Raw genomic sequence first — 121,896 nt, forward strand, 5'->3', positions numbered from 1 at the left:
AATGAAAGGCCCCCTCGTTGCTGCTCTCTACCCTAGGATTAGAAATTAAAACATAGCCATCTGAATGTTTGGCATGAATCCCCTATCAAGGAATGGTTTTCACTCAGGATATTGGGAAGAAAGGATGGAGTATTCTTAACTTCTTCAGGATTTTTGCACAAATCATTGAAGAGATGGGGTGACACCCCACACATTAAATGTGTAGGCATGTGGGTAAATGGGCTTTTTGGGGTGTGGCTAGAAGAGGGTCCGAGTCAAATTTTCAGGACGGAAGATCTGGTCCAAAATAGGAAATAGGGGAAGAGAAAACAAAAGAAAGGATGGTTCAAGACCCCCACTTCAAGAAGAGGTGTTCCCAAGGTTATGTTTCAGATCCTTTATGCCTGGTGCAGAACCTTTTGTCAAAGATGCTTTGGCTATTTTTCGCAATACAAAAAAAAAGTTTGTAAACAATAAAACCCCAAAAGAACATGGAGAAAGACCAACACATTTACACAAACTAGGCCACCTAGCAATCACCAAATGAGCTACTGTGAAGTCCTACAAAGCCCAGACAAACACAATAACTAGAGGGGGCAGCAATTGGGGGACAAGAACCCAGGATCAGACACACATCACCCAATGCATCCTATTGCATTTGCCCTGTTTCAACACAGTGAGGTAGGTTTTCAGTGATCTCACAGCATGTTAACAAAACCCGCTTTTCTCCTTTAGCTACTAAGACACTAATCGTTGCTGCAGCAGGGAAGGACACTGGCTGAGCACCACAAAGAAGCCATTGCTTATGGTCTCTCTGGAAGCCAAAGAGAAAAAGCAAAGAGTTTTTAAAGGTTAAGGAATTTAGTCGTTGCTTCATATATCCACCCCTGGGCAGCTCAAGATGGGTAGAGAGGTAGTGTTCTTAAACGCTCTCTTTATCAACACACACATACACCTTGTTGTGCCTGGTAGGCCTAGCCCAATCCAGTTAGGGATGGATCTGGTATGTAATGTTGAGTCCCAAACCCCTGGGATTACAGGTATGGGACAGGAATCCTTGGTTACACATATATTGACAACCTGCATCTAATCTTGGCTTCCCCCCTGTGCCTTTCACCTAGGCCCAGCTTCTCCTAACCTTTGCACCAACCACTGATTCCTGTTCAGACCAATTTCCAATCTTCTAGTAAGAGATCAAGTAATGAGGCTACCCCATTAAAATCTAGTCTTCCACAAAACATTGAAGGTGGAGGGGTTTCAAGAGGATACTATGGCAGAAAAGCCAGCTCTAATTGGCAAAAATGAGGTAGTTCAATAGACTGTACATTCCAAATAGGTGTTTTCCCTGATGATAAAACAAAGTATTCCTGCTGTGCAGACCCGGAGCTCCTGCCCACTTATCCCTGAGATTGCTCATGTACCTGAGAACACAGTGCAGGAATGAGGGCTGTAGATTAAAATACACAAAAATACAAACCCAGAATATTTATATTATGAAAAGAAAAAAAAAAGTCTAAATGCACAAGATACGTCATTCGCACACAGCTAGTGCAGCTGCATCCTGGAGAAAGTGGGACCAAGGTGCAGTTATCCAAGGGACCAAATAAATACAATTGTATTGGTCCAGAAATGGGGTGGGAGTGAGCTTAGGAGCTGCAGGTCTGCAGCTGTTCCCCAACCATCCCTTTTGCCTATCGTCACCACCCATTGCTTGGGGACAATTCTCAAGAGTGAGTTACCAGGAGATAAGATGTGGAAAAACCCTGCCGTGACCCTGAGAGAGTCCCTCCCACAGAATGCAGTCGTTTGTGGTCTGGGTTCTGGTCTTATGTAAATCTTTTCACTTTGGCAGGGGAAATATCATTATTACATGTCCTTCTTTAAAAGGAACACAACTTCCCTATCCAGGCCACTTTCAAAAGCTGGAGATTCTGGGGGTGGAGACTCAATAAAGCATGTAAGAAGGGAGTTCCCCCAAAGCCCTCACAGGCGTTTGGATCGAATGCGGTTGGAGTTCCTTTGCTTCACCCCTTCCCCCCTGCCAAGAGGGAAGAGGGGGTGATGCTGTGGAACCCGGCCAGAGATACATGGCAGTGCCTGCTGCCCCCACCCACCCTGTCCCCACTTTCTCCGATCTGCCGATTGATGCCTGCTCCTTGAAACTTTCTGATCACAAGAACATAGCCCCCGGCACCCACTGTGGCTCAATTCTGGGCATCTGGGAGCAGGGCAGGGCTATGGATCTCTTCTTCTTCATCCCGAAAGTAGGCTGGCTTTCCCTGTGAGCTGGGGGCTTGCTGGGCCTTCAGTGGACAGGAGGCCACCATGTGGCTGATGCTTTGGCAGAAGTGGCACTTCTTGGGCTGGGGTGGGAGCTTGCATTCCTTGGCGTGATGGTCTAGACCTCCACAGTTGTAGCACCTGGTAAAAAGCAGGATGGCAAAGTTGAGAAAGGAGTGAGAAGAGATCAGAAGCCTTTCTCTGAGGACACTTGGCTCTTTCCTTTTGGAGACCAATTTCTCCACTTCTAAAAGGAGAAATATGACTAGATACCTTTTTAAAAAAAAAAATCCTCAACGAGGATATTTTCCCATTGATTTTTAGAGGGATGAAGAGAGAGAGGGAAAGACAGAGAGAAATATTGATGTAAGAGAAACACATCGATTGGTTGCTTCCTGTACATGCCCAGACCAGGGCCTGGGCCGGGGGAGGAGCCTGCAACCGAGGTACATGCCCTTGACCAGAATTGAACCTGGGACCCTTCAGTCTGCAGGCCAACGCTCTATCCACTGAGCCAAACCAGCGAGGGCTGACTAGATATCTTGAAATCCTTTCCAAACCTGTAATTGTCTAGATCAGCGGTTCTCAACCTGTGGGTCGCGACTTCTTTGGGGGTCGAACGACCCTTTCACAAGGGTCAACTAAGACCATTGGAAAACGCATACATAATTACATATTGCCTTTGTGATTAATCACTATGCTTTAATTATGTTCAATTTGTAACAATGAAAATACATCCTTCATATTTGATATTTACATGACGACTCATAACAGTAGCAAAATTACAGTTATGAAGTAGCAACGAAAATAATTTTATGATTGGGGGTCTCCACAACATGAGGAAGTGTATTAAAGGGTCGCGGCATTAAGAAGTTGAGAACCCCTGGTCTAGATGATCTTCAGATTCATGTCACCTTGAAAATACCGAAATACCAAGAATAGAAACCACAGACCCCAACTAAGCACTGCAATTTGGGCGAAAAAAGGTAAGACTCTAACATACCCTTAAAAAAACTAAGGAGTCAGATTATATGATCTGTTCGAGCACAAAGCTAAGATGAAGAGACCAGTCATATGGAGACCTGGTGAAGAAGCAACAAGTACAGACACATCTTCTTGTCCCCACAACTTTCACTTTCATATCAGTCTCCTTTAGTTCTAAAATAATCATGTGAGGCTAATATCACTATTCCCACTTAGTAATGGAGGCTAGAGCTCACAGAGCAAAATTACTTCTCAAATGCTCTCCTCACATACTGCTCTCTTCTCATCTTCCACATCTACAGCAGGTACCCCAACCATCTAGATAGGCTTCATTTTATTTTATTTTATTTTTTAAAAAGTAGATTTTTATTGATTCAGAGAGGAAGGGAAAGGGAGAGATAAATAGAAACACCCGTGATAAAAGAGAATCATGGATCAGCTGCCTCTTGCATGCCCTGCACTGGGGATTGAGCTCAAAACTCAGGCATGTGCCCTAACTGGGTCGCACCGTGACCTCCTGGTTTATGGGTCGATGGCAACCTGGCCCAAGAGATGAGACAAGATCGAGAGAGCTCTCCCCATCCTTAGCATGTCTCTATCAGTCCACACAAGCCACCCTCCAATCCATACCTGTCTCCCTTTGATCTGCGCTTCTGCATGTTCTTCCCTTTTGGCCGCCTCTCGCTCCCAATACAGAATACCCCACCAGGGCCAGTGACTCGGATGGACTCCAGGCCCTTGGCGGACTTCTTAAAGGTGAACTCCACCGCCTCACCCTCCTTTAGGCTCCGGAAGCCCTCCATGTGCAGTTTACTCTGCGGAAGGGGAACACAGTAGATTTTAATGTTAGTCTCCATCATTACACACACCCTCAACAGTAATATACATGTAATCCCCATTAATGCTGGAATCAGTGTGATAACACTCCCATTTTATCAATAAAGAAAGAGAGTCAACACAATTAAGAACAAGAAATCTACATAACATTAACAAAGAACAATTATTATATAAACAGATGCCATTACATTTTATTTTAATTTCTAAGTAAAATAGAAGGAAAAAAAATGTAAACATAACATTTAAGAAATCAACAAGTATAAAAACCATAAAATAAAGCTTATATGGAAATTTTTAGTATTCTTGCAACTTCTTTCCAAGTTTGAAATTATATCAAATAACTAAAAGTTGAAAGAAAAAGACAGTATGACCCAAACAGATGGATCAGAAGATTATAAGGGAAAGACCACTAGGAGAACCAAGCATATGGGGGGAAATCAATAGATGAGAAAAACAATTTAATAATACTGTTGAGAACATTAGCTCTCTATTTGGAAATGAAGCCAGAATTCTACCCTTTATATCATATGCATACAAAATACATTCCAGAACTTAAATATCTAAATGCTAAAAAAAGGGACCAAAACTATAAAATCAAGACAGATAATTAGACAGATAAAACTACAAAAAGCTACTAAAAATCAGAAAGAAAAAACCCCACAGAACAGAATATAACTAGGCAATTTGAAGGACAGCATGACAATTTAATTGGTTTGAAAACACAACACCCTGGCCGGTGTGCTCAGTGGTTAGAATGTCAGTACTGAAGAGTGGTGGGCTTGATTCCTGGTCAAGGTGGTCAAGGTCAACAGCGAGCACCTGGGCTACAGGTTTGATCCCCAGCCTTGGGGCCGGAGGGGGGGCGGGGGTGCATGCAGGAGGCAACCAAATGATGTTTCTCTTTCTTCCTTTCTTTTTACTCCCTTCCTTCCTTCCTCTCTCTCTTTCTGTCTATCTCTCCCTGCCTCCCTTCCCTTTGGCTGCCTCTCACTAAAAATCAATGGAAAAATTATCCTCAGGTGAGGATTAACAAAACAAAACAAAAAATTGGGAAAACAAAAAACCCAACCATGCAGCCATTTAAAAGAATGTCGAGTCCCTGTCTTGTTCACTGCTGCATTTTGCACATAAATAATGCCTCACACATTTTTGGATTAATGAACAAGAAGTAGATTTTAATTATTTGACTTGGAAAAATGGCCAAATATATTTTTTTCTTTTTTTACAGAGAGGAAGGGAGAGGGATAGTTAGAAACATCGAGAGAGAAACATTGATCAGCTGCCTCCTGCACACCCCTCACTGGGGATGTGCCCGCAACCAAGGTACATGCCCTTGACCGGAATCGAACCTGGGACCCTTCAGTCCGCAGGCCGACGCTCTATCCAATGAGCCAAACCAGTTCCGGCAGACCAAATATTTTTAAAAGGAAAATTGATTTAGAATAACGTATGGAGCAATCCCATTAAGATACTCAATTTAAAAATATTGATACTTGCAAAGAACCTAGCAGCCTTCAAAAAAAAAAAAAAGAAAGTGGGAGTTATTCACACAGCTAGTTGACACCCCTGGTGTCAGAAGAACCTAGGGCTCCTGATTAGAAGCTCACAGCCCATTCCACCTGGCCACTTCCTGCTTAACAACAACACGTTACTGGAGGTGACATCCCTCCCAGACCCTCCCAGACCCTCCCCAGAATGGACTTCTTTACACCTTCTTCCATTTACACTGACAAATGTCAACAAGGTGTAATCATCATAGAAAGCAAGGTTCAGAGAAGCGAAAGGAATCACTGTGCACCTTGTCCTGGGGCTGGAGGGAACATGATTGAGTAGCATGAGTCGTGTTTTATGCTGTTGGTGGTGGGGGTAGACTATTTCAAACTGGGTCTCAGGTGAAACATGCTCTTTAGCCAGATGGGATCCCCAGTCGTCAGTTACTCACGTTTTTGTTTTAATCTACATGATATTGCTTAAGACGAAACTTCCATTGAAGTAATTTAGAAGTACCTATCTGATAAGAGAGGAATTCTTGCTTAAGAGCACAGGCTCAGGCCCCAGACACATCCTGGTTCATGAAATGCTGCTTCTACCAATATCTGGCAGAGTGACCTTGGTCAACCATGCACCTCTGGGCCTCAGATCCTCGGCATCTGCTAGAAGGCTCTACCGTTGCACAGTGACTACCCTGAATTTGAAGTTAGATTTGACTTGTCTTTTGATCTGGGACAAGCCAGAGTGAATCAGGAGGTACTGGAGGAGCTGAACCAAGAGCATTCTTGGCCCAGGCATTACCAGCTTCTCCTAGGCTGATACACACCCCAGCTCGGGCTGTGATTCAGCAGATAAGTGATTAAGAACAGGAGTCTGAGGCCCTGTTTCCTCCTTTCTAACCTACAAAATGGAAGTAAATACTAATTTTATGGTAGTGCTGTGAGGTTCTATGCATGAGGATTATTTAACACATAAATCTCCACTGAGTAGCAATTATTATCAACCTCTTCAAACTGGATCAGGGTAGGGTAACAGTGGGAACCGAGTGTCAAGAGACTGGGAATTTTAACTCTGGGTTTTTATCACTAACTAGCAGTGGAAATCCAGAAAACTATCTCCTCTGAGCTCAATTTACTGAGGACAACTCTCCTTATCTATGCCTCATAGGCTTAGGGAGAGAACATAAATGGGGACTATATGAAATTGACTGGTCCTCTCGGGTCACCCACTCCATCACTGGAGGCTCTGAGGTCTATTTAAGACTTTGAAATAGTTGAAAACAGCAACAACAAAAAAACCCTGCAGGCATCTCACCATAACCGGTCTTGGACTGGAGGTCTCTAGGGGTGGCTCCCTGCCCCCTCTGCCCCTTCCTAAAACACATACTTTGAATTCCTCTCTTATCAGATAGGTAATCAGCATGCAGCCCCACTGAGCCAGCCTCACAGGGCCTGCATCAGAAAGGAGCCAGAAATTCTTGCCACCACCCCCTCCCCGCCCCCAACCACACACAAAGCAGGGCCTGCCTCTCTCCCCAACCCCTCCAAAAAAAAGAAAAGGCTTGGGGGGAGGGGCAAGGCTGGAGCTCCCCCAATAGAGCCCAGCCCCAGGAAACAAAGAGTTGACACTGGTTGGTTCTGATGGTCAGATTCCTGGAGTTCCAGAGGCTGCAGATTCCACACATCACCCCCACGAGCCCCACCCACCACATTCATCGCTCCTTCCTTCCTCCTTCATGTAGGGGTTATGGTCACTGAGTGAGAAATGCATGTAGAGATACCTATCTTCCCCAGTCAAGCTTGCTGGGTCTGCCAAAGTCACCACCAGCAGCCATCTTTCCTTCCCTCCAACCTGCCACCCCACACTTCCAGGGATGGAAACAAACAGGATCTGACTTCCTTCTCTTCCCTCTCCTCCCTTCCCCTCCCATTCAGTGCCTTCAGTCAAATCCTTTACACAGGAACCACAATTAGAGTTACTTATTCAGATAAATTATTTTAAAAGTGATGGGGGGCTGGGGGGGGGGGGAGGCAGGTCTCCAATCTTCCTTTCCCAATTTAACGAGGTTCCTGCCAGCCCTAACGTAGCACTCTTTTTGTCACACCATTCCTTTCTTATTGTCATTAATTTTTTAAATTAAAAAAAATGGTTTTTTTTAAAATTGATTTCAGAGAGGGAGGGAGAGATAGAAACAACAATGATGAGAGAATCATTGATAGCTGCCTCCTGTGCGCCTCACACTGGGGTATCCTGTGGGGCATTGAGCCTGCTAGCCAGGACACGTGCCCTTGGACCGGAATCAAACCCAGGACCCTTTAGTCTGAGGCTGACACGCTATCCACTGAGCCAAACCAGCTAGGGCACGCCACTCCTTTCTCCCTCAGTGGCAGAGTCAGGATTTAAGGGTACTAGCTTTGATCACAGGAATCAAAGCTGGGGTTCCAGCTTTTCTGTAACACCCACAGCATATTCCAGCTCAAGACTATCTAGGTGTCCAGCAGTGCACACACACATTTGTGTAATAAACGTAGTTTGCTACTATCCAAAATTACTAATATTTACTAAGCAGTGTTTTAAGCACTTTACATGTTGTAGCACATGTAACTCACGCCAAGCCTGTGAGGTAGGCCTTACATGACCCCCACTGAACAGCCGACATCATGAAGGCAGAGGGGTTAAGCACCTTGCCCAAATTCATAGTGAGGGGCACAGCTGGACTGACTGCAACTAGCCTGACTCTAGACCTAGCGCTATGCACTATAATGCAAGTCACATAGACATGTTAAAACTTTCAAATAGCCAGGTTTAAAAAGTAAAAAGCAGCCCGACCGGTGTGGCTCAGTGGTTGAGCATCGACCAACGAACCAGGAGGCCACGGTTTGATTCCTGGTCAGTGTTTTGGGCTCAATCCCCAGTGGGGGGCATGCAGGAGGCAGGTGATCAAGGATTCTCTCATCCTTAATGTTTCTATCTCTCCTTCTCCCTTCCTCTCTGAAATCAATAAGTAAAAATATATTATTTAAAAAGTATAAAGCGCCCTGGCTGGTTTGGCTCAGTGGCTAGAGCATCGGCCTACAGACTGAAGGGTCCCAGGTTTGATTCCCAGTCAGGGCATATGCCTGGGTTGCGGGCTTGATCCCCAGTACGGGGCGTGCAGGAGGCAGCCGATCAATGATTCTCATCGTTGATGTTTCTATCTCTCTCCCTATCCCTTCCTCTCTGAAATCAATAAAAATATTAAAAATAAATAAATAAGTAAAAAGCAGGTGAAATTTTATGACTCAGTCCTGTGGTGTTCTCAGAATTGGACCTGAGCTTCATTTCTGAAAGTAGAGGGTTTGGTGGGGCTAGAACAAACCAACTGGTTCTCTAGTTTGTTAGGGAGGATGAGAAAAGATCTGTCCAGAACCCCCCCCACCACACACACACATCACTTCTGCTCAGACATAGTAGCCAGGACCACAGCTCCTGCCTGGAGTTCTCCACCAGATGGTGCTGCTCATCAGCCCATTGGTACAAAGGCAGCCAGAGGGAGACCAGAAGCAGGAAGGAGTTGCCTGTGAACACAAGTGTTCGCCTAGACTTCTCTTCCCAGCAACTTTGGGTGCACATCTCTTCTGTCCTCAGGAAAACGGAGTTTCAAGGAGACTGAACTCAGATGAGGACCTGTCCAGGGTGAGTCCCGATTGGGCGGGGTGCTTACTCCTCACCCTGCCCCCATCCTCCCACTCAGAGCATCGAAGAGAGAATCTTGGAGTTTTAAGCCAGTAACCCTGCTCCTGTGCCATTTAACAAAGCCATTAACTTGGATTTCGGATTCCTATTTAAATTACACTAACTCCAAGCTGAGATAATTTAAAATTAGTCTGTATTAATTATGTACTATTCTTTAAAGCTTTCTCTTCCTCCTCCACCACCTTCTTTGACCTCCCAAGACTTAACACATAGTAATTAAGCAATTACCATTCATGCCCGCAGGAAGGAGGGGGTAGAGGTTTTCCCTCCACTCCACCCCCAAATTTAACCCAGAAGGATGGGAATTCCAGAAGGATGGCGTTATGCTTTGATTAAGAATGTTCCAGAATCTATCTGCCCTGGAGAAAGTCACTGAAAATGACATACAGGGCAAGTAGTAATGTCACCAAACACAAGTTCTAAATTTGTCATAGTGGAACCTTTGCTCAGGATGGTGGTTCAGCCTTTACTGGGAACATTGTGTGGGAAGCATGTCTTCTCAGAAAGAAAAGGATCCAAGTAACCCAGGTACTTCTCTACCAACTTCCTTGAAAGTCAAAGTGATTCATTCTTTCTTAATGTTTTACCCTATTAAGAGGGAAATAACTAATGAATGACTGCCAACCAGAGAGCAGCCAACAGTGAACATTCCCTCCCCATTTCCAGGCTTTTGCTCCTGAGGAAGACTTCTGCTGACAAGGCCCCCAAACTGTTTGTGTATCAGATTCCTCGGGAGTCCCATGCTTCTTCGCATTCATTCCTTCTGCCTATCAACTGTGAGCTAGACAGCTAGCTGGTCCCTCTCTTTGAAGAGCTTACAGGTTAGGCGAGGGGATAAGACAAGTACATCACTGACCTAGGTATGAGGTGAGTAATCAGAGGCACCCGAAATGTTATAAACCAGGTGAAAGATCTCTTTACACACATACTACCCCCCCTCTCCCAACCCAAACTCAGTCCCTAGGTCAAATTAGGGCTCTTCTTTTGCCTTCAAGTCTTCTAATAGAGCCCTTTAGCCAGAAAGCTACTTCTTAAATATTTGGGCCCTGGCCGGTGTGGCTCAGTTGGTTGGAGCATCATCCCTTACACCAAAAGGTGGTGGGTTCGATCCCCAGTTGGGGCATGTGCAGGAGGCAGAATTCCAGATCCAAATACCTAGGGCTGATGAGAAATCGCTGCCTTATTTTTTTAAAGGCTAAGGCCGATTTTGTTTCTCACTCATTCATACCTGGGGTGAGAGGGAGCATAAGAACAGTAGTGGTTAGGCACTAAATAGGCCCACTTGGAAAGGGAAAAGAAAATGTTAAATTGCTTTTCCCCCTTCCTCTCTCCTTAAAAAAGGGCTCCCAGACCACCTCCCCTGGCAGATGTTTCCTTAGAACAATTATATCCTTCTCACCACCTGCACCCCAACTCCAGGGTGCCCATCAGCAGCAGCCAAAGGGGTGGTTTTCTTCTTAAAGAGAAATGTCTTATCCTTCCTCCACTTTGGGAACACTTTCCTCCCCCAGGACAATATTTAGGGATCATCCTACAACGACTTGATTCTTCTCTACTAGATTTCCAAAAGAAAATAATTCAAATTTCTCAAGTGCAGGGACTGAAATCATTAGTTTAACTTACTGCTACGATAGGGTTTGAGGATTAATTCAAGCCCAGGCAGTGTGCCATCAAGACCTATCAAGTAAGGCTCAGTCACTGTCCCATGACTGTTGGTCATAAATTCTTGATTCCTTATCCCAGCTCAACTCCCTCCAGATAACTTATTCAACTGTGGAAGGTCCTTCCAAAACTCTGAAGTCCAGATCTCCTGGCTAACCCATCTGAAACGGATGGTGTGGGTCCCACTCCCCAAACCTGAAGGTTCCTGCTCTATGCCATCTAATATTCCCAGTTGCTTTCGATCCTAAGGTTAAGTGCCTTGAGGCATAGATCCATTTGCTCAGGAAAATCTCCCCCAGCTTTGATTTTCACTGTGGGAGTTCAGAACTAGTCATACCAAGATGTGCCTCTGTGGTATGTGGATTGTTTTCAAGAGAGACTTCTGCCCCCACCTATAAGAACTTGAATTAGGGGCCCTGTCCATAGTAAGAGTTTATCAGAGATGACCTCATTGACCTATCTGCAGAGCAGGACAAACTTCTATTTACTAAACATCTGCTCTTATTGTACTGCAATAACCCTTTGAAGCCCCCAGGGCACCGTACCTCATCCCTAGCTCAGAATGTCTTACACACCCATGTTCCCTTTATATTTTTATAATGTGCATGTGGGGTCTCTGACTCTCCTATATGTGGGGTTCCCAAACATATATATTAAATTCAGTTATTCTCTCTTACTAATCTGTCTAATGTCTACTGGATTAGACCAGCCAAAAGAACCTTGAGGGTAGAGGAAAGTTTCTTGATGGGGTTACATTCCCCTAAACCCCTCCCTATTTAGCAGCCTTAGGAATGAAAGCAAGAAAATGTTGGTTCTGACTCTTCCTCCAAGACTCCCAAAGTTGGGGCAGCTATCTAGTCCATCTCCAGACCAGGAAGGATTATAATCTCTTTCTGATCCGATAAATGGCAGTGGGGGGCTGGCACCCTGCTGAGGAGGGCCATTCAAAGCCGGTTCCTGTAATAAAGTGATTTAATAGATCTAAAGAGGCCAATTCCCTTCTTTCTCCCACAATTACTTCCTGTGGTTATCAAACACGTATGTAAATGAGACAGGAGCCAAAACCAGTTTGGCTCAGTGGATAGAGCGTCGGCTTGCGGACTGAAAGGTCCCAGGTTCGATTCCGGTCAAGGGCATGTACCTGGGTTGCGGGCACATCCCCAGTGGGGAGTGTGCAGGAGGCAGCTGATCGATGTTTCTCTCTCATCGATGTTTCTCTCTCATCGATGTTTCTCTCTCATCGATGTTTCTAACTCCCTATCTCTCTCCCTTCCTCTCTGTAAAAAATCAATAAAATATATTTAAAAAAAAAAATGAGACTGGAAAGGTGGCCATGTCACTAACTAGAACTAGTTGTCTAGTGATGTTCAAGCAGTCCAGTGACCCTAAGTCACCAGCATTAACTGGCAGGTCCCCATCTCCTTGCATCCTCTATCTCCCTTGTTGCCCTCACTCAACATCCTCGATGAGGACTTCCAACCAGTCCATCCAGCATCTCCCTTCTCCACCCCTCCCCCTCCAGAATACCATCCCTCAGGCTCCAACCCTTAATCCCCACATCCTCCTTTCCCCTCCCCCATGGCTCCTAAAGCCAACCTTCCCCAAGTAACCCCTCCCTGCCCGGCCTCAGTGCCAACCTACTTGGCCTGGGGTTAGCAAATTTCTTTTTCTCAGGCCCAACCCTAAACCTCCAAAAGTGAGAGGGACACAGGCAGCAACTTCCTCTCCATGTTATGGGGAGCTGGTGCCCCAGGACCACCGGAAGGTATTTAGGAAGAGGTGAGAGGGAGGCCACAGGAAGGAGGAATCCTGAAGTCCCTGGCAACTTGTTTGAGGCTGGAAATGTTCGGACAGCATGAATGGCTGTCTGGGGCCATAAATGACAAGCTGAGAATAGGTCCAGAGGCTGGCCTCCCTCCACCCCATGCCCTGCGACCCTGAATTTCACCCCCACCGTGCTGCTTTGCTTTAACTGAGAACTTGGGGTTGCGACCTAACTCCCTCCCAGCCTGGCTCAGGAATCTAAGGCCTGGGCTCCTTAAACTTCCCTTTCTGGTAGGAACTGGACAGCAAAAAGCCCGCTTGGTGAACTGTATGCGAGGCTGGTCGTTTGGACAAGCTTTCAAGCCCCCAGATAGACCCTTTAAGGATCTGACAAACCCACCTAGGCCGCAGGGATTGAGTTTTAGGAGATCGGACGGACTTCGTAGCTTTATCCTCCCTTGGATCCCAGAGAGGTTTCCTTCCCTCTCCCCGCGGGGAGCTAGCTCCGCTCACAAGTTAGTGAAAAGCGCTGGGCGCTGAGGGCCCCGCTATGGCCGGGCATGTGCTTCCTTGGCCGGCCTTCTCGCCCTCCCCCCACCGGCAAGCACAATACAACCTTAGTTTCTGCCACATGGGGTCACCTCCTTGCCCCTGCCTCCTTCCCAGGGGAAAGAGGTAACAAACACGTGGTGAGCCAGAAGGGTTCCCGGAAGGGGGTGGGAGGTGCTGATAATGGCTCGGCCGCTCGCTCTCGTCCTGTTGGAGTTACCAGGACTCAGGTCCGGGGCTCTACCGCACAGATGGGGACGCACAATGAGGGTCCTGGAGCTCCCTCAGTCCAGCGGCCCCGCGTGGCCGCCCACCCCTGAATATGCGCGCCCACATCCCCTTCCCGCTAAAGTTACCAGAACCGGTCTCACCTGGTGCACAAAGACATCCACGGGTGGGTCGAGCGCGACCCCCGCGCGGGCGGTCATGGACAGGAAGCCGAACCCCATGCGCACGTTGAACCACTTACAGATGCCGGCTCCGTGCAGCAGCTGCGGCTCCTCCGCCGCCCCGGCAGCGTCCTCCCGCGCCTCCTCTGGCGCCTTGGCGCAGCCACCTGGAAACGGGGAGGGCGCTCAGCTGGGGGGCCACGGGGTTGGAGGACCCTCTCAGCGTCCCGGCTGGGACCCCGGACGGTCCAACCCGTGGGTGCGCACCCCGGAGGCTGTAGCTACCAAGCAGCCGGCGGTTAAAAACCTGTCCCGGCTGCCTCCCGCGCTCCCCAAGCTTACACGGAGGCCAGCGGTGCCCCGAAAGTTTTGTTCCTTTCCCCACAACACGTTGCCCGGGACAGACCGCCGGACAGGCCCCTCCTCTCCTCTCCCGCTGCCCCCGCAGCCTGTGTGTGCACGCCTCGGGGACACCAGCGTTCTTTGCTCCAGGGATGGCCCCTGAAGCAGGAGGCCGCACAGACTTGAGGTCCTTCGGCCAGCCCGGAGGACACTTTCCCCTTTCCCTTTTAAGTGGTTGCTGGGCGCCCCAGCAGCCTAGGGTGACCCCAGTAAGTACCAAGCTCGAACCTGCAAACTGCTGGTTTGACACGGAGCCCATGGTAGTCGGCTAGGCCCGCGGCCCGGGCCCCAGGTCGGGCGGCTGCTGGCCCCAGAGAAGTCCGGAGGCAAAGGGGTGGCTCTGAGAAGAGGCTGCTACATCTTCCCCAGCACAATAGCGGTGGGAGGGCCCACGGCTTTTCAAAGGCTCCCAAATTCTAAAAGACAATGACCCAACCCCCCGCGGGCAGCCCCCTCCCCTCTCCTCCCTCGTCTTTCCCCTCCCTCTCCCTCCGACTCCAGCTCCTGCCCTCCCCCACTCTGCGTCCTCTGACACCTCTGGGGTGTCCCTTCTCAGAACCTGGAGGTTTGACACCCCCTCCCCACACACATCTGGAAATAGGGGCCGTCAGCCCTACAAGTATTGAGTACTCGGAATTTGAAATCCTTCACTTTAAGGACTCATTGGGGTGGGGGTCCCCAAAGCAGCATACAGGTGAGGGTACTGTGTGTGTGTGTGTGCCTGTGTGTGTGTGTGGGGGGGGTAGTTTTAAAACCATGTGACTGCTCCCACACACACTCACACACCACCCCCACCCCCCGCGCAGATAATTATACATTCCAGAGAGTTGGGGGAGGGAGGTGTGAGCCTGGCAGCGCTGGCCAATCAGAGACACAAACCACCTGTCAAGGGAGAAATGGATGAGCCCTCCCCCTCCCCCAGCCCTCCAGCGCCCCTCCCCCTCCCTTCCCCTTCGGGCCTCGGAGCTGACCCGGCTGCTCGGCGCTGACCCGCTCTCACCCCCCACCCCTGTGTGCTTAGATAGACCTGGAGTTCACGATACTAGGAAGCCTGGGATGGGGAAGCCGGGGAGGCGGGGGGCGGGGAACTGGGGTGGGGAGGCTGGAGACCCCGAAGGACTGATCTCCAGTCCAGACCAAGGCGCTGCCTCTCAAAGTCTGTTCGTCTCTGAGTGTCTCTGCTTCCCTGAGTTACCGACTGAGTTTTTCTGAGCGTCTCAGAGCGCTCCTAATTGATTCTGTGTAAAGAATCCTTGCTTCTTTCCTTCCAAATCTGTGTCTAAAGTTGACCCCACGAGGAGCTTTCTGACAGAGCAGGAGGAACCCAAAGAGGCTTGAAGCGCGTTCCTCTCTCCACCAGCGGCCCGCGTGCTCCCCCCATCCCCATCCTCTCCCTAGCAGTTGCCGGGAGAGGAACTAGGTGGGTACGTGGGTCCAGGCATTTCCTCCAGCCTCCGGACACTCAGGCTCCCAGACCATCCGCGTTTCAGTCCCACCCTAAAGCGTGCTCTCTCCCCACCGTGGGGTTGGTGGGAAAACTAGAGTTGGGGCTCTCCTGGTTTTAAGAAGCAGCCTCCCCTTGTAGGAGATAAAGCGGCTTGGCCAGGGGGGTGGCTATTGCCCTGGTCGGAGATGGACAATGGCCCGGGGCTCAGTGCACGGCCCTGGCCCTGCCCCTTCACTTCCGGTGCTCAGTTCAAACTGGACAATGCCAGCTCCGGCCAGTTCCCCTCCCCCACTGCTGCAACCCATTTAAAGGGACAGAGCCTGCTTTCGGGGGCTTCCGCTTGCTCTGAATTCAATTTTCTCCACCAAGTGTGCAAACACTCAACTGCTTTTCACCGTGCGCCCTTGTGCTCGCGCGCACGAATGCATTTGGGAAAGAGAAAGGAGATGAGTGGTGGTAGGGAAGGGGTAGGTGGCGAGGAGAGCAAGGGACCGTGGACAGATTGTTTCTCTTTCCTACATGGGGTGCTGCCCAAGAGATAAAACTCGAGTGTAAGAGATGGGGGAAGGATTGGGTGACAAAAACAACAGCGGTGGCCCTTTGTTATTCAGCCTAAAAAATACAGACCATTAACCCCCCCGCTCTCAGCTGAGAATCCTAATTGAGATCTTGCAAGAGTTTTCTGAGAACATCAGCCAGTCTTTTTTATTTACTTACTTCTCCCCACCTAACAGTCTTGTCTCCTCCGATTACTAGCGCCCTTAAAAAATATGTTCACTCCCTGTACCTCTGTTCCTAATATTCAGGAGTGATTGAGGTCGGGTAACTGAAGAGTGGCTGAAGAAAAGAGACTCTGAGAGTAGGGAGTTTCGTGTTCTGGTTTCCCTTGATCCGCTCTCACGTGAGATGCGTTCTCCCGGCAGTCGCCACTAGTTTCTCTGTCCAGGGTCCTGAAGACCCCGGGAGCTCTGTCCACGGTGCTGAATTAAGCCTCGCTCTGCTGGCTCCCAGCTTTGAGAATGCCTTCTTGGGTCTCCACCTCCAAGTCCTTCCCAGAAAACCTGATTCTTCTCATCCCCGTGACCCTGATAGACTTGAGACGAATGAAGGGTTTCTCCTGAATGCTAAAGAGGACATTTCCATCAATACATGATGCCATGAGGGCAGTACAGGTATCTCAAGCTCCCCTCCAGAAAAATGGGTATAACTTTGAACATGGCTATGAGGGTGAGGAAAGAGGCGATATTTTCTGATTCAAAGTAAACTAGAGCATAAAAAACTAATCCTGTTTTCAAGTTATTTCCCTAACTATTAGCACTTTTCATAGGAGCACAGGCATTGAAGTCATCTTGCCCGTGTTAGATGATCAGCTTTACTATTTACAGCTCTGTGACATGGAGAAACTTCTTTGACTTCTACATGCCTCCATTTACTCCTCTGTCCAATGGGGATAATAAAATATTTTACTCTCAGAATTACTATAAGGATAAAGATAGATTGTGTAGCCCAGCTGGTGTGGCTCAGTGGTTGAGCATCAACCCAGGAACCAAGAGGTCACCGGTTAATTCCAGATCAGGGCATACGCCTAGGTTTTGGGCTCAACCCCCGGTAGGAGGCACATAGGAGGCAGCCGATCTCTATCCCTCTCCTTTCCTCTCTCTTTAAAAATCAATTTTTTTAAAAAATAGATCTTGTAGATAAAGCTTTTAAAATAGTGCTTGACATATAGTTACATCTTTTAAAATAGTTGTTATTGATTTTAGAGAGGGAGGGAGAGAGAGATAGAAACATCAATGACGAGAGAGAACCATTGATCAGCTGCCTCCCACAAGTCTCACACCCAGGACCAAACCTGAAACCCCCTGATTCATTGGTTGATGCTCAACCACTGAGCCATGCCAACCAAGCTAATTACATCTTAATAATGTAAATAATTACTATTATTATAGCTGCTGTGCACATACTTGTCTCTATGATCTAGGACCTGCTGGATCATTTGTTCCCTGAGGACTGGGACCATGCATGTGTTATGTCTTTCTGCATCATCTCCCACATCTTTACTGGTACCTAGTACAGTGCCTGGCCCACAGAAGGTACCCAAGAAGTGTTTCCTGAATAGGCTTTAATTGAAATAATAAACATTATTACAATAGTCATAATACTTATTTTTTTCTTAGGCTGCTTCTCATGAGTCTGAATAATACAAACCCAGCAGGGGGTCAGGACCTCATAAATTGCATATGTAGAGGCAGAGAATTCTTTAGGAAGGAAGACATGGTTCCCAACACAATTGATTCTTTATCCCCAATGGATTGTTTCCATGTGGGAGATGAGAACTCCTGACCAAACCTTCTGCCTCTCTTGGGTCCCTGTCTCAGTGAAAACTTGTTAAGAACCCACTGTTATCCAGCCATTGTGTGATCTCACAAGCTTGGTGGAGGAATCAGATAAATAATATGTGTTAAGTAGCATAATGTCAAAAATTTACCCCCAAATAAGTAAAGAAGAAACATTCTCTGCCTTCCAAGAAGTTACAGTTTATTTAAGAAGACAAGACCTGATATAGTTTAGCATTGCAAGTTCTTGTGTATTTTTTTCTAGGTAATATCTAGGTAAGGGGGGGGGGGTGGAGGGGACACTTTTTAGACAAGAAAAGGTGTCTAATATCAACACAAAGAATATCTCCTCTTAAAGTACTTGGCCAAGTTCCTCTTGTGTAGGTTTATATCTTCATAAAAGAAAGAGATGAAAGAGGCCTTAGTAATAATAATTACTCACTCAACTCATTGAGCACTTTCTCTGTGGCAGACAATGTTCTAAACATTGGGAATACATCAAAAAACAATACAGCCCGAGGACAGTGTGTGTGTGTGTGGGGGGGGTAAGGGCAGAGAGTGGGGTGGGAACCGGGTAAAGGGGAACTATGGGGGAAAAAAAGAGGAACAACTATAATAATCTGAACAATAAAGATTTAATTAAAAAAAAAAAACACAATACAGCCCAGCTGGTGTGGTTCAGTGATTGAGCGTCAACCCATGAATCAACAGATCACTGATTTGATTCCCAGTCAGGGCACATGTCCGGGCTACGGGCTTGATCCTCAATAGGGAGTGAGTGGAAGACAACCAATTGATGATATTTTTCTCTCATGGATGTTTCTATCTCTCTACCCCTTTTCCTTCCTCTCTCTCTCTCTCTCTAAAAAAAAAAAAAAATCAATTAAAAAACATTTTAAAAAATACAAACAAAAATTCCACCTTTGTGAAGCTTATGTTCTGATAAGTAATAATAATAGCAACTATTTATCAAGAATACAGGCACTTTTCTGATCACATTCAAGGCTGTCAATAACTCTGAGTGATAGGTATTAATATTCTCACCTTACAGGAGAGGAATTGGAAGCTTAATGAATCAATGTAGTTTTCCTAGTATAGTTCAGCTAATACATGGCAGAGGCAGATTTGAACACACATGTGCTGACATTGTTTCCACAGTTCAACTATGTTGTTATCATTACTGGCGCTGTCCCTGTTTTACCAATGAGGAAAAGATGTGTGCAAGCAAAAAGACTATAGAGGGAAACCATGTATTCAATATGGTTAGTAAGGCTTTTGATTCCTTTTCCCTGGGCCAAAGATTTAGTCTGCCATTTCTATTGATCACCTTCTCAAAAACTCCTTGGCTTTTTAAATCAAAGAGCTGGCTCTAGCTGGTTTTCTCTGTGGTTAGAGCGCTGGCCTGTGGACTGAAGGCTCTCAGGTTCAATTCTGATCAAGGTCATATACCTTGGTTGAAGGCTCGATCCCTGGCTGTGTGGGAGGCAACCAGTGCATGTGTCTGTCTTTCTTGCATCGATGTTTCTCTCTCTCTGTCGCTCACCCGTCCTTCCATTCTCTCTGTCTCTCAAAACAAACAAAAAAACACAATGAAAAAAATATCCGAATGTGAGGATTAAATAATTAAATTCATACATGCATATATTAATTACTTAATTAATTAATCAATTGATTAATTAAAGAGCTGGTCAGAGCCATAGCAGGTACTCCTGGGAGCAATCATCCACACCCAGCTCACATTTATGAAGTGTTTTGAGAACTCTGTGGTGGGGTCCAGAGTGGTTATTTGGAGTTAAAACCCTAACCATCTGCTCACATAAATGATGGTGTGTATTTAAGAAAACTATTGCCCACAATGTGTCCCTCAGAATACTAATTCCATGGGATGATTAATACATCTCACCATTTTTTAAATAGTTTCTATAGAGAAATAATTTGGGAAATGGTGAGTTAACTAAGTTTTCTCTGCAGGACTTTTGAAAGTCTTTAGTATGGTAACATGCTCTGATTCATCAGGAAGGGAATCCAATGTATGTAGTGTTTCCATTCATTCATTTGTTCATTCATTCAGTCACCTAACAAATATTCATTGAGCATCTTATGTGTTCAGGTGGCACTGTTTGAAGCACTAGGGATACATCAGTGAATAAAACATATGAAATCCCTGCCCTCATAGAGCTTACATTCTAGAGAAGAGAAACAGACAATAAACAAATAAGTAAAATGTATAGTATATATAGTTTTAGCTTGTTAATTTGTGCTGTGATCTCAAGAAAGGCACCCGGTTTTACCCTTTAAGGGCAAAATGACAGAATTGGATTAGTTGTTAGACAGATGTTTCTTCCACTTCTGACATTCTAAAGCCATAGTGTGTGTGTGTGTGTGTGTGTGTGTGTGTGTGTGTGTAAGAGGGGGTGGGGGAGACCCCTTTACTAATTACACAGAAACAATCAGGTTTTGCCCCATGCTGTCATCTTCATCCCTTTCTAAGGACTAGGGCTTCCTACATCAAGCAGAATGTGTACCTCTCCCTTCTTAGGCCTGTTAAATTGTCAGAAGGAGGATGAGCCAAGGGAGTCCCCTTCCTTCTTTCAGTCATGCTCCCCATGCGGGCCTTGCTTCACAGAGCAAGATGCTGGGCACTTGCTTTCACCAATAATGGCTTCATTACATTGAAAGGAGAAGAGAGTGACCTCAGTGAAATAGACTTCCTGACCCCAGCTAACCTCTGACCCTCACCCTGACAGCCTCTAAATCTTTTCCTTCTGACACATCCCCCACAAGGTACAGGCAAGAGGAGGAAATGATGAGCCTGCGATCGCACACTGTCCAGTGACTGTGACTCTCCAGGTGTCCTCTTGCAGGGGAACTCGTCATGCCCAAACATAATTTCCCTCATGGCTGCTGATCTTTTCAGTGATCCTCACTGTGACTCTACTCGGGCCCGTGGGTCACAACTCATCCAGCTGTCACTCACCTGGTGTCCATTTGTGTGTGTCCAGTGATTGTCATGTACCATGGAGGCAGGAGGCAGGGTGTCTAACCCAATGCTGTCATTTCCCAAATGCTGTTTTAGGCTAGCGCTTTAACCTCCTCTTCCCTGACGGGGCGCTTACTGCTTATTACAAACCAGGCATGCGCTAAGTGCTTTGTGTGTGTTGTCCTCAACTGTCCTGGAGAGGAAACTGAGAGTCGTGGAGTTAACTGATTTGTCTTGACTCACAAATCACAAAGGGTGCGTGGCAGTCTAGCTCACTCCAATATTCTTCTTCTTTATTTTTTTTTTTACAGTTAAAGTAATTAATGCATGTGGTTTAAAAAAATCAATCCGTATTGAAAGAATTATAATGAAAAACAACAGTCTCCTGCCACACCACCCCCTTCACTCCCATGAGGCAAATACTGTTTGAGTCATTTCTTCTGGAATATATTTCCATATCACACAAAAAAAGGCATGTACCTATGTTCCTTGATTTATCCATTTTAGATATCTATTGATTTCCTGTTATGGTAGATGAGGACTTACCTCTCTTACAGGGCCACCTCCCCTCACCCCTTCCTCCCGGTACAGTTAAATCACCATTTTCAGCTAAGCTGGTAACCAATGTTTACACTGTCATGATTTGGAAATGTTCACTGCATTGCCAAGTAGTATCCTAGGAGAAAATTTCTCTTCTTACACTTTTTCTTTTCCTGCCTTTCTTTCCTGAAATTTTTGTCATTGAAATACCCTGTTATTTTCAAGGGCTTATCATATTATGGGTTCCACTAAGCCCTCTTTCCCCCCAGAGCCTCTTTCCTGAGGCCCTCCCTCCTGGTTACCCTCTGGGCTGGCTACCCAGCTATCACTCTGGGGCTTCCTCTCTCTACAGTGGTTAGAGTCAGTTTCCTGGATCCCATTCAACCTCTTTTTAAAAAAAAAAACAAAACACACATTTTATTTATTTATTTTTTACAGAGAGGAAGGGAGAGGAATAGAGAGTTAGAAACATCGACGAGAGAAACATCGATCAGCTGCCTCCTGCACACCCCCGACTGGGGATGTGCCCACAACCGAGGTACATGTCCTTGACCAGAATCGAAACCGGGACCCTTCAGTCTGCAGGCCGATGCTCTACCCACTGAGCCAAACCGGTCAGCCCATTCAACCTCTTTTGTGGTTCACCTTTGAGGAGCACATCCTAAAAAAACGTACATGGGAGGGAAACTTTCTGGATCTTATAAATCTGAACATGTTTTCTTGTTTGTTGGTTTATTTTTACCCTTACTCTTTTGATGGTTTCTGAGAAATCAGGCAGAGGCCGAAAACCAGGACTACAGGCTTTATTAGAGGAGAAGCACCTGCCGGGCTGTCTTGCAAGGGGAGGACAGCAGCACGTGCAGGGGTGGGCACGCCTTTTGAGGGGCGGAATGGGAAGGGGTGGGGGGCTTAGTGTACTGGGCGCACACTGATTGGTGGCTTACTGCATTGTCCATATAGAAAAAGGGCTTAGGGTATTTGGCAGGTGTGGATTGGTGGTCCAATGTATAGTCCACATAAGGCACATGGTTAGTCACTCAGGTATTTCCGGGCTGCAGGTTACATCATACCCCGCCCACCAGTTTCGGGAAGGGAGGATCTATCATTCCAGGCTTTTGGTAATAGCAAAAAAATTGAGAGTCTGGGCAAGGTCAGGGGGCGAGGGTCCATCTTTCGTAGCTACCTCCTGCTGAGAGGGGGTGTCGTCAGGGGCATCTACCCGGGGTCTTAAAGATTCCGGTGACATAGGTGTCTCTAGGTTCTGAATTCAAGGCCAGATAGATTTTTTCCACCTTCTGGTTGGCGAACACCTGCATTCTGTTCTGCAAAAAAAACTAGTAAAACAGCGTATGAGACAGGGGCCAAAGAGCAAAATTAAAAGAATAAACACCAGTGGGCCTAATAGTGGGAGGAGCCATGGAGTCAGTGAGCCAGAGATGGCATACCCCCCTTCTAGCTGGTTACGTTGTCTTTGGTCAATCCTGTCCCGGAGGGATCTTTGACAATTCCTGATTCATTTACAAAGTAGCAGCATTCTTCCCCAAGAAAGACAGGTACCTCCTTTTCCTGCTGTCAAGAGATCTAAAGCACACGGGTTCTGTAGGGCTTCTGCGGCTAAGGGGTCTACCTGCCTTTGAAGGGATTCAAGGGAATTGCTAATGATGGAGATATCGTCTGAAAATTCAGCAGACAATTTGTGGTAGAAATGAACAGAGGAGGAAATGCCTCCTACGCCTGTCCCTACTGCAGTGAGAACTCCCGTACCCACTAAGAGGGGAACAAGGGCCGCCCTTTTGTGGCGAGACCTGAAAAGACCAAGAGAGGATTCGAGTTCTCCCTCTGTTCTGATAGAAAGATTGGGGGTTAGGAAGACATAAAGGCAGAACGAGCGTGACAGGTCCTGGGGAACACAGGTGTAGGCTGTAGTCCCACAGAGGAGAAAAATACAGAGATGTTGTGTAGGGTGCATTGAGGCCTGGTATAGGTAAGAGTTAAGTTAGTGGTTCAATAGGTTGGGATTGGAGTGGCTATGATGAGGGTTCAAGCCAGTGACAGACAAATCCAGCAGGATGTAGAGAAGGAGGGATTAATGTTAGAGAGTAGATGGAAAGTTGTGTTGATGAGGGTGGGCAAAAGAGTAGGTCCAGGGTCCGTAGGGCGAGAGAGAATATCCTTTAGTGGGGAGGGATAGGTCGGGGATTAATATAGGTTTTGATAAAGACAGTTATAGTAGAATTGATGACTCCCTCATCATCCCAAATCCGTTTCACCTGAAAAGACCCAAAACCTTCATTGGTGCACTCATTGCTAGCTGCCTGTAGGAGGATTATGGTGAGGAGACGAGACATATGAAAAGGAATTCGAAAACCCGAGATTCTTCTGGAGTAAAAATTGGAGGGTCCCTTGCCAGGTAAGAGCCCGTGAGGAATGATAGGTCATCAGGTCCTGGATGGTGCCCTGAATCTTCTTCGGGGATGGTGGGAGGCATTTGGTGAGCCTGAGAGAGGTAGGTATTGCAGTGAAAGTGGGAGGGAATGTTAGAATGGGCTGTTACCCAAGGGAAAGGAGAAAGGGAAGGAAAGGAGCAGTGGAAGATGAGGCTGGAGAAAAGGCAGGGGGAGGAGAGAATAGGCCCCGCGGCCTGTCCCAGGCCTCTAGCCGCTTGGATTTTAAAACTGCCGCATTTTTCCTAGAGATAATGATCTCAGTTTCTGATAATAGCCGGACTGTTGACTAAACCTGCCGCAGTCAAGGAAGTTGTTCTTTGGGAAGGGTGGAGTGGGGGAGGGGGACGGGGCGAGAAGGCGCCGAGGTCAGAGTAGTTTTCAGAGCATTAAAAGGGTGAAAATGTTGGCCTTGGGATCTAAAGGCTCAGTGAGGGGGTCCCTTCGCCATGTCATGTCATAGAGGAGCTTTGCAAGAAGACGACAGTTGTGAACCCGGAGGCGAGAGTACCCAGTGAGCCTGAGAAAGGAGAAAATTTCTTGTTCAGAGGAGGGGACAGTCATGGAGGAGATAAGGAGATAAGGCGTTTACAGTCCCAGGAATGGCTCGGCCTTGTGGGGTGAGACAGTGAAACTGAGGTAGGTGACTGTGGTTTGGGACAAATGGGCTTTATGAGGGGATGCATGGTAGCCCTGGCCGGGCACCAAGGTAGAATGAGAAAAGAGTGCCGAAACCGGTTTGGCTCAGTGGATAGAGCGTCGGCCTGCGAACTGAAAGGTCCCGGGTTCGATTCCGGTCAAGGGCATGTACCTTGGTTGCGGGCGCATCCCCAGTGGTAGATGTGCAGGAGGCAGCTGATCGATGTTTCTCTCTCATCAATGTTTCTCTCTATCTCTCTCCCTTCCTCTCTGTAAAAAAATCAATAAAATATATTTAAAAAAAAAAAGAAAAGAAAAGAGTGAATGGGGGAATTTAGTAAGATGCAGTGTAGAGGTGAGGTGGCTAATGGCTGTGAGACTAATCCATCAACCCCCCATAACAGAGACTGAGGAGCGGACAAGGGTCCCAGCGAATTCGGAGAGGGCAGAATAAGTGGCCCGAGTGTCAATTAAAAAGGAGATCCGGCTTACCTGTGGCCACAGTCGTTACCGGAGGCTCTGTCCTGGTGATGTAAGTCTGTGGGGCCCTGTCAGGGCGTGGGCAGCTTCTTCGGTGGCCAGTCCCAGGAGGTCTGGGAGCTCCAAACCCGATCCAGAGGGCGGCCATGCTGGACTGGCTGAGGCCTGGACCGGAGGGCCAGACTACAGTCTGATTTCCAGTGGCCTTTCCCTTCCACACCTTGGGCAGGGCCCAGGCGGGGGTCTCGGGTTTGAACAGGACTTGGCTCAGTGTCCTTCCTTGCTACATTTGAAACATGGGCTTGGAGGAGGCTTAGCCCCTGACTTACCCACAGTTGGAGGACTGGCATTTTGTTTGGGGTTTGAAAGCGGTGGCTAGGAGCCGGAAGGCCTCCTAATGGGCCTCAGCCTTGGCCTGATCTCGCCTTTGATTTTGGATTTGGGTTTCCTCGTCTCTATTATTAAAGACCTTAAAGGTCAGGTTAGCCCTAATCGGTTTGGCTCGGTGGATAGAGCATCGGCCTGCGGACTGAAAGGTCCCAGGTTTGATTCCGGTCAAGGGCATGTACCTTGGTTGCTGGCGCATCCCCAGTGGGAATTGTGTGGGAGGCAGCTGATCGATGTTTCTCTCTCATCGATGTTTCTAACTCTCTATCCCTCTCCCTTCCTCTCTGTAAAAAATCAATAAAATTTTTTTTAAAAAAAAGGTCAGGTTAACGAGGTCTTCTTGAGGGGTTTGTGGAAGTTTGCTGCACATGTCGGGGGAGTAAAGATGGTCAGGTCAGTGGAAAAAGAGACCTGAGATGCCTCTCAATCTGTGAGGCTGGACGTAGAGAATGGGGCATGGACTCAGACTATGCCCTCAGTTCTTGCTGCCTCCCTCGGGTAGAATGGACGCGGGAATTGAAGAGGCTGTTGAGGAAGGCAGTCTTTGGGTGGCCTGAGAATGAGTGTTAGATGGGAAAGGCTGTTTTGGAGCTCACGTTCTCAGGATTTGGGCTCTCAGGGACTGGGGAGAGGGCGGCTGCTGGATAAGAGGGGCTGAAGAGAAAAAGCTGAGGCGTTTTTCGATTTGAGAAAGATCAGAGAATGAGAGGGGAATGGCTACCGGGATAATACCCTCCCCCGCGGCAACCTTGCGCAAAGGGAACTGGCCAGCCAGCTGTGAATTCGGTTGCTGGCCGTCATGGGGGCGGAGATTTGGCGGAGAGCACACAGGGGAATGCGGGCGGTAATAGGTCTCAGAGGGTAGAGCGTGGGGTGCAGATTCTATGGCAGGGTTGTAAGGGGGGCGGCGGGGCGGGAGAGGTGGAGATGAATGATCGGCTGGATCCAAAGAGTCAGAAGACAGAGAAAGGAGCTGAGAATCAGTTTGAGAGGGCAAAGAGGACTTTGCAAGGAGGATCTGATGAATGGAACATGAGAAGTAAGCGAGGGGCGGGAGCAGAGGGGAAATGAAGCCTGTTCGTAGGGATCTCGAAAGCTTTCCCTGTCCGGTGGCAAAAATTATCTAGATCTTGGAGGATATTGGAATCAAAAGTGCCGTTTTCGGGCCACTGAGAGCCATTGTCGAGTTTACATTGTGGCCAGGTAGAGCTTCTTTGGTTTGATGTAGCCAGAAAGCCCAAGGATCAAGAGATTGGCGAGGAGACACCCTAAGGGTGTGTTTCGAGGGGGTTTGGACCAAGAGATCCCCATGACCTGAGGGTAGGGCGAGCGGAAGTTGGGGAAGGAACAAGGAGCATCCTCCTTTTCCCTCAGCCAACCTGTAGTGAGGGAGAGACGAGAAAAGGTTCCAAGGTCATCGCCCCGAGACCTTTCCCATGGAGTAGAAGAGAATTCCCGGCCAGGTACCTGGGCTTTTGTAGAACGTATGAAACGTGTAGCTGAGTAGACGGGAAACTCTGTAGGCCCTAATGCCCCTCCAGGTCACAGGGAGCGAGGAAAAAAAAAGTAGGGGGGTTGGGAAAGTCCCTGAAGCCCACCGGTGGAAGGGAAGCGACGAGATCCCCACGTGCCCTGGTGCGGCAGGGTTCGAGAGGTGTCCGGAGGAGGCCAATCAACTCAAAACCATACAGCGAGGCCTTGACTTATGAGTGTCCCGACTAACGAGTTTTTCGAGATACGAGCTGTCTCTCGCCAATTTTTTTGCTTTGAGTTTCGAGCTAAAATTCGGGTTATGAGCCAGCTTCAGATACCCCACCGCTAGTTGGCGCAGCGAACGTCACAGTGAACGCCACAACATCAGCCCAGCATCACGTGTCTCACTCGTTCACTTTTTGATTTGACATTAAAAAAAGCGCCCCCCTCCCTGTTGGCGTGAATCCACGTGCCCTGTCTTTGGGGTACGTGGGTCTCCCGGGGGCGCAGAAATAAACCTTTTCCTTTCCTTTCTTTTCTGATTCACTGGACTCTATTTCTTGCACCGCCTCCTGAGCCACCTAACCTAACAACGAGTAATTTGAGTTACGAGCTCCGTCACGGAACGAATTAAACTCGTAAGTCAAGACCCCACTGTACCACCGAGCAGAGCCAGAGTAGGAGTCCGAAGCTCGGGCCTAGGTTCGAGGATTGTCCGCCCTCCCGTTCACCTCTCCCGGGTTTCGGCACCAAAATGAAAAATCAGACAGAGGCCGAAAACCGGGACTACAGGCCCTATTAGAGGAGAAGCACCTGCCGGGCTGTCTCACAAGGGGAGGACAGCAGCACGCGCAGGGGTGGGCACGCCTTTTGAGGGGCGGAATGGGAAGGGGTGGGGGCTTAGTGTACTGGGCACACACTGATTGGTGGCTTACTGCATTGTCTATATAGGACAAGGGCTTAGGGTATTTGGCAGGTGTGGATTGGTGGTCCAATGTATAGTCCATATAAGGTACAAGGTTAGTCACCCAGGTATTTCCGGGCTGCAGGTTACGTCATACTCCGACCACCAGTTGGGGGAAGGGAGGATCTATCAGTTTCAAAGCCAAACTCTTTACCATTCTGCTATGTTGACTTGTAGCAAGAAATACACTTGACTTGCTTTGAGAACATTGAAGTGAAGAGGCTTTTATTTCAAATTCTCAGGTGTAAAACATAGAGTTATCAGAAGAATAAAAATTGCAATAGTTATCCCGGTCGGCGTGGCTGAGTGGTTGAGCATCCACCTATGAAGGGTCCTGAGTTCGATTCTGGTCAAGGGCTCATGTCTGGGTGGCAGGCTTGATCCCCAGTGTGGGGCATGCAGGAGGCAGCCAATCAATGATTCTCTGTCATCATTGATGTTTCTATCGCTCTCTCCCTCTCCCTTCCTCTCTGAATCAATAAAAACAATTTTTTAAAAATTACAATAGTTAATGCTTTTTTTTTTTTTAAATAGAGGCAAAGTTTATTGAGAGAAGCCAGTACAGAAAAAGGTGCAGGTGAGGTTCCAGGCCAGGCCAGTGTCCAGAGCTCCCTTCCCACATTACAGTCTGGTGTTAACGTCTGTTAGTCCATGTGTAGAGTCCCACATGGCCATGAGCCATTTGGGTGCAGCGGAGCATGTCTCCTCTTAATGCTTTTTGAAGGTTCGTCATGTTCCAGGCGCTGTGCTTAATGGTTTAGATAGATAAATTATCTCACTTAATCCTCACACCAAACTTATGAGATAGGCACGGTTATTGTTCCCCTCTTACAGATGAAGCTCAGCACAGAGGGGTTAAGTAACTTGGTGAAGGTCACAGAATAAGTAATAATGTCAGGATTCAAACCCTGATAGAATCAGCATTCAGATTCAATAATCTACATTCTTCCATTAAAAGAGGCCTCTTCACACTTTAACTTCCACCCCACCCCATTTTGTAAATATGGAAATAAAATCTAAAATCCAGGTGACTTGTCTAAGTTCCATAGCTGGTTAATAACAAGAACTAGAAATCCAGGTCTCCCAGGATCCTCTTTTCAATCAGGGAATAGGGGTTCCAATTCAGAATTGGCTTCTGAACCTTGGTTTCCTGTCTGTTTAGTGGAAAGGACAGATATAGATATGTCGCACCAGACTGGGACATTAACAGAGGCATGTATAATGCACTATGAAACAAGGAAAGTTGACTCATCTATATCTACACTAATAAAAGAGAAAAATGGTAATTGGCGTACGAGCTACCCTTTTCATTGGCTAATCAGGGCTATATGCAAATTAACTGCCAACTAAGATTGGCAGTTAACTGCCAACAAGATGGCGGTTAATTTGCATATGTAGGCACAATGCAGGGAGGCGAAAGGGAAAGCAGGAAGAAGCCCCCTGCCACTGACAGTGATCGGAAACCCAGGGGGGGGCTAAGAGGTGGGGGGCAGGGCAAAGGCGGCCCCGGGGCCGCCTTTGCCCTGCCCCCCAGCCATGATCAGAGAATCAGGTGCCTTTTCCGCCCTGGCCAGTGATAGCAGGAAGTAGGGGTGGAGCCAGCGATGGGAGCTGGGCACGGTTGAAGCTGGCAGTCCCGGGAGCTAGGGGCCCCTTGCCTGGGCCTAAAGCGAAGCCCACGATCGCGGGGCCACTGTAGCTGCAGGTCCTCGCTGCCCGGGCCGAACGCCTCAGCCAGAGGCATCCTGCAGGGGCAGGGGCAGAGCCCGCGCAATCGCGGCCCCCCCCCCCACCCCCCGCTGCCACTGCAGGTCCCCGCTGCCCAGGCCGGACGCCTAGGCCAGAGGCGTCAGGCCTGGGCAAGGGGCCGATCCTGCGATTGGAGGGTGATGGGGGTCAACGCCTGAGGGCTCCCAGTATGTGAGAGGGGGCAGGCTGGGCTGAGGGACACTCCCCCCCCCCCACCCAGTGCACGAATCTCGTGCACCGGGCCCCTAGTATATATATAAAAGCCTAAGTAACCGGTACAACCAGAGGACTGGATGACGGATGACTAGCCAGTAGCTATGATGCACACTGACCACCAGGGGGCAGACTCTCAACTCAGGAGCTGCCCCCTGGTGGTCAGTGCATTCCCACAGCCAACCTCCCTCAGCTGGCCAACCTCTGGTGGTCCCTCTGGCCGGCCAGTCCTGATGGGCCCCAATCGCTGGCTAGGCCGATGGACCCCACCCGTGCATGAATTCGTGCACCGGGCCTCTGGTATTATATGTGATAGAGACTTCAAAGGGGAGGTGGCATTGCACTGGGCCTCACATAGGATTTTGAAAAACAGGAAGGGCAAGGCATTCCAGAAGAAAAGAAACAGCAGAAATGAAAGCAAGGAGGCTTGAAAGTGAGCAGCTTGTTTGAGAAGAAGCCACAAAATTTGGTTCCCACAATTGCAAGTCCTTCATGTCCCTGGGGAGACATACAGAGAGATCTGTATTCCTTTCATTCAATCTCCAACCACATGTTCATTCAACATTTTATCAATACTTGAGATAGTATAGTAGGGTATGAAAGTTCTGGGTTTTAGTCCTAGCTCTGTCACTAACTCGCTGTGTGACCTTGAGCAAATCTCTTCTCTCGGCTTCAATTTCCCCATCTATCAACTGGGAGAGGAGATTTATGGCGTCTAAGCTCTCCTCCTGCTTGCGGCAGCGATGCCCTCTGAGAGAGACTAAAACGAAGGGTGCCGAATAAGCCGTGACTCCTTTCTGTTAGAGCATGGCGGAAAATGGCACCTGGTAATTTCTGCTACGTGCTGGACATAGCCCTCTCCAGCCATCCTATGAAGGAGGTGCTGTCTCCCCATTTAACAGGAGAGCTCAGATGATTGGAATAACTTCCTCGAATTCTCCCAGCAAGTAACAACAACAAAAGCAAAACCGCATATGAATGTTTACCATATGCCAGACACTCTGCCAAGACCCCAAACTGGGTCACATAATGCCCCACCAACTTCATTATGTGGGAATGCTTGTCTCCATTTTCAAGATGAGGACACAGGAAGTGTCTGATGCTGTAGTCTGTGCCCCTAATTACTAAACTGCACTGCATCTCAGAGATGCCGTCCGAGACAGCACCAAACTCAGATGAGCCGTTCTGGAAACTAGGCTTTCAGATGGCAGGGGCCAGCCCTTTCCTCTCCTCATCACTGGGCCCCTGTGGTTTGGCCATGGTGAGAAAGGATGATGACAGGACAGATTCATGGAAGCTGTCCCTTCTCCCCTCCAGCCTCTTCCAAATGCAAGCAGCACTGAGCTTCTGAGAAGAGACGCCTCCACGGCTAGTCTATTAGAGGGGATATAGAGCGAAGAGGAGGGAGACATGGGATCCTGATTCCAAGACTCTTAGAGTCAAAAGGGACCTTGCGGATCGGCTGCTTCCTTCCTAGATCCCAAGCTTGATATCAACCACTTTCTAGACTCAGTTTACAAATCTCCAGCAACAGGGAGTTTGTTGCTTCTGAAACCTTGTCCAACCCCTGATAATTGCGATCGTTAGAAAAGTTATTTTTTCCATTGAATTAAAGCTGACCTCTATAGCCTTTACCCACTGGGTTATTTTTAAATATATTTATTGATTTCAGAGAGGAAAGGAGAGGGAGAGAGAGAAACATCAACAATGAGAGAGCAATCGATGCGTTTCTGTCATGTTAATATTTCTTTGTCTTTCCCTTTCTCTTCTACTCTCTCTAAACATCAATGGAAAAATATCCTTGGGTGAGGATTAAAAAAAGAAAAAATGATGAGAGAGAATCACTGATGCGCTGCCCCCTACATGAGCCCTGACAAGTCATGGAACCACGACTTCCTGGTTCATAGGTCCCTCAACCACTGAGCAATGCCTGCCGGGCCCCACTGGTTCTTTAGAACAAGTTCCCTCCCTCTTCTGCAAAGACTCTAGAGTCCAGCTTTTTGTTTAAACCCTAGTCCCACGTTCTTGGGTTGTGTGACCTTGGACAACTTTGTTAGAGGCTCAATGGCTTCAACTCTAATTAATTTCCCACCGTTCCTGTGAAGATGACCTCAGGCCAGATTTACCCGCTTGATCCTCAGTGTCCACACTCTCTTTCCGTTGTCTGGGCATTGCTTTGTACAGTGCTTTTCCAACCACAGTGTTTCCCATGCATTTCTCACCAGACCCTGGGAAATGGGGCTGCTGGAAAAGGAAGGAGGCGAGAGGACATGTGGTTATCTCAGTTTTGCAAGGGATGCAGGCCTCAGCTTCAAAACCAGACTCCTTACTCATGTCCCCATTAACATTCCAGGGCCTCCATATGCCTTGCTCTTTCTTTATTCCTAGTGCCGTCCTCTGCTTACCCCTCTGCCCCAAAGCATTTCTCTTACTTTTTTTGTTTTTTGTGCCCCTGACTATTTCATTTAATCTTTTTTTTTTTAAATATATTTTATTGATTTTTTACAGAGAGGAAGGGAGAGAGATAGAGAGTTAGAAACATCGATGAGAGAGAAACATCGATCAGCTGCTTCCTGCACATCTCCTACTGGGGATGTGCCCGCAACCCAGGTACATGCCCTTGACCGGAATCGAACCTGGGACCTTTCAGTCCCCAGGCCGATGCTCTATCCACTGAGCCAAACCGGTTTCGGCCATTTAATCTTTTTTAAAAGAAAATTTTGTTATTGTTGACACTATTACAGATGTCCCCATCCTCCCCCTTGCCCCCCTCTGCCTTGCTACTATTCATTCTTTTAAAAAATATATTTTTTTTATTGATTTCAGAGAGGAAGGGAGAGAGAGAGAGAGAGAGAGAGAGAGAGAGAGAGAGAGAGAGAGAAACATCAATGATGAGAGAGAATCATCGATAGGCTGCCTCCTGCATACCCCCCACTGGGAGTCGAGCCCACAACCCAGACATATGCCCTGACCAGAAATGGAACCTGGGACCCTTTAGTCCACAGGCCAACCATCTATCCACCGAACCAAACCAACTAGGGCTACTACTCATTCTTTAGGCTCCAACATAGATGTCACTTTGTTCAGGGATCTCTTTGCCTCCACCCATTCACTTACCCCACACCTTCTCACACGTTCTTATATACCCTGCACTTCTCCAGGGGAGTATTCGCCCCACTTTATTATAATCGTTTATTTGTCCTTCTCTCCCACTGGCTACTAGAATGTAATCTCCGTGAGGCCAGGGATATGTCTGTCTTGTTTATTGTTTGCCCAGCACATATCACAAAGCTTGGACTAGAGTAATTGCTTATTAAATTTTTGTTGAATGAACAAATGAGTGACTTGCCACCAGTCCATGGTTAATAGTGGCTAAAATTAGAAGCCAGGTTTTCTTTCTCAGTCCAAGAATTCTTTTTACAATCTTCTGAGCCTAAGCTAATGCCCACCCCTAACTGTACTGTCAGCACATGTCCCCACTTAATTCCCTAGAATCTTAGCTTGTTTATCTGGAAGGAATGTTAGAGCTCATATGACTTAACCCTTTCATTTTATAGATAAGAAAACTAAGACCCACAGCGGTTAAGTGGTTTGCCCAAGGCCATACGGCAAATTGTGGCAGTCCTTTCTGACTTCTAGATTGATGCTTTCCCACTGAGTTCACCTCAGAGCTCAGGGACTCCCCGGGCTTTGTCTTGGGGGTGGAGTAAGAGTCAATAATTTTATCCAAGTCCCTGCTTTCAGGCTCTCTAGCACTCAAAAGTGCAGACACCAAGAAACTATTCTGAGACATCTCCCAGGTAAAGTTTCAGGCAGAGCTGGATGGAGGCGTGTGTGCGCTTGGTGGGGGAGGATGCAGACATGAAAACCATGCTGTGCAGCTTGGCCCCTCTGTTGTGGGGTCCCTCGAGGCTCCCACTGTGACAACACCACTCCCTCTGCCCCTGAAGCTGACCTCTGGGGCCAGAGATCAATAACCTGGGCTTTGGCTTCAGTCCCCTTTAGCCCTCCAGTGACTATAGGCTGCTCAGAAGAGCTAGCAGGACTCAGGGTCATTAAGTAGCTGTCACTCTTCCTCCGCCCCACTTGGGGCACTGCTGGGGGAGGGGCCAGGCGTGGAAACCACTATAGAGGCACACAGGTGTGGCTGATGTTGCCCTCCCCACCAGAAGGGGTCGACCTCTGTGCCTCCCTGAGCCCCGCTTCCTCTTCTTGCTAGGATTTCCTCTTGACCTTTCTGTCCCCTCCTACATCTTAGCACTGCGCCCCCACTCCCCTCACTGAACACCCACCCTCCGCTCCGAGCCTCCCTCCTCTCTGCTGTACCCCTCCCTCCCTCACTGAAACTCTACATTTCTCTTATCCCAATCTTCTTCTATGAGCCTCCCCCCATTACCCCCCCACCACCACCACCTTGTGCTGTATAATCTGGAGATATTTTACACTTTTTCAGTCAAGGCAGTAGACAGGAATTCCTCATTCACCATTTTCTATATAACTTCCAAGTAACTTCTCCTCCCCATGTCCCGCCCCTCCTCCCCAAGCCCCGTAAGAACAAATCTACTGGCCATAATATTAGCAAAATCCTGTTTCAGAAACACACTCACCCCCATCCCCACCCCACAACTTCTCAGCAATTTTCCAGGCTCTCTGCCCACCATTTCTTCCCCACATCCACACATCCACCCCGATGCCCCAGCCAATCAATTCTGATTGATAGATTAGGGAGGAGGAGGAAAGAGAATCAGTGAAAGAATCGAGGCCTATTCTTAGTCAAAGCTAAAGGTCCAGGAGGGAGCGATATTAATTGTGGGGAGGATCAGGGGATGACCACTATGGAGCTGAGGGTGAGGTGGTCAGTGTGGGGGAGGATGGATACAGTGGCTCTGAAGGTTGGAAGGAGAGCTGTAGTGGGGCTGGTAGAAGTGAGAAGGCATAAATCAGCAGGAGTTTAGCATGAGGTTTGGGTCTCCAAGACGACCCACAGGTAGGAAATTTACCACCCCATTCATTATTCCTCCCAGCTCAGAGGAGTCCTGGGTCCTGGGTCCTCCCCTGTCCAGCAGGGGGCGCTCTGTCCCCGCATTCCCTTCTCACCCATCAGGCCCAAGTTTCTTTGTTCATTCATTTGAAAATACTGCTGGAGTACCACTGTGTACTAGGCACCGCGCACCAGACACTGTGGCACAGACTGCAGAAATGCCAGCGTGGATGAGACAGACAGACAGACAGACAGACAGACAAGGTCCCAGACTTTGTGGTGCTTTCCAGGTAGTGAATAGTAAATAATTATAGTGGTTTAATTCAAGGGAAAGGGGATCAGACAAAGCCCTCCTGAGAAACGTAAAGTGAGACAGAACAGATGCCTAAGTCTTGACCAGATGATGATGCGGAAAAGAGGTGTGCAGGGGCTGTGTTTCAGGCAGAGGGAACAAAATGCAAAAACAGGCAGGAAGGATGAGGGTCCTTCAGAAGGAAGGCGAAGAGCCTGCCTGTATCTGATTCAGCTTTGGTCAGAGGTTTAACCCTCTATTGTGGAGCACACACGGCTGGAGCCTTCACATTTTTCTCCAAGGTTTAACTTTCTTGATAATTGCTTTTTTTTTTTTGAGAAGGGAAGGAGAACCAGCAGGCCTTTGGGACCTTTCTAGAGTAAACCAAACAACTTGGGAGAGAAAATTCCTGTTCACCCCCTTCCTAAACTCAACATTTTTTTGAACAGAAGGAGTGGAACAGAAGATTTAGTTTAAGCTCTCATGCCTCTCCCAAGGATATGGGGGGAGCCAAGTCCTACGCTCACACGTTTTGATAAAATGTGCCAAAATGAGATATTTTAATCACAGTTTAAAATTCGAAATTCCAGCAGCTGGTCTGTTAAAAAGTAGTATAGAGGTGTGCCAGGCAATTAATGAATACAAATATGTTTTATGATGTTTGTGGTATTTTTTCAGCTTTTAAAATTTGTGATTTTGACGATGTCTTTTCTCGTTCTTAATAAACATTCACTTGGGTTACACATTTTATATTTATAACCATGTATTCCTTTTCTTTTTCTTAAATTTTATGTATTGATTGATTTGAGAGAGAGAGAGAGAGAAACATCAATTTGCTGTTCCACTTATTTATGCATTTATTGGCTGATTCTTGTATGTACCTTGACAGGGGATCAAACCCACACCTTGGTGCAGCTGGCATGATGCTCCAATCAGCTGAGCTACCCAGCCAGGGTTTATGTTCCTTTTTTTTTTTTTTTTTTTTTAAAGAGGACCTCCTCAATTCTAAAAGCTCCAGGCCCAATAAGACCTGGGTCTGCCCCAGTGGGATTCCAGAGCCCTGTCCACTGGCTTCAGGCCTTAACCTGCTGGTGGTCCCTTCCTCTCTCTTTGATCAGTCTCTCCTACCCTGGTGGGTGGTGATGGGTGATGGAGATGCAAGGGGATAAGGAGCCCTGTAATTCCCATGGAGAAGCATGTTGAGAACTACAGAAACTTGGAGCTGTGCCTCCTCAGCTCCTCCTGCGTTTGTGCCCAGAAGAGGAGCCACCTGGAACTAGCCAGGGTATTTGGGCTGAAGTAAGAGTCTGTGTGGGTGCTGCGGCCATCAGCCCATTCCTTCAATGCTGACCCATCCCGCAGCAATAAAGGGCCTTGGCGGCTCTGGTGTCTACTTCACAAGTGTGTTACTCCTGAGTCAGAAGCATCTCCAGGGAGGGCTGCAAACAAGGGGAGGAGGTGCACTTGACTGGCCTAAGTGTTCTGAGGTGTGGGGTGGAGGTGGGTGAGGAGGATTTGAATGATGTAATTTCTTAGCATAGATCATCTGACAGAGGGTGCATCCCTGTCAGGTGCTGGGTAATACTGAGCCCTCAGACCCACATGGAAATGCTTTGGATCCGAAGCTGGGAGGCCTTGTGATCTTGCACTGGCTACATTTTATAAAAGACCCCCCCCCCACTCCTTCACTCAGCTTCTGGGGGTTTCCTGGAAACAGGGTGGTGGTGAGAGTGGCCACAGACTCCCCTCAGGGGTTATTTTGGAAGGTAACACCTTCCCTCTGCTTACCACAGCCTCCTCCGAGAGCCTCCCCACCTCCTAGCACCCATGGCTGCTGACAGCTGGCAGAGGGAAACTACAAGGCCAGAAGTTGAGCTAGTCTGATCAGGAGAAGCCAGCGGTGGAGAGAGGTGGGGAATGAGGCCCCTGAGTGGAATACCCACGTGGGCACAAGGTAGGGGCTCCAGGCCAGGACCCTCTGCCCTAGGACCCTCTGCCCAGGAGCCTGTTTCTAAGGGGGACTGAATGAGGGGTGTCCGAGATGCGTAGGAGCTCCTCTTCCTTGCACCCATTTTAAGCCATAGAAACCAAGGAAGTGACTTGAAGAAGCCCCCAGAGGAAGTTAGTGACAGAATTGGGCTAAAACCAAGATCTCCCAGCTCTACCCTGTCTTCCCACAATCCCAACTTTCCCTTTCCAGAAATCCTGGTATCCAGAACTTTCCCAAATGTTTCCTGAGACTTCATGGAATATTCTAGAAACACAATTTTTGTTGTTGTTATTGTTGTGTATGTGTGTGTATTTAATATTTTTATTGATTTCAGAGAGGAAAGGAGAGCGAGAGAGAGATGAGAGAATCATCTATACGCTGCCTCCTGCACGCCCCCAACTGAGGATTGAGACCACAACCCAGGCATGTGCCCTGACCAGAATCTAACTATGATCTCTTGGTTCATAGATCGAGGCTCAACTGAGCCACGCTGGCAGGGGTAGACACATAATTTCTAATAACATTTATTGGAAATATACATGTATAACAAAAACTAAATACATTTCTAAGATTGGTCTTGTTATGACATAATTATTGTCTTTAATAAATGGTGTGCTGTCCCAAGTGTTGTGCACGCCCCAACTGTAATGGCTGAAATCCACCACCACCTTCTCTTTGAGGCCGCACTTCCCATGAGTTACTCCCAGGCAGTGACTGAGCAGGAAGGACAGGAATGCAGGCCATCCCAGGAGGTGAGGGAGTCCTCTGCTGGGCAGTTTTGGATAGAGGAATTCCTGTTGGCTCTGCTGAAACTTTCTTAGAATTGCAGTCTAAGACTTTTCCTGCCCAACCTCCATTCCTTCCTCTGTTCTCCGTGAGGTGTCACCTACACCATGATCTGACGGCATTCCTAGCTTCCTCTGGCTCCTTGTCCACTTTCCCCTCCCAGGTATTTTCCCCATAAACCCCTCCCACATCTAATGCCCTGGTAGCATTTGCTTCTCAGAGGACCTGAACTAACACATCAAGAATTCCTACAAGAGTCAGTGTGGTTCATTCAGTGTTTGAGCGTCAACCTATGAACCAAGAGGTCACAGTTCGATTTCCAGTCTTGGGCATATGCCTGGGTTTCAGGCTCTATCACCAGTGTGGGGACTGTGGAGGCAGCAGATGAATAATTCTCTCTCATCCTTGATGTTTCTATCTCTCCCTCCCTCTTCCTTCCTCTCTGAAATCAATAAAAATATATTTTTAAAAAAAGAATTCCTACAAGAGATTAACCAATGAGCTTATATGCATAGCCCATGGACAGATAATAGTATGGGGAAGGCCAGGGAGAAGATGGAAGTGGGGTGGAGGGGGACAATGGAGGGAGGGGGGAAAAGGGGCATCTGTAATAATTTCAACAATAAAAATAAATTTTTAAAAAAGAATTCCTACAAGGTTCATGAACTATTCTTCAATGCATAAATGCATTGTTTTATTTCAATAGACATTCTTCAATTTCATATTAATGAATTCATCAACCACATATTGAGTTGACTTAAGATATTTGATAATTTTACTATGTTTTACAACTTGTCTTATTATTTCAGCATGTGATACTCAATGCTTATTGTCTGTTCAAAATAAGAATCAATTTTTGATCACTTCTTATAGCAGTTAACTTGTGACACCTCTGTTATTTTGTGAGAAGCTGGCTACCTCCTTTAATCTAGAGGGGATGACCTTCTGGTAGGATTTTGCTAATATATTCTTATTTTATAAGTGGTCCATAGGAAATGAGTTTGAAAAGGTCTGGGCCGGGCCGGCCTGGCTCAATGGTTAAGTATGGATCTATGAACTAGGAGGTCAAGGTTCGATTCCCGGTCAGGGCACATGCTCAGGTTGCGGGCTTGATCCCCAGTAGGGGGCGTGCAGGAGGCAGCTGATCAATGATTCTCTCTCATCATTGATGTCTTTATCTTTCTCTCCCTCTCCCTTCCTCTCTGAAATCAATTAAATGAAAAAAAAAAAAAAAAAAAAAAAGGCTGGCCTGAACCCATCTTAAACATGTGTACTTTCTCAGCTCCTGAATCTGCTTAAGCCAATGGGCTTTAGACAGCTCCTCTGGCTGAGGGCAAGCAGAGTTTGGTATTGTCAGAATCCGCAGGGAACAAGTCTTCCAGAATTTGTGCTTGCCCACCCTGACCAGAGAGGAGACCCTCAGTTTTGTAAGCCATTTCATGTTGACCCCTTTGGTCTCCTTTGATGTGATGATATTGTTGGATGTCTGGGGGTTTTGATCAAGATGAGAATATTTTCAAGTTAAAAGACTTTTGCTATGAACGGTGTCTCAAATTTCTCTTGTACACTTTTCAAGGTGTTTTCACAAATGGCTCAATTAGCTCTTAAAATGTCCCTGTGATTCTTAGAGCACAAGCTCTGGAGTTAGGCCTGGGTTAAATTCTAGCTCATTATGTGACCCTGGGCAAGCCATTTAAAATCTCTGAGCCTTATTTCCTTTCCTGGGAAATAGAGATGCTACTTCCTCTGGAAGGATGCGGGGAGATCCTGTGCATTTTTTTTTATTTTTTAATATATTTTATTGATTTTTTACAGAGAGGAAGGGAGAGGGACAGAGAGCTAGAAACATCGATGAGAGAGAAACATCGATCAGCTGCCTCCTGCACACTCCCTACTAGGAATGTGCCTGCAACCTAGGTACATGCCCTTGACCAGAATCGAACCTGGGACCCTTGAGTCCACAGGCTGATGCTCTATCCACTGAGCCAAACCGGTTAGGGCAATCCTGTGCATTTTAATGGTGAGCTGAGCAAAAGCTGCATCAGATGAGGTCTCAGAGCCTAAGTCAGGGGGTCTGGGGAGCCACTGAAGCATTTTGAGTGGTTGGTGACATGGTGAAATTTCCTTCCCTGCCATGGTCCAGACAGAAGAAACCTCCTGTTTTGTGTTCTGTGCTCCCTCAACACTTTGACTCTCTTTTTTTTATATATATATATATTATTGATTTTTTACAGAGAAGAAGGGAGAGGGATAGAAAGTCAGAAACATCGATGAGAGAGATCGATCAGCTGCCTCCTGCACACCCCCTACTGGGGATGTGCCCGCAACCAACGTACATGCCCTTGACTGGAATTGAACCTGGGACCCTTGAGTCCGCAGGCCAACGCTCTATCCACTGAGCCAAACCGGTTCGGCACTTTGACTCTCTTTAAAAAAAAAAATGTTTTTCTTGATTTTCAGAGAGAGAGAGAGAGGAAGGAAGAGGGAGAGAGAAAGAAATATCAATGATCAAGAACCATCAATCAGCTGCCTCCTGAACACCCCCTACTGGGAAGTGAGCCCATAACCCAGGCGTGTGCCCTGACCAGGAATCGAACCAGTGACCTCTCAGTGCATGGGATGATGCTCAACCAACTGAACCAGGGCAACACTTTGTCTCTTAAAGGTCTTCACCATTATCCCTTATTGGGTCTTTTCTACTTAGACTGGGAGATTTCAGGGGGCCAGAGCAGATGTAGAGTCTACTGAGGTTCAGATACTATGGGTTAGTATTATAACTAATGCTGCTATGCACATTCATGTACAAGTTTTTGTATGAACATGTTTTCAATTTTATATATATACTAGAGGCCTGTTGCACGAAAAGATTCATGCAATAGGCCTTCCCTTCCCCTGGCTGCCGGCACCAGTTTTCCTCCGGCACCCGGGACCCAGACCTTCGCTCTGGCCAAAGCCACCTTCAGTCTTTGCTCCGCCGCTTCGCGCCTATGTATGCAAATTAACTGCCATTTTTGTTGGCGGTTAATTTGCATATCTCGCTGATTAGCCAATGGGAGGCATAGCGAAGGTACAGTCAATTACCATGTTTGTCTATTATTAGATAGGGGGGTGTGTGTGTGTAGAATTGTGGGGTCATATGGTAACTCTCTATTTAACTTTTAAAAAAATATATATTTTATTGATTTTTTACAGAGAGGAAAGGAGAGGGATAGAGAGTTAGAAACATCCACGAGAGAGAACCATCCATCAGCTGCCTCCTGCACACCCCTACAGGGGATGTGCCCGCAACCAAGGTACATGCCCCTGACCGGAATTGAACCTGGGACTCTTCAGTCCACAGGCCGACGCTCTAGCCACTGAGCCAAACTAGTCAGGGCTCTATTTAACTTTTTGAAACTGTCAAACTTTTCCAAAGTGGCTGCATCATTTTGCATTCCCAACAGCAGTGTGTAAGGGTTCCAATTTCTGCACATTGGCACCAACACTTGTATTTTATTATACCTTAAAAATATTATAACCATCCTAGTGGGTGTGAAATGGTAATTCATTGTGGTTTTGATTTGCATTTCCCTAATGACTTACTTATGTGGAATATTTTTTATGTGCCATTTGTATATTTTCTTTGGAGAAATGTCTCTTCATATACTTTGCATGTTGTTGTTTTTTTCTTTTTTTAAAAAATAACTTCAATAGACCTTTTAGGAATTGGTAGATGGAATAATTTTTAAGTGTTAAACATTTATTATTACTATTATTATTATTATTATTTTAAAATATATTTTATTGATTTTTACAGAGAGGAAGGGAGAGGGATAGAGATTTAGAAACATCGATGGGAGAGAAACATCGATCAGTTGCCTCCTGCACACTCCCTACTGGGAATGTGCCTGCAACCAAGGTACATGCCCTTGACCGGAATTGAACCTGGGACCCTTGAGTCCGCAGGCTGACGCTCTATCCACTGAGCCAAACCAGCTAGGGCTTAAACATTTATTATAAATAGAATGTATGTATATAATTACAGAGTATAGAACACTAAAATAAAAAGTAAAATGAAAAAGTAGAAATAGTTTTCTCTTTTTTAATCTCCAGCCTTACTCCTACAAGTAACCATTATTAACAGCTTCATATATATCCTTCTAGGATTTCTCTTTAAAAAAAAATTTTTTTTTTATTGATTTCAGAGAGGAAGGGAGAGAAAGAGAGAGAGAGAGAGGGAGAGAGAGAGAGAGAGAGAGAGAGAGGAAACATCAATGAGGAGAATCACTGATTGGCTGCCTCCTGCACACCTCCTACTGGGGATCAAGCCTGCAACCTGGGCATATGCCCTGACTGGGAATCGAAGCCTGATCTCCTGGTTCATAGGTCAATGCTCAGCCACTGAGCCATGCCAGCTGGGCTAGGATTTCTCTTTTTTATTAAAGTATAGTTGACAAAAATATTAATTTCAAGTATACAACATAGTGATTCTACTACTTTGCTTGTTTTTATTTGTTCTTTATTATTGAGTTGTAAGAGTTGTTTATATATTCTGGATACAAGTTATTTGTGAGATATATGATTTGGCAATATTTTCTCCCATTCTGTAGGTCATCTTTTCACTAAAAAAAAAAAAATCATTGAGGTGAAATTCACATAACATAAAGCCAGCCATTTAAAGTGAACAATTCCTTGGGGTGGTAAACACAGAATACAATATACAGATGATGGATTGTAGAATTGTATACCTGAAATCTGTATAATTTTATTACCCAATGTCACCCAATAAATTCAATAAGTAAAATAAAGTGAACAATTCACTGGCATTTAACACATGCATAATGTTGTGCAACCACTACCTATATCTAATTCCAAACATTTCCATATCTTTTCTAATCCGGGTGCCTTTTTAAAAAGTATTTTTCTTACCTAATTGCCCTGGCTAGAATCTCCAGGCAATGTTGAATAGAAGTGGTGGGAGTGGATGTCCTGGTTTTGTTCTTGATCTGAGAGTGAAAGCCACCAAGCTTTCACCATGAAGTGCAACGCTGGTGGTGGTGGTGGTGGTGGTGGTGGCGTGCTTTTCGTAGTTAGGAGTATTCTAGCTCCAGTGGATTTGAATCCCAGCTATGTGACCTCTTGCCAGGATGGGGAAACTTCCTGTCCCTAGTTGGGTAAGTGTTTTTATTAGGAAAGGGTGTCAAGTGCACTTTCTGCATCTATTGAGATGATCATGTGGTTTTGGCCCTTTATCCTATTCACATAGTGTATGACATTAATTGATTTTTGGATGTTAAGCCACTTCTGGTATGAATCCCGTTTAGTCATGGTGCATAATCCTCCTTTTGTTGTGGATTTTCCCCTCCATATTCCTAAGGGCTATTAGTCTTGTTTTCTTATGATGTTTTTGGTTTTGGTATCAGGGCAATACTGGCCTCAGAGAATGAGCTGGGAAGTGTTCCCTTCTCTTCTGTTTTTTGGGAAGAATTTGTAAAGAATGATGATCAATTCTTTGAATGTTAGGTAGACTCCATTTGAGTCGTACCTTTTGGAGACAGGTGAAAACATGGAAAGTCCCGGGCCGCTGGGACCTTAGGCAGAGGCAGTGGAATCTGGGACACAGATCTGTCCTGATTGGTGAGCACGTTATTTTAAAACATTTGAACCAACTTTGGAAAATATATAGATATTTCACATAAAAATCCTGATTTCAAAATTCTCTAGAAAAGTCAGGATCTGGCAACACTGGCTCCTAATTATGCTGAGCTGAGCCACGGTGAATGGCTCCTGGTCCCTCATTTGCCTCCATCCCCTTCCTCCCATGTGAACCCTGACACCAAGGCTGAGTGTCCTGTACCATCTGTACCATCTGTACCATATTCATTCCTGGGCCAATTGATGTTAACGGCATGGCCACTGTACGTGCTTGAGTTGATGCTACCTGGTTACCTTTACCGAGTATTTGTTTGCTCATCTATAAAACGGGGACCTCGCCCAAGCTGGTTTGGCTCCTTGGATAGAGCATCGGCCTGCGGACTGAAGGGTCGCGGGTTTGATTCCGGTCAAGGCCACATGCCTGGGTTGTAGGCTCCATCCCCAGTAGGAGGCGTGCAGGAGGCGTGCAGGATTCTCTCTCATCATTGATGTTTCTATCTCTCTCTCCCTCTCCCTTTTTCTCTGAAATCAATAAAAATATATTTTTAAAACACACACACACTCAAAACAACAACAAAAACGGGGACATGAATAATTCTTACCATGGAAGATTTTGAGAAAGATTAGATAATTGTAAAGACATTTGGCATATAGGAGGCACTCAATAAATCTACCCTTTGCTTTTTTTCCTGGCTGTATAGTATTCTATTTCATGGCCATACATAATGTGTAGCATTCCTGTAATGATGGACATATATGTGGACTTCAAATGTTCCCTCTTTCACACAAGGCTGGAAAGAGCATCCATGTCCATGGTATGCAGTGTTGCATGGTAGTTAAGAGTATATTAGCTCCAGTGGATTTGAATCCCAGCTACTGTGACCTCTTTTTACCTCCTATCTTCTTAGAATGGTAGAGGTGAGAGGATGGATGGGATGACCTCAGAATTCATTTGAAGAAATATCTGCAAATTTTTCCACAGGACTGGAAAGTCAAGGTGGGTGCAGGGGAAGTTGCAAGAGTCTTGAGGCCCCTTCTGCAAATGTGAGAGCTGGCGCACCCTATCTCAGGATCTCTCCACCCTAGGGTGTGAAGCCAAAGCCAACTCATTGCATCTGATAGACTGGCAGCTGGGGACATGAGCTAAGTGGGTGTCAGGCAGAGGGAGGGAGGTGTCAACCACAGAGTAAAGTGAGGTGAGAGCACTGTGGACTGGGCTGAGCTCCCCACCCTCAGCCCTGCCCTTAGAGTCCACACACAGACCCTTAACCCTCTGGACCAATGATGGACCTCCTCCTGGACTCCTTCTTTGGTGCCCTTCAGAAATATCCATGCAACACAGCTCCGTGACCCACACACTAAGCTGGTGGGTAGCACAGCTGGCTGGCCTCAAGACTGGCGTGGTAGTGGCTACAGATTGGAGAGTTTTTGAGGTTTTCAAAAAGGAAGTAAGGCTTCTGCCTGTAGTCTTATTCCTTCTCTTAATTACTTGACCAAGCCAGCCTGACACCTTGGCTATATCTTGCTTCCTGAACCCCCACCCAAAAATAATACGCCCTGATGCTTGTACATCACTTCCTATTTCAGCAACATCCAGCAAGCCTTCTGATAACTGGATGTAAGTTCCAAGGTCTGGGTCATGTTCCTATGGGCTATATTCCCAACAACTAGTCCAATGCCAGATGCATAGTTGGCAATCAAGAAATGTGTGAATGGCCCCAGCCACTTTTGCTCAATGGTTAGAGCATCAGCCCTTAGACTGAAGGATCCTGGGTTCAATTCTGGTCAAGGGCACGTACCTCAGTTGCAGGCTCTATCCCTGGCCCTGTTCAGGGCATGTGGGAGGCAACCAATTGATGTGTCCCTCTCACATCGATGTTTCTCTCTCTGTGTCTCTCCCCTTCCCTTCCACTCTCTCTAAAAATCAACAGGAAAAAATATCCTTGGCTGAGGATAACCAAAATAACATATAAATAAATAAAAGAAAGAAATATGTGAATGAACAAGTGAGTGAATGAATGACAGGCCCTTGAAGTGCTTGCAGGGTGCCGGATGCTAATTCCACTTGTTCGTTTCCCCAGTCCTTAACTTGGGTCTCGTCCATCCTGATTTTCCTGGGGGTCCTTTGGCTCCCGAAGGGAATCCAGACTCGACTATACCACAGTTGTGGCCCTTTTTACTTCTTCATCGGTACCCCCTCCAGCAACTCTTCCCTGAGCTCTCCTTCCCCTCCGGGGATGTCATAGCCCCAACTTAGGTTATGTGACTTTGAGTCGATCACTTTCCTTCTCAGAGTGTCAGTTTTCTTGCGTGTAAAGCGGGGTTAATTGCATCCATTTTGCAGGGTCATTGTGCTGACTGAGGTAAACAAAGCATGTGGAAGCGCTTGGCAGGGTTCCTGGCACGTGGCGAGGGTGGAGCGCTTAGGGCAGTTATTATTGTGGTGTGGAGACTGGGGAAGGCTGCATTGGATGAGACCAATGGTCTCCAACCAGGCGTTAATGAACAAAGCAATAAAACGGAACGTAGCCCAAACCGGTTTTGCTCAGTGGATAGAGCGTCGGCTTGGGACTCAAGGGTCCCAGGTTCGATTCCGGTCAAGGGCGTGTACCTTGGTTGCGGGCACATCCCCAGTAGGAGATGTGCAGGAGGCAGCTGATCGATGTTTCTCTCTCATTGATGTTTCTAACTCTCTATCCCTCTCCCTTCCTCTCTGTAAAAAAATCAATAAAATATATTAAAAAAAAACCCAACAGAACGTAGCTCGTCTCTAAAAGTGTGTGCTGCCCAGATTCTGGTCTCCCAAAATGAGCCAGAAAGAGCCATCACAATTTAAACACTTTTAGAAAGTTGACTTGCAGACACTCGCCTACCTAGGCAAAGACTGATGTCCAATGTTAACAATATAACCCACATTGGTCAAGTGCTTGCTATGGACCAGAGCTCGATGTGAATGATCTTGAGGAATCTTCAAAAGGACCCTGCGAGGCAAAAACTATTATTATCCCCATTTGACAGATGAGAAAAGAAGGACAGAGAAGTTAAATGACTTGCCATAAGGTCACAGAGCTAGGGTTAAATCCAGCAGAGCTAATATTCTTAACCACTCTGCATACTATCTCTGAATGGAGGTCCTTTCCAGTCCTGTGTGGAGCAGAGAAAAATTGGAGTCCACCAATAGAAGAATGCTATTATGTCCATTCCTGCAAAATAGTACTACATAGTCGCCGAAACCGGTTTGGCTCAGTGGATAGAGCATCGGCCTGCGGACTGAAAGGTCCCAGGTTCGATTCCGGTCAAGGGCATGTACCTGGGTTGTGGGCACATCCCCAGTAGGAGATGTGCAGGAGGCAGCTGATTGATGTTTCTCTCTCATCGATGTTTCTGACTCTCTATCTCTCTCCCTTCCTCTCTGTAAAAAATCAATAAAATATATTTTAAAAAAAAATAGTACTACATAGTCAAGAAAAAGCAGGAGGCAGCCCTAGCTGGTTTAGCTAAGCGGATAGAGCATTGGCCTGCAGACTGAAAGGTTCCAGACTCAATTCTGGTCAAGGGCACATGCCTGGTTGCAGGCTTGATCCCAGTAGGGGGTGTACAAGAGTCAGCCTATCAATGATTTTTCTTTCATTATTGATGTTTCTATCTCTCCCTCTCCCTTCCTCTCTGAAATAAATTATATATATAAAAACCAGGAGGCAGATGTCTGTATTCTGGCATGAAATTATGGCCATGGCAGATTGTTGGATAGGAAAAGCTGAAGAACAATATGCATCGCATAATTCATTTTTATCTAAAGCAAAATTTAAAAGTCCATCTGCCTGTTCATAGGTTCATAGACAAATGTCTGGAAGAATAAACACAAAAAATTCCTTTGACCACTGGGACATTGTGGAGGGGAGCTTCCATTTTTTAAAATCTCTATTTGTTTTATATATTCATGACTCACAAGCATGCATTTTTCTGTGTTCTTGAATTACCTCTTGGGGCATCTACACTCTATCCGGATTAGAGAAAGGATTTCCAGGAGAGGGAGATCAGAGATGGAACAGGAGGAGGAAGACGTGTGTTGCCTCCTGCCCTCTCCCCGGTGAGATCAGATTCCCGCTGTCTTCTCTATCTCACCCAGGATCCTTCTGTTGCCTGCTCTCATCTCTGCCTGTTCCTGTCCCTGCTGTCACCTGTCTTCCCTGTCATCATCACTGTCCATCTCTGTTTCAGTTGGGCCCCGTCCCCAGAAGGACCTCAGCTCTAGCCTCTGAGCCCTCTCTGCCCCTTTCTTGTTCAAGGTTCTCTGAGAACCAGATAGCAACCCCCTCCTCCTCCTCACCCCCAGACACTGACATTTCAGTGGCCCAGTTCACAGTGGCCCAAAAACCACTTTCTTTTCTTTCCTTTTTTTTTTTAAAAGCTCATGGCTTTCTTTCTTTTTTTAAAAAAAAATATATTTTATTGATTTTTTACAGAGAAGAAGGGAGAGAGATAGTTAGGAACATCGATGAGAAAGAAACATCGATCAGCTGCCTCCTGCACGCCCCCCAGTAGGGATGTGCCTGCAACCCAGGTACATGCCCTTGACCAGAATCGAACCTGGGACCTTTCAGTCCACAGGCCAATGCTCTATCCACTGAGCCAAACCAGTTCGGCCCCAAAACCACTTTCAATGAATGACAAACACATGCATTTGGACGGAGTACATCTCTATGCCCGTCATTTTATTATTCAGTCTACGGAGAGCGTTTGCTGCACATAAAGCACCTCTGACCCCTTGTAATAACTTGGTGTCCCTGAGGGGACACTCAGCCACCAACTGAGAACCACTGACTGAGAGCTGAAACGTGACCTGAAAACAGGAAGGGATGCTCAATACATCCCTTACGTGTTTCCAAAACAGAAACAAAACAAACGAACAACCATCACGGTGTCCTATAGAGTGGCCACGTGTAGATAAAGGCTGGTGGGCACCCCCCGCACACACTTGTCAGGTCTCACAGGCCCCAGACTGCCTGCCTGCCCCCTTCTTCCTATTTGTGGCAAATAAAAAGGAAGTCAAATGTAGCACCTTCCCATCAGCTCTTGCAGCCACTGGGGCTTCAGCCGCAGCCGCCAGCCCTCCCCCCTTCCCCAGCCAGAGGGGACCGCAGAGCCAGGTGAAGAGCCTCAAGCAGGAGGCCCTCCGTTGGGGTGTTTGCTCTGAGGCCTGGGCAGGGCTGGAAGGAGTTGGGGAGGAGGGAAGGAGTCTGTGTTTTGGTGGGTGCTGGGGTGCCCAGGAGCACGTGGGGTAAAGAGGGAAGGGTAGTTACTGCGGGGAAGGGGAAGGGCCTTGGGACATGTGTTGAGCTCAGGTGGTCCCGTGCTTTGCAACCTTCAGTGAAAGATGGCAGAGAAGAGAGGAGATGACTGAGCAGACAGCTGAGCTCAGGGCATCTTCCTGGCAGGCCACTCTCTTAGACAGACCCTGGTGAGAGAGCTGAGGGGGCAGTCTGGGTGGCAGGGCTCTGGGACCTCCTGAGCTGCCCAGAAAAGCTGTGTGGATGAGCAGATGCAGGGGCTCTGCTTGGTGGAGTTGCCCTTGGCGGGGAGCCTGTGGTGGGTAGTCATGGAGTCATGAGTCCCTCCCAGCATGGAGGAGAGGGGCTTCCCAGTTCCCTGTGGCCCCAAGGAGTCTGGGATATTCCCTCAGATCTCTGAGCTCACTTGTGAATAACCTTCATGAAGACCCTCCTCTCTCTTCTCTTCCTCACTCCTCACCTCTGATTGGCTAGTCTCCACTCGAGGCTCTTCCTGCACCTACCAGGAGCACATCATTGGCTTCTAAATGTCAGCACTGAGAGAGTCCTTACACATCAAATAGTCCAACCCGCCCATTTTGCAGATAGGGAAACTGAGGCCGGGAGGGCAGTGACTGGCTCAAGGCCACATGATGGTTTAATGGGAGAGCCAGCCCTGGAAGCCATGCCATTTGGAGGACCTTTACTGCTCACCTGTGACTGACTTGTCTTCCCAGCAGGTAGTGGTGGCATGAAGGGGGGACCTGCTCCAGAATTGGGTTGTTGCCACAAGACCGAGCCCCTGAGGAGCACAGGGAGTTCCCTGTCCCCCAGCCTGGACTTCCAGTCCTGCCAAGACGACCAGGTGAGGTGGAATCGCAGCCCTGCTTATGGAGGGAGGGGATGTTAGGAGGAAGTGGGGGAAATCTGGAGGGACCTGAGTTCCCATTGTCCCCTGGTCCTGAGCACCCCTGCCCCAGTGCATCATGGGGATGGGCCCTTGAGGTGCCAGACACCCTCTCCCGTGCCTTGGGGGCCAGACTCTCCTGTGGGCCATGAGAAAGGGGCAGGGCCACTGGAGGCTTGGGTGTATGATTGTGGCCTTGGCTTTAGGGCCCATCTTGTGGGGTTTGCCATCTTCTTTGTTGTTGTTAATCCTCACCGAGGACATTTTCCCACTGATTTTTAGAGAGAGTGGGAGGGAGGGGGAGAGACAGAGAGAGAAACATCGATGTGAGAGAGACACATTGATTGGTTGCTTTCCACACTCGTCCCAACTGGGGCTGGGGATCGAGCCTGCAACCGAGGTACATGCCCTTTATTGGAATCGAACCCGAGACCTTTCAGTCTGTAGGCCGATGCTCTAACCTCTGAGCCAAACAGGCCAGGGTGGGTTTACAGTCTTGATGAGGATTTTCCTCAAGTTGTCCTTGGCTCCATTCAAAACAGAGTAGATGGTCTGAGACATGGTGGGACCAGGGTGGTTAGGAAGGGAGGTGGGAAGAATGCTAGGTAAGGGGCTCTGGGGGCAGCGGGAAGGTGATCCTGGGTAGACATGCAAGTCCCCGGGGAAAGGACTCTGAGTGAGGGAAAGGGAAGCCATTTGACTGACAGATATGGTGAGGGTGAGTGGCTCTTAGCTTCTCCTCCTGCTTTGGAAACCAAACTAAGGGTGGGATCATCCCAGGGACCCAGGAGTCACAGCCCCCAGCCCCTTGCCCCCTGCCCTCCAGGTCTTCCCAGCCTGCAGGCCGCTTCCAGACACAGTGGACATCCACGGCCCATCCTGTGCCAGTTGGCTGTGCCCCCTGCCACTGACACCAGCCAGGTCTGCCCTGTTGGCCTGCCCCCGGAGCCTGGCTCTCTACCTATGTCCCTGCAGCCGGCACCCCCGGGCACAGCCCCACAGGGCCTCAGAGAGGACTCCCAGAACACGAGTAAGTCCAGGCCCCAGGGCTGCACTTGGTGGAGGCTGAGGTGGGGGCGCTGTTAGGCTTCAGGGTGGAAGGGGGAGGGGACCCAGTGTCACTGGTAAGGACAGAGCCTCAGGCACACTTGACGAGCACACTTTGGCCTGGAGTCCTGACCTAGGGGTGCAGGGGGCTCTCAAGGCGGTGACACCTGAGCCAGAGGAGGTGGGCCGTGGGATCTGGTGTAGGCTGTGAGGATGGCACCTGCCCACCTCTTTGAGCCAGAGGAGTCTCTATCATGAGTGAGGGCACTGACTGGGAGTTGGGGTGGAGTCCGGTGCTGCTCTTTTAGCGCAAAGACCTTGGGAACATCAATGAGGCCAGTTTCTTCTTCCATGAAAGTCAGCTCTCACTATCCCTATGTTCTAGGCTTGTTGCATTTTAATACACCATTCCCTTAGGCCAGGGGTCCTCAAACTTTTTAAACAGGGGGCCAGTTCACTGTCCCTCAGACCGTTGGAGGGCTGGACTATAGTTTAAAAAAAAACTAGTCAGCTGCTAAGCAATAGGCAGCAGTGGCAAAAACACCCGGCGGGCCAGATAAATGTTTTCGGCGGGCCGCATGTGGCCCGCGGGCCGTAGTTTGAAGACCCCTGCCTTAGGCCACTGTGACCTCCTGGAGGGCAGGGACTGTTGGTTGTGTCCTTTATCCCTTACCCCCACCCCCTGTAAGAGCACGGAGCAAAACAGCTCAGTATAAAGCTGGTTGAGTGAATGAATGAGAATTCAAGCAGACTATATATATATACACACACTAGAGGCCCGGTGCACGAAATTCATGCACAGGGTGTGTGTGTGTGTGTGTGTGTGTGTGTGTGTGTGTGTCTGTGTTCCTCAGCCTGCCTGCACCCACTCACAATCCTGGACCGCTGGCTCCTAACCACTCTGCCTGCCTGACTGACTGATTGCCCCTAACCACTCGCCTGCCTGCCTGATTGCCCCTAACCACCCCTGCCTCAACCCCCGCTGTGGTGGCTTTGTCCAGAAGGATGTCCGGAATGACGTCTGGAAGGTCGTTCGGCTGTCTGGTCTAATTAGCATATTACGCTTTTATTATATATATATATAGTTTTTACTTCATATCACTCCTGATTAGCTCCTACCTCACTGTCTGTTGTATCTCAGTCCCCTTGCAAAGCTCTTCTCTACTTACCTCCTAAATATTCACCTGTTCCGGAACTCAGTCCAGAGCCCTCTTCCCTTCCCTTCTCTCCCTCCTCCTCCCCTCCTCTCCTCCCCCCTTCTCTTTCCCTCTGCTCTCCTGTTCTCTTTAGAGTGGCACTGTGTGCTAGGACCTCCTGTGATGATGGAAATGTTCTATGCCTGTGCTGGCTAATATCGTACCTCATACCTGCTGAGCTTTCTTAATGTGGCTAGTGCCATCGAGGAGCTGAAATTTTTATTGTATTTATTTTAATTAATTTCAGTGTGGACACATCTCAGGTGTCCATTTTGGACACAGCAGACCTAGTGTCATCCTCAGGTGATATCATCTGGGCCCCAGGCACCCGAATTTATATCTCCAGCTCAGACCTCGCCTTGACACTCCAACCGCCCACTGGACTGCTCCACGTGGTGTCTAACAGGCTTCCTCAGTGGTTTCCTCTCCCTAGAATTGTTCCGCACTGCACCAGTACTGGCCGCTTTTCTTGGCAAGTGTGATTGCAGACAGGGAAGTCCAGCGAGAGGAAAGGTCTTGTCCAGTCGCCAACCCCAGGGGGCAGGCTAGGTGGGAGCAGCACTTTGGCCCAGCCTGTGGGGCCCTGACTGGCTTCCCTTTCCTTCTCAGAACGCCAGTCACCAGGGCCACATGCCAGCTCCACTGATGACGACAAATTCACAGCCACGTCCCATCTGAGCAGGGATAAGATGGGAAGCCAGCAGGAACAAGCTGATGAGGAGGCCCCCTGCCCGTCCTTCTCTCCCCACAACAGCTCTTCCCCAAACCCCTGGCAGAATGGAAAGTGCTCCAGCTCCTTGGCTTTCTGCTCCTGCCCCCCACCCATACCCATCTCCAAAGAACGCCCATTCCTCCTTCACCCCCTCTGCCCTGCATATCCACTTCTCCTGCCCCCACCTTATCTGTTCACCTATGGGGCCCCTTCTGTCCAATGCCACCCTTTCTTCATGTTGCCCCAAGATACCTCCTACCCCACCAGGGCTCTGCCCAGTGTGCTGATGAGTGTCAGTGAGCCTGGGCACCACAGCTCCTGGGGGGAGACCCTGTGTCCCTACCCAGGGGCCTCTCAAGCCTCTGTTCAAATCCCAATGTCCCAGGCCTCGATTCCAGGCCCTGGAGTTGCCAGGACCTACTCCCCAGCGCCAGAGCATGCTGGCAGGGCGGCTCCAGCAAAGCGGGCCCCACTGGGCTCCCAAGCAGCCCTGCCTTACCCGCTGAAGAAAGAGAATGGCAAAATCCTGTACGAGTGCAACGTGTGCAGCAAGAGCTTCGGGCAGCTCTCCAACCTCAAGGTATCGTCCTCCTGGGCTCCAATGCCCTCCCCCAATCCCCAGCGTCCCAGCATCTTTTAATTTAATGGTGAATTTAGACCTTGATCTCGGTCTCTCTCAGCATCTAGTGCAAAGTCCTTTCCTGAAAAGCCATTCTTTCTAGATTCCCAGTTATATCTCCTCGTGTTTGTTTGTTTGTTTGAAGTTCAGTGGGCGAAGGAGTAGATCTCAGTGAGACCCATAGAACTGAGGGCCAGCCTTTGTCAAGTGGGATCTCACAAACCAGCGCCCAGTACCGTTGGCGTCCACCAGGGGGCGACCATGTCAGCAAAGATGAGCGCTATGCATAAGTTGGCATTGCTGAAGTTGAGGAAAGGTTATGATTATTGAGGGAGATGCCTTCTTGATCCTCAGGCATGAGTTCCCAAACTTTGATGAGCTTCAAACTACCAAAAGAGCTGGTAAACATGCAGATTCCTAGGCCCCAGCCCAGGGATTCTAATTCAGATGGTTAGCGTGGGGCCTGAGAATCTACATTTTTAATGTTTTAATGTACTTCCGGGTGATGCTGATGCTGCTGGTCTGTGGACCACTCTTTGAGAAGCACTGCTCAGGAGATACATTACCCCTTACCTGGCCTTCTGACCACTGCCACCTCCCTCCCTCAGGGCAACAGAGAGGGGTACCTGGGGGATGGAAGAGAGGCCCTGAGCGGGGAGTGACAGAGAGGTGAGGGGCTTGAGAGGCCTTGATGCCAGAATGAGTTCCTGTGGAGATGTGGGTAGAGGTACAGAGAGGACCCCAGGTCCTGCTGGGGCTCTGGGCAGTTGGCTGCATTTCTTCCATACCTGGCTCAGGTCCATCTGCGTGTCCACAGCGGGGAGCGGCCGTTTCAGTGTGCCCTGTGCCAGAAAAGCTTCACCCAGCTCGCCCACCTGCAGAAGCACCGCCTGGTGCACACTGGGGAGCGGCCCCACAAGTGCCTGGTGAGACCCTTCTCCCCTCCTGCACTCCTGCAGGCAAGTGAGGAAGGAGTTCCAGACCCCTGGGGGAGGGCCCTGTGGCCTCCATTCCCAATCCTCCTGAGATGAGGGCGGTGCAGGGAGGGAGGGGGAGGAGCATGAAAATGACCCCCCTGAGCCCCGAAGGGCCAGGAAGTGATATTGGAGGTCAGTCCTGGGGTCTGGGGGGGGGAATAGAGGTATGAGCCTGTGCGGGGAGGATAGTAAAGTTGGGGGTGGATTCCTATTACCTTCTTTCCAGCGCTGCTGGGAAGTTAATGGCAGAGTGTGTACAAAGCACACAAACACTGCATATAAATATCATCAGCCCCAGGTTGGCTCCCTTGAGCCTCCGCAGTCCCCACTTGGGAGCTCAGAAGGGCAGGGACTCTTGCCCTGTTTTACACAAACAGAAAGGAAAGCAGCACAGTGGCTGTGAGTCTGAGCCACGTGGGTTCAAATCCTTGCTCTGCCTCCAACTTGCTGTGGGGCCTTTGGCCAGTGGTCCACTCCTCTGAGCCGCTGCTTTCTCACTGTCGTATAGGGGTTGCACTAGTACTTATCCATGCTTCCTCAGGGTCCTGGGGAAGACTACGTGAGACCAATTCTAGCATGTGGCTGCTCCCAGGAAATGTTAATTATACCCACGGAAGCCGCGGCCCCACTCATAAAGGTCGCATGTGATTATCTCATTCAGTCTATCATACCGATGAAGTTAAGTATTAACAGTCACATGTTACCAATAAGGTGGACAAGGCTCAGGGAGGGGAAGTCACCTATACAAGGCCATGCAGGGAATAAAAGAACCAGGATACCAACCAGGTCTGCCTGGCTCCAATGTGCCAGACACTGTGGGTCCCAGGGTGGAATCCTGGGGTGGTGTGTGTGTGTGTGCCGGGGGGAGGGGAGGCAGCTTCAGAGTCTGTATTACAGGGAAGCGGGGAGGGAGTGGGGAAGGGGAGCAGAGATCCTGAGCCAGCTGGGGGGGCACAACTGATGCCAGTGCTCATTCCCTTCAGACGTGCCACAAGCGCTTCAGCAGCTCCAGCAACCTCAAGACGCACCTGCGCCTGCACTCAGGGGCCCGGCCCTTCCAGTGCAGTGTCTGCCCGAGTCGCTTCTCCCAGAACGTTCACCTGCAGCTGCACCATCGGCTGCACGCTCCACTGCCCTGCAGCCTGGCTCATCCCCACCTACCTCTGGCATCTCTCACCTGCCTTGCCGGGTGGCACCAAGGGGCACTAGATCTTGTGATGATGCCATCAGAGAGGCAGGTGGGCCAGGAAGCTGACAAGATTAAGGTGTCCTCAGCATCTCGGGGAAAGCAAGGGCAGCCAGCCTGAGCAGTGGTGTCAGGACTGCTCTCGGGAGGGGCAGGGGCAGAGCGATTAAAGGATTTTCTCTATAACCAGTTGAGGCCTCTTGAGCTTCAACAGTGGAGGGGGAAGCCGCCGTGTATTTGCCAGACTTCACAACTCACCTGCAGCAGGTCAAGACAGGCAGGAAGAGCCTGTGCTGCCCACACATGGAGTGGGTGCCTGCAGTCCCTACCTGAGGCTTAGGTTTGGGTTCTGCTCCCTCTTGGGACCAGGTCCTTCATCTCGGCTCACCGATGGACAGTCCAGCCTTCCAGGCCTCTGCAAGGTGCAGACTGTGCTGCCAAGAAGGGGCACGTTGCTCTCTCATCTGTCCAGATGTCTGTCTGCTGCTTCCCACCGCCTCTTGTCTTAGTTCTTAGGAGGCCACGGTGCCCCTCCCTGCCATGCATGGCCTGTTCATGCCAGGATTGAGCCCCCTGTGTGGGTAGATGGGCAGGAACGCAGGATGTCAGTGTCCACCATGACCCAGAAGCATGATGTCCCATGTGCTAGGACCAGTCACCACAGAGGGCAAAGGGCTAAGGAGTGCTGGGCTCAGGGAAGGGGTAGAGGCCCTGCAAGGACTATAGGCAGAGAAGAACCGGCAAAGAGAGCCTGGGGAACTGGGACCCTCCTGCTGGCCTTTCTCTCTGCAGTCCTAGAGGATCCCCTCAGAGGGGCAAGGTGTCCCCTACCCGCACTCGAGAGTTACAGAGGCAGCAGCAGGTGGGAAGGCAGCAGCTGGGAGGCAGCAGGTCCAGGCTATCTCAAAACAAACAGTGTCTGTAATTAAACAACAATAGCTGGACATCTGCCAGCAGGGCGCCATTCCCAACCACGTGGGTTTCAGAGAGGTTTCCCCAGGGGTCCTGGTGGAGATTATGGCTGTGTCCATCTCCAGGACAGAGAACCGGAGAGCCCACCACGGCTGACAAGGGCAGGGTCGGCTTCAGCCCCCACCGGTAATCAAGGTCCCGGTTCCAAGCCCACCCAGTCACCGCTTTGGCCCCCCCCCCCCCCCCCCCCTGGCCAGGTGACAACCACGGGTAAGGCCCCGCCCAGTCGACGAGACCACGCCCATTCCAGCACACGGCCCCGCCCCTGCGTTCTAGCCCCTCCTTCGTGGGGGAGGGAAAGACCCTGCGCTCAGCCCCGCCCCCCGGCCCCAGCTCACCCCGATGCCTATTTCCCCGCCCTCCTCGTGTAGACCCGCTTGGGGGGTGGCGGGATCTGCGGGCCCTGGCGCCCCCAGGAGACCCCGAGGCGCGCGGGCAGAGCCTGGGGGGGAAGGGGCTCTGTCGCCGGGTCCGGGCGGCCCCTACAAAGCGCACTCGCTGCCCCCGGGTACGGGCAGCATCTGGGTGGGTCCCCGCCGGCACGCGGGCGGGCGGGACCGCTGTTTGCTCTGGGGGCCGGGCCGGAGTAGGCGGTTCTCCGCTAAAGAGCGGATCCGGGTGGGCCCGGCGGCCCGAAGCGGTCAAGTGCCCCGACGTCCCGAGCCCGGGGCCTTGCCCCCGCCATGGCCGAGCGGCGCGAGGGCCTGGGGCTCCGCCTGGTCCGTCGCCTGGCCGGGTTAGGGGTGCGCCGGGGGAAGCGGACCCCGGAGGAGGCCAGAGCCCGGGATAGGTGAGGGATGGAGGAGGGCCGCGTGGGTGCGTCGCGCGCGCGCGCGCGCGCGTGTGTGTGTGTGTGTGTGTGTGTGTGTAGCTGTCTGTCTGTCGGAGAGTGTAGTAGATATTAAAATACGCGTATGTGAGATGTGAGTGTCTCGGAGCATAAAAATGTGTCGATTTTGGATGTGCAAATGCGAAGACGGCCTTTATAAAGTCCCTGTGCTCTTTTGAAACTTTAAAACACCTTTTGCGATTTCCTTAAGTCAGGCTGCTTTAGCTTGACCTCCCTCCCATCTAGCCGCCTGCAGACAATTTCCTTACCGAGGAGAGTAAAGGCGATGCATAACTCCTTCCGCCTGTGTGGACTTTGATTCCCACATAACAGGCCAGTTCCCTCTGGTCTTCCTGACCCTCTGTTAGGAGTGTGACCGGCTCCTGAGTTGTCTTGGGCGGCACTGCACTTGCCCTTGTTGCCATGGCGAGGTTTTCCCTGTCATCCCGGGTCGCAATAGCAATCAGCCTCTCTTTGCCACTTGCTTAGTGCCTCCCTTGAATGATCTCATTTAATCCTTACAGCAGCTCCACGAGACAGGTGTTCAGTGTGATTCAGACGTGGAAATGGAGGTTCAGAGAGGCAAAGTGCCCTGTCCATCACACGACTGGGGAGTGGCGGGGCTGGAGGGCAAGCTTGGGCAGTCTGACTCCAGAGCTCACATCCTGAAGCCCCCGCTGCTCTGTTGCCTTGAGAGACTGAAGGCCTGCAAGCCAGGGGGCCAGAGTCTGTCCTAGCCTCGCTGCCACTGGCCATGTGACTCCGAACAAATGACTTCCCTCCGAGCCCATTCGCTGGCAGCTGATGTTTGAATGGGAGGAAAAAGGGGCCGTGTATGGCTAGCAGCTGGAATCGAGGACCCCAGTAGCTCCTGGGCCTATATCCCAGAAGAGGGTGGGGTGTTTGTGTGTCTGTACAATTCAGTTACCCAGCAATTTGTTCTGATCTTATCACGACACAACTGTTTTCAGCTCACCTTGGGAGGAATGGGGGTGTGGTGGAGGCAGAGTGAGGGGAAGGGTTTGTACTGCTCTCTCACCCCAAAGAGAGAGGGGAGGGGCAGGGAGGGCCTAGCCACCCTATGCTGGGAAGCCTGGGTGAGCTGGGGGGTGGTGCCCACACCCTGCTAGTGCCATGCCCTACCCCGCTGGAAGACACGCCCTCTCCCTTTACCCTGCCTGGCAGAAACCTGCCCTATAGGCCCAGGTGGCTCTGCCCCTCCCTTTCCCCACTTGAGAGGAGGTGGGGTTGGGGCGTAGGTGATTCAGCTGTGTGGAGGGCAGGGGAGGGACTGCGGAGGCTCCTGCAGTAGCATGATGACACATCCCGTGTGTACGCACTTGGATTCAGTTCTCACAGTTGTGAGAATGGGACTGAGGCACGAGCCTCCGATTCCTGCTGCTTTCCCGGGGTGGGGGTCAGAGTGCATGGAGGAGGCAGCCAGCAGCCAAGGCACATCCGCATCTTGCCCCCCATTCGTGTGGTGATGTCCAACCAGCCTTCGGAGGGGGATGGTCCTAGTGTCTTACTCCCAAGGCTCATTAGTCATGTGATTCTAGGCTTCACCTCTCTGGCCTCCGTTTCCTTACCTGAAAAATGGGGCACTAATATCCACCTCTCAGGGTTATTGTGAGGCTTACGGGAGATCATGTAGGCACAATACCCAGTGCTAAGCCTGGCATAGGGAGTGCTTCAGCAAATGGCGAGCTTTTGAATTACGGGGCACTGTCGCTTTTCTGTATTCTGGCCCTGATACAGGCCTAGTCCCCACTTTTCTCCAAGCCCAGCCCTCTTTCTCTGTCTCTGGGGGTGGAGTGGACAGTTGGGGAAGGGAGCAGAGAGGAGGCTGCTGTACAAGCTTCCCCTTTCCCCAGATTTCAGGAGCTCATCCAGGCTGTGGGCTCTGAGAGAAGTGAGAGAGGCCGCTGGGTCAAGCCTTGGGGTGGGAGAGGAGAAGGCTACCTCACTCCCTTCCCCCTGTGCTTCCTTTTCAGGCCCTGGGGTGGCCAGAGTTGCCCTGACCTGGCCCAAGGCCAGGGCAGCACTAACAATGTCAGCCTCAAGGTAGGAGAGAAGGCAAAGGGGAGGCCAGGAAGGGGTTGGTGGGGGAGGGGCAGGCCCTGAGAACCTTGACTCATAAGTCAGGCAACTGGAGTTCTCTAATCCTCCCTTTGTCACTTATTCACTGGGTGAACCAGGGCAGATCACTCCTCACCTCTGAACCTCAGTTTCTCCATCTGCAAAATGGGAACAATAATGCCTCTCAGGGCTGCTGTGAGACATGAGGTAATGGATGTAGAACATGCAGCATGGGGTCTAGATGCTCAGGAAACATGAGCTTCCTAACGCCGGCCCCAGGGAGGCATGTAGGGTCTCCGCCTGTTCGCAGGACCCCCTTTTCCACACTTCCTGCTTTAGCTTGACCTCCCTCCCTCCCATCTTTTGTCCTTTTAACCCACTTCCTGGCATGGACCCCCCCAGGGGTGATGCTGGGCCAGTGACTTAACCTTCTGGCCACAGTTTTCCCGTCTGAGCCATGGATCGGGCAGCACTGGGTGTCCTCCACTTGGAGTTGGCTCAAGTAGCCGTGTGTCTCTCTGTGGTCCTGAATACCATTAGTAATTACTCACATGTAATTGAGTACTCGTTATGTGCCGGTGCTCTGCATAGATTATCTCATGAAATCTTCACAGCACTCCCAGGAAGCGGGTACTGTTATTATCATGCCAATTTTACACATGGGGAAACTGAGATGCAAGAGGTATTGCAGCTAGGAATTGCAGAGCTAGGATTCAAGCCCGGGTTGCCTCGCTCCAGGCCCCCACAGGAATCATTGTCCTCTTCTGTCTCTTGAGGTGTTCAGCCCCTGGTGAATGAAAGGCTGCACCTATTTCACAGATGAGTAAATGGAGACATTTGGGATCAAGGGTCCCTGCTAGAAGGAATTTTGACCCAGACTTGGCTCCTCTGTTGTCAGAGCATAAATACCTCCTTGAAAACTGGGTTTTGGGGTGGTGGGGGGGACAAAGGAGGCAGTGTCCTTATGGGTCTGGGATCCTGGGCCCTTTCCCCTCACCCCCACAGCCAGACTTGGCCCCAGGGGAAACAGCAGACACAGGTCAGGTGTGTCCCATTTTCAGGGGAACCCTCTTCCCTGACTCCCTCATGTCCCAGGTACATCTCTATGCCCAGGTGTGCCTGGGGATCTCAGGTGGGAGGGTCCTGGGGAGGTGGCTGCAGGCAGAGGCCATGGGCGCTTGAGGCCGGCATGCCCACGAGCCCCTAATCCCCCAGGGCAGCTGGGGAAGCAGCAGCTGAGCTGAGAGTTGGGCCCTCGTGTGTGACTTTATTCATGGCGGTGTCTTCTCTGGATCTCTTTCCTCACCGTAGAATGGGAGGCGTGAGTTGAGTGGGGAAGGGCCTTCCCGGAGCTCTGCCCCTTTGCCCAGCTCTCATGGCCCTGGCCGCCTGCCTTAGGACAGCTCTGCTTCTCCGGTGCAAGGAGGGCAGTCGGGGTGAGGAGGTGCCTGGAGGGCAGGGAAAGATGCTGTCACCAGGCCGCTGCCTCTGCTTTCCCTCAGACCCAAGCCCAGAGCCGCTCAGAATGGGACCTTCAGGAAGGGAGCCGAGGTTCCTGGCTTTGGAAGCGACGACACGGCTCAGGAGGGCTCGCTCAGCCCCTGGGGCGCCTCCAGAGGCCAGCTGTGGGCAGCGCCTCTGACATGGCCAACTATCCCTCCATGGAGCTGGAGAGCCCAGCACTGGCAGCAGACCCCGCTGGTCCCAGGCACCCCTCATGCCCGGTGCCAGTGCCTGGGCATTTGGGACAGGAAACCCCAGACTGCACTTGCCTGCAACCCTCATACATGGCCCCAGAGGTCCCTCTGAATCCTGAGCCACCCAGCACCGTGGAAGACATGCCGCCCCGCCCAGCATCCTTTCCCAAGGCAGAAGGGGCAAAGGGCAAGCCTGCCACCCCAGGGCCAGCACTGCCAGAGCCAGCCCAGATCCTACCGGAGCGAACCTCTGCCAGGAAGACCCGCTACCACATCACTGTCATCCTGCAGGGGCGTGGGCTGACACCTGGGGAGGAGGGTGGGGAGCCCAAACCGGCCCAACCAGCTCTTCACCCCTTCTGCCCTGAGGAATTCAGGGCCTGGCTGGATCCTCCCCAGGGGCCCCGCCCCATCACGGGGTGCCCAACTGACCCGCCCCAGGAGCCCCGGCTAAGAGCCCCACGGCATCAGAAGAGCACGGCCCAGCAGCAGGAGATCCAGGCCCACGGGTCACCTGGGTCCCAACACACACGGTGAGTACAGGTCTGTCCCCATGTGGGGCGGCCGTGGGAGGAAAAACTAGCCTGGCTGCCCTTTCTGGGGTCTCTGCCTCACCTCCAGACTTCTTCAACTCCAGGCCCATTCATTCAGCTCCCTGAGCATGGACTGACTCTGCCATCCCCTCCCCACTCACCTTGCCTTCCTCTCCCTCCCCTCACCCACAGCCTACCTCCTGAACCCACTGCTGCTCTCCTCCCCCTCCATCTGAGGAGGGGGAGATCCTTCATGAAGAGGCTGGGAGAGTGGTCACCTTCCCCTCAGCAACACCCACCACTCCCTGCTTCTGTTCAGGCGACCACAGAACCCACCTGGGAATAGGCACTAGCCAAGGTGCTGGGTGTCCTGGGGCAAATTGCTTAACCTCTCTGGTCCCTGAGTTGTCGAGTAGATTTGGTAGCTGGAGATGAGGTAGTTACAGGATCATGCTTTGAACTCCAGAGAGACGGGCTGCCGAAATAGCAGGGATGCTTATTAATAACACCTCAGTCGCAGCAATAATTACCTACCAGGCTCTGTGTCAGCAGCCACAGGAACGGGCACTGAGATTCCCAAGCCTCGATTTTTATGTGTTTTGAAATGATTCTCCCAAATCTGCTTGGTGGGCTCAGAGGTGAAAGAGTGGGTTCCCTAAAACTCACCTGAGCAGGGGTGAATATGGCCCTGGGGCACTGGGCCCCACACAGGGCTCTGAGAAGTTCCTAATGTGGTGGCGGCTGTCATTTATGGTTTGTTTTCTAAGCATAATCCTGTTTCATCCTCACAACAGCCCCATGGAGTAGGGCTATTCCTGCTCCACACCCCCATGCCTGATTACAATAGGAAACTAAGGCTCAGAGAGGTTCTACCACTTGCTCAAAGTCCACTAGAAAGTGAGGGGCCTGAATTTGAATGCGGTGCCTGTGCTCTAATCATTTCTCTATCCTGCCTCTCACAGAGGCCTCATTGGCCCTGTGCAGACGAGGGAAGGTTGAGTGTGGTTGCTGTGCGGACTCCAGGGTTTTCTCTGACCCTGTGGAGGTAGATCTGGCGGCATTTTGCCGGGATGTCCGGGACTCTGAATGGGAGGCAGGTCACTGGTCCTGCGGCAAGGACGAGGGAGATGTGGGAGCGTGGCTGGCTCAGATCTGCTCGGTGACCCAGCGGGGGAGAGGGCTGCCGAGCGAAGGGGTGGAGGAGTAGGCCTTGGAGAGAGGACAGAAGCAATAGGTTTAGCTGGGAGGCTGGGGCCTTACCTGCTACTCCCCAGCTATTTCGGGTCCAGGTGGATAATGACAGACTCTGGCGGGAGGCTAGGGTTCCCTTAGAGAGGAGGAAGGGGACCTCCAGGGACATCCTCCTCCCATGTCCCCAGGGTTTCTGGGGCAGGATTTGCAAATATAGGGGTGGGGAGGCAGGACACAGTTGGGACTGCAAGTGGGAATGCCTATGCATTCAAGGTTGTGTGTCTGAGTTTGACCGTAGGCTGTGAATTGACGGTGTGCGTGCATTATGAATGTGTGCTTGTGCCATCGTGTCTGTGACTGGTGTGTTGCTGTGTCTCTTGAGTGTTTGTAGCTCTGACTGTGTGTTTGACTGTGTAAGTCAGCATACTAGTAAGTGTCTGTGTTTTTGTGCCTGTGCTACTCCCTGGGTCTGTGCCGGTGTGACGCAGCATGTGTTTGTGGGATGTGGGCCTGTAGACTGGTTTGGCCTAGTTTGGGGGTGACTCACAGGTAAGCGGGGAGAATCCAGGACTTGTTGGGTTAGACAAGGCTCTTTCCCACACTCCCCTCCGCCCCTTCCTCAGCCTCTCCCTTCTCAGCCCCACACCTTGTGTGGAGGTCACAGGTTACCCTGCCAACCAATTCACTTCTGAGATGGGATCCTGGAGAAGAGAGGGAACGGGCACTTCTGCTGGGCTGGGTCATTGAGGTGTGTCTTCAAAGCAAGGACAAAAAGGGGAGCTATATGCCGGGGTCCTGCCCCAGCGGGTCCAGGGGTTCCCCAAAGGTGTGGACGGAGTCGGCGAAGAAGGAACGATACAGAGATAGCGTTCAGTTGATCATCATAGCCGGGTTCGCTTGTCAGGGTCTCCAGTCAGGTTCAGTGTCCAGGTTCCAGTCAGGTTCTCCTGCCAATCTCTGTAGTCAGGTTCAGTCCAGGATCCCTTGCCATGTTCTCCCGCTAGGCTCTGTCTCTAGGCTCCGAGGCCAGTCCCTCTCCAGGATCCTCCGGCATGCTCTCGCCAGCGAAGTTCTTCTGTCTCTAGAGAACGATCTGTGTAGGTTCTGTGCCTAGGCTCTGTCTCTCTTGGTCCTGTCTTCCAAGCCCTGTCTCCTAAGTTGTGTTCTGAGTTCTGTCTCTTTCTGTCTTGTTACATCTGTATTTATACCAGTTGACTCAATCCCATCAATCTCTATTACAAAGGTTAGGGCGTTTCTTATCTCCATTCCAGGGAGAAAAGATTATGTAGTTTAAGCATGATTGTTCATAGTTAAAGGGATTAATTACCCGCCTGGCACTTAGTTGAGGGGTTTTATTCCCTCCCTAACTTCAGGGGAAAATCCCTACCTGGGGATTCAACCTTTCTCGGAGAGGTGACCTTGGTTAAAACACAGTGCCAAGAAGGTGAGCAAACATATTAAGAACAGTATGCCATATATGCCAGGTCCCTTGAAACAGCAAGGATGGACCGGCTCCCGGCAAATTCCCCCTTTTTTATTTTTTAAAAGCAAGCATTACAAAGAAAAATCTGAAACGCTCTCTTGTATCCATTTTAAGAGTAGGATTGGCGCTTTCTGCTATTACCTGAGTCCTGATCTTTCACCCCAGGGAGAGCTTGCCAATCCTGCACTTTCCCGGGGTGGAAAGGCTGCAGTGGGGTTAAGGATAAGGCTCCTTGGGCCTACCTTCTCCCATGCCTCTACATTTACCTTTCCGGCACCTTTCCTTCCTCAGAAAAGCATGGACGTATTTCTTGTATAAAATGTTCTGTCTGACTGGGAGTAACCTTAATTCCTCTGCTAATAAGCATATATGTTAAAAGATCAATACGGAGTCTTTTTTCTTTAGACTCAGTATGGCACATCTTCTTAATCTAAAGATCAATACAGAGTCTTCTTTCTTTGGACTCAGTATGGCACATCTTCTCAATCTAAGAATCAATACAGAGTCTTCTTTCTTTGGACTCAGTATGGCACATCTTCTCAATCTAAGTTCTGTACTATCCACCTTCTTACCCTACTTATCCTCTATAGGGGGGTCTGTAGCACCCTGGTGGAGTCCTATCCGTCCCGAGTGTGGGGTTCTCAATGGGGGGGGGCTTACCTAAGGGAATCCTGTTCCAGGGGTTCCCAAAGGTGTGGACGGAGTCGGTGAAGACTATCCACCCTCTTCCTATGGTGGAGTCCTATCCGTCCCGAGTGCGGGGCGCTTGCCTAGTGGAATGGGAGGCTTACCTAAGGGTCCCTGTTCGGGCGCCATATGCCGGGGTCCTGCCCCAGCGGGTCCAGGGGTTCCCCAAAGGTGTGGACGGAGTCGGCGAAGAAGGAACGATACAGAGATAGCGTTCAGTTGATCATCATAGCCGGGTTCGCTTGTCAGGGTCTCCAGTCAGGTTCAGTGTCCAGGTTCCAGTCAGGTTCTCCTGCCAATCTCTGTAGTCAGGTTCAGTCCAGGATCCCTTGCCATGTTCTCCCGCTAGGCTCTGTCTCTAGGCTCCGAGGCCAGTCCCTCTCCAGGATCCTCCGGCATGCTCTCGCCAGCGAAGTTCTTCTGTCTCTAGAGAACGATCTGTGTAGGTTCTGTGCCTAGGCTCTGTCTCTCTTGGTCCTGTCTTCCAAGCCCTGTCTCCTAAGTTGTGTTCTGAGTTCTGTCTCTTTCTGTCTTGTTACATCTGTATTTATACCAGTTGACTCAATCCCATCAATCTCTATTACAAAGGTTAGGGCGTTTCTTATCTCCATTCCAGGGAGAAAAGATTATGTAGTTTAAGCATGATTGTTCATAGTTAAAGGGATTAATTACCCGCCTGGCACTTAGTTGAGGGGTTTTATTCCCTCCCTAACTTCAGGGGAAAATCCCTACCTGGGGATTCAACCTTTCTCGGAGAGGTGACCTTGGTTAAAACACAGTGCCAAGAAGGTGAGCAAACATATTAAGAACAGTATGCCATATATGCCAGGTCCCTTGAAACAGCAAGGATGGACCGGCTCCCGGCAGCTATATGCAGGCAGATTCCAGCATAGTGTGAGGAACATTCTAGCAGTCCTGACTGTCCAGGGATTGGTCAGGTCAACTGTCAGATGGTGACCTCCCTAGCCCTAGAGGTGTGCAGGCAGAAGCGAATGACCGCATGCTTGTGGAATGAGTGTCTATCAGGGGTGTTGTCCAGGGGCTGGGCTGGGGTGAGCGAGGCATTGCATTCTGATTATTGGGAGGTCACTGACAATATCTAATTTGACTATCAATGGCTTCCTGTGAAGCGGATTTCCTGTTGCTTTGCCAAAGCCTATGGGGCCTTCCAAATGTGGTTCCTGTTTTTATGGTAATTTGTTGACCCCTGGACTCCCTGGACTCTTCATGGGAAAGTTGGCTGTGGATGAACTGAATCAGGGACTAGGGCAGTGATGGCGAACCTTTTGAGTTCGACATGGCAGCATTTTGAAAAACCCTAACTGAACTCTGGTGCCGTGTCACATATAGAAAATTTGATCTTTGCAACCATAGTAAAACAAAGACTTATATTTTTGATATTTATTTTATATATTTAAATGCCATTTAACAAAGAAAAATCAACCAAAAAAGTGAGTTCGTGTGTCACCCCTGACACGCGTGTCATAGGTTCGCCATCACTGGACTAGGGCATCACCTAACACAATTAGCATTGAATGAATGAATAAGTGAATGAGTGAATGAACAAATAAATGACTTAGAACCCTGGCTTTGCCCCTTACCATTAATGCCATTAGGGACAGGGAATCTCAGCGAATAGCAGTTGCTATTATTGTTTTTCAGAAATGAAGGGGAAGACTCAGGGGGAGTGAGGGGGTGAAGCTCCATGTGGGGGAAATCCCAGCAAGGACAGGGGTTCTGTTAGAAGAAAGGGGGCTCCTTAGTGAGAACGGGGGAGAGGCTCAGGGCCTCAGTGAAGGGCTAGGAATCCAGGGCCCAAGGTGTCTGATTGTGTCCTGCTCTCAGGAATTCTGCCTGAGAAGGATTGGGACTCCATCTCAGCCCACCACCTTTCCCATACACAAGGCTTTTCTGGGGCCACTCAGACCCTGTCTCGGGCCAGGCCACATGCTGTCATAGCTACCAGCGGTCCCTGAGTCAGGCCAGGCTTCCCTAGGCCTCAGCCCCTTTCATCTCTGCCCCTCATAAAACCTGAGTCACTGCTGGGGCCACAGGGCAGGGTCAAAGTTCTAGGTTCCACCAGCTTAGTAGAGAGGAAGATAGAGATGGGGGAGGGAAGCTGGGGGCATGGGCCCATTTCTGGTCCTAACGTCCTTTATAGTGGTCTAAGGGATGCCTAGTGAAGGGGGGGAGCGGACCCGAAGACAGGTTGGGCCTGAGGCTGGGCATGAGCAGGTTGACTTCACTGGTCCTTGGGGCCTGAGAATAGGATCGCCCTGGTCAGCTGCCCTGGTCAGCGTGACTTGGAAGTCAGAGTGGAGGCTGGACGGCCCCTCCAGGCCTGCTGTCACCCCCTTTAAAAGCATATTTCCAAACCATTGCATCTCAATTGGCCAGGTAAATCCATTAGGGAGTTTTGTATGGTGATTAAGCACCCAGGGCTGGCATTCAAGACTTGGCTCTGCTACTGTGTAACTCTGGGCAAGTTTCTTACCCCCCCCCCGCCCCCCCCCCCCCCCCCCCCCGTGAACGTTCCTCCAGCCCTCATCTGCTAAACGGGAATGTTCGTATGTTTGTTCATAATTTACTAATACCGTACTCTCTAGGAGTTATCAAGTGCATGGAGTTCTTTTGAGGATTCCATAGGGCAATGGACGTAAAGGAGTTAGCAAGCTGTTTGGCACGGAGTAAGCCCTCAGCAGATGGCTGCTGTGGTTGCTGTCACTATTAAAACAGGTTCACCAGAGAGTTCCTAGGGAGCTTAGAAGTCTCCTCAGACAGTTGTTATAATCACCCCCTATTTAATAAAGGAGGTAATGGAGACCCAGAGATCAAGGCGGTTCAGAGAAGAAATAAGACCTTAAAAGAGGGAAGGTCAGAGGTGCTCTGCGGGAGAGGACCGCAGGCACAGCTGGATGTGCTCAGAGCCTTGGCCTCGGGGCCAGGAGGGAAGATGCCTGGACATGGGCTTAGCGACGACTTCAAACCCCGGCTTGCAGTTTTGCAGGAGCATCACGCTGGGCCAGTCACTCCTCTTCTCTGACCCTTGGCTTCTTCATGTGTATGATGGGGGCAACACTCAGAGAGGAGAACACTGAGGGAAAGGGCATGCAAGTCCAAGTGCTGGGTCCCGAGGAATTTCCCTAAGACCCACAGATGTACCCAGAAGGTCACGCCGCATGCTGGTGCTAGTACACACACGCACACCTGCTTGTGTTTGCTCACAGTTCTCCCAGGGGACACCCCGAAGTTTGTGAGCCAGCATTTTCGTTTATAAGATGAGTTTCTGTTCTTTCTCTCTTATTTTATCCTGACAATAACCCTATGAAGCACATACTCTTATTTTATAACACTAGAGGCCTGATGCATGAAATTCGTGCAAGAGTAGGCCTTCCTTCTCCCGGCTGCCGGGACCGGCTTCCCTCTGGCACCCGGGACCAGGGCTTCCCTCTCAACCTCAGCTTCGTCTGGAAGGACATCTAGTCTGATTAGCATATTACACTTTTATGATTATAGATTTTGTGGCTTGGAGCCCTGATGCCTGAAGGGGAAGAGTGGCCACTCAGGTGATCTAGCTAGTGAGTGGCAGAGTCAGGGGAAACCCAGCTCTGCTCAAGGCCAAAGTCTGCCTTCCTTTCCCTTCCCTTCCCTACCCTTCCCTTCCCTTCCCTTCCCTTCCCTTCCCTTCCCTTCCCTTCCCTTCCCTTCCCTTCCCTTCCCTTCCCTTCCCTTCCCTTCCCTTCCCTTCCCTTCCCTTCCCTTCCCTTCCCTTCCCTTCCCTTCCCTTCCCTTCCCTTCCCTTCCCTTATAATGGCAGGAATAGGGTCAGAACAATTGCCTAGTTTTTAGCTTTCTGGTTTTCCAGTTTGGGGCTCCTGGAGGACTAGAGTCCCAGCCCCATCCATAGACCAATGGGTCAGACCATATGCCTTTCTCTCCATCCAGGCTCAGGCCACAGCTTCACCCATGGAAGGACGGTGGTATAGGGGATCACCTGAAAGTGGGGAGAGGGCTGAGAGCATTATGCCCATTTTACAGACGAAGAAACAAAGGTCCAAAAGGTCACATGACTTGCCTGAGGGTACCCACCCTGATCTTGGCAGAGGTAGTTATTCTGTACTACAGGGAGCCACCCGCACACCCTTGACCCTGTTTCTCTTTTTCCTGGCACCATCTGCAGGGAGCTGGGCCACAGGGAGCCAAGGACACTTCAGGACAGGTTGCTGGGGCCCAGCATGGAGGAGGCAGGTGGGCCCCCAGCTCGGGCCGAGGCCCGGGTGGTGAGTGCCAGGCTGACATGGCGACAGCGGCCCCCTGCCAAGGAAGAGGTGAGACATCACTTTCACAAGGTGTCCCTGGTGTCGGAGGCCCAGATGGAAGCCCCCCAGGAGGAGATGTTTGAGTACAGCCCCCGTGGAGACAAAGTCAATGGCTTCGCTGCAAGGAGAGAAGAGACTGTGAATCATCAAGCCCCTTCGGTTGGGGCTGGTTCCAAGAGCTGCCAGAGCCATGGGCCCATCTTTTCCAAGAAGTACACACTGCCCCCCAAGGAGAAAAGGCTGGTGAGGAGGCTGAAAGAGGCTGTGGACCAGTGTGATGGCAGCTCCCAAGACTCTAGGACTGAGCCACCACGCCTGGGAGCCATGGCCAGGACGGAGCTCTTGGTGCCCCTGCCGGGGCCCCGTGAGCCGAGCCCCCACCCATGTGTGAACCGTGAGGAGCGGCAGGTGACACGCACTGTGCGGACCACTGTGGTGGTAGGCGGGCATGTGGACCGAAGGGTGACCAGCTCTGTGACCTTGGAGCCAGTGCTCCCGGGCGAGGCCCTGCCAAGGGGCCGCAATGCTGTCCGGGCAGTGGTGGTGGGCCACAGGCCTGAGGGCTCGCCCAGCCGCAGTCAGGCCCTGGAGCTGCTCAGTAGCCGGCTTCCCAGGCCCAGGGCTTCTGTGTCAAGGAGTCCAGGTCTGGGCAGTACAGAGGGCACAGCCCTGGGGCAGCTGCCTGCGATGGGGACAACAGAGCCAAAAAGCAGATCTGCCCTGGCCCCTGTAGGCATCCCTGAGGGTGCTCACCCACCTCAGAACCAAGAGGCTCCTGCAGTCCATCCAGACCCAGACCAGGGCCAAGCTCTGGGTGCCAAGGCCCATAAGGTCCCAAGGGTGCAGGGAGCCTCCAACCCCACCCAGCTCCCTCTCCACATCTCTCAGGGCCAGGCATTAGTACCCTCTTCTCCCAGAATCCAGATCCATACCCCCTCCCCTGGCCTAGACCACCTTCCTGAGCAGCCTGTGGTGCCCATTCACCCCAGGGCCCAGCCTGCTCTGGATCCCAGGGGACCCCAGGCCCTGCCCTCTGTAAAAAGGGAAGAGCTCACAGATACCCCTGCTGCCACCATCATGCCCAGGATAAGGAGTGAGGTTGTTACGGTCCCTGGAGAACCCCCATCCCCTACAAGAAGACAGTCTGTCTCTAGCCCAGACAATCTTTCTGCTCCATCTTCCCCAAGGAATAAGGTTGTTCAGGACCCTGAAAATGTCCCTATCTTCTCTCTCACCCAGAAAGACATAGTGCAGGGCCCTGATGTTCCTGAGGACCCCTCCCCCACCCAGAAAGAGGTTGTGCAGGCTCCTAGTGCTCCCGCTGCCGCATCCCCCGAACCAACCAAGGTTGTCCAGGGCCCGGAAGACAGGCCTAGCACCCAAAAGGAGGTTGTCCAGGGTAGTGAAGGCAGCTTTGGCGCTTCCCTCACCAAGGAAGAGCCTGCTCAGGGCCTGATTGCTCCTGCTATCCCATCCCCCCAGGAGGATAAGGCTGTCCAGGGCTCTGAAGGGAGCCCCGTCTCATCTCCCACCCAAAAAAAGGTTGTCCAGGGTCCTGCTGTTCTCCCTGCTCCCTCCTCCTCAGTGGGCAAGGTGCTCCCCAGCCCAGGAGGCCCCGCTGCCCCAGAGCCAATGGAAGCAGAGGCCAGCCAAGAGCCCCGGCTTATCCCGGGCTCCACTGAAGACAAGATGCTGCCGGAGCCATCGAGGGAGGAGGAGGAGCTGGTCCTGGCGGCTGACCTGGAGATGTTCCTGGACACCCTGCGGAGCATGGAGCCCCCCGAGATCCTCCGCACCCACCGGCTGCCACGAGCCCCCCGCTCCTCCTACCTGGCCATGTACGCCACGCTGCCTCCGATCGAGGAGGACCAGCCCGGGCCTTGGGTGCGGGGACCCAGCCCCCAGGGGGTGCCAGCACTGGAAGAAAAGGAGGAGGAGGAGGAGGAAGAGGAGGAGGAGGAGGAAGAGGAGGAGGAGCAGCCAGAGAACCCCTACCTGAGTGATGATGAGAAGCTCCAGCGCAGGCAGGAGAAAGCTGGGCCCGGGCCCGCCTGGGACTTCCTCCCTGCCAGGCCCCCCCAGGCCTCTTACTCGCCTCTGGAGATGATGAAGAAGCATGTCACAGATGCCAAGGGCTCCCAGCCGGAGCCAGGGCCAGAGCGGCAGGCGGGCACGAGGCCCACCTCCCGCCTTGAAGGCAGTCTTTTCTTTGGGGGTAGGGTGTCTGCCACCAAGGAGGCCCCCACCTCGGAATCACTAGGCACAAAACTATCCGCTCTGCCTCCCCGTGGGGCACCAGGGCTCAGAAAGGTGCCAGGACAGCCGCCCCTGCTCTACAGTGACAGGTCGCCGCCAGAGAAGCCCCCGTGCGCCAGGCCCCCTGAGGGCTGGGTGAGTGAGGCCGTGGGTGGCCAGGGAGGGTGCCAGGCCTCACCAGGGTTTGGATGGCATGAGGACCATGGTCCTGGGAGGCAGAGTCTTCAGATGCAGAAGTTTGGGCCTGAGGTATGGCTTGGTGTGATCCTGTGCAAGCCACGTCTCTCTGGGCCTCCGTTTCCCTGTCCAAACAGAAGAGGTTTGCACGGTCGATTCCAAAGACCTTAATGGCTACCATCTCTTGGAAGCTGGAGAAGGGGAGTGATAGGGGGCCAGCTCCTGGACAGGGAGGGTTGGGACAAGTGTGGTGCCCTCCGTGGGGGTGGAGGCTAACAGGGAGGATGTGGGATGCCTGGGATGGCAGGTGGTGGGAGGCAGTAAGCAGGCAACCTATTAGACTTCTTATCACTGCCTCCCTTCCAGAGCCCGGCATCGAAGACCCAGGGCAAGCTGAACACCAGGCCAGGAAAGGTAGGGGGTGCAGGGCAAGTGTGTGGGAGGGGCAGCAGGAGGCCGGAGCTCAAATCAGAGCCTGAGGACCCCCCTCTGCGTTTTGTCCAGGTGGTCCTCTTCTCAGAGCCCGGCTGCCAAGGCAGCAGCAGGGAGGTTTGGGAAGACATTGCTGATGCCTCCAGCTGGGCCCACGTGGCCTCCGTACGAGTGGTCCGAGGCTGGTGAGTGCAGAGTGCTGGGAACTGGGGCAGCAAGCACAGCGAGAAGTGCCCAGCCAACCTGGCAGAACCCCCCTGAGCTACCCAGAGATGCTGCCTTGTGGGTACATCCTCTCCAACCCAGTGACCCTGGGTCTCTGTGCCCACAGCTGGGTGCTGTATGAAGAGCCAGAGTTCCGGGGCCGGAGGCTGGTCCTGCCTGAAGGAGATGTGGAACTCAGAGCCACGGGGCCCGCGTGGAGTGTCCGCGGCATCGGTTCCCTCAGGAGAGTCGTCCGGGTGAGCGGGCTGGGGTCGGGAGCCAGATGCTGCCCTGTCCCCCGGACGGGCCGTGCGGAGGGAGTCGGACTCTCAGGGACAGAGATTCCCACTCGTACTGGGTTGGGGGCAGAGGGGGCTTATTAGGGACTCGCCTATAGATTCCAGACCTTGGAGCCAGCTGGGGAGCGCTGGCCTGGCTTGGGGAGGCAGGGGCAGGCCGAGGCCAGGCCCCAGCGTGGGAAAGCAGCCTGAGGAAGTTTGAGCTGCCCCTGGAGAAGGACTCGCTAGAACAGCAGAAACAGGTGGGGTGGATATGGGTGCTCCCCTCCCCTCAGAGCCCAGGGCTCTTAGGCCCTCAGTAGGACCCAAGGTGCCTTGGACGATTGTTCATTCATTGGCTCAAGCATGCTTCATAATGTCTGCTGTGTGCCAGCCACCAGGCCAGGCAGTGAAGGCGGAGGAGACTGACCTCTGCCCTGCAGCACTCAGGGTCAGGCTAGGGTCTCAGGGTGGGATTCGAAGCCGGAAAACCATATAATCAGATTAGCAGTTTATAAACACCCCTCTGGCTGCCAGGAGAAGAGACTGGGTGGGGATCCCAGAGGCAGGAAGACCAGGGTGGGCTGTGATTTCCAGCTGAGGAGCGCTTCTGAATTTTGAGGGAGGGGGGTGTGGTTTGTAAAGGCATAGTTAATATTACAGTTTCATATTTGTAAAGTGGTAGTCTACAAACTACCAAAATTAAGTTTGACAAAATCATCTTGGCTTCTAGGGAGAACCAGAAGAGAAAGCAGGGCCAATCAGATGTTTGTTTTGTTTTAAAAAATATTTTTATTGCCCTAGCCGGTTTGGCTCAGTGGATAGAGCGTCGGCCTGCGGACTGAAGGGTCCCAGGTTCGATTCCGGCCAAGGGCACATGCTTACGTTGTGGGCTCGATCCCCAGTCGGGGGCATGCAGGAGGCAGCCAATCAATGATTCTCTCTCATCATTGATGTTTCTATCTCTCTCTCCCTCTTCCTTCCTCTCTGAAATCAATAAAGAAATATATTTAAAAAAATATTTTTATTGATTTCAGAGAGGAAGGGAGAGGGAGAGAGAGAGAAACATCAATGATGAGAGAGAATCATTGATTGGCTGCCTCCTGCACACACCTCCTACTGGGGATCGTGACCTGAGTGGGAATTGAACCATGACCTCCTGGTTCATAGATCGATGCTCAACCACTGAGCCACGCCCGCTGGGCTGTTTTGTTTCGTTTTTAATGAGAGGAGGAATAACTCTGAGTCCAGAGCTATTGCAGCCCTCCTGGTAAGAGAATACGAGAGCTGATGATTCTTAACTAGGGCAGTAGCCCAACCATGCAAAGGAGGGGTGTTTTCAAAGCCTCTCCAGAAACACAGAAATGTTTGTGGACAGTTTATTGTGATCTTCTCACAATAAAGTCATCATTGTGTGGGAGGTAATGAGGTACAAGAGAAAAACAGGGGCTTTGAAGTCAGGTGGACCTGGATTCCTTTGATTAATCCAGCATTGGACACTCAGTATATTCCAGGTCTGAACAGACGCAGGGATCGTACATAAAAGAATGGTCAGTTAGACCTCCAGAAGCAGCTGTCCAACTCGTCTACCCCTCCACCAGCTGGAAGCCGGGTTACCAGAGGGAAGGCGGAGGGCAATGGCACTTGGCAGGCTCTTGCTGAGAACTTTGGTCTCAGATCCCCAAGGTTCAGGGAGGGACTAGCATGGGCTTTGGTCTTGGGTTGTCTGGTCAACCTTAAGAATACATCCCAGTCTATCTCCTGGCTTCTGGGAGACAGTCACAAAGTTTTCCCAGAGGCCCCCGGAGCCCCGGCTGGGCAGACTTGGGGAAGCAGGTACAGAAGGGGGTAGTCTCTGAGGGATGGTGCTTTACACTTCATTTTTCCACCCCTCTTCTGCAGGACTACATTACCCCAGAGATCAGCCTGTACTCCGAGGAGGGTCTCAAGGGGGAGCAAGTGAAGCTAACCCAGTCCTTGGAGGACCCCCGTAGCCTGAAGAGGCCCCTGCAGGTGGCATCTGCCACTGTCTCTGCAGGACTGTGAGTCTGGGCTGTTCTGGAATCCATTTATCATTCGCTGTGCTGGGTGCTGGGGACACATAAGCAAAAGGAGACAGTTCCTGGCCTCAAGAAGTGCTCAGTCTACTGGTGGGGACAGGGAAATAAGCAGATAGCGGCCGTTCAGGGTTCCAGGAGGGGGAGCACGGAGCTGTGGGAGCACAGGAAAGCACCGCACCAGCCTGAAGTCACAGAAGCCTTCCAGGAGGAGGGGATGCCTCGCTGGGAGGAGTTGGCCCGGAAGAATAGGTCCCTGAGGGCAGGGGCTGTGCGTGTATAGTTCACTCAGAGTCCTTCCTGCCTGAAGCAGAGCCTGGCATGGGATAGAGGCCCCTAAATATCTGTTGATTGAATGAACAGGGGAAGAGTATCTCTAGAAACGGGAACAACATTTGCAAAGGCCCAGAGGTGAGAGAGCTCAGCTTTGAAAATTCAGTCTGGTCAGAGGAAGCAGCGAACGGGGAGATGTGAGGCCCAGGAGGAAGGCAGAGGGACAGACGGAAGGGCCTCTTTGTGCGGCTGGATTGTATTGTGAGGCCAACAGGACATTACTGGGGAACTTTAAGCAGGTCTGCGCATGAGAAAGAACTCTCCAGCTGCAGTGTGAAGTGAGGGAGGGCCAGGCCAGAGGAAGGGGCACTGATGGAGTGGCTACTGCTCGAGGTGATGGGGGCCTGAAGTGTCCTCCAGAGTCCCCTTGACAGAGGCCTCTCCCTCAAAACCTCCTCCTTCTCTCTAAACCTTCCCTCCCATCCACCAGCCTGTATCCCTGGGTACCTGGGGTTCAGCCACCTCTCTGCCTCCCCCAGGTGGCTGCTGTACCCCAAACCCTTCTTTGAAGACACTCCCTGCATCCTGGAGCCTGGAGAGTACCCCGCCTCCAAGGACTGGGGTGCATCAGACCCCAGCGTGGGCTCCTTGAAACCGCTGAGTTTGGTAAGGAATAGGTGGCCCGAGTGGCCTTGTCCTGCAGTCTGAGGGAAGAGGCAGGGCCTGGCAGCTCCTACTGGGAATGGGATTGGAGGAGAGGGGGGGTGGCCATTTTTAGGAGCCTCAGGATCAAGCACATCTTAGGCCACCCGCCCCATCTGCCTTCCCACCTCCGGGCTGGTGGCTCAGCTCTGTCTCTTCGGCAGGGCTGCCCAAGAGTGGAGAAGCCAGGGGAGCCCAAGGTAAGAGTCTGGGTTTCTGGGTCAAAAAGGGCCTTTGGGTGGGTTGTGTGTATGTGTGTGGTGGCTTTTGTGGCCTGAACTGGAGGACAGGAGAGGGGGATCCTGGGAGCCACAAGCTGGGGCTTGGAGGACGGAACCTGGTGGATTCACTGGGAAATGGCTTTTGATGTGTAAGAACCAGAGGCCAGAGAAGAGATGGGAGTTAGGGCCCGGAGCTCCGTGAGGGAGTGGGCGGGCCTGGCTAGGGGTGATGCTGGGCAGAGCCCTCCTGGGCTGGCTGGGTGTGTTTGGGTCCGGATCCCTCCCCACACCGACACCACCATCCCGTTCCCCCAGGCTGTGGTGTATGAGGCCCCAGGCTTTCAAGGCCAGAGCTGGGAAGTGAGCCGAGACATCTACAATCTTCAGCAGCCGGAGGACGGCCACAGCCCCCGCCTGGCCTCTGTGGGGTCCCTGCGAGTTCTTGGAGGCTGGTGAGGACCCGGGACCCTTCCTTCCACCTTGTCCTCCCCGCTGGCCTCTGCCCTGGGAGCGGGGAGTGATCTGGGCCGCCTGGGGGTGGGGGTAGCTGTCTTACACATCCAGGGGCCTCCTGTGACTGTCTGTCTGCCTCCGCCCTCCCCAAGCTGGGTTGGCTATGAGAAGGAAGGCTTCCGGGGCCACCAGTACCTGCTGGAGGAGGGGGAATACCCTGATTGGTCACACTGGGGAGGCTATGACGAGGCGCTGACCTCCCTGCGGGTCATCCGGACGGTAAGCAAGGGCAACTGGGCCATCCCTCTGCTTCCAGCCACAGCCATGCCCTCCCCACTGACCCCCCCCCCCCCCCCCCCCGCTCCAATTTGTTGAGAGAAGAATCCATGTTCCATCTCCCTGCTCTCCGGAGCGCCGGAAGTGCTCCCCAGGTCTAGTTCTCTCCCTCCTGCTGCTTTCCCCAGGCCACACTGGCCACCTCACCCCAGAGTCCCTTGGGTCGCCTCCCTGAGGTCTGGTCACTCCCGGGGGTTCAGTGGGTGGGTGGGAGACGCCTGACTGTCCCGGGGGCCCAGGACTTCGCGGACCCGGCCGTGGTGCTGTTCGAGGCCGTGGACTTCGAGGGGCACAGCGCAGAGGTGAGCGAGGCGCTGCCGGACGTGGAGCTGGCGGGACACGGCCCCCACACGCAGGCGATCCACGTGCTCAGCGGCGTGTGAGTGACAGCGGGCGGGCCGGGGGCGGGCCCAGCGGAGGTGCGGCTCCGCCCCGCTGACCCCGCGCCCCGCCTCCCTGCAGGTGGGTGGCCTATCAGGAGGCGGGCTTCTCCGGGGAGCAGTACGTGCTGGAGAAGGGCGTGTACCGCAACTGCGACGACTGGGGCGCGGGCAACAGCGCCCTCGCCTCGCTTCAGCCGGTGCTGCAGGTGCGGTGCGGTCGCCGAAGGCCGGGCCCCTGGGAGGGTGGTGCTTGGAGTCTGGGAGGCACCCATCTCAGCTCTGGTACCGGAGGGACCCTGCTCGGAGCTGCGTGGAGGGGGCGGGGCCTCGGAGGAGGGCGGGGCTAATGCAGATTTCAAACTTGGGAGAGCTAAGGCTGGGATTGGGAATTTATTTTATTTTAATTTTTTATTTTCTTTTTTTTTAAATATATTTTATTGATTTTTTACAGAGAGTAAGGGAGAGGGATAGAGAGCTAGAAACATCGATGAGAGAGAAACATCGATCAGCTGCCTCCTGCACACCCCCCACTGGGGATGTGCCCGCAACCAAGGCACATGCCCTTGACCGGAATCGAACCTGGGACCCTTGAGTCCGCAAGCCGACGCTCTATCCACTGAGCCAAACCAGTTAGGGCTTAATTTTTTATTTTCATTGATTTGAGAGAGGAAGGGAGAGGGAGAGAGAGATAGAGACATCAACGATGAAAGAGAATCATTAATCGGCTGCCTTCTGCATGCCCCCCACTGGGAATGGAGCCGGCAACCCACGTATGTGCCCTGACCTGGAATCCAACCATGACCTCCTGGTTCATAGGTTGACACTCAACCACTGAGCCACGCTAGCCCAGCAGGTGTTGGGGGTTTTGAAACCAGAGGAACTGAGGGTAGCGGCTGGTACCCTCCTTAAGTTCTGAAACTTTGGTCTCTCCCTTCAGGTCGAGGAGCAAAATCTGCACTTTATCTCTAAGGTGAGGAGCTGGTGGGGCCCTATGCCTCCTCTTCCCTCAATGCAAATCTCTCTCCCTGTTCCCCATTCAATCCGCTCACTCCATCACCACCTTCACTCTCATCTATTCCCGTCTCTGCCCTCAGATTCAGCTTTTCTCGGGCCCCGACTTCCTGGGAGACCACATCTCCTTCGAGGATGACCAGGCCTCTCTGCCCGCCTCTTTCCAGCCCCAGTCCTGCCGAGTCCACGGTGGCAGGTGAGGATGTAGGAGAGGGTGAGGGAGGAGGCTTGGAGGTGCTGGGGGTGAGTGCGGAGACAGAGACAGGAACGCTGCCCTGAAGCATTTCACTCAGTTTGGAAATCCAGGCTGCAGGAAGAGGGCCTTTATTTAAAACTAGAGGCCTGGTGCACAAATTTGTGCACCAGTGGAATTCCTCGGCCTGGCCTGCAGGATTGGGCCAAAACCAGCTCTCCGACATCCTCCAAGGGGTCCTGAATTGTGAGAGGGCACAGGCCAGGCTGAGGGACCCCACCAGTGCACTACTGGGGCCGGGGAGAGATGTGGGAGGTTGGCCAACTGGGGAGGGACCGTGGGAGGGCTCCAGGGCGTGTCTGGCCTGTCTTGCTCAGTCCCAATCAGCCAGACCCCAGCATCAAGCTAACCAACCAGTTGGAGCATCTGCCACCTGGTGGTCAGTGCACATCATAGCAAGTGGTTGGATGGCCTTAGTATATTGTTAGCATATTACGCTTTGATTGGTTGAACGGACAACTGGACACTTAGCATATTAGGCTTTTATTATATAGGATGATGTCCTTACTCTGACTTCCTTAAAATTAGCTATTCTGTCCCAAAGCATTCAGTCTTCAACAAAGCAAAATGAAGTTTTAATGGAAATGTAAAACTACTAGTTAGCATAGTATAAAGAACCCCAATCTTGTTTCATCCATCCTTCTGCCTTTTTTTATTTTTTAGTAGGGTATTTAAAATTCCAGGCCCAACATAAAATTTCACAGGTAAATACTTCCACATGTATCTCTAATAAGAAAGGACCCCTCCCTCATACACACATATAACCACAAGTTATTATAGCTTCTAATAAAATTAACAATAATTAATATCTAATACCCGGTCCATGTTTAAATTTCTCCTGTCGTCTCAAACAATGCTTTTTAAACTTGGTTTGTTTTTCTCAGGATCCAAACAAGATCCACACATTGCATTGGGTCAATTTGGTCTCTAGTGTATAACAAGCCCCCCTGCTCTTCATTTTGTTTTATACCATTTATTTGTTTGAAAAAAACCCGTAATGTGCCCTATATGTTTCCTATCATCTGTATTTGGCTGATTGCTTCCTCGGGGTGTCTTTTAACTTGTTCCTCTGTGCCGCACATTTCCTGTAAACTGGCAGATAGGGAGGCTTGATGAGACTGAGGATGTTAGATGGCATTGTGTACTTCTCATTGCATAGCATCAGGAGACCTGTGTCTGCTTGTCCCACTTTTTTTTTTCTTCTAAATTCTCACCTGAGAGTGGGAGAGGGAAAGATAGAGAGAAACATCGATGTGTTTCTCTCACATCGATTGGTTGCCTCCTGTACAAGCCTTGACCAGGGCCCAGACTGGGGAGGAGCCCGCAACCGAGGTACATACCCCTCATGGGAATTGAGCTCTGGACCCTTCAGGCCGCAGCCTGATGTTCTATCCACTGAGCCAAACTGGCTAGGGCTGCTTATCCCACTTGTAAAGATATTAAGATTCCCATCATCATAAGATTTCCCATTTCCCATTCACCTAATGGTTTTAGTATCCATTGATGAGATCCACTACTTCTTTAGAAGTTACAAAAAGATGATTTTCTTTTTCCTTTTTGTTAATCCTCATCCTAGGATATATCCTCCCCCACCCCCGTTGATTTTTAGGGAGAGTGGAGGAGAGGGCGAAAGACAGAGAGAGGAACATCATGTGAGAGAGACACATCAATTGGTTGCCTCCTGCACGAGCCCCAGAGGGGATCTAGCCTCCAACTGAGGTATGTGCCCTTTACTGCAATTGAACCCGAGACCCTTCAGTCCGTGGGCCAGTGCTCTAACCACTGAACCAAACCAGTTAGGGCCAAATGATGATTTTCTAATTTTTGTTATGCTTTCTACATATTTTAGCTGGAATACAAAGAATTTCCCTTTTCATCTATTTGTTTACCTATACAAAAAAAGGCAGTTTGATGTTCGCCCCTTACTCTTGATAAATTTTCAGAATAATTTCTGAATTGGTGTCCTAGCAACCTCCAAAGATGACCAATGAAGATTTTTTTTTTTAAAGTATCGCTGTGAACTCATGGATTTTTATGTATTTGAAACACTTCAATCCATTGGAGTCACTGTTCTTTTGTGTGCTAAAATTGTTCTATTTCTGGCCAACGGGAACCCCTACAAATGGTCTCCTGGGTTCTTTTCATATGATCCCGATAGTTTTTTTAAAAATAACTTCCTTGATTTTCTGATACAATAAGATGCTCCAGGGCAATTTTGCCTTCCTCCCCCTCCCCCAATTTGGAATCAGCCATTTCCCAAGGAGCTCTGGCTCCTTTCAGTAGGAAATACTATTTAGAGACCAAAATCTGCATGCTAAATGTTTTTAAATTATAATATTAATATTACTACTAACAGTGAAAAACAGTGAATGCTGTTGGAGGTTTCTATGTGGTTCTTTTTGTCCTCAGGACATTCACCTGTATCCCATTCGGCATGTACAAAATATTGTATTTTTAGGACATCTGAAATCATGTGTGGATTTTCTGATATAAAGTTAGGTTCATTTATTTTATATTTATTTTAATCTTTAGGAATATTTTTCATTTTTATTTAATTCTGTTTTTAATTACACAACATATTTACAGTGTTCCTGTCCTTTCTCTCTGAAATTAATAAATATATATTTAAATATCTTCTTAAAAATATATTTTATCGCCCTGACTGGTTTGGCTCAGTGGATAGAGCGTCGGCCTGTGGACTGAAGGGTCCCGGGTTCGATTCTGGTCAGGGGCATGTACCTTGGTTGCGGGCTCATCCCCAGTGGGGGGTGTGCAGGAGGCAGCTGATTGATGTGTCTCTCTCATCGATGTTTCTAGCTCTCTATCCCTCTCCCTTCCTCTCTGTGAAAAAATCAATAAAATATATTTAAAAAAAAATATTTTATTGATTTTTTAGAGAGAGCGGAAGGGAGTGGGATAGAGAGACAGAAACATCAACGAGAGAGAAACTTCATCAATCAGCTGCCTCCTGCCTGCCCCACACAGGGGATGAGCCCGCAACCTGGGCATGTACCCTGACTGATGGCCTCTTGGTTCCACGTTCAACCGCTGAGCGACACAGGCCGGGCTACATTTAAATATCTTTAAAAAACAACAAGAACAGCCCTGACCGGTTTGGCTCAGTGGATAGAGCATCGGCCTGCGGACTGAAGGGTCCCAGGTTCAATTCCGGTCGGGGGCATGTACCTTGGTTGTGGGCACGTCCCCAGTGAGGGATGTGCAGGAGGCAGCTGATCGATGTTTCTCTCTCATTGATGTTTCTGATTCTCTGTCCCTCTCCCTTCCTCTCTGTAAAAAAATCAATAAAATATATTTAAAAACAAAACAAAACACAAGAACAAAAAAAAAGACATCAGCTTCTGTCTCTGTCCCTGCCACCTTTCCCCCTCCCTCCCCTATAGACGATTATTTTGGGTGTTTAGTTTACTCATTCATTGTTTCATTTTGAAGATATAAGTAAATATACATTCATAAATTTACGTAAAACTTTCTAAATCACTTTATATATCTTTAAGAGATCATCCTCACTCCTTTTTACTGCTATATTATACTCCACATTCTTTTCTTTTTTAAAAATTGATTTCAGGGAGGAAGAGGGAGAGAGAGAGAAACATCAATGATGAGAGAGAATCATTGATTGGCTGCCCCCACATGCCCCACACTGGGGATTAAGTCCGCATGTGCCCTTGACCGGAATTGAACCTGGGACCCTTCAGTCCATAGGCTGACGCTCTATCCACTGAGCCAAACTGGCTAGGGCTCTACTCCACATTCTTAGTGTATTCAACCAGTCCCCTACTGATGGGCATTTGGGGTGCCTCCACTTTTTGCCATTGCAAACAGTGCTGTAATGAGTGGTCGTGTTTGCACGTGTCATTTTATGTTTTTGGAGGGGGTCCTTGGATTGGTTCCACGAGATAAGATTACTGACTAATTGTATATATGGTTTTGCTTGATGTTACCAACTTCCCCTTCTTAGGGGCAGCGTACCTGCAGCCAGTCCCTTTTAAAGTCTGACCTTAGTCACTGCTGCTGCCGTGCCTGTTCGTCCTTGGCTTCCCCGGGGCCAGGGAGTCACGATCAAGCCTGCTTCCTCTCTGCGTGTCTCTGGCCTGGGCAGGCTCAAATCCCCACCTACTCATGTCCCACCTCCCCTTCCCCAGCTGGATCCTGTTTGATGAGAACAACTTTGAGGGCGACCAGCACATTCTCTCCGAGGGCGAGTTCCCCACTCTCGCAGCCATGGGCTGTCTGGCCTCTGCAGCCCTGGGCTCCCTCAGGAAGGTGCCCCTGGTGAGTACCCCTGTTCAGTTCCAGGCAGTCCCTGAGGCAGAGGGGGTGCTTCTGGGGGTGTCCCAGGCCTCTTCTCACTGCAGTGGGCTGTTGGGGCTTGGATCCTGTCTTCCTCAGAACTTCCCCAGGTCCCCCTCACCCCAGGGCTTCAAAGCCAGTTCAGCTTACTAGAGATTTATCGAGTGCCTGCCCAGATAGGTCCTGGGAACAACGACATAACTCGCGCACAGTCCCACCTTCAGGAAACCCAGGGTCACAAGATGGCTCTGCTGTCGTGCGGGGAGCAGAAGGGTGGGTCAAGGCAGTGGGGTTAAGACAGTGTAATACTGTTATAAGACAGGGGTGGGTCACGACAGTAAGCCAGAATAAGTCACGATGTCCCAGGCCAGATGGAGAGAAGTGACCCAGGCCCCATTAAAGAGCTCGTCTGTAGGACTTGGTGACCAGCCCTGGGTGGGCCAGCAGGGGCAGCACGAGCCGAGCAGCTGAGGTTTACTGAACACACACCATGCTCAAAGCCCATGCTCCCGGCTTTTACAAAAAGGCTTTTCAGCCGGCCGGCATGGCTCAGTGGTTGAGCGTCAACCTATGGACAAGGGAGTCGCGGTTCGATTCCCAATCAGGGCACATGCCCAGGTTGTGGGCTCGATCCCCAGTGTGGGCTGTGCAGGAGGCAGCTGATCAATGATTCTCTCTCATCATTGATGTTTCTATATCTTTTTCTCCCTTCCTCTCTGAAATTATATATATATATATATATATATATATATATATATATATATATATATATATATATATAATTTTTTAAAGGTTCTCCATATACTATATACTAAAGCATTCAGTCCTCACCACAACCCTATACGGTTTGTTACTATTCCCATCTCCCTTTTCCAGAGTGAAAACTGAGGCACACAGAGGTCATGTGACTTGCTCCAGGTCACACAGCTGGTAACGGCAGAGCCAGCTTCCCCCTGAGGCAGCCCAGCTCCTGAGTCCGAGTTCTTTACAACTACTATCTGGGCTCTGAAGGCAGATAGTCCTGGTTCTGAAGCCCAGCTTCGGGGTTTAATCTTCTCCAGCCTCAGTTTCCCCCCTGCTAAGCAGGGATGATAACAGCTCCTACCTTGTAGGGTTGTTGAGAAGTTAGAATGAGATCAGGTAAAGTGCCTAGCACAGAATCTGGGATAAGCCTCAAATATATGAGAACTACTATAATTAACAGTATTATTAGTATACTATTCTTAGACGTGCCATTTGCTGGGGAGAAGGGCCGAGGGGCATTGGGGGGCCTAGTCTGGCACACGCTGTATCTGAGCGTCCAGCAGTGTGCAGGAGCCAGGAGCTCTGTGGGGTGCAGCTCCAGAGGGAAGACGGCCTGAGTACCCATCTGGGAGTCAAGGGGCTGAGCCTGGGGCCAGGGCTGCCATGGTTTCAGCCTTTCCCAATGCCCTGGACCCCCAGCACTTTTCAGAGCCCTCCATTTTTCTGTATGGACTGGAGTGCTTCGAAGGGAAGGAGATTGAGCTCAATGGAGAGGTGCGGAGTCTCCAAGCCGAGGGTTTCAACAACCACGTGCTGTCCGTGCGGATCCAGGGGGGCACGTGAGTGGGTTGTGGGGAGGCACAGAGGGTTGGGGGCTGTTAGTAAGTGAAGGCTGGTTCCAGGTTTCTTCCCTGAGGGGACTCAGAGGGTGGGCTCCCTCCCAGCCAGGAGGCAGGGAGAGGTGGATTGAGGAGGGTCATTGATTCGGGGGAAGAAACCTCATTCTACTTCCCAGCCTCCCTCTCTCACCTCGGGACCCTAACCCCAGGCAGAGGAGTCCCAGCAGCAGAGAAAGGGAGGTGGAGAAAGTTCTGACATTCGTGCCTTCTCCTCCCCCTTTCTGTCTGTCTGTCTGTCTGTCTGTCTCTGGCACTTGCTGGGCCCAGCTGGGTGCTGTGTGAACACAGCGACTTCCGGGGCCGCCAGTGGCTGGTGGGCAGTTGCGAGATCACAAACTGGCTGACCTACAGCGGGACTCAGAGGGTGGGCTCCCTCTACCCCATCAAGCAGGTGGGTAGCACGTCAGGTTGAGTGTGTCCATGACGGCCTGTCTGGGGGTGTGTCTATCTGTGTATTTCCCACACTCAGCGTTTGTGTGCTTTTGTCACAATTTCGCCACATCGTCCTTCCTCTTGAACTATTATCTACTTAATATTTTTTTTTCTAAATCAGCACCATTTTTTCCTACTCTATCCTTATCCTAAGAAATAATAGTCATAAAATCATGAGTTTAATGTGGATGGATGATTTTTCATTAATAGGAAACATAATAAACACATTACCACTAAAAATTTTTTTTACTGCCATTAAATTTTTTTTTAATATATTTTATTGATTTTTTACAGAGAGGGAGAGGAATAGAGAATTAGAAACATCGATTCAGCTGCCTCTTGCACGCCCCCTACTGGGGATGTGCCCGCAACCCAGGTACATGCCCTTGACCGGAATCGAACCTGAGACCCTTCAGTCTGCAGGCCGACGCTCTATCCGCTGAGCCAAAAACCAGCTAGGACCAAATTTTTTTTTTTAGAATATATTTTTATTGATTTCAGAGAGGAAGGGAGAGGGGAGAGAGAGATAGAAACATCAATGATGAGAAAGAATCATTGGTCGGCTGCCTCCTGTACGCCCCCAACTGGGGATTGAGCCCGCAACCTGGACATGTGCCCTTGACTGGAGTCGAACCCAGGACCCTTTAGTCTGCTGGCTGAAGCTCTATCCACTGGGCCAAACCAGCTAGGGCTGCCATTAAATTTTTAACCATAAGTTTATCCATGTAGGACTAAAAATTATCTCACGTAGTAAGCACACCTCACTCTTTGGGCAGCACTGATTCCACAGGTCTGGCCATGTGTCTGATTTCTTACATGTGCGTTAATGCGGAGGCAGGGCGCTGGGTTCTGTGTGTGTGTGCATGTGCTGTCTGAGGGTGTTTCTGTGTCTGTGCAGTCATTCGTGTCCGTGTGTCTGTGTCGGTGACCTGTGGTGTGTGTGTTTATGACTGTGGCACTGTTGAGAGAGCGTGTGTCTTTGTGCGTGGATATTGTGTGGTCCCCACATTCAGACTCTTAGAACGCCAGTGCTAGAAGAAATCCGGAGACTCTCTCCAACGCCCGCATTTTACAGGCGGGGAAAGAAAGGCCCAGAGGAGTGGGCAAGGATTTGCTCTGCAGTCTTGGGCAAGTACTGTACTTCCATGGACCTCAGTTTCCTCATCTTTCAAATGGGGGTCAGACATACGATGGAGTTGGTTTGAGGACTGAAGAAAAATAATGTACGTTAAGTCCTTAGTGCAGTGCTTGAGTGGGTAAACACCCAGCGACACTGGCTGTGATTCTTATTACTGTCACGGCCATCACCAATATCCGAGGTCCCCCCCCACCCCGATTTGAGGCAGAGCCTGACCTGATAACTGACAGGGCAGTGTCTGCCGCCCACGGTTCCTCTTTAGTGGGGGCGTGTGTGCACTTCTGAATACCTACATGCATCCATCCTGTTAGCAAACACGGTGCCTGGTGCGGAGTAGGCTGGGGGACCCGTGCATCGGTTAGGATGTGTGAGTCTGCATGGCTCTGAGTATCTGTGTGTTTGTCTCTGCTGCAAACTTCTGGGCAACCACGTGGACCTTGGGTGTATCCGCCAGCGTGTCCCTCTGCACACGTCTGTGGGTATCTGTGGACATGGGACTGTATGGGTGTGGATGTGTGCTCCGGATGGGGCTTTGGATTTTGTGTGGGAAACAAGGGGAGACTTAAAGGAGGGCCAAGGGTGGTTTAGGGGCAGGAATGAGGGCTTTGGCGGTTGGGATACTGGAGGGTCCAGAATTATGGGTGTCGGGAGCCCAGGGGGAGCATCTCTGCCCCGGGAGCCCTGACTCTCAGCCCCCTCCACTCCCCAGCGCCGGGCTTATTTCCGCCTCTGGAATGTGGCACTGGAGGGGTTCCTGGCAGTGCCAGACCACGTGGAAGACATGAAGGCGGGCCGTGTGGTGGTTGCTGAACCTGGAGCTGGAGGTAGCTGCATCTGGTACTACGAAGATGGGCTGCTGAAGAACCAGGTACTGGTTTGGTGGCTGAGACAAGGACACCAGGGCCCCGGCATTCACAGACTCACCGTGGGGAGTGCCAGCCCAGTCCGTAACAGGACCCACCTGGGGTCGGAGAGACACACACTCAGACACCAAGACCCTGGGGAGTGGAGAATGCAGGCTGTGCATCCACCCCTGGGCAATTTATCCTCTTCTCTGGGCCTCGGTCCCTCATCTGCAAAACAAGGGCATTGAACCAGATGCTTCTAAGGGACTTCCCAGCTCTGATGTCCTGTGACAGAACTTGGATCCTAGTAATAACGATAGATTCACTCCACAAACATTTCCTGAGCACCTATTACGTACCAGGCCTTGTTCTCGGTGCTGGGAATACAGCGTTGAGAACACAGAAACGACGCTTGCCCTCCTGAAGCGTACATCCTCGTGGGGAGTGGCAGAAACAACTTAAATGAGTAAAAGATTTTAGCACCTTAGAGGATGCAACAGAACAGCGATTTTCAACCTTTTCATCTCATGGCACAGCATAAGCTGATTACTAAAATTCTGTGGCACACCAAAAAATATGTTTTGCTGATCTGACAAAAAATAGATATCATTTTGATTGATTTACCAACAAATAATAATAATAGTAATTACCTATCCTTTTTGCTCCAAAGTGACTTTTAAAAAAACAACAACACAGGTGCCTATACTTGTATATAAGGGTTTCTGGTATCAAGAATTGGCCAATCGAAGGCAACCTAATTATGTGGCCTGACCAATAAGATGCAACTCTATTATATGATCTATATATTTATGGTTTAAGGCAGGGCATTCACACCAGATGGTTATTGCTGTGTTGGCTTTGTCATTTTTTATTTGACAGCCTAAGGGAAAAGAGGTCAGTGCCCCTGACCAAATAGTCAGGTATTGCATGCTTTAATCTTGTGACACACTGGTTGAAAATTGCTGCAATAGAGAAAAAAATAAATGAGTAAAAGGAATAGGAAATATTGGCAGCTCTGACAAGGAGAGCCCTTTCTGGGACGATGACGTTCGAAGCAGGCAGCCATGCAGGTACCTGAGGGAAGAGTGTTCCTAGTAGAGGGAACTGTAAGTGCAAAGGCCCTGAGGTAGGAACGTGCCTGGCATTTTCTAGGACCAGCAAGGCCGCCTGAATGACTAGAGTGAAGTGAGTGGAGAAAGGAGTAGCAGATGGTATCAGAAAGGGTATGGGAGTGCAGGTCCTTACAGGCTATTAAAAGGGTTTGTCTTTGAGTCGGAATGAAAGGGAACTCTGTGTACCAGGTGCCATGCGAAGCCCTCACATGCACACCTCTTTAATCCTTAGAGCAGCGGTTCTCAACCTGTGGGTCGCGACCCCTTTGGCGGTCGCATGACCCTTTCACAGGGGTCGCCTAAGACCATCCTGCATATCAGATATTGACATGACGATTCATAACAGTAGCAACATGACAGTTATGAAGTAGCCACGAAAATAATTTTATGGTTGGGTCACCACATGAGGAACTGTATTTAAAGGGCCAGAAGGTTGAGAACCACTGCCTTAAAGAGTACTATGGGCAGCTTGTATTTTACCATCCGTTTTACAGGGTAGGAAAGCTGAGTACAGAGAATTTAAGTAAGTGGCTGGAAGTCACACAGCCCATCAGTGTGTCTGTGGAGGCTCGTCTGATGCTAAAGCCTGTGTTTGGGGAGTCAGTCGTGGAAGGTTTCCTGGAGGAATGAGTATTTGTCCAGCCCTTTTATGATTTCTCACCCTCACAACAACCAGCATCAGGGATTCCCATCTCCAAGGAAACCAACGTTTCGGAGGATTGAGAGATTTGCCCAGGGTCACAATCCATAAGGATTTAAAGCGGGGTGTGCCGGGGTGTCTTTCTCTGGTGGGGTCCCTGTGGAGAGGAGCAGTGCCTGATGACCTCCTGGGGCCTCAGGTGGCCCCCACCATGAGCCTGCAGGTGATTGGGCCCCCCAGCGCAGGCTCCAAGGTGGTGCTGTGGGCCGAGAGCCGCCTGCCCCGTCAGACATGGAGCATCAACGACTTGGGCCACATCTGCAGCCAGATGTTTGAAGGTCGGATCCTGGATGTGAAGGGTAAGGTGGGGATGTGTGCGGGAGACGGCACCTGCGGGCAGCGGAGTCCCCAGCTTGCTCTGACCATCTACCTCCCCATCTCTTGCTCCTCCCCAGGTGGCCGGGGCTACGACCGGGACCATGTGGTGCTGTGGGAGCCGACCAAGGACAGGGTTTCCCAGATCTGGACTGTTCATGTGCTTTGACACCCCACCCTCCCAGGCCTGGAGGCTTTCTCCGGGATGAAATGTTTTTATAAGTGTTTGTTGCTATTGTTGTTGTGTAACATGAGTTGTTTTCTAATATCCTCCTGGGTAGCCTCGTCTCTGTGCACTTGGTACTTGGGAGTGGGGTGAGAATTCCTTCACCTGCCTTGGTCACCCTACATCCAGGCTGACGTCTTCCCTCCCAGCTTGCCTGGGGCTCAAATGTAAGGCCTCCCTCTGCCACCAGAGGGAGCCCTGGGTCCAGACTTACTAACTGGAAAGTGTGGACTTTTAAGCAGTTACCCCAAATGTTGTGTGCGGAGAACCTGCTCTGAGCCAGGTCTGGCACCTCTCTCCCTTAGTGGGAACATGCATGGGGTTTTTTATGCCCCCCCCCACCCCCCATGGGGAGCACAACGACCAATTTACTTTTAAACAAGAAAGGAAGGAACTAAGGAAATGTGTGCCTGTGTGTGAGACGCAGGGGCTGTGGGGACACACACAGGAACCAAGCCCCTTGGCCCCTCCCTCAGGGAGTTCACAGGTCCAGGGAAGGATTCTGATGAGGAAATGTCAGGACTCTGCAAGGTGATCCCAAGGGGAGGAGCCTCAGCATTTGGACTTTGGATCGGGGAAGTGGGGTGGGAGCTCCCTGGCACCACTTCCTGCGGATGGGGGCTTGAGTGGCTCCTTGGTGCTGTTGCAAACCTGGCGTTTGGGGCCCCCTGATGTCAATGACCACACACAGGCCCCAGATCCAGGTACAGGACAACTTTATTGACCCCCAGCTGGGTGATGCTAACACCTCCACATCAGTATCTCCCTGTGTAGGCCATTGCCCCCCAAGGAACTTTCTGTCAATTTCCACAACTGGTGGTCTCTGGTCCCAACCCCTCCCAAGGACTGGGGATGGGGCGTTTCTCTTGCCATGTCTCAGGGGACACAGGGCTGGGGCTGATGCCTGTCGCCTCAGCTGAGGTGGAGGAGCTGGAGGAGGGTGTTGGTCAAGAAGATAAGGACACCGCCACTGCCCAGGCTGCTGAGTGCTGGGGCCCCGCCCTTGATTTTCTTGGTGCCGAAGGTGGTGGTGGTAGCCCTGGTAGTGGAGGTGGTGGCGGCGGTGGAGGTGGTGGCGGCGGAGGAGGCGGTGGAAGTGGTAGGTGCGGAAATGTTTTGCAAGATTCCACTTTGTATCTGCAAGAGAAGTGGGGCGAGCTCAAGGGGCTTTTGAATCTCATGTTTGTTTAGAGACATATCCCCCACCCAATACAATAGTCTTCACTTCTCTGTCCCATGATGATGACGTCCGCCACCAGTTCCCATGGAGACGATTGGCTGCTTCCTGCCTTGACACAGTCCCTAGCCCAGGGGTCCTCAAACTTTTTAAACAGGGGGCCAATTCATTGTCCCTCAGACCGTTGGAGGGCCGGACTATAGTTTAAAAAAGAAACTATGAACAAATTCCTATGCACACTGCACATACCTTATTTTGAAGTAAAAAAACAAAACGGGAACAAATACAATATTTGTATTTGCATGTGGCCCGTGGGCCGTAGTTTGAGGACCCCTGCCCTAGCCCACCTCCCACAGAACCTTCCTGTCATCTCCAGACCACCAGCTCCTCCAGCATGTGGAAGACAGGGGAGGCTGTGGCCCCCGGCCCCTGAGCTTACCAGTTGGGCCAGAGGCTTAACCTATCTGAGCCTCAGTTTCCTCACATTCTGAATGGAGAGAAGAGCACATTACAGTTGGGGGTGGGGGGTGGGGTCACATGGGAAGGCACCTGGCAAAGTGTGGGTGGGTGGATGGAAAGATGGAGAGAGTACAATTTCCTCCCTGAGGACATGGCCAGATGGTGATCACACTGTTCTCAATGCTTGACCAAGCTGCAGCTAAAGTTGCTCTTGATGGAGATTAAGCTGTTTTTGATGGTGCTCAAGCTGTTCTTGATGCTTGATCAAGCTGCTCTTGATCAAGAACTTGATGGCTCCCAGCTCTTACGCTGACTGGAGCCCTCTGGGCATGGGATGCTGCTGAAGCTGCCTCCAGGAATAGCAGCTGGTTTTGAGGCTTCGCCTGTTCCTGGAGTGGGTGATTTCTACCTTCTCTACATTCAGAACACCTAGGCTTCTCTCCCCGGGGGTTCCCTGCCACCTCCAGAAAGGCTCAGGTTCCACACAAACATTTCCTGGCCCCTTCTAATAAGACCATTGCCCCAGGTTCCTTGTGGGTCGATGCCCCCCTCACTCGGGGCTGTCTTCCCAGGCCTCTAAATTCACCCTGATTCCACAGCGCCCCTTGGGTTCCTGGCACCCTGAGCGTGCTCCCAGCCTCAGTTACAGGCTTCTGTCCGGGGGCAGCCTCAGGTAGTCTGAACACAGCCAGAAGGGCTGGAAGGCTGGAGCCACACCCCCTTCGTCCTTGGTTTGCCTGCTGGAGCCTTTCTGCCTCTGTTCCCACGGGAGAAGATGGGGTGCCCAGGGGTCTGTGTCCCTTCCTCCAATGCAGGCAGGTCTGGTAAATCTCGGGCAGTGGTGCCAAGGGCTGGGCGAGGCTCTTACCTGAATCATAATCAGGAAGCTGATGGTGAATAGGAGGAAGTAGAAGCCCTTCATCTTGGGAGGATCTTGGTAGCAGCTTTTGGAAATGAGCACGGGGCTGTCTGCAGGCTCCTTTTGGCTGGGCTGTTTTTGAACAGAGAGGCGGGGTGAAAGGGAGAGGAAGGAGGGCCTATGTGGTGGGGTGTTGCTTCCTTTACAGATTTCAGGGTTGAGGACACTGAGCCCTGGCTGATAATGCATTCTGAGACCCAGACAACTCCCAAGGGGTGGGAGGTCGACAAACAAGGGGCAGCTGTGGGGCAGCACACAGGGCCCCAGGCTTGGAGTAATGCCTACTGGGGATTGAATCTTGGTTTAATTATCTATCAACTCTGCAACCCTAGGCCAGAAACTGTACCTTTCTGAGCTTTTAACAAAAGAACAAAACCATGGGATTAAGTGCAATATAACCCATTTAAATGTGTGAACACATAGTAAATAGTATATAATTTTTTTTTTTAAAAATCCCTAGCTGGTTTGGCTCAATGGAGAGAGCAACAAAGTACGTGCCCTTGACCAGAATCGAACCTGGGACCCTTCAGTCCACAGAACTTTATTTCTGCTCTGGCTGGTTTGGCTCAATGGATAGAGCGTCAGCCTACGGACTGAAGGGCCCCAGGTTCAATTCTGGTCAAGGGCATGTACCTTGTTGCAGGCTCCTCCCCGGCCACGCATGCAGGAGGCAACCAATTGATGTGTTTCTCTCACATTGATATTTCTCCCTGTCTTTCCCTCTCTCTAAAAATTCAATGGAAAATTTTTTTAAAAAATCAATGGGAAAATATCCTCAGGTGAGGATTAAAAATAAAAAGAATAAGATTGGGGCAGGGTACAGAAGCTAAAAGAGAACGGGTTGGGATAGAATTAGGTTTAGCGGTAAGGTTGCATGTGGCTCCATTGGTTCAGAACATTCATATTTGGGACTGGGGGTGGGATAGTAGATTTCTGTGAAAACCAAGGAGCACCGTATTAGGAATCTGGGAGTCTAGCTTCTAGTAGGCCCGTTTCCTTTCAGCCTCATAGCTCTCATTTCAACTAGGAAGACTATAATGATTTATTTTGGAAGTTTCTTCAGACCTAGTATTTTGTGACTTGGGTAAAGAATATAGCAGATGGGTTGTTTGTGTCAATCTAGGATGAATGGAAGGGGGCTAGTGGAGGGGCAAGCAGGTAACGAAACTTACTTGTCCCACTGACTTGTCCCACGTAATAAATGGTAGAGCTAGTCTCATGTGAACTTGAATCCAGGTCTGTCTGAAGCCACATTCGTGTATGTAACCTATGGGGCTGCCCAGAAGTCTCGATTCCCTGTCCCTTTCCATCCTGGAGGATCTAGATGTTGGCTCTGAAGGCCAGCTCTAACCTCACCTACTCTCCTTTTCTTAGTCTGTTTTGTGCCTAATTTGCATACCAAATAGTAAAAGAAAAACCCCTCTCACTTCCCTTTGGGCCTCCTGTTGCAAACCTCCTGTGCAAGCCTCGGAAAAACCTGAGTAGGACCGTAGGGGCCTCTAGCCCTGGCTAACAAGAACTGAGAATCCACTGGTGAGAGGAAGTCACGAAGTGCAGCGCGAGGGGGCAGAGCTTTCTACAAATGTATGGGACGAGAGGTAGAAAAACTATAGTTCAAGACCCACTAAGAAAAGGTAAATTCCCTCACTCCCAGCTAGGCTTTGGGTTGGGACCATGAAAGATTACATCTGAGGAGTGAGAGTGAATAGGAAACAACTGCCCAGCCCTCACAGAAATGATAATACAAACAATTACATGGAAGATCCGGATCATGGAATTATCAACTAAACTCTCAAAGAGCAATGCTTAGTATATTCAAAGATATATAAGACAAGACTGAGAACTGGACATTGTAGAAAGGAACCAAATGGGATTTCAAGGAACATAAAAATACAATAATAGAAATTAAGAACTCAGTAACCAGGTTTAACATCAGATTGGACACAAATGAAGAGAGAAGTAGTGAAGTGGAAGCTAGATAGAAAATATTACAGCATCATATATTTCTTAAGTGCCTACCATGGGTCAGGTACTGGTCTAGGCAATGGGTATATAGACGTGAACAAAAAGGCAGAGTTCCTGCGCTTATGGAACTGACGTTCAAACGGGGGAAGACAAATAAAAAATTATGGCAATTTGGGTTTCAATAAACGCTATGAAGAAGTCAAGAGGGCAACGTGAGGAAAGAGAAATGAGAGAACAGATTCTAGGTAAAAGTTTGGGAAAGACTACTCAGAGTAAGTGTGTTGAGACCTGCAGAACAAGAGGGACCTAAGCATGCAAAACACTCAGCCCACTCCCTGTCCCAGTTTCAGAGTGTTCTTTGATGACTGTCCCCAAGGCCTATCACAGTTCCACCAAGGGCAGGTGCTCGATGTGTCCTTGAGCTCAGTGATGGAATGGAATACTGCAAGCATGAAGGGAAGGGAAGGGGGTTGCAGCATATCTTACAGGATGATCTGCTTGCATTTTTTATCCCCACTGAAAGAGGGCTGTGATCTAATGGCACACACAGAGCTCTTCGAGGTAAATCTTCATCCATCTGTCTGTTCATTCATCCATTTCAGGCAATTTATTGATACCTACCGTGTGTCAGGCAAGATGAATGAGTGAGAGTCCCTTCCCTGAGGAGTTCACAGTCCACGAGGGAGACACATAGTGAAAAAAATCACAAACCTGAATAAGAAATGCTCTAATGGCCGCAGGACTATTAGGATGTAGAGTGTAATTCTGCTTGGGGGGAGTGGGAGTATTCATGGAGGAGGGAACATTTGAGCTAGTTCTTTTTTTAAAATTTAAATATATTTTATTGATTTTTTTTTTTTTTTTTTTTTTTTTACAGAGTGGAAGGGAGAGAGATAAAGAGTTAGAAACACCGATGAGAGAGAAACACCAATCAGCTGCCTTCTGCACACCTCCTACTGGGGATGTGCCTGCAACCAAGGTACATGCTCTTGACCGGAATCGAACCTGGGACCTTTCAGTCCACAGGCCAAGGCTCTATCCACTGAGCCAAACCGGTCAGGGCTTGAGCTAGTTCTTGAAGGACTGAGGAGGACTCTCCCAAGGGGAAAAAGCAAAGGAGGATATTCCCACTGGACGAAGAGGCCTGAACATAGCATGATCTTTTCTGGAACATTGGGAAGGGTGGAGGGCAGAACTCATAATATGAAGGCCTGAAATGTCATGCTAAAGGAGGGATTGATCCAAGGGGGCAGTGATGTGAGTGAAGAAGGGGAGGAAGGTGGGAGAGAGAGCTGTTTATTCTGAGGAAATGCATGAATTTAGAGAACCTGTCTGTCCTTCATTCACTTTTACCTCCTGAGCTGCTAGGTCCCAATAAACTCTTCAGTCCCAAAGGGGTCATGACTGATAAGGGTCTTTCAGGAAATGACCTAAAAGCAAAGTGGACTATGTCTATTCTCAAGAGTAGAAACTTCTCACTCCAGGGCCCGGGTCTCCTACAGGTGGGAAAACAGGCCTGGAAAGATCCTCACTTAGGACCTCCCTTCTCCCAGTCCAGGACCACTCTACCATTGTCAGGCAGTGGGCGTCCACTGTGGGACGGAATCAAGAAGAGGCCAGTGGCCACGATCCCAGAGGTCAAGGGATGAACTTGGAAGCTGGACAGATTGACCTCCAATGTCCTCCCAAAACTCCAATCTGCTGTGAGCCCAGAGACCATGGAAAGATATTCAGAACCCTTTACATTGGGGAATAGAGAAATACAGGTCAGACAAATAAATATTAGATGAGGTCAGACTCTTTTGTTTCCTTAACTTTGTTTTTGGGAAAGACTTTTTTAACCACAATAATGTGGCAAGGTCATGATAAATTCAGTTTACACAGTAATCCTGTGAAGCAGGTTTTTATTAGAATCTCTATTACAGATACAGAAACTGAGGCTCAGAAAAGGGCAGTCGCTTCAGCAAGAACAGCCAGCTAGTAAGTGACAGAGCCCAGCCTCAAAGACTTAGGTTATGCTGACCCATAATATAGTCTCAATAAATGGTAGCTATTATTATTTTCCAAATTTCAACAATGAAAATGCATACTTTCATAGTAAGGCTCTGACTTCCCCCAACAAATGCTATTAAAATAAATAAATAAATAAAATGGCCTGCCAGGTTAAAGGGCTCCCTCACACAAATGAATGCTTGCTGAGTGCCTACTTCCGGATATCACAGGGTCCTGGGTAGGAGGAAGGTATGTGGTAAAGCCTGATGCCTAGGTATATGCCAATTCATGCTTCCCAGTCTTGCTGGGTGGGGCAGGAAGCAGAGAACAGAACATAGCAGGTCTCATGAGGCAAGACCGCGCCCCCCCCCCCCGCTCCTCCCCCCACCCCCGATGCCCATGCTGTTGGTCCTGAAGGAACACAGCAAGGTCACAATATAAGGGTGCTAATCCCCTGACCATGGGTCCAACCCACCCGGAAACACTTGGTCCTAGGATGACCTCCAGTTTCTTATCTCACACATCAAGCCTCAGAGAACTTTCTCGGAGCAGCTCAGCAGTAAGAGAACTCTCCCACCTCCAACTTCTACCTGAACCCCTTTGGCAGTGGGCGTGTACCAGCTACAATTTGGCTTATCTTTGCCTGCCTGTGTCACTAAAGTGGGAGCTTCCAGACTCTAGAGACAGGCAGTTCTGGGTTTTAATCTACTTCTACTGCTTTCTATCTGCATAGTCTTTTTAAAAAATTGATTTCAGAGCCCTAACTGGTTTGGCTCAGTGGATAGAGTGTCGGCCTGCAGACTCAAGGGTCCCAGGTTCGATTCCGGTCAAGGGCATGTACCTTGGTTGCGGGCACATCCCCAGTAGGGAGTGTGCAGGAGGCAGCTGATCAATGTTTCTCTCTCATCGATGTTTCTAACTCTCTATCCCTCTCCCTTCCTTTACGTAAAAAATCAATAAAAAAATATATATTTAAAAAATTGATTTAGAGAAGTGGGAGAGGGGTAGAGAGATAGAAACATCAATGATAAGATAGAATCGTTGATTGGCTGCCTCCTGCACACTCCACACTGGGGATCCAACCCGCAACCCAGACATGTGCCCTGACCAGGAATCCAACCGTGACCTCCTGACACTCAATCCCTGAGCCACACAGGCAGGGCCTACCTGAATAGTCTTAAGCAAGCCACTTCATTTATCTGTGCTTCAGTTTTCTCATCTGGAAACCTCATAATGTTGGCATTGGGCACTCGGAAGGCACTCACTAATTGGTAGCTAGCTCCCTTCAGCCTCCAATTGGTGTGTCAAGAATGCCTCAAAGAGCCTGCCCTCCCCTGAATTCAGTAGATTAGAAAGTCAAATCCTATATAATAAAAGCCTAATATGCTAAGTGTCTGGTTGTCCAGTCAGCCATTCAACCAATTAAAGTATAATCTCTCTATATAAAATCCTAATATGCAAACAGACCGAACGGCGGAACAACTGAACAGCCGAACAACCGGTTGCTATGATGTGCGCTGACCACCAGGGGACAGATGCTCAACACACGAGCTGCCCTTTTGGGGAGCGGGCCTAAGCCATCAGTCGGACATCCCTCGAGGGCTCCCGGACTATGAGAGGGCGCAGGCCAGGATGAGGGACCCTCCCCCTCCCCCTGTGCATAAATTTTGTGCACTGGGCCTCCAGTGGAAAATATTAAAAAGTGCGGCCTTTTTACGAAGATGGTGCCGAAAGCTAAGAAGGAAGCCCCTGCCCCTCCCAAAGCCGAAGCCAAAGCAAAGGCTTTGAAGGCAAAGAAAGCAATGTTGAAAGGCATCCACAGCCACAAAAAAGAAAAAGAAGATCCACACGTCACCCACCTTCTGACGGCCAAAGACACTAAGGCTCCAGAGGCAGCCTAAATACCCTCGGAAGAGCGCATCCAGGAGAAACAAGCTTGACCACTACGCCATCCTCAAATTCCCCTGACTACCGAGTCAGCCATGAAGAAGACAGACGACAATAATACACTAGTGTTCATTGTGGATGTCAAGGCCAACAGCACCAGGTCAAACAGGCTGTGAAGAAGCTCTATGACATGAAGTGGCCAAGGTCCACACCCTGATCAGGCCTGATGGCGAGAAGAAGGCATATGTTCGGCTGGCTCCTGACTATGCTGCTTTGGATGTTGCCAACAAAATTGGAATCATCTAAACTGAGTCCAGCTGCTTAATTCTAAATATAAAAATTTTACACTGAAAAAAATAAAATAATAAAATAAAAAGTGCAGTCTGAGACACACAGAGAAAGGGCTTTCGTGGTCGAGCCCATGTCATGGCTGCCTGAGATTGGAAGTCATAGAATCCCAGACCATCACAAGTGAAGCTTGAAGGATAAAGATGATGGCAGTTAAAAGCGGGAAATGTTTCTTTCTTTCTTTTTAAATATAGTTTATTGAATTTTTACAGAGAGGAAGGGAGAGGGATAGAGAGTTAGAAATATCAATGAGAGAGAAACATTGATCAGCTACCTCCTGCACACTCCCTGCTGGGGATGTGCCTGCAACCAAGGTACATGCCCTTGACCGGAAACAAACCTGGGACCCTTGAGTCCACAGGCCAACGCTCCATCCACTGAGCCAAACCGGCCAGAGCAGGAAATGTTTCTTAAAACTTACACTGCATGGATGTTGGGACAGGTACCTTGCTTGAATTCTCTCACTTAATCCTCATAGAAACCCTATAGGGTGGGTATTACCGCCCATTATATAGATTAAGAAACTGAGTAACTTGCCCAAGGGCACACAAGGCAGGAGCCAGTCCAAAGTCCATGTTCCATGCTCTTAACTACCTAGTTGCTCTATCTAATCCCTTTATTTTACAGATGAGGTTCAGGGAAGGGAAGTGTCTCACAGGAACTTTCACACAAAGGAACTATAATAGGAGCATCCCTTCAGAGCGCCGTCTGGTCAGGAAGTTCTCAGGGAAATTCAGATTTAAGAAACACTTACTAAGTACCTGCATCATTTCAATTCATACTCAAAACAGCCCTCTCCAAATACTGCACGGATTAGAGGGGGAAACAGGCTCAAAGGGATCATTTACCCGCAAGTCAATTCAGCAAAACAAACAAACAAACAAACAAAACCGGTGGCGCAGTACTGGTTTGGCTCAGTGCATAGAGCCTCGGCCTGCGGACTGAAGGGTCCCAGGTTCGATTCCGGTCAAGGGCATGTTCCTTGGTTGCGGGCACAGTAGGGGGTGTGCAGGAGGCAGCTGATTGATGTTTCTCATCGATGTTTCTAACTCTCTATCCCTCTCCCTTCCTCTCTGTAAAAAAATCAATAAGATATATTTTTAAAAAAACAAAACAACAAAAAAAAACGGTGGCATTCACGTACCCTCCTCCACCGCGGGCTGGTTGCGCAGAGACCCCGCCCCTCTCGAATTAGCCAATGGGAAGCGGACGAGCCTGGTCGCCTGGGAAACCGCGTGACAACAAGATGGCGGTGCCGCGGGCCGGCTCCTCGGCCCTGCCTGGTGAGTCCCCACCAGGGTCGTTTTGCCCGCGGAGTGCTCCACGCATGCCGGGACCTCGTCCCAGAGCACCGAGGGCCCCGCTATCCCAGCGGGCGGCACCCCAGCAGGCCCCCCGCGTCCTGGGAGCCGATCGGGGTCCTACCTACCATGGCCGCGCGTGGAGGAGGCGGCGTGGCTCCCAGGGCGGGCTTAGGTGATGAAAGTGGTCTCTCCGAGAGCACTATAAAAAATGGAAACCCAAATGTCCACCAGTCCATGAATGAATAAACAGATGTGGTATGTCCTTATGATGGAATATTATTTGGGGATCTAGGGAGTGCTGGGGTGCAGCTTGCGGGCCGACAGGCACTGGGGACACCCGGACATGGGGGAGCCAACAAACAGGTCGAGTAGTGATGAAAGATGTCAGTCAAGCACAGTCTTGACTTGGGTCCCAAAGGTGTAGAGGCACAGGACACAGCTTTCCCCTCAAAGCCCAAGCCTTAAGGGGGAATCAGTGCAACCTTTAGGCGTCCCAGGCCTGACGAGGAAGACACAGTTTGCCCCCGAAAAGTCCCCAAGTGACATGGCTCTATCCTCAGGGACCCCAAGTCTGAGGGAATCGGGGAGACAGCCCCGCGGTCAGGAGTGCCCAGACTGATGGGAAGATAGAGTCGTTGCTCTCAGGGGCCTCCTATAATCCTGGGAAAATTTATCTGGAGACATTGTTGGATTGGCCTGGAGTGAGAATGGAAAAGGGGAAGTCAATTGTGGGCCATTGTGACAGCCCCAAAGAAGGGCAGTGAAAGCCCCGCTAGAATGGCCAATGGTGGGCATAGGAAGGAGCAGTTACGTGTGAGAAACATTGGAGTTTTACCTGCAGGATTTGGTACCCGATAGGATGGGATTAAGAGAGAAGGAAGGAGAGAAAAATTTTGTGGTTGGATGATGAGGTCCCATTAAGAAGGGGAAAGATGTTGGGTGTGGTTTGGGGACCAGGTCCCCCCCCCCTTTTTTTTTCTATGATTGCTTTATTGAGATATAATTCACTCCCTTAAAATGTAAATTTCAGTAGTTTCTAGTATATTCATAGGGTTGTGCAACCATCACCCCAGTGAATTTTAGAACTTTTCATCACCCATAAAGGACACTGTACCCTTTAGCAGTTACCTCCCATTTACTCCACAGCACCCCTAGCCCGAGGCAACCACTAATCTACTTGGTCGCTATATGAAATGCACATTCTGGACATTTCATATAAGTGGAATCATAATAATATGTAGTCTTCTGTGATTGACTTCTTTCCCTCAGCATAATGTTTTTAAGGTCCATTCACTTTTTTTAAAAATATATTTTATTGATTTTTTACAGAGAAGAAGGGAGAGAGATAGAGAGTTAGAAACATCGATGAGAGAGAAACATCGATCAGCTGCCTCCTGCACATCTCCTACTGGGGATGTGCCCGCAACCCAGGTACATGCCCTTGACCGGAATCGAACCTGGGACCTTTCAGTCCGCAGGCCGACGCTCTATCCACTGAGCCAAACCGGTTTCGGCGGTCCATTCACTTTGTAGCATGTATTTCATTCCTTTTTTAAAAAAATTGATTTCAGAGAGGAAGGCAGAGGGAGAGAGAGATAGAAATATCAATGATGAGAGAGAATCATTGATTGGCTGCCTCCTGCACGCTTCACACTGGAGATGGAGCCTGCAACCCAGGCATGTGTCCTGACTCAGAATAGAACCGTGACCTCCTGGTTTATAGGTGAATGTTCAACCACTGAGCCATGCCGGCCTGGCCTCATTCCTTTTTTAAATTGTCAAATACTATTCCATTATAAAGTTATACCACATTTGTCTATTCATTGATTGATTGATGGACATTTGGGTTTCCACTTTTTAGCTGCGATGAATAATGCTGCTATGAACATGTATACAATTTTTTGTGTGGACGTAAGTTTTCATTTCTCTTGGGTATATGCCTAGAAGTGGAATCGCTAGGCCATAGGTAAGTGTGTTTAATCGTTTAAAGAAATGCATGCTGTTTCCCACAGCAGCTGCACCATTTACAGCCCCACAAATTACAATCCAATTTCCCAACATCCTCAACAAGACTTAATTTCTGTCTTATTTTATTTTTTCCAACACCATTAATTGCCTCTAGGCCCTCTTCCACTTCCACCCACCCCAATTTCTATCTTTTTGACTAGTTTCTTTTGAGGGGGGTCATGGTGGTGAGAATTTGTAGAAAGAAGGGACAATCAGGTCTGGTGGGAGATTATGCAGGCCTGTTTTAGGGACTAAAGGTACAGTGCCTAGGCTTATTAGCATAATGAAAATGCTCTAAAATTGATTGTGATGAAAACTCTGTGATATGTATGTTATTTTTGAATCCCATGGGTAATCCTCCCTGATGCTATTCTCATCCCCACTTTATACAAAGGAACCGAGGTGGGGGTTACACTGGTGAATGACAGAACCTGTCTAGAACCTGGATTCTTTTTTTTTTAATTTTAAAAAAATTTATTTATTGATTTTAGAGAGGGAGAGGGAGAGAGACACCCAGACACATTGATTTGTGTCCCACTTACGTATGCATTCATTGGTTGCTTCTTGTATGTGTCCTGACTGGGGATCGAACTTGCAACCTTGGTGCATCGGGGTGACACTCTAACCAACCAAACTACCTGGCCAGGGCCAGCAGCCTGGCTTCTTGACCTCCCTGCCATGTGGACTATGTCTTGGTTGAGTCCTGCCCTTGGGTTGCCCGCCTCTGGCTCTGAGATGTTGGGGTAGCACCTGGGCTCTGGTGGGAGGGGACACTTAAACTTTGTGTTGACCAGCTCCTTGATGGATGGACGAAAGCCCCAGGCCTCTTGGGTAGTCTCATTTCTGGGCTCTAAATTTGGGCAAGCGCCAGGCTTCTGGCACATTTCTGCAGCCTGCTCTATCCCCAATGCCTGTTCCCAGGACAGAGGCCTCTGGGTTCCAAGCAGACAGTGGGGTCTCTCGGGGAGCGGGTGGATGTTAATCACAGGGTCCTGAGGTCCAGCTGCCTCCAGAATCCTCCGCAGGAGCAGTGGGAAGAAGTGAGGGGATCCCCCCTGGGTGGTGTTCCTTTTTGGGAACGTAACCAAGGAAGAGAGAGTTTCACTTCCTGGTCCTGAGGGAGTGACTCCAAGGGCTGACTTTTTTTTTTTTTTTTTTTTTTTCCTTTGTTAATCCTCACATAAGGATATTTTCTCCTTTGCTTTTTTAGAGAGTGGAAGGGAGGGAAGGAGGGAGAGAAAGAGAGAGACATAGATAGAAGAGAGACACATCAACTGGTTGCTTCCCGACCTGGGCCGGGGGATCGAACCTACAACCCAGGCATGTGCCCTTGACTGGGAATAGAACCCATAACCCTTCGGTCTGACTTCTTTTTTTCTACTCAGGGAGTTCCTGACAACTAAGATCTAGAAGAACTATGAGCTCACCTTTGTCCTCCCTTGGCAAGACCCGGAAGGTGCCCCTGCTGTCGGAGCCTGTGAACTCAGGGTAGGAGGCTGGGCCCCGGGCCCTTGGTGTCCACGCCCCTGCCTCCTCCTTGCTCCTCCCATGGACAAGAAGAATGACTCCTGGTGTCTTGGGGAGGGCAATGAGGAGTCACGTAGCTTTCCCTGACCACCTTATCCTTCTCTACCTCCTGAGAGGCTCTCTGTTGTGTTAAGCGCACAGTGGGTTGTGCCCTCTAGTAAGGTTTGGGCTCCATGCGAGTAGCTTAGCAAACACTGGTGGTGCACCTGTTCTGGGCCCTGCCGTGTGTGGGGCTCTCGGTAAAGGGAATTCTTTACATCTGTCTAGCATTTTCATCTTTCCAAAGAAAATATATTTCCCCCCCCAGAGAGGAAGGTAGAGGGAGAGATAGAAACATCACTGATGAGAGAGAATCACTGGTTGGCTGCCTCCTGCCCACCCCACACTGGGGATAGAGCTCATAACCTAGGTATGTGCCCTGACGGGGAATCTGTCCTGGTTCATAGGTGGACGATCAGCCACTGGCCGAACCAAATAATTTTTTTTTTAACTTCCTTGCTCTTATGAACAGCACTTGAATCATTCGTAGACCAAGGGGATCCAGAGAGGTTGAGTGGGAGGCCTGGGGTCCCACACCATTTCAAAGCAGAGCTGGGGCTGGGCTCCTTGACTACAGGACTCTGTCTTCCACCCAAGACTCTGCCCTCCAGCTCTTCCCTGTCCTCCGCTGGGAGGAGGTGGATACCCTGAAGCCTGCTCGTCCCAGTGCCAGCATGGGATTGGGGGGTGGATGTCCTCAGGAGGCAGAGGCCCACACTCCATCACCTTCATGCTTGGCTGGGGGCTTGGTGCCCAGGGCCTCTCCCCGATGACATTCCAGGGGGTCCTAACATGTCTGTCTTCCTTCTCCTTCCTGCCCGGATTCCCAGAAGGCGAGGGATCAAACTCTACGGAAACGGTAAGTGAGGGCTCTGCCCTTGTGTCTTCCTCACCTCCCGTCTGCCATGTCTCCTTGGAGTTGGGCAGATGGAGAGAAAGCATGATGAAGACTTCTGTCAGCCAGAGCAGCCGGCCCAGCCTCAGTTTTACCGGCAGCTCCCACCCCTCCTGAGGACAAGGCTTCCTCTGGGCAGCTCTCAATAGGAGGCCCCACACCCCTAGCAGAGAGGTCATCTCTAACACTGGAACCCCTCCACCCACCTTGTGGTTGACTGGTGGGTGCTGAGAATCCAGAGGGGGCCAAACCCCACCCTCCTTCCCCAAACAGCCACCTCCAGCCCCTAATACCCGTTTCTCCCGGAACCCCTGTCCTCACATCACTACTCTGACTCCTGCAGGCTCAGATCTTTGCATCTCAACCCCACTCTTGCCCCCACCGTGGTCCCCCAGGAGCCAGGCTGGGAGAACTCTAGGAAAAGGCCTGTTCTCGTTGGATCCGTGCTTGCCAACATCCCGTTTTCTACCCTCATTTGTTTGGGGGGACAGAATCCAGGGCCCCAGCTTGCTCTGGGCCTTAGCCCTAACAGTGACCTGGGCATCTGTGTCTGCAGAAGATGCAGTGAACGTGCTGAATGATGGACAAGGCTCAGAAGAATCGTTCTCTGTCCCTTCCTGCTATGGTGGCATAGGAGCTCCTGTGGGTAGGCAAGGTGAGAGCAGAGGCCCAAAGGGGTCTGGGTTCCCAGCAGCAGGAGAGGGCCCCAGAAGAGAGAGGCCCAGAGGGGCATGCACCTGCTCCCCGCCTGCTGGATCTGAGACAGCTATTCCCATTTCTGGCTGACCGTGGCCATGGGCCTGCCTCCCCAGACCCGTCCAGGGCCGGGTTTGGCATAAAGCTAAGTGGGCCCCACTCTTAGCTCAGGAGGTGTGGCCACGCCCCAGGCCAGGCTGTGGCTAGTGCCTCTGGAGTGAACCTGGCTGGAGTCACCATCAAGTGTAATGTCAGCGTGTGTAAGATCCAGGGTCAGAGGAGTGAAGGGCCTGAGGGTGAAGCTCTGCCTTCAGCTATCTGCTTCCTGCTTTGCAGAGCTCTGGGCAAGGCCCAAAGTCCCCTAGGTTGCCCTCCTCGCCTGGTCCACACCATCCCCAGGGGGCTTGGTGACACTGCGATCATGTAGGTGCCTAAAGGGGGACGGGGCTCATCAGGGCACCTTTCCAGAGGAGGTAGGATGGATCAGGCCGGGCAGAGGGGAGACCTGGGCAGGGGCAGGGGCAGGGGCGGAGCTGGGAGTCTGTAGGAGCTGGGATGCAGTTAGAATCCTCCACTAGCTGTGTATCTCAGAGAGGCAACTTCCTTCTCTGCGTCTCCATCCCGTCTTCTGTGAACTGGGCATGGGGACACCCAGGTCAGCACGTTGAGGTGAGGATTCGCTGAGGGGATCCTTCACCAAACACCCGTCCGCTTAAATGGTGGGGAGAGGGGAGTTGAGATGGAAAAGGAGGCAGCGTGGGCCTGGCCCCACAGCCACTCGGTCACAAAGCCAGGGTCCTCCCAGCGGGGGACACTCAGTAGTAATCACAGCGAGCAGCTCCTCCATGTAAAGGGCTGGTCACTGCTCTCCGTTCACTTCTCACCAGTGCCTATGCCCTCAGGGCTCCCCTGTCCTCTCACCTCTGTGCGCAGCAACAGTCCACACGGTTTGCTGTTCCCTCCTCAGAGCAGCCGCTCGTACCGTTGGACAAATTACTGAATCTCTCTGTGCCTCAGTTTCCTACAGCAGCTCATTTCCTCAGAGGCATGTTGTAAGGACTGCACAGTTGACATGTGAAAGCGCTTAGAGTGGCCCCTCTTACCTAGGTGACAGCTGTTGTTATTATTCTTATTTCCACTCCTGGGGATCCCTCTCCCCCTCCCAGGACCCCCGTACCCCAGCCTCTGCCCTAGGCATGGGCTCTAGGACTCTGTCTGGTTGGCAGCTGCTGGGACCCACAATGGGGAGCTGCTGAGCACCATGGCAAGGAAGGTGCAGGATCTGGAGGAGCAGGTGAAGGACCAGAACGACCAGATGCTGTCCAAGGTGGGACCCCCGTGGGGACACGGCCAGGGTCCGGTCTGAAGGGTGGGGGGGTCCAGGCTGGTGTGACCAATGAGGCTACTGCCAGGTGTGGCCTGAGCCTGATGGATCCCTGTGACCTGGGTAGAGAGGCTAGGGGTGTTCTCCACAGCTGGGCAAGGCCCGTAGACCTCAGAGTTCTGGGGCACTCAGGGGACCTCCACACCTTTCCCTACCTCGGTGGCACCTCAAGGGTCATCTGAGGTGCAGGAGCAGTGGTTATGCCAAAGGGGGGAAAGGGCTTTAAGCTCCCTGGTGCCCCCACAGAGACACAAATTCCAGACCTTCCCTCTGGAAGGGGCTCCCTCGGGCTCTTGGAACCACGAGGCCTGCCTGCCCCCCACCCCCCGCCCCGTCTTGTTGCTGCAGGATGAGAAGATACAGTCCCTCGAGGAACTGGTGGCGATCCTCCAGGAGCAGAAGAGTAAGAGGCTCTCTCAGGGGCTGCTCGGCCATCCTGTTGCACCTCCCCTGGGCCCCAAGGCCTGGACAGCTGAGCCCAGGGGGCAGTGATGCTTTTAGGATGGTGGTGCCCTCCAACGCGGGACTGAGTCCCGAGTGCAGGCGCAGCCTCAGCAGCCTCGCTTCAGGAGGGTGGCGACCTCCTCGGGGTCAGGAGGGCCGCCCTTGTCAGGGTCAGGGAGAGGGGCTCGAGGCCATTCTCGGGGGATTCCCCGGAGTCCTCAAGGGGCAGCCTCTTCAGATGACTCTCAGGGCAGAGCCCTGGTCCAGGCAGGCTGGCAGCCTCCATGCTGGGGCAGCGGAACCCCTCCCCATCTCTCCTGAAGGCCAGATGTCCCTGCAGCGGCAGGAGGAGCTGGAGACCATGTGCGAGCATCTGCGGCGGCAGGTCGGGGAGATGGAGGTGAGAGAGGCAGTGCCAGGGCTGTCTGCCCCCAGGAACGGGGTCAGAGCCCACCCCGCGCCCGGCCCTGCTCTGGTTTCCCTCCGCAGGGCTACCCGGGAGCCAGAAAGGTGTCCAGGTGGGGCACACCCCTTCCGGCCGGGGCTTCCTCTTCAGTTTCTCCTTGAACCACACTTCCCTACAGCCATGGGCCCTGACTCTGGTTCTTGGACTACACTGAGCAGTTTCTCACCTGCGGACCTTGGCCCATGCTGATCCCTCTGCCTGAAATATTTCCCCACCTCCCCCTAGCGAGGCTCCACTCATCCTCAGTCTCAAATCAAGGCAGGGCCCTCCCCCAGGAGCCCCTCCCCGACTGAGCAGGGCAGGCTGTGTCCTGTGCTTCCTTCGTGCCTCATCTCTCTCCTCCCTCCCCCTAGGGGACCTTGAATTCCACCCTCCTGTTCATTGCTTTCGCCCAGGACCTAGCATGATACCGGCCATATGTGTTCACTGAGTTGAACGTGGCATCTCAGTCACCCCGTGTCACTTTCCTTGCCCCATTCATACAGCAAGGCTCACACAGGGGGGACCCACATGTCAGGGAGGGTCCTGGGGGGCATGCTTTGTCAGGGCCCCACCAGAACCTCTCCCTCTCCCTGTAGGGCTGGCTTCCAAAGCCCCAACCTGATTTCAGGCGGCAGCAGCAAACCCACAGGCCCGGCCGCAGCAGCGCGCCCTCCCCCAGGCTGTTCAGACCTGGCTTATGGGCTTCTCTGAGCAGCTGCCACAGGGCGAGGGTATGGCAGCCCCTCTGTTCATATCATTCGCACATTTATTGCTCCATTAACTTAACCAACTCATACCAAGTATCCCCTATTTCCCAGCCCCTGGGAGGTGGATGTGGTCCCGCCCCCATGAGGCTGAGAGTCTGGAAGGGACAGAGACATAGACAAGTGCACAGGAAGGTGCACAAGCGCACAGATCTGATGACATTGTTCAGTGGGTGACACAAGAGAGATTTGGTCCACTCTGCGGGTGACCTTGGGCAAGAGATCTAGAGGTTGGGAGGGGACCTCAGGGGAAGAGAATCCAGGCTGGAGAGATGAGCAGCTCCACCTCCCACCATAGAAACTTGGCTCATGGTGGGTGGTTGTGGGAGCAAGAGGGAGAGCCAGACGAGCTGTGGGGATCACATGGCCGCGGGGGCTCAGCCACAGAGCCGGTTGGATTCTGTTCTGCAGGAATGGGGAACCACAGGAAGGTTTCAGTTAGAGGAGGGGGGGGGGTGGAGAGGGGCAGGTAGAAGCTCAGCCCGAATTGTCCAGGAGGGAGCTGACCGAGGCTCGGACGAGGGTGGCAGCAGAGGAGACCAGTGGAGTGGACAGATCTGAGCTGCCTGCGGCCATGGATGAGGCCCAGGTGGGGAGGTGGGGGCGGGGAGTGGTGACCGTTTGGGTCAAGTTCATTTTGAGATGCCTGTTCGAAGTCTCAGTGGGGACGGTTGGAAATGTGAAACTGAAAAGGAACCGCCTGTGTTACAAGAGGTGAAGCCGGAAATGTGCCCACTGGGTTGGGGGCCGGGCAGGTTGGTGGAAGCTGCACCTGAGCCATGGGCTGAGGAGAGAAAGGGAGATGAGGAACTAGCAGCAGGAAGTGTGGACAATTCAAAAGTTTTCCTGTGGCAGAGTTGTGAGACCCAGCCCTAGGGAGGCTGTGTGTGGGTGGCGGCATCCTCCCGGTCCTGCCCTCGTCCCACTCAGGCCGGGTCCACGTGGCTGCCCGCCGCCATCATGGCTGCCCTCGGAGTGCTTGTGCCAGGCACTGTGCCGGGTACTTGATGTGAATTACCTTGCTGAGTCCTCCTCACAAGCTTATTGGGCAGGTGCTGTCACCTCCGCTGTGTAAGGAGGACCCTGAGGCTCTAGGACAGTGGTTCTCAACCTCCTGGCCCTTTAAATACAGTTCCGCATGTTGTGACCCAACCATAAAATTATTTTCGTTGCTACCTCATAACTGTAATGTTGCTACTGTTATGAATCGTCATGTAAATACCTGATATGCAGGATGGTCTTAGGTGACCCCTGTGAAAGGGTCGTGCGACCACCAAAGGGGTCGCGACCCACAGGTTGAGAACCACTGCCCTAGGCGGTCACGTGGCTTCCCAAGTTTACAGCCACAAAGTGGCCAAGACCCTCGCCCACCCCCTCTGCCCAGCCAGCTCTGGGAGCTGAGGCCTGAGGCCGGGGACTGGGCCGATGCCTCCTCTTTCCTGGAAAGGGACTGAGCTGACTGTGTCCCCACATCTCCCCCTCCAGCGGTTCCTCGGTGACTATGGTCTGCAGTGGGTGGGCGAGCCCAGGGACCGTGAGGACTCGGAGGACATGACAAGCTCAGAGGATGACAGGGACTGGATGACAGCCAAGAAGTTCTGGAAGCCAGGTAGAGTAGGGGTGCACCCAACCCCTCCCACAAAGGGAATTCTCCAACAGCTTCCTTTTGGCCGGAAGCATCCAGAGGCCGGCTCATTCCTGCCCCTGCCTCCACGCACAGGTGCCCTGAGACACCCCACACCTCGCCCCTGACACCCGACAGGCGGGAAAGGCCTCGGCCTCCATCACTGACCACCTAACCTGCCGCCACTTTCTCCCTCTGGTGTCCCCTCAGACTCTGCTTGTTCATCTTTCAAAGGCCCAGAGACACAGGTGTAATAAGACCTCATTTTTCTCAGGCATCATAGTTTACAAAATGTCGTCCATCCAGAAGTTGTTGCTTTTAAAGGCTGGCCCTCAGTTCCAGGCTCAGCCCCCTCTTGGACTCCCTTCCCAGGTTCATTCATAGCCAGACCATTGAAAGCCACCTGCTTCTATGGGACTCACCACTTTTTTATTTTTTAAATTGATTTGAGAGAGAGAAAGGGGGAGAGAGAAACATTGATTCGTTGTTTCACTTATTTATGCATTCATTGGTTAATTCTTGGTGTATTGGGATGACATGCTAACGGTTCTAACCAAATGAGCTACCCGGCCAGGACACCAATTTTTTTAAAATATATTTTATTGATTTTTTACAGAGAGGAAGGGAGAGGGATAGAGAGTTAGAAATATCGATGAGAGAGAAACATCGATCAGCTGCCTCCTGCACACCTCCTATTGGGGATGTGCCCGCAACCAAGGTACATGCCCTTGGCCGGAATCGAACCTGGGACCTTTCAGTCCGCAGGCCGATGCTCTACCAACTGAGCCAAACCAGTTAGGGCACACCACTTTTTATTTAAAAAACATTTTATATATATATATATATATATATATATATATATATATATATATATATATATATACCAATATATGTTTAAATTTTAGAGAGGAAGGGAGAGGGATAGAGGGATAGAAACATCTATGACAAACATCGATCAGCTGCCTCCTGCTGGGATTGAGTCGGCAACCTGGGCATGTGCCCTGACTGGGAATTGAACCGGTGACCTCTTGGTTCATGGTTGATGCTCAGCCACTGAACCACACTGGCCAAGGCCCCACTTTTTATTTTTAATTCAATTGCTAATATCTAGAGGGATTCTCCCCGTGGATTTGGGACTGGGACCGTAGAACGAACTGGCCGTTTCTGAAAGCCAGGTCTGTTCTCTTCAGAGAACAGAAGGTTGTTGCTCCATTCGGCTCTTCTGCCAGATGAACACCAAGTTTTTCACTTATAGCAGCTTTTGCTCCTGGGATTCCCCTCCTGGCTCCTCTCCATTCCCCCCTCCACTGCCTTGTCCCAGGTGCCAGCCTGCTCCCCCCCCCCCCCCCCCAGGGCCCCTCGGATCCACACAGCTGGCCTCTTGCCGGCCCTGCTGCTCTGGTCCTCCCTCCAGAGGTTGGACACCAGGTCCCATAGGCCTGGGCAGCTGGCCAGTAAATGGTGAGCCAGGGCATCTGTACTGGGGCTCATTCAAGTGTCCTAGAGCCTGGACTCCTGCCTCAGGGAAGAGGGCCCAGCAGGGGGGAGCCTTGGGAGAGCTTGGCCTGGGGCTAGATGATTCACCCGCCCCACCCGCATTTGAGTCTCAAATGGATGCTTGCCGGGTGCCTCAGGTATCGGTGCTGCAGGGTATTCGGAGACATGAAAGGGACAGTCCTGCTCTGGTCACAACAGGTATTGAGCCCCAGGGCTGAGAGCTCCAGTGAACTCTGAGCTCACTATCCTCTTCCCTGACCCCCTCTGAGCTCCTCACTACCCCCTTCCCTGACCCCCTCTGATCAGTCCCCCCACCCTTACCCCCCACTGAGCTCCTCATCCCCCCCATCCAGTCCTGTCCTCTCTCCCCCCTTCCCCCTGCCAGCTACCACCTCCCCCTACCACCCTTTCTCCCAAACCCCAGCCTCTTTGTTTACATGGGAACCTCCCTCCCCTGCCCAGGCAGCCACACTGACTCCATGGGCTGCAGCAGCTTGGCTTGTCCTTGGGCTGCCTTTGAGGCCCTGGAAATGGCCTTACCTAGACCCCAGGCAGCCTACACTCCTCTTCACCCTCACTTCCCCTTCAGGCCAGTGCCGTGTCCCTGAAGTGTCTTGTCCCTTTTTTCCCCTCTGAGGCTCAGCTTAAATGCCCATGGAGTGCCTGCTCTGTGCCAGGCACTGTGCCGCCTGCAGCTGCCCCTGGGCATGTGGGAAGGGGCTGTGCGTTAGAGTCCTCATCGGTAGAATGATTGACGTCTAGGCCACCGAGAGCATCAAATGCCACAGTGCATATGGAGTGTTCTGCTGGCTGACACTTGGTAGATGGACAATGACGGTTGAGCCAATTGTTGCCTAGCTTTGCAATGCCCCGGAGTGCTCTGCACAGTGCTTTGCCCATGAGCCTGGCATGTTCACAGGCATGTGCTTGGTGCGTGGTGCCCGGGTGCCCAGGCCTGGATGATCAGAGCACGTTGGGAGAAGCCGACAGCGATGCTCAGCAGCAGGGGCCAGAGATTTGGGGGTGGCCCTGGCCGAGCAGTGAATGTGGGTCAAGTCCCCAGAGCAGGGCGTGACTTGCAGGTTTGTGGAAATAGTGGGTCCATTTCCTGTTCAACAGTCTGAGGTGGAGACGGGACATGCTGGGCACTACCTTGTCTTTCATGGCAGCAGATGGTCTTCCCAGCGAAGGTGCGAAGAAAAAGCTCAATGCAGGCCCACCACTCACCTGCTGGTAGTGACAGGGTCTGGCCCTCCTCTGGGCTCTGTAGCCCCGACAATGGCACTTACCAATGCCATTGTCACCCCGTCTCCTTCACTCAAGTATGGACCCAGGGAGGGCAGGACTCTGGGTATGGGCATAGCCATGGTTCTCTGGGCCTAGCATGTTCTCTGAGCTGCTGCTTGAGCAGCCTCTCTTGGCCAGGCCCAGGCTGGATGCTCTAGCCTGGGTTCAAGAAGTGTTTGGGCCCTGGCCGGTGTGGCTCAGTTGGTTGGAGCGTCCTCCTGCACACCAAAAGGTCACGGGTTCGATTCCTGGTCAGGGCATGTACCCTGGTCGCAGGCTTGAGCCCCTGTCAGGGCACCTGCTAGAGGCAACTGATGGATGTTTCACTATCACCTTAGTGTTTCCTCCTCTTCCTCTCTTGCTCTCTCTCTCAAATCAGTAAAAACATGTCCCTGGGTGAAGATTAAAAAAAAAGAAGCGTTTGGTGTGGTTGGAAAGTCAAACCAAATGACAACAGCCTGTGACACCTGTGACAAGGGCCAAGGGAGTGGCTCAGGGGCTTCAGGAACCCGAGGAACCGGGGCCCAGCCTCAGGGGAAGGGGCTTCCGGTAAGGAGGTGGTGAAAGAGCACCCTGAGCCCCGCCATGAGCAAGAGGATGGGGGCTAGTGACACAACAGCACCTGCCACCACTTCCTCAAACAGCCCTGTGCGGTGGGACTGTGATTGTTCTTTTTTATAGAAGAGGAAACTGAGGCCCAGAGAAGTTGGCCCACTTGCCCAGGGCCACACAGCTTGGAAGCATTAGCCCTGGCACTGTGGCTCCAGAGCCTGCAGGGAGACCACACTGAGAGGAGTCTGGGGAGCCCAGGCTCTGAAGGTCCCCAGAGTTGGGCCAAGGAGTTTGGACTTGCTCTCCATGCCTACCTACGACCCTTTTTAATAAAACCATGGGCCCTCAAAGTTGAATGAGGCCTCAGAGATGATCTTGCTGCACCTCTCCTTGGAAAGGGACCCCAGTGAGCAATGTCCGAAGAACCAACACTGAGAGGCAGCCAGTGGTCACTGAGAACAAAGGCTTAGCGGCACCCGATCCTGCAAGCTGCATGGCCCTGGGCATGTTGCCTCACGAGGCCCGCTTCCTCATCTGCAGAACAGGAGTGGCATACCTGCCTCTGGCGCTTGATGTGAACACAACACTGGGTCATTATCTCGGTAGACAGTTGGATTTTGTGGGTAGGATGACGATTCCCATTATCTGTCCATTCCACGCAGAGGAAAGCTGCAGCTCAGAGAGGAAATGCCTCACTTGACCTCTGACCCGCCTTATCCCTGATGACCTGGCTGCACTGGGTCAGGCTTCTGCCTGCTGTGTGTTGGTTATGACAGGCTCTTCCTGTCTTATCCTCTCAGCCCTGCATTGCCCAAAGCTGCGGTTCCTTCTCAGGGACTCCTTGCCTCACCTGTGCCATGTTTCACCCAGGACCTGCCCTGCCCACCCTGCTTTCATTTCTCCACTCATGAGCCCACGGGCTGAGACATGTTAGAGTTATTTTCTCAGCAAACTTTTCTTTTCCCTCTCATTATTCCCCCCCCCCCCCCCCATTATTTCTTTATAAATGTTTTTATGGATTTCAGAGAGAGGAAGGGAGAGGGATAGAAACATCAATTCTAGAGAGAATCATTGATCGGCTGCCTCTTGCACACTCTCTACTGGGGATCCAGCCCCAAACTGGGCATGTGCCCTGACTAGGAATCCAACCATAACCTCCCGGTTCATGGGTCGATGCTCAACCACTGAGCCACACCGGCGGGACTCGCTCTCCTATCTTCTTGGCATCCTCCCCTGGGCTTCTGTCTGCCTCTTCCCCTGGCAAACACCCCATGTCCTGTCAGCTCCCAGAAAAAGCCCTCTGGTCCCAGGAGGCCGCTGGATTATCAGGCAGTGGATCTGATGGTCCGCCTGGCCCTGCTTGGTGGGGTCTGCTTGGGCCAAGTCGTCTTGGCCTCATCTTTCTAGGCCTCACTTTCCCCCCCTGTAAGAATATAGGGACCAGGGAGACGTTGAAGATGAGCTTTTCTGTTGTCATTTGTAGGTTTACCAATGTGTTCTGAGAGTAGTTGTTAAAGGAAAACCGCGTCCTGACATGGTTCTGACTCTTAGCAGGGGTGCTGTGTTCTGTGAGTTTTCCTTGGGAGTGTCAGGGACTCCAGGACGAGCCAGGGCAGTGCAGCCCCTACAACAGTAGGGAATGTAAGGAGAGGGAGGGGACGGACACCAGGAGCCTACTGTTTCAACAGCACAAAGGCAACAGGAAATGGCCACCCACATCTGTACTTCCCCCGGTGTAGCCACTGTACCACTGTGGGGAAAGGAATTAGGTCCCCGGAGCCCTGACCCACATCCTGTGACAGGGTGGCTGTCCTGGTGAAAAACAGCTTCCAAGAAGGCCCAAACAGTCACCGTTTGGTGAGGATTGCACGCTAGTAGTGACTTACTGGGGAACCAGGTCCTTTCAAGGACTGAGAACAGGCCCCTGCCTTCTGCCCTTTCTGCTCTGGCATCTGTCACGGGTGTCCCACCACCCCTTCTGCACCCTCTGACGCTTATGCACAGCTGTATGTGCAACACAGTGTTTCAGAACAGGAGGCCAGAGCTTCTGTCAGCTTCTCAGAGGGTCTGTGACCCAGAAATAGTTGCACAACCCACGATCTGCCCCACATCTGTTCTGCCCAGCAGCTGTTTGGACATCTTCCTTAGTAGCCATCTGTCCTCTTTTTCCTCATAGTGCAGGTGGGTGAGAGAAACAGACCCTAGAGCAGTGGTTCTCAACCTTCCTAATGCCGCAACCCTTTATTTTTTTTAAAAAATATATTTTTTATTGATTTTTTTTACAGAGAGGAAGGGAGAGGGATAGAGAGTTAGAAACATTGATGAGAGAGAAACATCAATCAGCTGCCTCCCACACACCTCCTACTGGGGATGTGCCCGCAACCAAGGTACATGCCCTTGACTGGAATCAAACCTGGGACCCTTGAGTCCGCAGGCTGACGCTCTATCCACTGAGCCAAACCGGCCAGGGCTGCCGAGGCCCTTTAATGCAGTTCCTCATGTTGTAGTGACCCCCAACCATAAAATTATTTCGTTGCTACTTCATAACTGTAATTTTGCTATTGTTATGAATCATAATGTAAATATCTGATATGCAGGATGTATTTAGGCGACCCCTGTGAAAGGGTGGTTCGACCCCCAAAGGGGTCGCGACCCACAGGTTGAGAACCGCTGCCCTAGAGTCAGCCCTTCCTCTAACTTGCCTGGGGGCCTGGGGCAAGTCATTTTTTGTCTCTGTGGGCCTGTTTCCTCATGTGTAAAATGGAGATAAATAACCCCTGCCAAAAAAAAAAAATAAATAACCCCTGCCTCATAGCCTCTGGGTTGGCCTGAGGTCCATTTTTTTGCAAGGTAGAGCTGGTAACAATAGCTAACATGGACAGAGTGCTTGTTCCCAGCTAGTCCTTACATGGTCATCTTCTTGGAATCCAGTTGCTAACCCAGCACGTGGACAGATCAGATCCTGCTCTTGCCACTTTGTGCTTCCCTAAGCATGCCATCAATCTTCTCTAACCCTCAGTTTCTTCATCTGAAAAATGGGGCTGATTATAGCCCTACAGCACAGGGTTGGGAGGAAGAGAGAATGGGATAGTAGGTATTAAACCCCTAGCACAAAGTATGCACTCAATAGCCCAGCCGGCGTGGCTCAGTGGTTGAGCGTCGACCTATGAATCAGGAGGTCACAGTTTGATTCCCAGTCAGGGCACATGCCCAGGTTGCAGGCTCAATCCCCAGTGTAGAGTGTGTAGGAGGCAGCCAATCAATGATTCTCTCTCATGATTGATGTTTCTCTCTCTCTCTCCCTCTCCCTTCCTCTCTGAAATCAATAATAATAATAAAAAGTATGTGCTCAATAGAAGATAGCTATTATTATCTAGTGTTAGTTGTCCTTCCTCCTCCCCAGGTGGTCTCTTAAGGAGATGCTAAAGCCACTGCTCATCATGGGAGAGGGCACGGGAGCCAGGGCTGCTAGGGCACATGGCAGCCAAGAAGAGAGGCTCATGGGTGTCTGTCCTCTCTAGCAGCGGATTCATTGGTGCCCCCTGAAGTGGACTTTGACAGGCTGCTGGCCAGCCTGCAGGACCTCAGTGAGCTGGTGGTAGGCAGTGACACCCACGTGACACCCATGCCCGGTGAAGCACAGCTCCATGATCTTGAGCCCATCCCACTGAAGCTGTACCGGAATGGCATGATGATATTTGATGGGCCCTTCCGATCCTTCCATGACCCCTCCACACAGGTAAGAGTTGGGGGAAGGGAAGACAGTCCTCTGGTGCTCCCCACCCTGTTCATCATTAGTTGGAGATGGGGCCCAGTTTACCCCCTAAGGGCACTCAGTCCTATGCAAAACTTGCAGAGCCCCCACCCCCACCTCTGCCAAGTCCTGGGCCAGAGTATGAGCCACTGGGGAAGCCTGAGGCCCAGTCCTTACCTTTCCTCTCCCCGCTACAGAGCTGCCTCCGAGACATATTGGACGGCTTCTTCCCTGCAGAGCTCCAGCGCCTGTACCCTGATGGGGTCCCCTTTAAGGTGATGAGCTGCTTCTCCTCAAACCAGTCAGCTGCTCCCTAAGTGGGGATTTTGGAGGTGGTGGGGATAAACAGTTTCCTCAGGCATCACCCAGTCTGAGTCTTGAAGCAGATGCCCCACTTCAGGGGACCCAATCTGATGAACTTCAGGAAGGTGAGCCTGAAGCCGGGCTGGGGAGGGAGTGGGGAGGCGGCCATGGCCACAGTTGACATAGCAGCAGCCAAGACAGCCAGTAGCTGAGCAGCAGGCAGTGCCCCCCTGCTGGCACTCTGAAGGCACAGTCCTCAACCACTGCCCCTCCCCCAGCATTTGGGACAACTTGACTGCCTGGAGTCCCTGAGGAGTCTGTGCAAAAGTAGCTGGGCTCCCCCTAGAGGCTCCGGGAGCCATCTGATTGGGATGGAAGGTAGTGCCATTGGGGGAGGGCCAGGGCAGAGGAATCTATTGGGGCTAAAGCACGAGATGGAGCTGGTCCCTGCTGGTGTGTAAGATGAAAGGCGCTGTGATGGGAGCACATGTCCCAGAGGGTGGTGTCAGTTCCACAATGAGAGCATGTGAGGGAGTGTGTACCGCCATGGCTTGGAAATAGTGGGAGTCATGATCCGGGGTCCATGTCAAGACAGGGGCTCAGGAGGTGTGCCTGCATGGGGACAAGCGAGGTGATATGTGCAATGATGGGGTCTGCACTGCAAACTATAGGCAGCAAAGACTTTGCCTTGTCCTAACACCCTCATCCCTCCCTGCAGGCTCCCAAAAGGGGCTTCTGAAGAGGATGTCAGGACTGTGGCTCCAGTGAGGGCTTGCAGGAAGGGCCCATATATGCAATAGCATGAACTACAACTCTTGCTCTGCCCCAGAGCCTGTTTCCATACCTGTGAAATAGGGGTTGCATCAGACTATCCCTTGGGCCTATTCCTGGGGCCTGGGCAAGCAGGGATAGGGGTGGAGCCAGCACTGAAGATCTGGTCCTGCCGCCGCTGTCTCCCTTCCTTCTTGTCAGGTGAGTGACCTGCGCCATCAGGTTTACCAAGAGGATGGGCTGGACCCATTCCCAGGTGAGGGCCGCGTGACAGGCATGCAGAGGATTCGAAAGCCCTCAGTCATGGTGGAGCACCCAGGTGAGGCTGGCCCTGGGGCCGAGCCAGGCGGCAGGGGTGCTGTACAGGACAAGGTCCAGGTGGCCGCCTCCATCATCACTCACATTCCCTCCCTGTTAAGGCTTCCACTGCCCGCCCCACAGGTTCCAGGATGACTCCTGAGAAGTTTCTGAACAAGCTCCCCAAATTTGTGATCCGTCAAGGCGAGGTGATTGACATCCGGGGTCCCATCCGGGATGCCCTGCAGGTGAGGCCAGCCCTAGCTCCCCAGACACACACACACACACACACACACACACACACACACACACACACACACTCTCTCTCTCTCTCTCTCTCTCTCTTTTAAAGGCAAGATTTCCTTTTTTTTTTTTTTAAGTTGATTTTAGAGAGAGGGAGAGAAACATCGATCAATCGCCTTCAGCATGTGCCCCAACCAAGCCACACTGGCCAGGGCACCTCCCCCAGTCTTTTGGGGGCTTTACCATCAACCCTGGCCCAGCCTACCAGAGCAGTGTTTTGTGTGGAGGCTCAGACTTAGGGGTCCCTGAGGAGGGTCTAGGTGGGGAGATGGGTGTCTCAGATCTGTCCCACTGTCTTCTAGAAATTAGTTGGTGAGGGCTCAGGACGGACTGAGAGAGCAGCTGGGTTGGCAAGGGTGTGGCTGTAAGAGGGGAAAAGTCAGAATCTAGGCCAGAGGTGGGCCCAAGGCCGAGCCTGCCCCCTCAAGTTCCAGCCCAAAATAGCCAGTTCAGTTCTGGAGAGCCCTTCTGGGCCCTCACACTACTCATCTTCCTCTCCTCACTCCCAAGCCTGCTCCTCCTCCTCTGCCTCCACCTGTGACAGGTAGCAAACCTCAGTTTCTCAGGACTCTCTACCTCCTCTGCCCCACATTGCCAAGTCCTATTTGATCTGTTGGTCCCCAGAACTTCTCCTGAGTCCATCCTTCTCTCCATTCTCACGGCCCAGAATCTCTCTCCCACTCAACTGCAGTGGTCTACCCCCCACATCCACTCCTGACCTGCCAACCATCCTCCCCTACGCAGCCTCCTTTTAAAAATGTAAACTGATCTTGGCTTTTCATTGAACCCTCTGGTGGTTCTTGGGCCTTTTTACTCTTCCCCCACTCCCCACTCCTAACCTTTTCTTTCTTCCAGTCCAACCTGGTTCCCAGCTTCCGTCCCACAAACTGACACTTCCCCAAAGTATTCTCTCCTCTCAGAAGTCTCCCCTGACCTGGGGACCTTCCCATGCTGTCTGGAGTCCCCTTGGCCCCTTCCCTCTCATAGGACTCCTCTTCCTCCAGTCACAGCTCAGGTGTCATTTCCCTAGGGAAATCTCCCCTGACCCACGCTGGCCTCAGCACCCAGCCAGGTCATCATCGGTCTGGGGTTCTGTCTCCCCCACTAGACTTAGGGACCTCAAGTCTTCCTGGGGGGATGATGGGGCAGTGTCCCAAAGCTTCTGTTCCATTGCCTCTGCTTGCACTCTCTCTCACACAGAACACCCCCACCTCTCCTTTAGGCTCAATGGTTTAATCAATTCCCCGTCATGAACAAGTCCCCTCTAGGGGTAGGGGTGGGTGGGACTGGCAGGATTCAGGGCTCTGTCCACTCCATTGATGCCTTCCAGAACTGTTGCCCACGGCCTCTCCCAGTCCAGGAGATCATGGTGGAGACGCCTGCCTTGGCTGCTGAGCGTAAGAGGTGAGGGCAGAGTGGAGGTGAGAACCTGGGGGTTGGGCTGTGGGGGCACTGAAGGCCTCTGGGCCCGCAGGATCCAAGAGTCTCCTGAGTTGCCTGAGCACCCGGTCTCCATGCTGCGCATCAAGTCTGAGAATGGCGAGCAGGCCTTTCTGCTAATGATGTGGCCTGAGGACACTGTCGGTGATGTGAGAGCCCTGCTCGCGCAGGCCAGGTGGGTGCGGGGCCAGAATGGCAGATGCAGTGGGTCTCTGGTCCCAGGTCCCACGACCTGACCTGATCTCTTCTGCCCGGACCCCAGGGGCATGGACCCAAATGCCTTCGAGATCTTCAGTGCGTTCCCGCCCACAGTCTACCGCGAGGACGAGCTCACGCTGCAGGCCGCCGGACTGGTGCCCAATGCAGCTCTGCTAATGCGGGCGAGCCGGGCCCTGCCGCCCGCCACTGGACCCCAACCAAGCCCCCAACCCAAATAAAGCGCCCGTCCCCATACCAGTTGCTTCCTGAGGCTCCTCTGTGGGGCAGCCCCGCTGGGCACCAGGGAAGGCTGGGGCCCAGCTGGGTCGGGGAGGAGGCGGCGCCGACCGGCCCTCTCAGTAACTTGAGCCCCAGCTGGCAGGCCTGGCTGCTGGGTCTTTGTCCTCTAGGTTCCTTTCTCCATAGAAGGGTTAAGCGGATCCAGCGAAGGGAAGGCGGGCCCCAGCATAGGCTCAGCTGGGGCAGCCAGCAGATCCCTGTACACAGATATGCACAGAACCACAAGCGGGTGGGGACACTTCAATACTATGCACAAAGGCACGGCTCCCAAACTGGCAGAACTACAGCTGTGTACCCATTCCCATGACACAGCCACACTGAGCCAACCTGCTGGAACACAGGCAGGCAGCCACATGGCCCAGCCACATTACTGACAGACATGCAAATGTGCACCACACACCAGGGCACAGGTGTGTCATGGACCACCACATGCATATGAACTGGAAGGGGACCCACCCACAGTTTCCAGAAACCATTGGTCCACACAGGTATGTGTGTGCTGGACACATATCCAAACACATGCACTGTCACACACAAGTGCCACACGGGGGTACAGCTCAACCAACCTGCCCTGCCCACAGGAGCACAGCCTCAGGCGACTTACACCTACCCGCCTTGCTCAGAGCAGGAACTCAGCATGTCTAGGCAACACCAAACAGACAAGACACCAGTGGAATGGGACATTTAATTGTCTCTAGGGTGCTCCCAGGTTGGGGATTGCGGGGCCTTTGGCAGAGCCCAGGCTAATGGAACCAACAAAGATGCCCATTAGCCAGTGCCAGGCAGGGTGGCAGTCCCAGGGCCAGGTTGAGACAGCCAGCACTTGGGCTGTTGCTTAAGACAATTTCTGAGACTCCTGGGTCAGGAATGCTGCCTCTGAATGAGGAGAGGGGGCTACAGTTAAAGGGAGGAGGAGAGGCTTGGGATGCGGGACAGGGCTCCGAGGGCAGAAGGTGAGGAGTAACAGGGAGTTGGTCACAAGGTCCTTCATGGCCCACAATGGCTGGGGGCTGGGGAATGTGGGGAGGGAATGCGGTTGGCCAGCCTGGGCTTGGCTCAGGCCAGTTTCAGGAACTCCTCCAGCGTGTTTTGTTCCACAGCCTCCACAAACAGCTCATAGTCCTGGGGGAGGGGATGAGAGAGGTGGTCACCTGAGTGCTGGAGCTGTGACTCTGGCCGGAGTCCATTTATAACACCCCCCCACCCCCAACCCCCAGGCCCATACCCCACAGTACTGGTCTCCATTAACAATCTGGGGTGGGGTGGCCTTGGGGTTGCCCGCCAAGGCTCGCATCTCATCCCGTAGGGCGTTGTCCTGGGAGATGTCCACTAGCTTGTACTGGATGCGCTTCCCATCCAGGATGCGGGTCACTTCGCTCTGCTGGGATTTGATCTGGGGGCAGAAGGTGGGCAGGGGTTATGAGCAAGCTGGAGGGCTTGGGGTGGAGGAAAGGAACCCTGGGCAGACAGGGAGTGTGGCTAGGAGCTTTTGTCCCCCTGTCCTGACCACTGGGACTTTTGAGGATGAGACAGGCTTGCGGTGGTATGGGATGAGAGAGGGACCACCAACCATGGCGAGGGAAGTCAGAATGAAGGGAAGTGGGATTAAGCTCAGGGTGGGTAGAGCCAGGAGCTCAGCGATGGGGAGGCGGTGTCGGCCTGGGTAGAGGCTGGTAAGGGACCACCCCTCCCTTCCCAGGTCCACACGGGGAAAGAAAAGGGCAAGATAAGGACGCGCGCGGTCTGGGTCGCCTGGAAGGGGGTGCAGAGAATGGGCGTCCGAGTGACGGAGGATGGGCGTGGGCGGCTCACGCTGGGGCTGCTGAAGCCCCAGGATGCGCGATGAAGGCTCTCACGTTGGGGCCGTGAGGCCCGTGGTGGGAGCCAACCCCGGAGGCCGAGCCGGAGCTTCGCGGCCCCCGCCCCGCCCTCGCCTGGGGGCGGATCCCGGCGCCCACGCTCTCCCCCGGAGTGGGCCCCGGCAAGCACTCACTTCGCGGGACCCGGTGACCGACGTACTGTAGACTCGCAGGCCGCTCATGCTGCGGGCGGACGGACTGGCGGAGGAGCGGGGGTGGCTGCAGCTGCACGGCCGGGAGACGCGGCTGCCGCTCGGGAGCGGTTTCCTTCCTGCTCAGCCCGCGAGTCACCGCTCTCGGGACCAATGAGCGGCGCGGGCCGGGGCGGGGCCGGGGCGGGCCTGCGCCACCCCGCCCCGCTCACCGCAAGTCCCCTCCCCCCTCAGGGGGGGGCGCTCCGGGACCCCCGTCCCACGCTGGACTGCGGGCTTTGGCCTTTCTCTCCTCGGGGCTCAGTGTGAGGCTGGGGAGGGCCCCGATGGCTGGAAAGGCCGCCTCCACAGCCTCGCCTGGCTTTGCCGCACCCAACTACCCACCCCCGGTGCCACGACAGCGCGGCGCAGCTCTGGGCTTTGCACTTTGAAGGC

At 51.1% G+C, this 121,896-nt stretch overlaps 6 protein-coding genes and 1 pseudogene across 12 annotated transcripts; 4 read left to right on the plus strand and 3 right to left on the minus strand.

The window, feature by feature from the left end:
- Positions 1-2,183: 2,183 nt before the first annotated feature.
- Positions 2,184-14,331, minus strand: LIN28A (lin-28 homolog A). Its single transcript, XM_059686118.1, has 4 exons — positions 14,301-14,331; positions 13,653-13,837; positions 3,874-4,058; positions 2,184-2,400 (listed from the first exon to the last, which is right to left on the minus strand). Exons 1-4 carry the CDS (start codon positions 14,329-14,331, stop codon positions 2,184-2,186), a joined length of 618 nt encoding a protein of 205 aa, XP_059542101.1.
- Positions 14,332-49,428: 35,097 nt separating this feature from the next.
- Positions 49,429-55,550, plus strand: ZNF683 (zinc finger protein 683). Its single transcript, XM_059686119.1, is given in 7 exon segments — positions 49,429-49,542; positions 50,411-50,552; positions 50,555-50,614; positions 52,437-53,119; positions 53,956-54,084; positions 55,119-55,413; positions 55,416-55,550. Coding segments are annotated over 7 exon segments (1,515 nt in total). The 3' UTR covers positions 55,508-55,550.
- Positions 55,551-56,928: 1,378 nt separating this feature from the next.
- On the plus strand, positions 56,929-88,911 carry CRYBG2 (crystallin beta-gamma domain containing 2). 4 transcript variants are annotated; one of them, XM_059690691.1, is made up of 22 exons: positions 56,933-57,083; positions 59,117-59,186; positions 60,704-61,431; positions 68,973-71,502; positions 71,911-71,958; positions 72,049-72,161; positions 72,308-72,437; positions 74,361-74,500; positions 75,328-75,454; positions 75,655-75,690; positions 76,027-76,163; positions 76,317-76,443; positions 76,740-76,879; positions 76,963-77,089; positions 77,821-77,853; positions 77,978-78,090; positions 82,311-82,440; positions 83,902-84,041; positions 84,369-84,492; positions 86,381-86,539; positions 88,468-88,627; positions 88,724-88,911. In XM_059690691.1, exons 1-22 carry the CDS (start codon positions 56,977-56,979, stop codon positions 88,810-88,812), a joined length of 5,508 nt encoding a protein of 1,835 aa, XP_059546674.1. In that variant the 5' UTR covers positions 56,933-56,976; the 3' UTR covers positions 88,813-88,911. The 4 variants fall into 4 exon arrangements, with proteins under 4 accessions (XP_059546678.1, XP_059546675.1, XP_059546677.1 ...); XM_059690692.1 differs by lacking the exons at positions 88,468-88,627; positions 88,724-88,911 and adding an exon at positions 85,609-85,756 and having other exon boundaries at positions 56,930-57,083; positions 86,381-86,509; XM_059690695.1 differs by lacking the exons at positions 82,311-82,440; positions 86,381-86,539; positions 88,468-88,627; positions 88,724-88,911 and adding an exon at positions 85,609-85,711 and having other exon boundaries at positions 56,929-57,083.
- Positions 88,912-89,568: 657 nt separating this feature from the next.
- LOC132231489 (CAMPATH-1 antigen-like) lies at positions 89,569-92,659 on the minus strand. The gene is made up of 3 exons (XM_059690696.1): positions 92,597-92,659; positions 91,374-91,496; positions 89,569-90,006 (listed from the first exon to the last, which is right to left on the minus strand). The coding sequence occupies exons 1-3, from the start codon at positions 92,642-92,644 to the stop codon at positions 89,782-89,784; spliced, it is 396 nt and encodes a 131-aa protein (XP_059546679.1). The 5' UTR covers positions 92,645-92,659; the 3' UTR covers positions 89,569-89,781.
- Positions 92,660-96,325: 3,666 nt separating this feature from the next.
- LOC132229537 (large ribosomal subunit protein uL23-like) lies at positions 96,326-97,818 on the plus strand (annotated as a pseudogene).
- Positions 97,819-98,725: 907 nt separating this feature from the next.
- UBXN11 (UBX domain protein 11) lies at positions 98,726-119,398 on the plus strand. Of its 4 annotated transcripts, none has more exons than XM_059690708.1 (15): positions 98,726-98,899; positions 102,313-102,415; positions 103,324-103,352; positions 103,945-104,043; positions 105,311-105,411; positions 105,817-105,871; positions 106,236-106,312; positions 108,610-108,733; positions 115,609-115,823; positions 116,036-116,113; positions 117,114-117,231; positions 117,354-117,457; positions 118,843-118,916; positions 118,987-119,127; positions 119,215-119,398. In XM_059690708.1, exons 2-15 carry the CDS (start codon positions 102,345-102,347, stop codon positions 119,387-119,389), a joined length of 1,461 nt encoding a protein of 486 aa, XP_059546691.1. In that variant the 5' UTR covers positions 98,726-98,899; positions 102,313-102,344; the 3' UTR covers positions 119,390-119,398. The 4 variants fall into 4 exon arrangements, with proteins under 4 accessions (XP_059546691.1, XP_059546689.1, XP_059546692.1 ...); XM_059690706.1 differs by having other exon boundaries at positions 98,727-98,899; positions 115,606-115,823; XM_059690709.1 differs by having other exon boundaries at positions 98,727-98,899; positions 103,327-103,352; positions 115,606-115,823.
- A 723-nt stretch (positions 119,399-120,121) lies between these two features.
- Positions 120,122-121,607, minus strand: SH3BGRL3 (SH3 domain binding glutamate rich protein like 3). Its single transcript, XM_059690710.1, has 3 exons — positions 121,444-121,607; positions 120,676-120,843; positions 120,122-120,572 (listed from the first exon to the last, which is right to left on the minus strand). The coding sequence occupies exons 1-3, from the start codon at positions 121,489-121,491 to the stop codon at positions 120,507-120,509; spliced, it is 282 nt and encodes a 93-aa protein (XP_059546693.1). The 5' UTR covers positions 121,492-121,607; the 3' UTR covers positions 120,122-120,506.
- Positions 121,608-121,896: the final 289 nt, after the last annotated feature.

The sequence above is a fragment of the Myotis daubentonii genome, chromosome 3 (assembly GCF_963259705.1).
Source record: "Myotis daubentonii chromosome 3, mMyoDau2.1, whole genome shotgun sequence".
NCBI classification, from domain to species: domain Eukaryota; kingdom Metazoa; phylum Chordata; class Mammalia; order Chiroptera; family Vespertilionidae; genus Myotis; species Myotis daubentonii.

Excerpts from the sequence above, each read along its gene's own strand:
- LIN28A (XM_059686118.1), bottom strand. The coding sequence starts at position 14,331 with ATGGGCTCCGTGTCAAACCAGCAGTTTGCAG. Across the intron at positions 13,838-14,300 it reads GTCAAACCAGCAGTTTGCAG|GTGGCTGCGCCAAGGCGCCA; the intron begins GTTCGAGCTTGG and ends CCCCGTTTCCAG. Across the intron at positions 2,401-3,873 it reads CGCAGATCAAAGGGAGACAG|GTGCTACAACTGTGGAGGTC; the intron begins GTATGGATTGGA and ends GCTTTTTACCAG.
- CRYBG2 (XM_059690691.1), top strand. The coding sequence starts at position 56,977 with ATGGCCGAGCGGCGCGAGGGCCTGGGGCTCCGCCTGGTCCGTCGCCTG. Across the intron at positions 74,501-75,327 it reads GCCACTGTCTCTGCAGGACT|GTGGCTGCTGTACCCCAAAC; the intron begins GTGAGTCTGGGC and ends TGCCTCCCCCAG. Across the intron at positions 78,091-82,310 it reads TGCCGAGTCCACGGTGGCAG|CTGGATCCTGTTTGATGAGA; the intron begins GTGAGGATGTAG and ends CCCCTTCCCCAG.
- LOC132231489 (XM_059690696.1), bottom strand. The coding sequence starts at position 92,644 with ATGAGACTAGCTCTACCATTTATTACGTGGGACAAGTCAGTGGGACAA. Across the intron at positions 91,497-92,596 it reads GGGACAAGTCAGTGGGACAA|CCCAGCCAAAAGGAGCCTGC; the intron begins GTAAGTTTCGTT and ends GTTCAAAAACAG. Across the intron at positions 90,007-91,373 it reads GCTTCCTGATTATGATTCAG|ATACAAAGTGGAATCTTGCA; the intron begins GTAAGAGCCTCG and ends CTTCTCTTGCAG.
- UBXN11 (XM_059690706.1), top strand. The coding sequence starts at position 102,345 with ATGAGCTCACCTTTGTCCTCCCTTGGCAAGACCCGGAAGGTGCCCCTG. Across the intron at positions 102,416-103,323 it reads TCGGAGCCTGTGAACTCAGG|AAGGCGAGGGATCAAACTCT; the intron begins GTAGGAGGCTGG and ends CCGGATTCCCAG. Across the intron at positions 116,114-117,113 it reads CTGATGGGGTCCCCTTTAAG|GTGAGTGACCTGCGCCATCA; the intron begins GTGATGAGCTGC and ends CCTTCTTGTCAG.
- SH3BGRL3 (XM_059690710.1), bottom strand. The coding sequence starts at position 121,491 with ATGAGCGGCCTGCGAGTCTACAGTACGTCGGTCACCGGGTCCCGCGAA. Across the intron at positions 120,844-121,443 it reads CGGTCACCGGGTCCCGCGAA|ATCAAATCCCAGCAGAGCGA; the intron begins GTGAGTGCTTGC and ends TTCTGCCCCCAG. Across the intron at positions 120,573-120,675 it reads ATGGAGACCAGTACTGTGGG|GACTATGAGCTGTTTGTGGA; the intron begins GTATGGGCCTGG and ends CCCCTCCCCCAG.